The sequence below is a fragment of the Ammospiza nelsoni genome, chromosome Z (assembly GCF_027579445.1).
Source record: "Ammospiza nelsoni isolate bAmmNel1 chromosome Z, bAmmNel1.pri, whole genome shotgun sequence".
Lineage (NCBI taxonomy): Eukaryota > Metazoa > Chordata > Aves > Passeriformes > Passerellidae > Ammospiza > Ammospiza nelsoni.
The window spans coordinates 44,338,425-44,441,489 of NC_080669.1; the positions used below are offsets into that span (position 1 = coordinate 44,338,425).

General features: G+C 37.2%; 1 protein-coding gene across 1 annotated transcript; it reads left to right on the top strand.

The window, feature by feature from the left end:
- Positions 1–28,357: 28,357 nt before the first annotated feature.
- Positions 28,358–101,867, top strand: TNPO1 (transportin 1). The gene is made up of 26 exons (XM_059491843.1): positions 28,358–28,466; positions 45,091–45,273; positions 45,453–45,566; positions 48,031–48,106; positions 65,021–65,170; positions 68,505–68,611; positions 69,700–69,833; positions 72,154–72,235; positions 72,917–73,039; positions 73,513–73,631; positions 75,878–75,938; positions 76,579–76,747; positions 78,271–78,423; positions 79,631–79,856; positions 82,396–82,567; positions 83,815–83,901; positions 84,683–84,790; positions 84,966–85,124; positions 85,217–85,304; positions 86,255–86,353; positions 86,566–86,661; positions 89,430–89,505; positions 90,295–90,394; positions 91,763–91,837; positions 94,582–94,724; positions 96,231–101,867. Exons 3-25 carry the CDS (start codon positions 45,462–45,464, stop codon positions 94,687–94,689), a joined length of 2,673 nt encoding a protein of 890 aa, XP_059347826.1. The 5' UTR covers positions 28,358–28,466; positions 45,091–45,273; positions 45,453–45,461; the 3' UTR covers positions 94,690–94,724; positions 96,231–101,867.
- The last annotated feature ends 1,198 nt before the right edge of the window (positions 101,868–103,065 follow it).

Below are 103,065 nucleotides of genomic sequence, written 5' to 3' on the forward strand. Positions count from 1 at the left end.
TCTGTAGAGCCCCTGGGAAGTTGTCTAAACTGGTATCTAGTCAGGATTCTGGCCTCCAGCCAGAAGACTGGTCATGTGCCACTGCCCAAAGGCAAGGCATTTTTTCCATCTTTCTACATTTCTGTATGACGCTACAGAGCATTGCTTGCCACCAAGATATTGTTCCAGTTGGTTTCATTCTGCAGAGGTTATCCTGCAGGAAAATTGTACTGCAAGTTGTGCCCTACATGGGTGGCTTTGAGCACACCCATGTGTGTTCAAAGGGTGTGCTCATAGGTTCAAGTATTAAAAAAAGTTCCTATTTCTATACTTCTGGTCTACAACACCACAAGCTTTCTTTGAGATGCTCACCTAGAAGAAACATTGAACTCCAGGTGTTGCAAGTGTCCTTGAGCAGATATCACCCCTTGCCCCATACACTCTGGCCAAAAGTTAATATAATTGATAGATAAATTTATAGGTCTGAGCCATACAGTGAAGATTCTATTGGCCTCAGAAGTTCAGAGACCATAAATGTACAGATAGGAATTAGGAAACACCTGGTACAGGGAATTAAATGTAGGCTGGGTGAGCAAGATATTCAGGAAAATTCAGACAGGCCAAAGTTCTCTGTACTTACAAAAAGTGAATATGGCTGTTGCCTATGATAATAATAGAATTAACTGAGACAATTTGCTGTTTTAAGTAATTTACTGCTAGTTGTAATGATTCTTCACTGCCATTGCATTACCAGATAAATGACTCATCACTTACAGCAGGAGTGGCTTTTCAAGCCACCCTTTCAAGTGGGCGGAAAACCAGCCAGCCGCTTTGACAGGCATGCTGTAGTCTCTGACTCCTGGATCAGCATACCACCCCAGGAGCCTCTAGCTGAAATATGATGAGCACAATCTGCTTCAAGTTAGTCCCAATTACAGATAACCTTCCATCACATTTTTATTATACAACTAAGAGAAGGTTGCTACTCTACAGCACTTTGTCGGACGCATGAGTCTTTCAGAGCACAAACTGCCTATTGAGGCAAAGATTGAAATAACGAGCTGGTCACAGCTGTACCTTTCACCTCTGAAATGGTTGGAACATCTCCAGCCTCAAAGCTCTACTAGGTTGCATGTTGTCGTGATTTGCTGCTGTTGGCAAGGCTTGGTGATCAGTGCAGCATAGGCCCCTGTAAATGCCAAGGCTGCAGACTGATTACAGTGCTGGAGCTGTTGAACTGTTGCCAAAAAAGCCATGTCTCTACAACTATTGCACTGCTGTGCACTTGTTAAAAGCTTTGGAGTCAAGTAGACAAACTGTTCATTCCTTTTACTCACATATTACTCAGATAAGTAGCAGTTTTTTCTAAAATGCTTCTAATGTTTTCAAGGGTCTACTCAAGGAGTAACTACTACAGAGGATGACTAATAGCATTACAGTTTGGGGCTTTTCTCTTAGTGGTATTTTGCAGCTTTATGGATTTCTCTTATTAAAATCATATGGACATTTTGTAGCCAGTTTCAACATGACTGTGTGAGTATTAAATAATTAAAAATTAATGCAGTGATATAGGAAATTATCCATTAATGCCCTGACCATCTAAGAACTCTGTTCATCACAAGACAAGAATTTTGTACAAGAATATTGCCCAAGGGTGTTAAAAAATGTCATCTTTAGAGAGTGTTACCACGTATGTTTTGTGAGCTACTTTAGTCAGCTGCTTCTTGTGCCAGTTTTGACAGACATACGGCAAAATTTGTCCTTCTGCCCAGAATGCAAAATAAGTCCCAGTTCTCAGACTGGCTTTCTCTCAATCCTTAAAGATTTTTCTCTTAATGGTTGCTGTTATAGTACTATACACAACTTTCATGTGTATCTACCATCTATCATAAGAAAGACTTCAAATCATGTTTTTATTTGTAATTATATTTTTTGTCTGCTTCAACAGAAATTAAACAGGTAGTCTACCATTAGAAGGTGTTTCATCGGTTTCTCTGCTCTCAAAAATTGTCTCCTAAACAGTTCCCTGTGTCTCTACATAAAGTACTACCACTGTAAATTTCATGGTTTGTAAGAGCAATCACAAAAGGAAAATATATGAGCTATGACAGGGAGGGCAGTTGTTTTGTTGCTTAAAGTAGAGTGACAGAACTTTCTTAGTCCTTCCAAAAGCCCTTTAGCAGAGGATTTATTTCATAAAATTTTATTTCTTTGCGTAAAATAAACCTGTGTTATGTATTTTTAGATTAAATAATTCCACATTAAAATGCTATAAACTGACCTGCTGTTGACTCAACTGCAGGAAATCAGATTTTTAAAGTGACATTTACAAAACAGTTAATAAGCAAAATAGCAGTTAGAACTTCAGCACTTACATTGATGCACAAATTAGTTTTTAGTTTTAGCAGGGAGGCTTGAGGTATAAAAATACAAAATTTCTGATGAGAATTGGCATGAAAGCATACTCTTACATTCATGCATAATTCTTTTTGCTGAAAACATGTACAATACTAAAAAATTCTAATCCATTCCAAGTACTGGGGCCCTACAGTGGTGGTTCTTGTATACATTATTAGCTTATATATGGAGAATTTTCTATTTCTGTTTTGATCCTCATGGGTACTGCCGTGAAATAAATCATAACAAAGTGAATTCACCTGGAGAAATTCTGTAAAATTATGGGACTGGGGCACAAAGATGAGTGAGCAAAGGTTTTCATGTCCAGTTTGTAGCTGGGGAACTGTGCATAGGCAGACTCTCTTTGGCTGAGACTCTAAGCATTGCAGCAATACAAATCAACAAGACTAGCAGCTGCGTTTCTGTCTGTGTTTCAAAAATAAGCATGATATTCAGGAAGCTTTTGGGTGCTGGTCAGATGCCTTACTGCATCCAGAGTCAGGATGAAAACCAAGTTAATCAGCGACGCAGAGAAAATAGTCAAATTTTGGAAACAGAGGGTCAGTTTTACTTTCCTGGTAGATGAAGTGAGAAACACAAAGGAAGAATTGTCCTTGGTATGTTCTCAATCTCTTCCTTATTCTGACTCTTGAGTTTCAAAAACCATAAATCATAGTCAGAGCTTCTGAGGTATTTTTCTTTTAAAGAGTCTCCTTTAAATACTCATAAAATATTTAATAATTCTTCAGTCTGGGCAGTGAGCCAGGAAAACATCACTAGGCAATACTGCAGTCCAGTTCAAGACCCCAGCACAGCTCCAGTTGATCACTAGACTATGGTGACACAGAAACTGAGCAAATGGTTGCAGACAGGAGTCTCTGTCCCAAGGAGGAAGGGACACTGTTCCTTTGCAAGTATGTAAGCAAAATTCACAGAACACAACTGAACCACAACCCATGATGCAGATTTCTAGTATGCACTAATAACACATAGTGTTTTCTGCATAGGTACAACTTTCACTACATTCCTGTGGAAAATTTGTTCTAAATGACCAAATTATTTCTGATTTGTTTATGCCACATACATAACATACCATCCCACAGATAAAACATAGCTTTGGATTAACTTCCTAATGCATTGAGGTATTTCCCAAACTACTTTTGCACATTTAATCTTCTATTCAGCCCCATCTTGTGTTGCATTCAATCTTCCCCATGCTCAGTACAGAGCTGTCAAATCTGGCAGTGTATCATCAGCTTATTTCCTCTCCAGTTTTTTGATTTTTGTCTCTGTTCATACTGCCTTCTTGCCTTCTTTCTATTTAGATCTTTTTCAGAGACCCAGTTTATTTATATGATCTCACAGACACAGTAATCAGCTGTCTTCACCGCCCACATATTTAAGGTGAAGAAAGTGAACAGAGAAGTGGTGACATTTTCGAAGGGAGTGTCAGAACATTCTAACTTGTCTGCATTTATTTCCTAAATAGCTCAGACAGAAACACTTGGGTTGGTTTGTTTTCTGGTTTTGTGTTGTTTGTAGGGGATTTTTTAATACAGAAATAATATAAAAACATAATAACAACAACAACAATAATAATAATAATAATAATAATAATAGAATTACTATGTATTTCAGAACAACACAGTCTAAAAATTTGTGTGTTCTTTGCAGCATGCATGTTGCATTTATATACGTTGCATAAAATATATATGTTTATATCCTATAAATATATTTTCTTGTCATGAAAGTCCCTGTTAGAGAGTTTATAGCGTGAGGCTTATGGATGTGTATTTTTCTTATTTCTTTATCAATGCATGTAAAATCCATTGTTTTGATGCCAGTCTAAGAAGGTTTTTCTGAGAATAGGATATTCTGAGCTGGTTGAGGAAGTGAGGACTCACTCCCTCATCTAAGCCCTTAAAGAGTCTGAGGACCTCTGTGCTCAAAGCCTGCAAATCATAAAAAATCTCTTCAGTGAGTGGCAGCATAACTTGTCTTTTTCAAGAGAATGGTATCACATTTTCTAAGGACCTCCTGGGAAGATTACTCTCAGTAAAATAAAGCAAATGCTGTCATGAGAATATATTTGTGACACATTCTGCACCTCCCTGCAACTTTATTTCATTGTTTCGTCCCCTTGCTTTCTCACCTGCTGGCGTTGGTGTGAGCCCTTTGGAGCCAGCTGCTGCTTCTGACAGTAAAGGAGGGCCATTAGCGTGTAACTTCTCCTGCTGCACAACTCCTCTTTGGACTGCAAAGAGAAGTCATCCAGAGTTTTAAACCATGGAGCTGCTAACTCTGCTATAGCAAGAACACAATGTTCTATTCTGGGAGATGGCTGTTTCCCCAAAGTGTTCTCATTTGCCTAATGCATTTGCTGAAAGATAGGACATTATCAGCCTACACAGAAAATGCAGGAGTGGTGTTATTTCTCCAATATGCATTATTCATTCAGAAGGAGAAAGCTTTCCTTGTTAAAAGGAAGTTTGTTGGTCTGAGTTGATGTGGCTATTACTAATAAATAACTGAAACATTGTTTTAGTCATCTAAACACAGAACAATGCATTTTATTTGTTTAAAAGCCAGAGCCAAAATAATAACCAAAAGTTAATTTTGGTAAAAAAGAATACAGTAAATTCTACAGAAAGACAAGTTTGATACAACAACACATTTTTACCTGTAGAAAGGGAAGGGAGAAAAAAAAAACCAGCATTCTGACAGTTTAGAGTACTGAAATTGTACTTTTGATACTACTCTTTGTGAAAACAACAGGGCATAGAAGCCAGGCAGGAGAAGGCCAGGACCAACCAGAATAGGATCATAGAATGGTTTGAGTTCAAAGGGACATTAAAGGTTGTCTAGTTACAAGCCCCTGCCATGGGCAGGGATGCCATTCACTATATCAGATTGCCCAAAGTCCCATCTAACCTTGAACAATTCTGGAAAGTGGCTTCCATGGCTTCTGTGGGCAATCTCTTCCAGTCTTTCATCACCCTCTGAGTAAAGAATTTCTTTCTAACATCTAATCTAAATATGCCATATTTGAGTTTCATTCAAACCATTACCTCTTGTCCTGACACTATCTGCTCATATTAAAGGTCTCTCTCCCTTGTTTTCATAAGCCCCCTTAAGGTACTGAAAGACTACAACTGAGGCTTCTCCAGGTAGAAAAATCTAGAGATTCTCAGTCTGTCCTCATAGGAGATATGTTCTATCCTTTGGATCATCTTTCTTGCTATCTTCTGGACCTACTCCAATAGGTCAATGTCTTTTTTCTGCTGAGGACCCCACACCTGGATGCAGCATTCCAGGTATGGTGTCATGAGAGCAGAGTAAAGGGGGAAAATCCCCTCCCTCTCACTGCTGGTGCTCCCTTATGGTGCAGCCCAGGACAGGATTGGCTTCTGGGCTGTGGGCACACACTGCTGGGTCACACCCAGCTTTTCACCCAGGAGAGCCCCCAGCCCCTTCTCCACAATGAGTTTTTCTCTGTACTCATAGCTGGGAGTGCCCTCGCCCACGGGCAGCACTTCACACTTGGACTTGTTGAACCTCAAGCAATTCCCATGGGCCCATTTCCCAAGCCTGTCCAGGTCTCTCTGGATGGGATCCTGCCTTCTCAGTGTCTCAGCTTCGTGTCACCTATGAACCTGCTGAGGGTGCACTCAATGTCACTGTTGATGTCATTGATGAAGATATTGAAGAGCACCAGACCCCAGACCTCTGTCTGCCCTGAGGAACACCACTCCTCACCAGCCTCCACCTGGAGGGTACACAAGAGCCATTGACCACAACTCTCTGGCTGTGTCTGTCCAGCAAATTCCTTATTCACTGAATAGTACATCCATCAAATCCATTTCTCTCCAATTTGGAGGTAAGCATGTCCAGAGGGACTGCATCAAAGGCCTTCAGAGTCATAGGTAGATGACATTGGTCAGTCTTCCCTTGTCAAAAGTTGTAGCCATTCCCTCACAGAAGACCACCACATTGGACAAGTGAAATCATGTCAGCTGCCCCAGATCATGCCCTTCTTTTATGTGCCTTAATATATCTTCTAGGAGGATCTGCTCCACGATCTCCCCAGGCACAGAGGAGAGGCTGTAGTTCCCTGGATCTTCCCTTCCTCTCTTTTAAATATGGGAAAACTGTTTCCCTTTTTCCAGTCATCAGGGACTTCATCTGACGTACATAACTTTTCAAGTACAATGAAGAGTGGCTTGGCAAAAATACCAGCCAGTTTCCCCAGGTCTCTGACACATCCCATTGAGTCCCATTGAATTGTGGCTATCAGAGATGATCAGAGCCAGGCAATGGGCTGCAGCACAGCTCTCAAGTGTTCGTTGTTACAACCCTTCATGTTCAATGGCAGCAGCAGCCCAAAGTTCCATACATCTATTATGGTTTAGAAACAGCAATACAGCTGCCCTTCGTCTCCCACCTCATTGAGACAGACAAAAGGCAGACATTAAGAGTTGAGATAAGAACAATTTACTGAAATCAACAATGAAATAAGAAAATGAGCTGCAACAGCAAAATATTAACAAAAAGGTGTACAAAGAGAGGGTGATTTACATGCAAAATATGCTCACCCTGACCCACTGTAGCACATCCTTGAGACAATGCTCAGAGTGATGAACCAATCCTCCCCACCCACACTTTTCTTTCCAGCTGCAACACACCTCTCCTTGGAAGTGACAGTCGCTCAGTTCCACTCCCAGCGGTGTGCTCATGGTATAGAATAACAACCTAGATATATACCCACATAGCTGCAGGCTACACCGTCACACAGCTCATGCGGAAAAATTAACTCTGGCCTGGCAAAAACCAGGACAATATCTCACAGGACTGTGACATTTGGCACTGACGGGTTTAACATGTGAAGTATTTTTTTCACATTTTACAGAAGGATAAATTTGGTATCACTCCCCTGTCACAGGAAATCAATTGCATAGAAATTAAATGCTTTTCTTTTTGTCATGCTATCTTAACAGCTTTTTACTATTCTGTTTTTCTTAATAAATTCATAGTTAGAGCTTGAAAGTGTGGGAAGAAATATTTGAAAATACAAAGTAAATCTTTTCTCCAACATTATTTAGCTGAGGCTTTGATGGAAGTTCAGAGAGACTGGAAAGGGTTTTTTTCCCCTCACTTTTACACATTCAGGTAGTATGAACCTCCTCTCTGTGGTGTTTTGTGCTACTGCAAAGAATGCAACCTAAATCTATCTCTCTGTCAGTTTTCCTTCAGTAGTATTAAAATAAATATTTGTGATAATGTTTGATATTTAAAGACATAAGAGAGCTAGATGAAGTAGGTAAAATTATTATTTGATATTTTATAAATATTATTTGATATTTAAACATGCAAGTTTAAGATAAACTATGTTGGCCAAGAATTTTGTTCCTAATGTGTCTACCTGCTGTATTTCCTACAATCTGGTGTACATATGTGTTTCTGTAGTTATGGTAGTAGTGAGATGTTGCAGTGATATTATGCCTGTTAACAAGTTGTTGTGTCAGTTTTGCATGACACACACGACAGTAAAGGAATGGATAGATGAACAGTCTGCCTAAGCCTGCTTGCAACAGCTTTCCAGTGGGAAGGCCCTTCTGTTTAGTACTAATGCCACAGTGTGCACCATGGGTTTGATTGTAGCTGTGAATAGTGTGTACTTGTACTTCAGAAAGTGCTGAACTCATGGACTGTGAGGATTACAGATTACAGATTTATTTCCTTAAGAAATCTATTAAGAGATAGAACAAAATACATTTTACATTCAAAGAAATTCTGCGGAGTATGGCCAACTTAAGCAATGGCTTAAACAAACAAAACTGAAGTGCATTCAGGAGTTACAGGCTCACCCTAAAAACTAAGTATAGACACTTCCTTATTTGGTATTTGATATTTAATACTTTTTTATGAGATGCTTGAATTAGTGGGTTTTTTTTATTATTCCCAGAGCATATATATTTTCAATGCATCAAGTGGAAGTTACTAAAAAGTAACTTATTTTAAGAAAACAACATAAAAGAGTACAGTACATATATCTTATAGTCAATACATTCCAACACACATAGTAAATGGCAACTGTAGTGGCAGGTCTAATTCTACGGTACACATAGCCCATTCCTTCTAAGAAAAAACTAGCTAAGACAAACATTCATTCTCACAGTAAAGTACAGGTAAGCTTTTCAATCTCAGCAGAGGAAACAGGTGTGTAGAGTTAGTTTCTGTGGCATCATGGAGTTTCCCACTTCACAGCTGGTAATTTCAGAGGACAAGGGAGCATGTTTACCTGAGAGAAGCTTCTCTGCACACCACAGGCAAGCCATAATAAAATAAATCTTTTAACCTCTTTTTTTTTTCCTGTGGTTTAGGTTTTGGTAGGTTTTTTTTTTGTTTGTTTTTATGTGTTTGGTTTGGTTTGGGGTTTTGTGGGCAGGAAGATTTCTTCAGAGTCCCAGTTCCAAAAATTCACACATACTTTTCATGTTTTAGACAGATAAGAGATGATCAGAGTACCAGTATCACTTCACTGGTCTGTAACAATCTTGAGTACCAGGTCTGCATATTAGGCTTTTTTTAAATTTAACTGCACAAAATCTTGGAAAGGGGCAAATTTCTCCATTTCTTTACCTACTGGCTTCTGGAGATCCCTTGTCCTACTGAGCCATGTCAGCTCATATCAAAATATTTTCCTGCAACAGCAAGTAGGTAATAGTGTTACATTTTCCATGTTGAAAATAAAATTCTGAAAAAAATTGTCTGTAGTGAGTGCTTTCACTCATTCCTTTTTTTACATAAACTCAGTGTAGCCAAAGGAGTCAAACTGGGGCATCAGACACAATGTGAAACTAAATGTGATTTTTGACAGGCCATGGAATTGTCTGAACAAACATGTTTTATAATACACCTCGTAGTCATCAAGACGGAGTGGAAATTGAGATGCCTTTCATCACCATCAAAAATCAAAATCCTAAAATGGTAGTAGAAACAGATCCCTAGTTGCTGCAGCAGCTACTACCCTTCACTGTCTTTTCAACCCTTTCACACATTTTTGGTGGGAAAGAGACTAACAGAGTGAGAGAAGAAGGTCGATAAGGGTAGTAATTCTGGCACCAAGTGAGCAAGCAGGCTTTCACTTGGCAGTGAGCACAGTTTTTGCAAATGATAGATCCTTTCATTTTTCCTTCTTTTTGTTCTCCCTCACTTAATTGTACAGATCCTTGTCCATTAAGCTGTGAATTCTTAAAGCAGTGAATACAGTGAAATACAGTGAATAAAATTCTTGTTACAGTGGGTGTAAGAGACCAGAGCCTTATGCATTTTTTCTTCACTGAATACCCTAACCTCTCTTCAAAGGAGAAGAGCAAGTCCATGTGAGAACAATTTCTGGGATCAGAATGGCATTTACCCAGCATGAGACAAACTTGCCTGACTAATGACTTAACAGCTATAGCCAGGGTTAGGCTAATTCTTTCTTCCTTAATTTGAATAGATAAAAGTCATGTGTCTTGTAAATGGTCAAGTTGCTCCCTCAAACAGAAGACTAATAAACCCTAAGAAGTCCTATGATTTATAAATAGAGTCTAACAAAGCCAGTTTAGTGCTGAGAATAGAGTGAAGGCTGAAGAATAAGTCTTCCTCTTCTAGCCATCTTATGTAATGCAACCCTGTGCATGAAGAGGAAGTGAAAATTCACACTACTGGCATACACCATCAATGTGTCATTGTTGACATTCCTAGAGAATTAATTTTCCCAGCTTGGGTGTGTTAGCTGTAATGAAATAGAATTTGGATTTGCTATTCTGGTTATTGCAAATAGAGATATTTACTATTGGAAGCTAGCCTCCTAAATACCCACCATTTGAAACAGTACCTCCTTTTCTTTCACAAACCATACTTTCTGTGCTCTTGGCACTCTTATTTGTGATTTTTGGGATATTTTGGGAACCCTTTTGTAGGATGGTTTTCCCAGCATTATGCTTCATATAGCATGCCTCAGCATTGACCTCTTGAAGTTGCAAAGGACAGAGAGAATACAGGAGATACATGAAGGAGGTAGAATGGGCATAGGTATGTATGAGGAAAAGGAAAAGAAGTGGAAATAATTTCATAGGAAACTAACTATACCTGTAGACTTAGTCAATGTCTGGTGTCTCTTTCTTCCAGTAATGCAAATATATATCTTTTTGTTCTATTGAGTCAATGTAATTATGTACACCTCTGTCACAGTCTGTCTGATATTATTGCCAACCATTTATTTTCAGATGGAACATCCCACAGTTGAATGGTCCATAACTTTAAAATTTTCATTATGGTTTCATTCAAAACCTCATCAGCTCATTCTTGATTGCTCCAAAGCCTCAAATAATCCCTTAGCACAGTGCCAATGTAAACTTTTTAAGCGAAGCAACTGGATAAAAAAATCAACTTGACAATTTGTCTAAAACTGCTTTTTCCTTTTTATACTCCCGAGAAACTCCTGCAGAAGATACTAAATTGTAATTTTAATAATTACTGGGTCATTTTAGTATACAAGCTTCCTTTGGTTGCCTCATTAATTACCAGATAGCTACAATTAGGGAAAAAATGTTCTTAAAAACATTTACCATTTCAGCAAACAATTAATGATGTTATCAACACTGTAATTTTATACTCTCAAATTAATAATTGGAATTATATGCTATTTTATGTCATAAAATTATGTCAGTATTCAGGTAAACTGCATCCTAAATTTTTATGGTATTTTTATTATATTGATTTCCAAAATATATTTAGGAATTTGCAAATCCAAACATCATTTTTAATGTCTCAGACTTGTTGAAAAACAGTTGAACTATTGTCCTAAGAAACAAACCAGAGAACAAATATGTCAGATTTGATGAGACATATCATATATTTACTTGTAGGGAAACAGCAGAGTACTTAGAAGGATAAATTAGTTATTTAATTGCAATTTCTTTATGTAAAAAATAATGCAAATTTCTTATATTAAACAAATGGTGGTTCTTCTCTTTCTTTACATTTTTATGTCTATTACAATGTTCCTAAAAAGAGTTTTAAAAGTTACTTTTAGATTATAAATCTCATTCATTCTATTATTAGGGGCTAAAATCTATCCAAGCAATTAGGTCAATGCGTTCATATGTACTGAAACAAGTTAATCTTTAGAAAGTAAAGCTATTTCTTATCCCATAGCCAAACATTCTCTTTACTGACTCGAAAGTCAGAAAAATCATTAAGTAAGAAAACAATGCTTAAATAAGCATTTTTTAAATGATAAAATAGGACAAGGTGCTCTGTCATAAAAAAAAGGCATCATATGTTGCTGTCATCTGGCTTTCCTGATAGGCTATTTTTAGCCTTTATTTCATTAATTTATTACAAGTATAATTTTTCTTTCAAATTCTGATGTGGAGCTGTGCCTTTTTATTCATAGTAAAGACTGTTCTCTTAATTACATTGTTAAAAATAGCTTCATGAATGGACAGAAGCACAGAGTATAACACAGTGCAGTCAGGGTTAGGGTCATCAACAGATTATCTCCAGATCATCAGGATTACGTGATTACTCCTGTGAAATGTAGGTGTGTTACAAATTAAAAATTAATCAGATTTCTACAAAAAACTATTATTAAGTCAAGATAACAAATGTTGGCCTACATCTATTTAAGTCATGATGTATTTTAGTGTGGATTGGATCAATAATACAGTGAAGCATAAAAAGAAAGCTCAAATTTTTAAAAGGTCTTGCACTGACTATACTGAGTAGTCTTGGTATAGGGGTTTTGCTGTTATTACCCTTTCCATTCCCAAGTGAATTTCAAATATGTCTCTATCATGACCATTTTTCCCTCCTACAACATTCTTCCAACACTTTTAACAAAGCCAACTTCATTTTTTCTTGGCAAGTTGGAGATTTGATTCTCCTTGGAATATAGAACAGATAGAGGCTCCAGCTTTTTCCCAGTTATGTGAAATTCAGTGTAATGGATCAAAAATGTTATTAAGGCAAAGAACTCCTTTGGAAATCTTGTGAACAAAAATGACCCTTCCAAAAGATCTCATGCTCTGACCAGATGAAGCAAGTCCATTTCAAGGGATTCTCCAAGAAGTTTGGCTCATAAAAAAAATTCTATTCTGCAGCAGCTGAGTGCAAAATTCACTGATTCCTCTTCTGGGGAGAAAATTACTTGATGAAATTGTGATGAAGACAGAGTTCTTCACTGTGCACATAACATTTACACACACAGATATTGAAACTCATTTTGCACCTATCATGTAACAGGAATTACCTTTTTAATAAGGGACTGGAAAATAATTGAAACACACTTTCAAAATTAACTATACCATTTCCTTGCACTCTTCACTAGGAAAACAATCTATGTAACAATGGTATTGCTAACATCACTTCTTTAAACAGGATATGTACTATGAAATGGAAGCACAGAGATGTTTAATGCTGCTGTGACTGTGCAGTATGGGACCTCAGCCAACAAAAGGAACTACATGAAAATACTGACTTAGATATGAAGGTCAAATTTAGTTCACTCAGATTTACAATGAAACAATTGTGAAATCAATGGAACCACTCAGAAGAGACAGTTGAATGACATGAAAATATATGAAAATAATATCTTTCTGTTCTTCATCATTAAATACTTCATGTGAAGGAAAATGTATACCTCCTGCCCAAATAATTGGGCCCAAAGTCTCTGGGTTAGCAAGGTTAATAGAGAAACGCATAAATGGACCATGATGGAGTATACTTGAAAGCTCTTCTGGACATGCTTAAAAACTACTTGCTATTTGTAACTTATCTATGTGTGATTTATTCATTATTTCACTATTTCTAATGCAATCTAATTACTATTTGCATATCTACCACTGAAGATTTTCTCTACTATTTGTTTTAATTGGCATGGTACTTGTGTTTTTGGCAAAATAATTCTGACATACTCAGATGTCATCTTTAGGAAGTACTCTGTCAAAGACAACAACTGTCAGAGAACCTCCAAAGTCCTGGGAGAGACTGAGGGGGTCAGAGGTGATTCAGGATTTGCTCCTGTAGTAGCCTGTGGTCATGAAATTCTGAGTTATTTGTCCATTATGATCAAGCCTGAAAACTTAAGTTTTTTGGCTCATAGCCATGCAAAAATCAGCCTGCAATTTTCTAGCTGTTTAAGCTTGAAAATCTTATGCAGACTTTAATAAGTAAAGAGCCTTCAATTTGCAGTGTGTACTACGAGCTGTTAGATTCTACTACGGAATTTGAGAATGCCAGCACATCAATGGATATAAGCAGGATCTTCCATGCTGGCTTCCATGCATAAAAGGCTTAATGGCCTGGACTTCACTGCCATATATTTACATTTCAGCTTTTATAGGGAGAAAGGCAGTCATATATTTCACCATTGTGATATACTATTAACTGGAAAGAGAACATCATTGTTATATAAAAATTTCTATCATCTCTTACTTTCTTGTTTTCATTATTAGAATTTTTATTAAAAGGAAAAGTTTTGGCAGACTACCATTGTGATATTTTAATTTCTACTCTGGATAGGATTACTGATACCATTTCATGGCACCAGCATACATGTCTACAGGATTTATTACTCAGCTCATGTCTGCTCTTTTATGGATTTCATCCAAGAGATGTTTGAATACCAAGCTCTTGAAATGTCTCCCTTGTGGTGATTCAACTGCACTGAGCTGCATCAGCAAATAGCATTGACACGAAGGCAGCAACTGTTACATTCCACCATAGTTTGATTTAGAGCAGAATTTTTTTAGATGTGTTCCACTGTAACCCTTTTCCACCCATTACTTAATACAAGTCAAGTCAAAATATCAGTTTAATGGCTTTAAAAAGATTCTGTATTCCTCTGAAATTTGTCTTGCAAATATGACAAAAATAGCATAGGTATGATTCATCATGTGAAGAATAATCCAAATGCACTATATTTTTTTCAAGTTATGCTTAAGTGCTTAAAGAAAAAATGGTTTAAGAAATCTTAATTATCAGAATATTTTTAAAAGTACTTCAAAATATGTAAAGTCTAGAATGTGAGGCACACAATCTCTACGCAACTAGCATTTTTGTTTACATATTCTGTTTCAATGATGAACTGAGGCTATCAAATAACAGTCAGTAAGCCTGCTGCATGCATAAAAGTACTTGTGAGTGAAAATTTGGGTGTGGAATAATCAACACATCATTAAATATTTGGCTCTAAGCTTTACACTAGTAGGTCAACATGCAGTGAATATAAAGCAGGTTAAAGGAAGAGGTCAGTATACTGCTAGTTCACTAATCAGCCACTGGCCTCTTACCAGAAACAGCACATAAATCTCATTAAACTGCTCTTTATCTAAGTGGGGGAAGAATGTACATCAGCTGCCTTCGTTGAAGGACAAATGGCATACAAGCACTAAGACTCTTACTGCTCTCAGTGGTAGAGGCAAAGAACAAAAATATAAACACAAATAGCATCTGCCAGGTGTCATATTGTAATTGTTAAATAATGGAAAACACTGGAACAAGAAAAGACAGTGGCTAAAACTTGGTGACAGATATGAATAAAGCATTCTCAGCTTTGTAATTATAAAGTGCAGGTAGATCTGATAAATTCAGTTTTACCTTGCCACAAGTTTCCACAGCACTGTATGAACTTCAACACTAAATTCTGCATGTCAATAGTAATTAATTTATGGATCTTGTTCTGGGAAATTATTAGCTGTGCTGAACTACAAAACTGATACACTAGAGTTGGGGTATTACTTGGAAACTATCTCTAATTATATACTGCAGGTTAAAGAGTGAAGTAAATCCTGTTTATGGTTTTTTTAGAAAAATCACTATCGTTACATTGTCCCTGAGAAAAGCACAGGAATAACAAAAAGAATATTTTAAATGCTAGGGGGGAAAGGAAGCTAATTTTCTACAAGCAAGTCTCTTATAAAAAAAAACAAAACAGTACAAGAATGTGATTTGTTATGTAAAGACATTGCTGCAAGGAAGGCTAATGATACCCTGGGCTGTATTAGAAGTACTGCCAGAGAAGGGATGTGAAAATGACGAGGGGAGAAGAGAATGCTCAAGGGCACTGTCATCAATGTATGTATATAAATACCTGAAGGAAGGGAAGAGGTGTCCAGGCTCTTTCCAGTGGTGCTCAGTGACAGGACCAAAGGCAGAGCCAGAGAAGATTCCTCATGAATGTAAGGAACAACTCTCTTTACTGTGAGAATGACTGAGCAGTGGCCCAGGCTGCCCAGAAAAGTAGCGGAATCTCCATCCTTGGGGATTGTCAAACGCCATCTGCACATGGTCCCAGGAAACCAGCTCTATGTGACTCTGCTTGAGCACAGAGGTTGTACCAGCTGACTTCCAGAACTGCCTTCCAACATCAACTATTCTATCTATGAAATACATTAAGATTTGAAAAATATCTCCAGAATAAAGCCATTTCTGTAGCTTATATGGAATCATATGCTGTTATGTATTCAGAAATTAAATTTTTCTCACCTAGAACTGCCATAGCCATATGCTTCTTCTCTTGACAGCAAATTATTCACTTCATCAGTTCTAAAATTAATCATACCAAAGGAATGAATGAAACATTTTAAATTGACTTACTGTCAAAACCTAAACAGATTTTCTGGTTTATAACATTTTTTTTCTAATTCGTATATTGAGGAGGTTTTTATTATTTTTCAGAAAGGATGTAGTACAAAGTTACAAACATGGGAAAGCAATCTTGAAAAACTATATCTATGAAGAAAATTCTAAGCATAGGTTTTAAAGAAAGAAAAAGAAGCCCTTCTCCAAGTGGGCAGTAATGCAAATCTTGTGAGAAGAAACTTCAGTAACTATTTCATTTATAATTGCAAGGGAAGTGAATATATTTATATTTGATGACTATAAATTCGATTTAAGATGACAGGTGGAAAGAATGCTCCCCTCTCTGTGCAGAGAAACAAATAGGTTCACTAGAATGTAGTATTTCCTATGGAGTAAGCACACTGCCAGTTGAGCTCTGTAGCAAGCTGGTGTCTAGGGAAATTATTTCCAACATGAAACCACTGATGATCCATGGGGTCATAATAACTGATCACAGACATATAGGGAAGGAACAATGTAAGCCAGCAAAAACAAAGATGTGGCATTAAAAATGTAATGTTAAATTGTGCAAAAAAAAGGGAAAAAAGATCACATGAAAATTAGAGAGGTGACAGAAGTCTGTCAAAGTCTGTAGGAAAGAGTTTGCAGTAATGCCAGGAAATTGATAGAGTCTTAGACAAAATTATTACAAGCTCTCCTTATGACAAGAGGATCTACATATAAACTAAATTCACAATCTGAATATGACAAGGGATGAGACATGAAAGAATATCTCAAGACACCTAAAGAATCTTCTTAAAGAACAGAAAACTGCTTGGGACTTAAAAATACTATGTTAGCAACTTGGAGAAGAAAAATATGTTTTCACAGCATTGAAAGATTTCAAACTAGAAATATTAGTGGCTAAATTTTTATGCTTATATTTATTTTTAACAAAAACAAAAATTCCAGTATTCTAAAATTTTGCCCACTGTGGCTGCTCTTCATTTCAACAACCAAGATTAGAAAATAGTACTCGATGAAGGTCATGGGAACCTTTTACTGTAGGCCAGTGAAAGAGAGCCACAGACATTGTATAAGAATAGATTAAGCATATAGATTTTCTCTTTTGTAAATAAAAACACTATCTAATAACAGTGCTATGGAGATTGAAAGATACAGACAGCTGACTGTAGATTTCATGTTTTTCTTTGCTGATTTACGTCCGGCTGATTTATGACCGGAGATAGCTCAGGGATGCCACTTGCTCGGTTTCTCGGCTGTTTAGGCTTGTAAGTTTTCTGTGAGCTGTTTAGGCTGTTTAGGCCCAGGGATGGCCTTGAAGAGCTGACACTTCAAAGGACGAGGAGAGACTTCTGATCTTGTCTCGGTCTCGGTGTTTATTAATTGTTTATCTAAAAGATTTTCTTTCAGCACGACAGAGGTCTGCACAGCAAGTCAGCCATGGGCACACTGCAAGCCCCCGGGGCGGTCACTTATCTTTATACCCGAAGTTATGTGTACAATATTTATCATTTTTCCCCAATACCTTCTACCCTTATTAACTGGTGCACTTTTAGTAATAACCAATCCCAAAGTGCCACCATCACCACAGAAGATGGAGGCCAAGAAGAAGAAGAAGAAGGACAGGACACGCCCCAATTCCTCCATCTTACTTCTTTAGACCCCCCTGTACCAAAATCCTAAACCCTGTATTTTACACTCTAATTAACTTATCCCTTCACCATTCACCCAGTGAATTCCTCCCAGTCCTCATACAGGTGTCGTCTCCTGTGTAGGATCAAAGCCCTGCCATCAGACACTTCTGGCAACATTCCAGGACTCCCGAGCCCCCCAAGGGTGTTCTCGGCCACTCTGCACCTCCATCCTGAGGTGCTGAGATCCCACAGCTGACTTTCATCCCTGATGAGGCACATTCCTTTCCTCAGCTCCCACATCTCCAAGGAAAGTGTGCAGAATGAAATACCACCCTGAGGGCATTTGTGTGTCTTCCTGGAAGTATCCTTTCCGAAGTCCAGGATCTCAGAGGCATTGAAAAGGCATGTGGGATAGGACCACAGCTGCCATGTCTTCCTCACTCCTTTACCTTTGAGATGGAAGTGAAAACCAGCCATATTAAATGTCCGAATATATGCATAGGGAATGAAAAGCTATCGTGTAACCTCCACCCTTCCTTTTATATCTACAATATGATCAGGCACAATTTGTTCACAAACAGTGAAATTATCATTGCTTTCCAGCTTCCACCATGAGTTCAAGGGAGATTGTGCAACAAATGTCCTCAGTAATCTCTGGAATGGTTCTGGACAGCAGTCAGAATGCCTCTGGAGATCATGATGAAATACATTTCAAATCAAGAGCTCTGCTGCCATTCAACCAAACTTAATGTCTCATATATTGCAAATTAACTTAGCTTGGTTAACATCTGTTAAGTACTATGATATTTTATAAAAAGATATTTTGCAAGGGAAAGGTCAGTAAATCTATTTCCAAACATGTTTCCTCAGCAAGAATGTTGATAGCTTTTACTGGAATGCTTTCCAGCAATGCTTGTCCTTTGACAAAGTTCTAATATTCAAGTGAACTTTCGTCAAATTACTCATTCTTTCTTTTGGGGGCTTAGAGAGAGAGAAATATTTTTTTCCCCTCATGCCAAACATGTTCATAATTCTGTCTTCTTTTTTAAAAGCAGATTTTAATTGCTGCGTTTCAACAGTCATTTTTACTGTTAAGAAAAGAGAGTGATGCTTTTCAATTACAGTGATTCTATCTTGCTAAAGAGATGCTATTAGACTTATCAAAGATGGTTGCCACAGCAGTACTGTGATAACACAGAGTTCTTTTGGAATTATTTTTCTGACTTAAACATAAGAATTGTATAAATACTTGACATCATGATTATATCTAGGTGGATATTCCCGTGTTTAAAAACTTGATGCCCTTGAAAAATTCAAGTCTTTGGCCTTTTGATCTACACTGGGCACTGAATGAAATCCTGGTACCACATAAAATATGGGAATAGTGCCAATGCCTTTGATGAAGTCAGAATTATTTAGGGACTATGTCATAATTTTGTATTTACTATACAACTTTCCTGACTGTCTAGACCCAGCTGTGACTTGAATGCTGTAACATATTTTAAATTGCAATTGTAAAACACATATATTATCTTCTTTATATTTGCAAGCATAACAAAAAAAACCCCAACAATTTAAACAGAAGAAAAAAGCAACTTAAGTTTGTTTATAATACTGGGAGATTTGATAATATAGTTCTTATACTTATTGAAAGTTACATGTCATGCCATGTCATCATTTTAGCTTTTAGTACAAAGTTATTTGCAAACATGACGTACTGGAATGCAAACAATTGATTTCTCTATTTTTATGTCATCATGGCTAAGTGCCTTGGATCATGTATCCTAATGGTTCAGTAATTGTATTTGTTCTTAATGCAGCATAATGTGTGAGAGGACAGACAAATGACAGCTGTGGGAAACCTGGCACAAATCTAGATGACTTGTCTACAGATAGAATTTTATGGTTTGAGTTTCATTCATTAAATGAAAATTCATTCAGCAGAGTTCTGAGAAAGAAATAAAATTATTATATTATTTGAGAAAAATACTGCAAGTATGTATTTTTATCAGAACATTTAGGAGCACATACAGTTGGGTCCTTGGGTATCTCTTGTATCCAGAACCTTGAAAATACCTCTGATAATTTTTTTAAGTGTTTGGTATTCACTCTAGATGCCAAAGACAGTGCACTGTGTGTGGGACAAACACACAGTATCACACAAACCAGTAACCTCTGCAATTTCTAGGCCACTCTTTTCCCAAATCTTTTAGTCAAAGAGTCTCATAAAAAAAATAGTGGCATTCCAGAGCACTCATTCAGCATCCCATTCCTGTCACCACCTGCGCTTTTCCCTGCCGGCTGTACTGCTGGTGCTAGGAGAACTCTCACCAGCCAGGCTGACCAGGCAGGCAGGCAGGATCAGCACTGCAGACAGGTTTGCCCAGGCTCCCCAGCACACCTGTCTGAGGAGCAAATGCAACAACACCCAGGCTGCTTCTCCAGGCCAAAATGACTTCACCAGGTATACTCCATACTTCATCATTTGCAAAATGGTGCTTTCATAGAATCACAGAATCATGGAATAGTTTGAATTGGAAGGGACCTTTAAAAGTCATCCTGTCCAACCCTCCTGCAATGAGCAGGGGCATCTTCAACTAAACTTAAGTAAGGCATAATAATTTTTGGTTCCTGTTGTTACCATAGCTATTATCTTGAATAATTATAGAAATGGGCATTAAAATAAGCAACCTCTCAAAATCTCATGGAAGATCTCCATTTCCTATGCAGTTTTCCATTAAGTTGACATCCAATTGTAAAAATCAGTAATTTAAATATTTCTGAATTTGTAGTTGTCATGCATCATAATTCTGAATGCAACACTTAAATCATCACACGCAAATAACTGAAAATATGAGAAAATCCTACCCTAAAACTTGACCCAAACAAACAAATAAAAACACTGAACATTAATAGTCTTGTTGTTGAATTCTGTTGAAATTAAGCTCTTTTTAGGTTTAGGTTCTAACAATTCATAAAAATGGTAATCAAGAAGTAACGAATTAAGTTATAGAACTCTTTATCACAAGAAAGTAAAGTAAAAGGAAAATTAGGGACTTGGCAATACTTCTTTTCCTTTTCTCTGAGTCCTTATTCCCAGTTATTCTCAGCTTCACTGCTCATAAATCTTAGACACCTACCTGACATCTTCACTAATTAGCTCTAGTTATTTTCTATTATTTTTTTCATCTTTCTTAAATTAGCTAATCTCTAACCTCTCATAATATTTTCTTTCAATCTCTAACACAACTACCTTGGAGATAACTCACATCCCGATCTTCACCATTGGTTAATGTAGCCACTGGCACTGATCCTGAAAAGAGGAAAAGGTGCTTTCAGCACTCTTACTGCTGTTGCCTCCACTCCCAGTAAAGACAAAAGCAAGAGGACTATGCCTGTGTCTGTACAGCACTCTGTAAATTTTGTCATCCCCACAAAACAAATCTTTGACCTGTAAGCACTTACATCTTTTCTGCTGGTTCTACTATTCTATGCTCATGGCAAAGTAGTTGGAAAATAAAGTCACAGTGACAACAGATTACATTCTTCATGCAGCTCATTCAGGTCCTTCAAATATCTCCAAGGATTTCTTCTCAGAATTCCTGCCATTTCCAGATGGACAAACTAACTTTATGAAACATGAATCAAAGGTTTCAGTCTTCCATTGAAAAACTTCAGTGGCCAACCAAGAACAACATGAAGATTTCAGAAAATGTTCCTAAAGAATTTTCTGTTTAAAAAAGGTACCTAGACAGATGATAACAGTTCTTTTGTCTGCAGCTGCTAATGACCTTGATTTATGTGTTGATGGCCTGCTTCACAATTTTTTCCCATTCATTTATTTAACATGGCAGTTTTCAACCCTTCTGACCTTCAGCCAGCACCATGAAATATATGCTTTAAAGCATATATTTAATTTGTTTTAAAGTTTAAACACATTATAATCAATATAATTTGACATTTATTCCAGAACATTTATATTTTAAATTCCACTTAACGTGTACTTGGCATGCTGTGACTAATCTCAGAGAAATAGCTGGTGTAGATTGCTTCAGGCAATAACAGCTTTAGTTGCTACTGCTAAATTTATCTTCAATTGTGAAGCAAAACCTTTAGGAAAGCAGCTTATTTCTTTGTAGGGGTACAAAATAGAAACTAAGTTGAAAAATATCTCAACAGCTAACATTAAACACCATCTTTCCAGTATGTGGTTGAAAAAATATTTTTAGCTAAAAAAATGATCAAATTCCTACAAGCAATGACACAAACACAAAAAATTGGTATGTAAATTCTCTTAACAGTAAGTCCCCATAAGAATAAAAATAATTCATGAAACTCGCTAAAAAGAAATACTCTTTCAATAGGCAAAAGAGCAGTGATATTTTCAGATTCTTGCAAACCAGGAAATACTTAAGTTTGTAACTGCACATACTGAAAATCTATTCAAAATTTTGTCTATGACATTGATTAATCGTGCCTATTAAATCAATTAAGTAATTTGTTATTTCTGTCTGACCAGCAAAGCTGGTTAATCCTGTATTTCTCACATTTAATGACAAGATCATGGCCAAGATTATCTTCTTACTTTGTCTCCACATATAATGCTTCCAAAATATGTAAATTGCATATTGTTGAACAAATCCTGCTTTATTTTATAATAGGAATTAACAGTAGATTAATATATGTGGGATCTCAGCACCTCAGGACTGATGTGCAGAGTGACTGAGACCACCCTTGGGGGGCTCGGAGGTCCTGGAATGTTGCCAGAAGTGTCTGGTGGCTGGACTTTGATCCTGCACGGGAGACAACACCTGTATGAGGATGGGAGGATCTCACCGGGATAAATGGTGAAGGGATAGGTTAATTAGAGCGTAAAACACAGGGTTTAAGATTTCTGTACAAGGGGGTCTAAAGAAGTAAGATGGAGGAATTGGGGCGTGTCCTGTCCTTCTTCTTCTTCTTCTTAGCCTCCATCTTCTGTGGTGATGTTGGCACTTTGGGATTGGTTATTACTAAAAGTGCACTGGTTAATAAGGGTAAAAGGTATTGGGGAAAATTGATAATTATTGTATACGTAATTTTGAGTATAAAGACAGGTGACTGCCCCGGGGGCGCTCAGTGTGCTCATGGCTGGCTTGCTGTGTAGACCTCTGTCGGGCCGAGAGAAAATCTTGTAGATAAATAACTAATAAACACTGAAGACTGAGAAAAAACCTGAAGCCTCTTCTCGTCCTTTGAAGCGCGGGCTGTCCAAGGCCACCCCGGGCCTTTCCAGGTCATTAAAACAGCCAAGAAACTGACAAATATATATATTTTTAAATTTACTACTTAAATCTTCCTTCCTTCCTTCCTTCCTTCCTTCCTTCCTTCCTTCCTTCCTTCCTTCCTTCCTTCCTTCCTTCCTTCCTTCCTTCCTTCCTTCCTTCCTTCCTTCCTTCCTTCCTTCCTTCCTTCCTTCCTTCCTTCCTTCCTTCCTTCCTTCCTTCCGACACTTCCTTCCTTCCTTCCGACACTTCCTTCCGACACTTCCTTCCGACACTTCCTTCCTTCCTTCCTTCCTTCCTTCCTTCCTTCCTTCCTTCCTTCCTTCCTTCCTTCCTTCCTTCCTTCCTTCCTTCCTTCCTTCCTTCCTTCCTTCCTTCCTTCCTTCCTTCCTTCCGACACTTCCTTCCGACACTTCCTTCCGACACTTCCTTCCGACACTTCCTTCCGACACTTCCTTCCGACACTTCCTTCCTTCCGACACTTCCTTCCAACACTTCCTTCCTTCCTTCTGACACTTCCGACACTTCCTTCCGACACTTCCTTCCGACACTTCCTTCCGACACTTCCTTCTGACACTTCCTTCCGACACTTCCTTCCTTCCGACACTTCCTTCCTTCCTTCCGACACTTCCTTCCGACACTTCCGACACTTCCTTCCGACACTTCTGACACTTCCGACACTTCCGACACTTCCTTCCGACACTTCCTTCCGACACTTCCTTCTGACACTTCCTTCCGACACTTCCTTCCTTCCGACACTTCCTTCCTTCCTTCCGACACTTCCTTCCGACACTTCCGACACTTCCTTCCGACACTTCTGACACTTCCGACACTTCCGACACTTCCTTCCTTCCGACACTTCCTTCCTTCCTTCCTTCCTTCCTGCCTGCCTGCCTGCCTTCCTCCCTCTCACCCTCCCTCTCACCCTCCCTCTCACCCTCCCACACTCAGGCGTTAAGGAAGCCATGGAGACAAAATTTAGCACCACTCACACTGGTATGGAACACACATTTCCCTACAGTATTTTGTCTCCACTGTCTAGAGGTGCAACACTAGGTAGCACTTCTTCATTCTGCTCTCAGAAAGGGCCTTTGTAAAGTGCCCACAGAACTTCAGCTGTAGCACAATCACTGGATACTTTGGGAAAAGTGTCAGAAAAGTGTCATGGACATCAGAGTCCATGAGCATACTTAACTGGGCAAGATAACCAAGAAAGACCAGAACAAATGCTGGATTTATTTTCTCATTTAAGTAGAGGTAAAACTGCAGGTAAAACTGCTGTCAAGTGGCCATTTTGAGAAACCACCAAAAAACTTGCTGGATATTTTGTCCATTTCCACATGTCACAGATCTTCATTGTGACACCAAATTCAAACATAGTGCTCAAAGCCAGGTTCTTGTCCACCTCTGACTGAATAAGGCTCACAGTCCTGCTCTCCTAACTTGATGCATGTTAGAAGATAAAAACATCCTCTTGGCTTTGATGATCAACAAAACAGTTATATTAGCATCGAAACATGGTCCATGACTATGTACATTTGTTTCTCACTGGTATGTATTCAGCAGTAATACCTCTTTCACTGCATCTTTCAAAATTGAAAACTCATGCAAATACCAAAACACCTTTACATTAATTTCTAGGTTTTATTCAATCCTAACTTTATGCTTACTCATAAATGGAAGACAAAATTGGAAAAATTACGGGACACATTATCTGTAGAGCATCTGTAGAGCATCACATAGCATCTGTAGAGCACCTCAAGTTGTTTCCGATTCCCCTGTACAACAACTCAAAAATTCAATTAAGTCATTCTTTGTAAGCTGGAGGGCAAATTTTCATGGGAACTGTACAGTTTCCTTTATTACTAAGGAATTATGTATCTCCATGCTTTTAAATGATGAATCTCTGTCACAGACATTTTTTCACAGAAATCCTTTCTTTCAGATTTCTGCGTCTTCTGGAAGGCAGAGGCCTCAGAAGAGAATGTAAACAATTGTTATCAGCTGCTGTGGAATGCAATAGGATGCACCTATTTAGATCTGTGATTGGTTCATATTCCCATGTTTATGATTAAAGGCCAATCACAGAAGCAAGCTAGGGACAGAGTCCCTGGACACAACTTTGTTATAGATTCTTTCTTTCTATTCTTAGCTAGCAGCATCTGCAAATTTCTCTCTTTATTCTACTTAGTATAGTTATAATGTATTATATATTATATATCAATAAATCCAGCCTTCTGATCTAGAAACAAGATTCACCATCTCTCTCTCACCTCCAGCGACCCACTCAGGACGCTGTAATAAATCTCCATGTTTGATCCTGTCAAGAAAAATCAGGTGCTTAAAAACCACCTGATAATGATAAAGCACCTGAAAAATTATAACAAATTATAGTGAAAATACCAAAGTATGCTCCTAAACACCAATTTGCAGTCACACAGACAGACTTGCAGCCTAAAATTTAAAAAAAATAAAATGTATAACTGTATAATGCATTATCAGCGCAATGTAGGATTAAGCTACTTTCAAATAAATTTAGGAATTGTTTAGCACAGACTTTTGGCTTTCTCAGTCAAAATTAGTATACTCAGAAAAGAGATAAATTAGCTCTAGCTTGCTATGTGCTATCATGACTAGGTTGCATCTAATAGCCACATACCTCACCATGCCAAAAGACTTCAGTGCCATGGAGACAAAGCTAATTTTGCAATAACCTGTTTCCTTCATGTTTTGTTGACAGAACATAATGAGCAACTGAAATGGACCACCTTCTTTTGTATGGAAGATGCCTATCACAGATGATTTCTTCCAAGTGTGCATAGAAAGCAAAACTATTTAAACATACTCTGCCATAATCTATCACTAGAATAAAATGGATACATAGATTATAGTTTAATTGCCTTAAGTACAGCAGACCAGTGCATCATGTCTGAAAATCCATTTCAATGAAGTATAGCTAACTGAAAATGCATTGCTTTTTTCTTATATTTCATTTTATTTGAACAAAGAAATCTTCAGAAAGTTGTCAAGAAGTTAGTAATCCAAATTTATCTTAAATGTGGGTAAAGTCAGGCAAAGGTAGATCTCATCTTTCATTCTTCCATTTCTCTAGCCAGTGGACAGACACACTAGACCTGGAAAATTTTAATTATGCCAGCAAAAAAACAGTTTGGCAATTGGAGATTGTGATGTACAACGGCAGTGTGACCACAGAGACTTCTCTGTCCCCTTAAGACGAATACTTGAGTAGTTGACTATGCTGCTTTTGTAGCTTTCTTGCACTATGGTTTAAAATAGCTGTTCCAGGTACCAGAACACGCACCACAATTTGAGTATTTGTAGCTCTCCTCTCCATACCAAATAAACCTTGTTACCACGAACTCACTCCCACATCTTTGGGCGACAGCTGGGCCAGAAACAGTATTGCAACTCTAATTTTAAATTATGTGTGTGGGCTGGACCAACCAGTATGTTGATACTGATGAACTGGCAGGATATCAAACAGGCAGAAACTATTCCTTCCTTTGATCAGTTCCAACATTTCCTCATAAGCAGAGCCCCTCTTCTGTACATGGCTCCCTCCTGTTTTATCTCAAGACTTGGACTTTGTTATCTTTTGGAGAATCTCACGTGTCAGTTAGATTTGACTGCAGCTGACTAACATGTTGAAAACTATCAGAAAGAGCATAGCAGAGGATTGGGCATCCAGGCAGACCATGAGCACACAGAATCTCTTCAGAAGGAAAACAGGCCAGGACTTTGCCAGCAGATTGCTGACAAAGGTGTATGTAAGCCATAAGACATATGTTCTGTACTCAGGAAGGCTGAACTTCAGAAGATACAGCCCCACATACCTACTTTCCTGTTGGCTCAGAGATTTTATTATGAGATAATGAATTTACAGTGATTGTTGCAGGTGTAAGTATTAAGGTTTAAATCACAATTCAGTATATAACTGTACTACAATCTGCTCAGAACAATACACGGTAAAATATTATTCAAGAAAATAACTAGTATTTAATTTGACTGTGGGCAGGAGCTTTAATAGAGGGAAGAAGCATTTTGAATGTGCATATAACAGATCTTCCTGCACGAGATCTTCCTTTAGTACATAGTACTGAAGAGTTAATGTTTGCAAGATTACCAAACAGATCTTATGAAAACAAACAAACTGAGGTAACTGTCAGAGTAATAGACAATGAATGTGTTATGAATATAAAATTCTGGTGTTCAGACCAGTTGTGTTTTCAGGTTTTCCTCTGCAATAATTAGGAAACATAGTGTGGTGCAATACTAGAGCTGAACTTGTGCAGCAACATTTGAGTGCTGACTTAGACAAGTGGCCAGGAAGCCCTGTTTATGGAAGACACTGTAAAAAAGACATTGTAAAAACTTTCGGTGTTGTGCTATCACAGTAGTATGTGGGGTCGTGGAAGGGTATGTGTATGTCAAAGAGGCAGACTGAGAGGATTATTTTAATGAGGATTGAGAGAAGACCATGAGTTCCAAGAGCAGAAGACACACAACAAGACCATAAGCAAAGTTTGTATCAAGAACATGCTTTTCTAAATGGTCTATAAGCTTTAGAAATTGGGTGAAAATTATCAGCTTTCACTGTTTAATAAAAAAGTAGCTAATGCTTACAGTCAAGGAGATAGGACTGCAGCACAATTAGAGATTGCTACTGTAACTTGTTGGGGTGCTCACAGCCATGAACAAATGTGCAGTGGTCTTCTTGCCACGACAACTGGCCACACATCAAAGAATTATAGAATACAGTGGTTTGGGTTGGGAGTACTCTCCTCTGGACCTGTTCCAACAGGTCCATGCCTTTCTGGCATGAGGGCTCCAGAGCTGGATATAGAAGCCAGAGGGGAAGAATCATCTTCTTCAACATGCAGGCCTCATGATTTTTGATGCAACCCAGTATGCAATTGTCTTTCTGGGCTGCAAATGCACCTTGCCAGATCGAGTCCCGCTTTTCATACACCAGTACCGCCAAGTCCTTTTTCAGAGGGCTGCTCACAATCCGTTCACTCAATCCACTGGGAAGACCCTGCGTATGCACTTGCATTACCTGCCTAAGATGAAAGTCAGGATAGGGTACCTTTGCCGTCAGCCTCATATTTTATTTTCTGTTCTTTTTTTTTTTTTTTTTGCTCATGTGTCAGACACTTCCTGTAGAGCAGCTGCGGCCGGAGGGCTGCGGGCGTGAGGGGCTGCGGGGAGAGGGGGCCGGCCTGGGGAGCCTGGCGCAGCCCAGGGAAAGGATTCCTGGGCGGAGCCCGTTAGTGCTGGGGGACCGTGAGGCGGCAGGCGGGACCGGGCGGCCATTTCAGCGCCGCTCCATCCCGCCCGCCGTTGCCAGGGTGAGCGGGGCAGCGGCGCCCCCGCCCCCGGCCCCGCCCCGCGGCCAATCGAGGGGCGGCGGCGGTCGAGCGAGGTTCCCTTTGTTCAGCCATTTCGGGGGCCGGAGCGGCGCCGCGCGGAGCTGTGGAGGGAGAGGTCGGGCCGCTCCCTCGCCACTCCCCTGCCGCCGGGCTCTGGGATGGTGTGGGTACGTGTCCGGGTTGTGAGGGGCGGGGTGGGACGTCCCATCCCCGGTAGTCGCCAGCGCCGCCGCGTGCCCCGGCCGATGTCAGGGGCCTCCGCGCTGCTGTTGGGCTGGGAGCCGTGGGGACTCGGCCGTGGGCTGCCTCTGCCGCTCGTACCGGGCATGGATGGATGGACATGGATGGAGATGATGGATGGATGGATGGATGGATGGATGGATGGATGGATGGATGGATGGATGGATGGATGGATGGATGGATGGATGGATGGAGATACCGGGCAGGCAGCGGCTGGAAGCTGAGGATCCGGGCAGACCCCCGAGATACCCCCTCCAGGTCCCCCTTTCCGCCGGCTCCTCCCGGTGTCACGGCTGGCGCCGTCTCCGCAGCATTGTGCCAGAAAGTGAAAGTCGCTTCAGGATAGAGGAACAGTGGTGCTATTTCCTACCGTGTTTTCTGCCGTGTGTAGGGTCCCTGCTGTACAGATTTGCCTAGGCGGGGTTTTAAATTTTTGTTCCGAAGAATTAGAGAGGCGAGAAATCTCGTGATTGTCTAGTACTGTCGTTTGCATGGAAAGGTCATTAATTTAGGCACTCAGTGGAAATTGACGAGTGGAACTTGTGAACCTTCTGTGGGGCAACTGTACAGAGGACAGGAGCGCTTTCTGGGTTGATTAGTCTGCAAGATATTTGTCTCCTTGCTGTGGAGGTTACAATTCCTCTCACTTGACTTTCTGCTCAAGACCTGAGAAACTCTCCTACTACTGTGAGGATTGTTCTGCGATGAATTCAGGCCACCACAGCTTCTTAACCTGTTTGCTTGTCCTCTTGCATAGTTAAGTAGTCCTTAATGTGGCATTCGAATACATCAAAGGGGTGGTTAAATCCTTACAACCCACATTGAATAAAAATTGACTTTGTTCCTTCTGGAAATTAGTAACTGAACAGAAAAAAAAATAAATAGACATATACCCAAACTCTTAAAAGGAGCCTTTGATAGAATTTGAAACTGAGCCCATAAGCCTTCATTCTACATCTGCTGTGTGAACTGTAGTTATTTTTGAGTGGTATGTGGGAGGATGGAGGAAAGGTGCCTACAGTTGGGAAGAATAGTTTCTGTATGATCAAAATTACTTAAGAATGCATTTTTCAAGATTTAGCTAGCTTATACTCAAAGCAGGATAAGACAAAAGAATAGTTGTGATGGTGTAGAGACAGATTGCAAAAGCAGTTCATTGACTGTGTTAAAGGAGGAGAGCTTAGGTTAGAATTAATATTGACTAAGGACCATGATTACTGTTGGATACAGGCAATGACACGTTTCATTGACTAATACAGGTGCAAGCATATCTGCTTTATGAATGTAGACTTTTACTGGATTATGTGACACACTTTTTCTGTTATATTTATTTAGAATCCAGTATAGAAGTCCTGGTATGTGGATATTCAATAAAGCAGATATGTGTGCCTAATTTTTAGCTTCAGGGATGGGGCCTGAAACCTCTTATAGTCAGGTGATAGGTATGCACAGAACTGTTCAGCAGACTGGCAGAGCTGTGGTAGAGTATATCCTGTTCATACTTCAGGCACACCAAGATGCTGTGGCTACAAATGAGAGTGGAGGGAAGGCCAAGTATAATCCTCCTCCATCAAAGCTGATGTTCAGAATCTTTCCAGTTAAAGATCAGGGCTGAAATAGAGACTGATATTTTATCTTTTAAATGTCTTAATAATAAAGATCTCTCATGGATCCAATGTTGTCAGAGTCATAAAAAAGGTTTTTGTCATAAAAAGTTTTACAACAGTTTTATGAACTTGATATGCACTAATCAGTGCGTTAATATCAAGTTGTGCTGGTAACATGAAATAGGAAGGATTTTTTCTTTGTTTTGTGTTTGAAAGGCTAAGACTGCTTTTCCATTACTTTCATGCCTTAATATGTTGTGATCAGTTTTGATCACAGAAATAAATATTACCCATTAATTTGGTTCCATATTCTACTAGTATTTAAGTACATGTAACAGTAGTATGTTTCAATCACTGAATCCACTGCTTTCCACTCACTGTTTTACAGTATTGATTTGGATAATTGAGTTAGCTTTTCTACATACATTGATAGATTTCAGATATATACTATACAAGGTTTTTATTGCATGTATTGTACATATATAAATAATAATATATTCATATACAGAAAGATACTAGTATAGCTATATTATGCAAGTCATACTGAAATGATTTTAAATGTCTCATTGAAAGAGATATAGTTGTATAGATCCACTGTTTGGTTTATGTATCTGACCTGTCATGTACATGATAAAACACTGTTCATATTTATGCATGTATACATGGATGCCTTGGAATATGGCTATTTTTAGTAACAATATGAAATAAACCTCCAAATATCACTTTTAACCTTTAGGGGGTTTTCTTTTCCAAACCAGGCTCCAGAGTGAAATTTAAACAATTTAAAAACAATTGTTTGTTAATTTCCCATGTACTGAATGCATTTGAAATTTTGAGTTTGTGTATATGTCTGCATTAAGTGTGTATGTCCTTGTCTATGTGAGTCAAATCTCAAGGCATAAAATCAAATAAAATTTGTGTTTAAAGAAAATTTTTGCTTTTTAAACCTTGACTATAGAACAGAATCATACTCTTAAATTATTCTCCTATTAAGTAATTTAATTTTGTAGAGTATTTTCTACAAGTCATTGTGAGATACCCTTAAACACTGAAAATGTGCTGCTTATGGTGAGCCTTCCACTAAGTGCATTAGTATAAATATTAGGTCAGTTCTATATATGAAAGAAGAAAAGAGAAGACAAAATGTTTTTGTCAAAGAATAGAAAATAGATAGCTGGTGGTACAAAGATGCAAGAAATTTTACTGTCTTATAATTAAAAAAGAACATACTTGCAGGAATGATGGTGTGATAGTACAGACCAGACATTCCCAATCCTAGTGGGTATATGATCACCGTCAGTTACTTCTGGCATCCTGGGTCATGCTTTTCCAACCATGCCAAACCAGAGCCTCATCTATGGCTCTTCTCCCACCTTCCCTACTGCATGTTCCTATCATTCAAGCTAGGATTGCAGTCCAATGCTCACATTTAAGCTTTTCTTGCACCCATAAAAGTTTATTCTCTATTTCAGACTTCAGTCACATAATTTCTCTTCCACATACCCATGTCAACAACCTTCACTTCCAGAAGGAAAAGTGGAACCTTGGCTTCCCTTGCATTCATGTACCTCCTTAATCCTGTTCTTCCTTCTTTACCAGTCGTGGTCCTCTTCCTCTGTCGTGAACCAGAAGTGCACTCTGTGTGGGGACAGCAGAATTATTCATTGTGTGTGGAGTGGAGGTGGTGGCTGCAGTAGTTCCAAACTGTTTCCTTGGGTTTTACGGAGGCCAGGGGGCCATTGCTATGCTGGCTGTATAGGAGCAGTGAGACCCAGAATCTGTGGCTCAGTTAAGTTTTCAAACAGTCATAAGTGGCATTTGTGCTACACTTTGGCCACTTTTTTTATAGGCCAGGAAGAAAAATCAGTAGCAAACAAGCATGGAAAGGCCAGAGTAATTTTCATCAGAGACTAAAAAAAAAGCACACAAAAAGCACACATTGCTGCTTCTATTAGATAAGCGAAATCAGTGCAAAAATCCAAACAGATATTTCAGTCTGTTTTACATCAGTTTTGCTTGAGTCAATTTATCAGGAAAAAAAGCCAAACTTAAATCAAAATAAATTATTTTTTCTTGTGCAGACAGGCCCCAAGCCATGTCTTTGGAAATCATGAGTGACTGCAGTCCATTAAATGTAATGCAAATAGATGAATTTTGCATAGGAGGCAGAAGCTTCACTTGTTGAATCTGGCCCATGAAAAGTAGTTAAAACCAAACAAGACAAGCTTTGAATGAGAGCTTTTGAACAAATGGGAATCATATTAACAAGAACACAAGATTCATGTAATTGCATTCTTTGCTTGCATGTGAGAAAACAGACTCCACATTAGTGTCTGGAGCAGAGATACTTTTGGAGCTCCTTGAAAAAGAAATGGAAGTAGGTCAATTGATGAGGGGAAATGGTTGGTTTGAAAAAACTTAATTTTGTTTCATTATTCTCTGTAACACAGACAGCACATATGCCCTAAGTGCAAATATATTTCCGATACCTTCCTGCCTTAACATTTTTTAACCTTCTGTAAGTAAAAATTTATTTGGTCATTTGATTATATTGACAAATGACTTCAGACACCCTCCTTCCAAAATCTTCCACGTATCTGTAGAAGACTTGGTGTGGTCTCCTTCTGTTTCTCCACTAAAAAGTAGGTAACACACTGTAACTTCACAGTTCTTTGCTTCTGGAGAATTCCTGTTCCCTCAGGAGATAATTCTGTTCGTTTTCTGAGCGAATGTGTACTTGCCATATATTTTACAATCTGTGATGGTAGTATGTTTTTCAGTTTAGCAAGGAATCCTATCTCAAGTATTGTCCATTCCAGTGGTTCTCTTAATTTCTTGGTGATTACACAGAATCAAAATAGCAAACAAAAATCAAATACAGCACAATTGGCAGTATTCAAAGCATTCCTCATTTGCATTGTGCATCTCAAGGTATGCTGTGTTTTGGTTGCTACTTCCAGTTGCAGTCTTTCAGATGTGGGATGGAAAAGATGATGCTGATAAGGGAATTCTAGGTTAGTCTTGAATGTAAACACCACTGAGTTCAGCTGTTGGGTGGATTGTTTTGTTTGTTGGTTCTATTTTTATTCTCAGCTATTGTTGCATAATGTTTTTAAAATAAATATTTATTCTAGATATAAGAAAATTAATATACTATTTGAAGATGCATTTGTAATATTTTAAATATTTTTAATAGTTAATAATATGAATTTTTGTATCAGCACATGAGATTGAGAATTACCAATCATTGTGAATACTGTCCTTACCTTGTATCTTTTGTTCTACGTAACACAGCTAATGGATTGTAGTGAGGCTTTGACAATTTTGGCTCCATTTTGGGGTGCGATTCTCTCTTTTTAATTTTATTTTTTTAAATGAGATAGCAGAGGCTGCCTGTTGACGATCTCTTTGTAGTCCTGCTTTGGGTAATAGTGCCAATTTAATTTAACATAAGGACAATTTCTTAACCGAAATTATTTCTTGGAGCATAGGAGAAATAGTATACCCCAGAAACAAGTAACTATTCTGAATTGTATGAGGACATACAAGTTGGACCTAAAATGTGGTGGAAATTTTAAATGTTGGCCAGTGAATTATTCATAAACTGACTTGGTATTTTTGCAAATGAAAGGAGGTATTTCTATATATTTGGTTCTAAAATTTTACAAATAGGAAGAACAATAATAGAAAATAATATTTTTTTTCTTCATATTTTCTTCTTGCTCTTGTTTTATCAGAGATAATAGCAAAAATCCTAAGTCTTAGAATTAAGTGTGATAAAGTGATAAATAAGAAAGACATTAAAAATTAAGTTGAGAATCTGATATCGCTGATAAAATATTACATGTCAGAAGGAATTCTAGAAAAGGTGCTGTAGTACATGGTTCTGAGCTCTGCAACATCCCTTCTAGTGTCTTCTGTGGAGCTTACAAAGAGGTGCCTCAAGTTCAGAGCAGTTAGATATAGTGTTATATTTTCATTGCAATTTAATCCTTGGGTCCTCCAGAAGATGATACCAATGAAAGATAATAAAATTGATTATTCTGTTGCAACAGTAGTATGTAGATTAATTACTTCATCCCTGTTATAGGTTGTTCTGAAAGAAGGCAAACAAATATTTACCTTAGTGAAGTTCAGCTATCCTGTTCACATTTTCTGTAAGTGTTAAATAGAGAAAACTATTTATTATACAAACATCCTTTAAGATTATGCTAATTTGGTTGAAAATGTGTTTGAAGCTAACCTCTGTTTTCCTCAGTTAGACTTTTCTGTTTGATTTTGAAATTCTGAAAAAATATTAAAGTCAATATTTGTTTTATCCATGCTGAATGGCTTTAACACTCTCAGTGTTAAAACATCAGGCAAGACCATTTTATATAGAAGTGTTCTCATTTATATATATGACACCTTGTATGTAAGACATTCAGTACATTGTCAAACAGTCAGTTTTGTTATTCTAGCTAATTTGAAGGAAGTTAAAAAACTTGGCTGCCTTCTTATGCAGGAAATAGCTTTTTTTTTCATTTTAATATATAATTTTATATTTAATTTTTACTTATGGTAGTGCCCAGAAGCCAAACATATGCAGCTCTAACATGTCAGATGTGTAACAAAACAGCCCTTTCTGCATATGGTTTACAACTGAATTACAAAATAGCATATAAATGTTTTCCAGTAGGCAAATACAGGGAGAATAAGAAGTATGAAAGAGACTTAAGACCTCTGTGAATATTTCACCTAAAGAGAATTTCCACATAAAATGTGAGAAAGGTTAGAAGGTATCTTGGAATGCCTTTTGCATTACACATTTTAAAGGGTATCATATGAGAAAGCATGGTGCTAGGGTCAATAAATTGATCCTCAAGGTGAAGATCATAAAATCACTAGCAGGGAAAAAAGACCATGCTCTGCATTATGATAATGTATAAGAACTGTTATATAGGGGAGCGATATTAATTTATTATCTTGGCTATAGCCAGTTTAGCCTGTGACTGTAGTTTAAACTTTTCATAAGTTTATGTTTCATGTACTGATTGCATTACTTTTTTAAGACAAAGATGATATGTAGAGTGCGAGCAAATTTATTTAGTGGAGTTGGTGAAGTGATTTGCAACTGGTTTTTATTAAAAATGTATTTAAGCAGTCTTCAATTTATTATATGACCTATGCATTTAAGGCAGATTGAATTATTTCGAATTACAGTTTCTCCACTAAATAAATTTCTTTTATCTTTGTGCAAGGAAAAAGAAAACCAAACCTTTAAAAACCTTTAATTTTTTATTTTGTATTAGTTGTTTTGTTTGTAGCATTTTAAGGGAATTAATTTACATATGTATCATTTAGACTAAAGAACTGATCTCAGCAAGTAGTCTCTGATTCAAATACATTTTAATATCCTCCACAAACCAACATAAAAGTATTTAAATTACTAAAATATAAAAAACTTACAACTTAAATAAGAATTACAAATAAATTCCTCATCAAATAAATTCCTCATCCTCAGCCTGAGTTGTATTTTTAAATGTTCAGATTCTTTAAGCTTGTGTTGCTTTTCTAACCCAAATGCATGATGTACTTCTAATTTAATTTTGGTTTCTAATGTTTCTTCTTTCATGAAATGCTGCATTTTAACCAGAAAGGTAAAAGAATTGCTAAGGAGACTGACAGCAAGTTGATTAAGGCTGCATTAAACTGCCCAAGGAATTTTATGGGATCATTCATCTGTAGAGTAACAATCTCTCTCTGTGCAGAAACTGCTATGTAGCCACTTCAGCACAGGAGCTTTAGGTAAGGTGAATTGCTTGCCTTCAGACTTGCTTGCAATTTCATTTATACTGGTTTGACATTGCTTCAAAACTGATCTCACAGCTACAGTTGTGAGAATACTTTTTAAAAAAAAAACCAAGGCTAGAAATGAGAGAGTACAGTAAGAATTAAACTGTTGTAGTTTTGGTTTTAAATTGCTTCCTGTATTTGTGCCTTTTTTTAAACTAGACAGTGTAAGTCCACAGTCTACCTGTAATTAGTCAGTGATCTCTTAACACTCATTGCTGGAAAGGGCCATGAAGATGTGTGTAGAGGAACTCCTTCAGTTTTCTTCTGTGATGTCTGTTGGCTTCAAACTATAGCAACTTGAATATCTTGTTTATTTGGAAATCTGAGACCTCTCTAAAACCTCATCTTCAGATGTCGTATTCAAGAGCATTTAGAATATGACTTAATATGCTTAAACTGAAAAAGTTTAAGCATTTTTCCAGTGGCCATTCTATTAGATATTCACTGTGCATCTAATAATTGAAACAGTTTTCACTCCTAAGATCTTTCCTTGCCACAATATTCAGTCAGTTTTATTTCTTTGGTCAGATGAAAACTGGAAATTTTCCTTAGGAATTTTTAGTACTGTTTTAATTTGTATCAATAATCTGTCTTTAATGAGACAGACATTTCTCTGTTCTTTTGTAGTTATCTCACAAAATTTCTGCCAAGTTAATCTTGAAGCACTTGGATTCTAACTGTTGTATTAAACAATCATACATTCAACTCATGTAATTTCTTACCATCTGAAAATACTGATATTCAGAGAAGGCAAAAACATTGGTTTTGATGTGTCTGCAAATTCCACTGTGTATATAGATGCAGAAACAGTTTGGGGGTGGCAGTGCTTCTGCCTTTATCCATCATTGTTTTATACTCCCTTGTTCATCTGAGGCTTCCAAAGGAGTATGCAGTCATTTTTTAGCATTTTCATTAAGATCAATAGGTCCTATTTCCTTATTTACCTTAAAAGTTTTGCTTCTCTGATTAGGGTGGGTAGTGTGTAATCCTTTTGTTTATGTGTATGATTGGAGCAGTTGACTGCTCTCACTGATGAACACATTCTCTTTTGGAAGAAGCTCCATTCCAGATCAGTAATTATTTCCTCACCCTTTTCCACAAGGATGTAATTTCAGAATATTTATCTGACATTAGAGACTAGAGAGCACCCTGAACTCAAGCTTACTGGAAAAGATTTAATTCCAGTTTCTTTCTGAAGGTTTCTGTAGATCTTACATTTGTGTACCTGCCTGCTCATATATGACTCCACCCATTTATCCCTATGCAGGACAGATAACTACATGCAGGGACTAACTAATAGAAACTGAAATACTGCCATTTCCTTGAGGCAACAGCACCTTAAGAACCTTAGATGAGCCACTCACTGCAGTAAGGAAATTCATCAGCTATGCAGGGAAAAATACACTAGCATTCCATTACAGTGACCAGTGATGATGTTTCAGCCAGCACTGTTGCTGTCAGTATTGCAAGTATCACCAAAGCACCACTGTTGTTACCAATGACAGATCAGACAGTGGTGGTGTCACTGACACTTGCATGTCCTAGTGCATGTTCTGTGTGTAAAGGTTTTAAAACACATAAGAGTGTTCAGAAAAGGACTGGGAGGAAAGTAGACGAGTGTGTGGTTCTGAATTCTGTGTACCCTGGGATGCAAGGTATTTTGCCAAGAAGTAAAAATAACACCTAATCCTGGTTAATCAGGTCTTAAGGCTCCCAATATCATTTTTGCCTTGAACTCTGTACTGAATTCCAAATTATGCCTGATGGGCTTTCCAGAGCAGACTTCTCAATATTTTGAGTTTTCTTTACAGTTGGTTTCTTTATAGTGGGTGCATACTATGAAAAGACAGTGATATGATTTAAACAGTGTAAAATATCTAATTTTAATAATTTTAATTGGAAGGCCAAAAGATTTAATTTTTTATATTTGGTTTTAATTTAGCTTTTCTACAATAGATTGTTTTTACCTCATTTATGCATCAAAACATACTTAAAAATACATACGCCATTCGAATTGTATTTGTTACTTCTTTCTACTAGCAAAAGGTCTTCAGCACCTTTACAAGTTCTCTTTCTTATTTAGTGAGATTCATAATTTTTACCCTCTTATGTGTTATTATTTTTTACAATTGTTAAGATAACGTTGTACAAAAAGGAATTTAAATTAGTGAATTGTTTCATGGGGTATATATCTGTACTTTATATATATTTTGCACAAAACTTGGTTGGTTTATAAGCACCTACATATTGGCAACAATTCGAGAACTATGATGTATTTTGGTTCATCATTGTACAGATTTTTTTTAACACTAGCTTAAAAACAGATTGCCACTTACTTAGATTAAGTTTTTTTTAAATAATGGTGAATAACCTTATTTTAAATAAACAATGCATTCTTTTCGGGGCCAAGAACTGCCCCAAATTTGTCACTGTTCCATGATGAAGTGTAATCTCCTTTACATGTGCTGTATTTAATTTTGGGATGATTTTGGCTGCAAACATTATTGTAAAAGAAGAGCAGCAGATGTTTATCATGTGCCTGTGCCACCAGGGCTCACGCACATGTCTTGCCTAAACCATTGTGAGAGGAAAGGGCACCATGGAGTCTCTCACTGTATGAGATTCCTTCCAAGATTTGCAGGGACCACCTGCTCAACCATGCAGTAAGTCAAAACAGGAATCATGCATCTGTTAGTGTCTTTATTTTTATTAATCTCTGTTAGTTGATAAGAATGAATGTATACCTGAAAGAAAGTGAATGCTAGAATTTCAGGGACTGCATCTCTTTTTTCACAGCCTTATACCCATCCATGCATATGGTCATTTTCAGCTGTAACTTTGTTTGTAAGTTAAATCTACTAGTTTCCTCAGATGTTTTCAAAAGTCTGCATTCTGAACTATCACAAGGAACAGGTTCAAAAGCTGTGTATCATTTTGATTTTTGTCTGCATCTTGGGGAAGCCTGAATTACCAAGTAGAAAAACTGAAGTTCAGCAAAAATCCTCCATCAGATACCATTTGCTTTGCCTCTTACAGCTCAGACAAAGAAATCTTACTGTATACTGTAAGCAGGGAGTAGAATAGGGCTCATATGCACTTGATACTAATAATGCTTAAAACAATTTTAAGCAGGCAAAAAGCACATGCTGGATTTCAGACATAAAATTTGACAGTAGAGGTTTAAATAAGACTGGACTTGCAAGAATGATGCCTTTCATCCTTTGTACACTCCCTCTACCATTTAATATTTTAGCTGATTGATCTGGTAGTCTTTGTCACAAATTCATGAGGTGATGTTTTTCTCAAACAGCTCTCCACTGAGTTTTAGGTTGTTTTCTGACTGCCAGCATTAAAAGTATGTATTTCCATTGTAGTATCCAATGTGTGTGATTGTAGTGGGGCAAATCATTTTCCACTTGATATCTCTAGCTGTGGAAATGAAATGATCATAGAATCATAGAATCATCAAGATTGGAAGGGATCCAAAAGCTCATCCAGTCCAACCACCTATCCAGCAGAACCACTGTCACCACTAAACTACATCACCCAGTGCCAGGTACAGATGCTTGTTGAACACCTCCAGGAGTGGTGACTCCACCACCTCTTTGGGCCACCTGTTACAATACTTGACCACCCTAACAGTGATTTTTTTTTTTTTTTAATATCAGAATCTCACCTGTCTCAGCTTAAGGTAATTTCCTCTTGTCCTCTCATACTGATACATTTGAAGAGATGGTGCATCCTTGTCTACATTAGTTGATCAAAGGCATTTTAAGTCTAGATCTTTGCAGTTTTGCACTGTCTACAACTTCATTCAGCTGGACATTTCATTAATGATAACAATGGTGTTATCATTAATGTGTTTCATCCTGTCAAAGCAGAATTTGAAATCAAAATGGTTGTAATGATTTTGTAGTTGGTGAAAGCTTGGCTGGTTTTTGTCCCTTTAGCTGAAAATGTTGTGTGTCTAATTGAACCCATGAAACAGCAAGAGATTTGGGTTTCAGTTCTGACCTGTAGTAAGCCTGTGCTATATATTGGTGTTTGTTATCCTAATTTGAATTAAGTCTTAATTGTTCTACGAAACAAGGAATATTAGCACATGCTGAGGCTGGTCATCCATTTTATCTGCATTGGTGTGATGGTTTTGTACCTTCATATATGTGGAAACTGTATTGCTGTGCTCTTTTCTCTATGCTCATTTGATGCATAAGAAGCAGAGGTGTTCATTAAATAAAGAGGGAATGTACTTCTGTCAGTAGAGTGGAATTACAGGCTTTCCTGAGTACGGTTTTCCTGAGTACTATTTCATCTGTTCAATGGGATTCCACAGTGCAGGCTTTTACAGACATTATCTGCAAAAAGAAATACTGCTCCTGAAATCATGGATGGCGACTGCAACAATAATGAGCCATAACAGCTCTTCCTTTCACACCAGCAACAGTGTAACAAATTTCATGAGCAGATACCTTGTTGTAACTGTAGATACCCTCAGCAAAAGTCTATCATCAAATTGATGGTATTCTACAGGCAGCAAACCCATTACAAATGTATTTGCCTCGAATATTGAAATCTCAGCTCTAGGAAATCTGAGTTCAGCTTCATTACGAGGTGTTGTACTATGGGAACATTTGTACACATACACAGTTTCTAGTTTCATACACAACATAAGACAGACTGAACTCTAGCTGGAATTATCTCAGGAGGGTAGAAAGCTAACATTTCTCTCAGTTTCTTCAGCTTATTCAGCTCCTAGACCTACTGACCAGAGAGAATGAATAACAGTAGGAAACAAAGGTCAGTTAACAGTACACAAATCTGAAGTTATATTACTTCAAAGCCCAGATATTTGCTGCTTTAAATGTTGTTGTCAAATTGCTCCTCAGAGGTAGAAGAAGTTCTGTCTATAGGTAATAAAAAAGTTATTTTTTAAGATAGTCTTAATGCTACCAATGAAGCACATTCTTAGTTTGGTACATTTCACAAAGCTTTTTTCTTTAGACCAAGGCTTACGATTATATGATGCATCATGTTGAATTTGGTTAATCTTTTGCTAGGTGATTTTCCTCTTGGTCTTTTGTCATCCAGTGTGACATTGAAGAGCTCTTAAAAATTAGGGGGTTTTTGCAGCCTTAGTTACAAGGAAGAGATTCCACTCCATTTGGCAAGTTAATACCCTTTGTGCTAGTCTTAACCACAAAGTTCTACCTTCAACAGAATTACACTTGCAGTAGGGGAATTGCTTAGTGTTGCATTAGAAAACAGTAATCTTCTGTCTCTGATTTTTATACAACACAAATTAATGTTGAGACTCCATCTTAAAAATATTCTTCTAAAGTTTGCTTTGTTTCTGTTTAAAACAATCCTTATATCATAACCAATCAGCCCTGGAAAACTAGAAAATTAATTTCATAGACATTTCAGTGAGGCACACAAAATCCTTTCAAACTGTCTTCATAGTATCTCCTTAGTAACCTCTCTGGTGTGCTTCACAGGGTCAAAATGTCTTCTTCCTAAGACTATTCAAATTAATTGTGTAGTAAATGTTAATCTCGTATCATACAGCTGAACTCAGAGTGCATCAAATGTTTCAGAATGGATGCTTATTTGATATGTTGGATGTGAGGTCTACCAGTATTCTTCTTACGTGAAAGCTTAGGGCATGTCTCCAGGCACAAAGCATTGCAAAATAGTATAGCAGTAGCTATTCTGCATGAGCTCCTTCACATAAACACATTTATTCTGTGCTATGAGAGCTTTTTTCCTGCTTTTCTTAATCTACATCACTCTCAGCTTGACATAAGAGGGTTTACACAGAAAGCTGTTATGGAATATGTGTTATTTCCTTGGTGCATATAATCCTTTGCAGAAAAAAACTGTAAGCAGTTTGTGCAGAAATTCAGAAGGCTGAATTTTAGCAATTGATTGAATGATTGATTACCATTATTAAATACCAATATTATGGGTTACAGTGCCTGAATTTTATGGTAAGAAGAACGCTATTAGAATTCTCTCAAAATTTTAAAAAATATTCTAGTATTACCAATGGAACAAAACTAAAGAATGGGAAAAATTTTCTAAAGGATTAAGTGGCTGAAACTGTCTAACAGTTCTGAAATTAGGACTGTTTTGAGAATTAATTTTTCCTAGAGAATAATTACTTGAAACTAGTTTCAAAACCACTGGCAGTGAAAAGTTGTAGTTTCCAAATGTACAGCTTGGAATTGATGTCATTTGAGGGATGGGACATCTTTCTAGCAGTACAGATCTCAGTCTCTTTTCTGGTTGATTGTTGGGAGGGATTTGCACCAGTTTCCTGTTTCTTTTGTAAGTACACTGAGACTGGAGGGATGGGGTGGGTATTCTGTTATGAATCTCCTATTTGTTCTGTCTGTATGTGTTTTGACTGTCAATTAATACATGTGGCTGATCAGAAACCAGATTCTAATCCAAGTTCCTGTTGGCATCTGCTTATAACATAATGAAAAGCAACAGGAGACATTAAAAGACCTAGAACCAAATGCTTTCCAATGTGATGGTAAGGAGACTTTGCAGAAAAAAAGTTGGGTTAATCATCTTGGGAAGAAGTGAGAATCAAAGCCTGTCTCATGCATTCACAGCTACTACTCTAAGAAAACCTGGATTTTGAATAATTTAGCAGCAGTACGTATTGTAGCCATTTCTTTTGTTTCCTTGTATGCCAGGTATGTGTCATTTCAGCCTTAATGGGGAATTCTGGGAGGGAAATGGAAAAGGTCAAGAAAACAGAAGAAAAAAAATTGTATAGGCTTTTTGTGGATACTTAAGTAGAAAATTGCAAGGTCTGTGAAGAGATAAATATCTTAAAGATATAGGTGTTTGGGCATGTAATTGTTTTGTTTGTTTTCAGTATCACACATTGTGATAATAGTGGATTATGGTTAGTGCATGACATCTGAAGTCTGGATAACAGAGAAATCAAATATTCCTCAGCATTAATAAGGCTTCTCTCTTCAGAGAGCTTCTGTAATCTTAAATTTTATAGATGAAGTGTGTCAAATTTAATTATGCTGCATTTTGCTGATCAAGTGGGATGAACCAGGCTGTGTTTTGGAGGGTAGCATTCATGCCTTCGGTACTTTGTTTAACATTTATTCTGATTTCTTTTCTATACAAGAAGATTCTTGCTTGGGGAAAACAGGTAGTAGAAAACAAAAAAGGCATACCATACAGATATATAAATGCAATACAGAAATAAACCATTTTCTCTCTTTTTTTTTCTGTAATGCTTTCAACTCAAAGGTTTTTTCCTTGTCTCAGTCAAATTATTTCGATTTCTGCTTCCTTACATAATTTGGACAACTAGAGATAGGTTCCTCCTCCGGTTTCATACAGGTTTCAGAAGCTGAAGGAGACACCTCATCTTGCAGAATACCTTCTCATCTTCATAATGTCTCATAAATTATTTTAACCCGTCTTCGAGGATGGTCATGTAAAGCTTCTGTAGATGCTCCCATTCATACTTCAATTTGTAGGCTTTTTTCTGTCCTTTCCACTGCTGAAGTGGGAATTCTTACCAGGACTGAATTCTAGTTACATTCTTGGAAAGGAAACTTATCTTCTTCTTGGCTATGGATCCATGCCATGCTTCTCTACCTGCTCTTTCCTGTTCTGTCTCTCAATCTTCCTTTCTTTCCCTCGTTTCCCATTTTTAATGTTGTTCTTCTTTAGCACGCTTTGTTTCCAGATAATATTAGATATAATCCTTGTGTCAAAATTTCTGAATAGTAACTTTTGAAGCTCTAATCAAGTTCAAACTTGACAGATGTGGGAGAAGTCTCAAAGAAACATCAAGTTTCTACAACCTTACTTCTAATGCACAGTTAGGTGAATGAGCCCACATTAGCTCTTTCCTGATTTGTTGGACTTCAGCTTTCATCTGTTAGAGCTATGCACACATCCCAGAAAGATCTCTCCTGCCCATACAGTGGGAGCCATTAACATCAGTTTTAATGGTGTGTATCAAAATCCTTTTGTTTTGACATGTTCCTATACTGGGGTGAAATGAGCAAAGATTCACCCTGATCAGAAAAATCTCATGTAAATCTTGTGCCTATTCTTTCCTACTAAGTAGTGGCACGTCTTTATGTACCTGCCTTATTGACTTCATCTTTAGGTACAGCAAACTCTTAAGAGGTGCTCAGCTTTTGTTGTCTCCCAAAAAGTCCTGTGATAACTTCAGCACTAGTTGCAGTACTGATTTTGTCTCCGTCAATAATATCATCACATAGTAATAGAAGAAAAGTTAGCTAAGGACACTTCTTAGAACCTTGGACTTGACAGTCAGTGTTGGGGAGGTGAGACAAAGAGGCATGCAGCAAATTATCTGGGATTCACCCTAGGAATCAGTAGTGTTCCCTGTCCTCAATGCCTCTGAACAGTTGCTACAGCTGAGATTGTAACGTTTCAACTGAGTTCTGTACTGCAGCAGAAACTAGTTTTCATGTCAAGTGAGGTGCTTACACAGTGACTAAAAGTAAGGTTATAAAAACCAGGGAATTACTGTCTTTCACGTTTTAGACCAGTTTTAAACAGCATGTATTATTCTGTTAGTATATTACATTAAAATAACTGCATACATACATGTGTAATGCATATTTTACATATATACATATGTATCTAAATTATCAATTTTAACTCGAGATCTCCCGTGATATATTTTGGGTCTCAGTTTAAGTTACAGTGGATATTCAAAGCAATTTCTCTGGAGTTTGCACGCCCCAACCTCCCCCTACTTCCATGCGTACTTTGTCCTGTTCCCTCTTTACATGCGGAATTGGGAACTTGTGAGATCTGCTCAGCGCTCAGCCAAATGACGTAGATGTGGAGCAGGTACCACGTTCCTGACCCCGGGCTCTGATTTCGCGCCCGCACATCTCTTCCGTGGCAAGGCGGGAGCCTCGCACTCGTTGCCGGGCGCTATCCCAGGGGGCTGGGCCGGGCCCGGGGCGTCCCTCCGCTCTTCGCCTGTCCCGTTCGCTGGAGGTTTCTGTCTGTTCTCGGGTGGGCGGCGTGGGCTCCCCGTTTCCCGTCGGCCAGGATTGAGGTGCTCGCGTTCTGTCGCCCGCAGGCTCCTGGCAGTGTGGGACGCAACGGGGAAAGGCGGACGGCGGCGCCGGCGGCCCCGAGGCGGCCCGGGCGGGCGGAGCCGTGCCCGGCGCTAGGACCCAGCAGGACGCGAGGCGGCTCTTCGGGCCGGATCACAAATTCGTCGTGACTCAGTCTCTGCTCAGCGCGGAAGCAGCGGGAGCAGGTCGGTGGTCTGCGTCTCTCCAGCGGCTGCTGGGGTGCGTGGGGGCACGAGAGCCGGAGCGGAACGGAGCGGGCACTGCCGCGCCCCTTCCCTGGCCGGCCTTCCTTCATCTCCGCCCGCCCCCGCCCGGGCCCTGCCGCGCCGCCAACCGCGGCCGCCTGTTGTCTGCTGTTTTCCAGACAGCCAAGATGGAGTACGAGTGGAAGCCCGACGAGCAGGGGCTCCAGCAGATCCTGCAGCTGCTCAAGGAGTCCCAGTCCCCGGACACCACCACGCAGAGAGCCGTGCAACAAGTATCCTTGGCCGAGGCTGGCGGGGCCCCGAGAGTGGGCCGGGGGTGGCCGTGGGCGGGCGGGGGGAGCGTGGCCTGCGCGGCAGCGGGGCCGGCGCTGCGGCAGCTGAGCCGGCCCGGCCGGGGAGCCGCCGCAACGCGGGAGGCCGAGCCCTGGCCGGAGCGGGCAGCCGTGGCGCGGCGTTTGAACCGCCGAGGCGGCCTGTGGGCCGCGTAGCCGCCTTCACCCGGCGGGCACTGGGCACCTGTTGCTAGCCCAGACACAAGGGCCGCTTTGGGTTTGACCATAGGGGGCCTTTTTTCAAATTTATTTATTTATTTTCAAAGCGGGCACGTCTCCTCCGATATCCGCCGCTCTTTCGGGTTCCCCCGCCCAGCCCCCAGGGCGGCCAAGCGGGAACGGGGCCCTCGGCCCGGCGGGTCCCGCCGAGGGGGCCGGGAGTGTCCCGCGGGGTGTGCCCGCTGTCCCCGCGGCAGAGAGGGGGCGAGCTGGGGCCTCTCGAAGTAATCTGGCGCCGGGGTTCGAGGTGAAAGCCGTAGCTGGTGGGGGTAGGGCCGCTGGCAGAGCCGCTGCCTGCGCGCCCTCGTGGGCCTGCTGGTTCTGACACTGCGCATTTTGGTGCGTGGTCAGGATGTTTTTATTTGTCTGGAAGCTTGATCCTGAAACTCGGCTCTTTAAAATTCACGAAAATGTGGAGCTCTACAGTACGTAGTTTCTTGTACTGCTTTGATTTGGTGTTGTGGATTGATGTTTTTTCACTCCCATCCCTCCTCTTTCCCTTCCCACCGCGGCCCTCCCCCCCACCCCTCCCTACTGGTTACTCTTCATTGTGGAAGTAATGAATACCAAGGTTTTAAGGAGTAAGGATTGAGAAAGCAAAACCTTAAATTAGGACTGATAGAAGCGTAGGCCTTAAAAAGTAAAGGCCTCATTTATTGTTTCCTGCTCCTTGCACTAGCCATAAGTGCTATGAAATTTATAGAAGTGCTGAAATTCTATGAGGAGTTTGTTATCTGGATCTCTTTTTATTTAACGCATTTTCTTGAAGGTCTCCACAGAAGGCAACAGAGTTTATTTAAGTAGGTAAGAACATATGTGTGTCTGTAAACATTTATATTAAGAGTTTAGATTTAAGCCAAATTTGCTCCACTTCTACACTTTTGTAGCAAATGCAGTGACTGTCAGGAAGGTTTCTGCTCCTGTCTGAAAAGTGAAGGTCAGTTGCATCTTGATCATCTTGTTCTTTCAGCTGTGTTCTAAATTTTTAAAATATGATTGCTTTCTTTAAAAAATCCTAAACAGAAGAGTCTAAAGAAGTAGTCTTCTGATAATGCCTCAAGCTTAAACTGATGCTCTTTAGTATTTAACATATCAAAGTGTTTATAGGAACAATGTTTATAATGTAGCTTTACTGTAAAATTACGCTTTAAAGCTTTGCTTCAGATAATTTAATTACATTTTGTTTGTTTATTGAGCTATAGCATCATATATTCATGATGGGCAGTATAAGTGATCCTGTCTGTCTTGATGATGTATAGAACTTAACTGAACAAAAGTCCTTTTAACTGATGCTTGAAATTCTTTTTAAGAGATAGTGAAAACTCCCTGCTATGTCGATGTTGGCTAGTAAAAGTTAGTGGTAGAAGGCTTTGTGTGTGTGTGTAAGTGTAAAGGTTCCACACAGAAAAAGAAAGGAATTGTGGTGTCTGTTCCAGGATGCTGTTTAATAGCATGTCCAAGTGGGGTTGTGATTAATGGTTTCAAATTTAAAGTAACTTAGTCCATAATTTTTTGTAGAAAAATAAAAAATTTGTGTGTTTATTCTGCAATGCTGTTTCTTTATGATGCTGTTTTAGCACACTTAGGTGTTCAGGTGTCAAATACAATGAAGTGGGAAGTATACATTAGATAAAACCCTTTGTTAGTACAGTTATAAATTAGTATGGTTTCAGATATTTTTCAGTTTAATTTGTTGTATGTTTCATGGAATGAAAATGGAAAAGTTAAGTGGGTGAAGGAGTTGCTAAGAAAATTGGTCCAAGAACTAGTCTTAATTTCATAGACCAATTAAGTGTTTTCTCATTAAGTTTCTCTTAAATACTGCTCTTTTTGTTCTTTCTTCTCCTTTCTGTTACATTTTGATCCATTTGACTAGACAGTTGTTGGTAATGTTCAGCTGCCTGTTGCAGTGATACAGCTTTACAGGTATCTTTAAGCATCTGTTAATTTTTGTGTCTTCCCATGGATTATTTTTTAGACTTCCCCATAACTAAAAGCTATTGCTTCAGTGAGAAAATTACAGAAACTGTTTTTAGGTTGTTCATATTCTGTATGTAATGAGCTTATAGTCACAGCTGATTGAATTGATGTAGCAGTACATAACAAATATAACAATCTTCGTATCCAGAAAGCTGTAAATATTGTATGTAAAGATTCAACTTTCCTTAACAGTTTTTCACTTCAGAAACTAGAACAACTTAATCAGTACCCAGATTTCAACAACTACCTGATTTTTGTTCTTACAAAGTTGAAGTCTGAAGGTAAGTCCTTGAGATAGTGACTTTTATTTTAATTTTTTGGTGTTCAAAAAGAAATTTATCGTTTTGCTTCAAATAAAGCAAGAGCTGGCTCTAGTCAGCTTCTGGATTGGTTGACCTGTCTGTAGTCTTGTAGAATTCAGTGCACTCAGTGGTCTTTGTGGGGAAAAAAAATCTGGTAACTTATTAGTACTTGCAGTATCAGCCTTAGACTGGAATCCATTCTAAATGGCCTATGAAATCTTCTGAGAATGTTAGAGCATCATGCCTCTATTGGACTGCAGTAAAGTTGTGGATTAACTGTGGTGAATCATGACTGTATACATTCTAAAACATACTGCTAAGTTCAATTATGATAATTATCTCTGTAGTAAGGAGACTGCTAAATACTTTGAAGACTACATATTTAGAGTTGTCCAAAGATGTCTGTCATAATTGTCATTCTGAAGATTTAATTGGAGTAAAAAAAAGTTAGAAATCAATCATGTTCTATTGTTATGGACATTACAGTACAGACTGTATATGACATAGTGTATAGCCTTTACCAGTTGGTAAATCCAGCCAATTACTTTGTGTTCAGGGTGTGTGAAAGATTGTCTTCTCAGTGGACTGGAGCTATTGTTTTGAGGTGTCTTTGACAGAGAAAGGAAAATTTGTTTCAAGATCTGCTTTAGCACATCTGTTTCTTTATGTGTGTTTTTAATTGTGTTTGGTTGTTCGGACAGTTTTCTAGGTTTTTTTCCTTTAGTGTTTTGCTACTAGTGCTTTTTCTGCCACTTGATGTTTCACATCTTTGTTTGTGAATGCTTGCTTTTTCCCTTTGAATTAGATTTTACTTATGTGTGGCCCGGTAATGTTGAAAGAATTGTCAAGAATGTTTGTCTACATTTTAAGTGCTGTTTTGGTTGTATCAGCTTGCTTCAGGAAGAGGAAAACAGGAGGAGTATGAAAGTATGTTTTCCTGGTTAAAGGCTAGATTATATTTAAGTGCTTTTGTGTGTTCTGTGTAGGAAGTCACCTAGTAATCTGCAAAGTCACTTAAGTCTGAGAACAAGACTTTTCAAGACTTGAGTCAGCCAGGATACGGTATCTTTGAATAAGGTGCCAGTGTAGATACCGTGTCCTTTATACCATTACCAGAAAAATTTAAAGCAAAGCAGTTCCAGTAGTGGGACATGGAATCTGTACAAAGGATGTGACAAGGAGGATGTTTCATTTTTTCTTTTGTCCATGAATTTGTTTTCTGACACTTATACAACTTCCTGATTTCTCTTTCTTCATTCATCATTTGAGCCTGAGATTCTAGATTGTCATAGATGTTTGGTGTTTAGTGGTGTGTCAAAATCTACCTTCCGAACAGAACTATTTTGGTTATTCTGTAGTCATATTTTCCCTTCCTTGTGTTTAATCACATCGACCTCTGTAGAATTTGATAAAGAGTAGGAGCTGTTATGGAGTGTAAAGCTGTTTCATCTGAGGGGAAAACAGCAGTTTGCAGCAGGTTGAGGGGCCAAGCAAGCTGGGAAGAGTAGCAAGTTTACTTCCAGGGAGCAGTGTTTTGGATCAGATTGCACTGATATCTCTCACAAATACATCAGGTATATTGTGAGACTGTTGAAGAACATCTGATACTCTGGTGATGCTCTTGTCCAGCATCATGACATTTTTAGGGTCATAACCTTTTGTCTAAAGCAACTATTTTTTACATCTGTATCTCTGGTTCTGGAAATTTGCAAAATTTGAAGGTACCATAACCGAGTCTGGTTGGTGTTTTTCATAGTGTCTGCCAAATTCCAAATTCTAAATATTTGAATTTTATTGTCTTGCTTAAGTAGGACTAATGAAGAATAGCAGGAGGCTGTTGATTGGATTTGCTTTGAATCCACCAACAGCCCTTCACCTATGCTCAAGTAAGGTAATGAGACTGTTAGAACTGCTGATCAGCAGCTGCAATACTTGGACGGACTCATCCCAGTAGATAGCTGACTCCAGTATGACTGAGAAAGCATTCTGTTTTCTTTCCTGCTGAAGTGGTTCTGTTGGCTGTCTGTCTCTACAGCCTTGCCACAGACCAAAGCATGGATATTCATACTGTTAGAAGTTTATGTTTTTATTGTGTGCATACTATTCCAGCAGAAGGAGCAATGAAAATAGTCTTATAACATATTTGACATCTTTTTCAATAAAAATTAAAGTGTTTTCATAGTCCATGAGAAAAAGATCTTGGCTTGGTAGCAGATGGAACTGAGATTTGATTCAATTTTTGCTACTGTTGAAACTTCTGCTGAGAAAATAGTGCTTAAGGATACATTTAGGTGACAGCTCCTGAATGTGGGAATTCTGTCGTTTGGTTAGTTGAATTGTGTGTTAAATAGTATCATTCTACTGCAGTGAATGGTATCATTCTACTGCAGTGAAGATTGGTCTGTCTTTGACCTGAGTTTTGCACCTCTGTGGACAATTTGCAAGAAAACTTCTACAATGCTTCATTTACAAAACTCGCTTTCACTGAGCCCTGCCTTTAAGATACTAAGGTAACCCTTATGTGTAGCTTTACTAAGGTAAACCTTATTTTAGCGCTGTTACTATTCCATTGCAAAAAACTGTTACCTTCTTTTCCTCTAGTTATAGTTCCATCAGGCTTCTTTTTCTGAATGCTTATGACTTACTGGTTTAAGACCTATTGTGATAATCCTACATGTAAATAGGGGTTTTCTTGGCTTTGTTTTTAAATTTTTCTGGGCCCTGTCAAAGCTTATTAAGCTTGGGTCTTCCTGGAAGCAGGAATGCCCTGCTACCATTTCATCAGTGAAAAAACGTGGTGTACTTTGCTGCTACAGCATATAGCCTAAAGTTTAAATACTTCATTTTTTCTTCTTGTTTTTTTTGGGTTTGGTTGATGGGTTTTTGGGGTTGTTTGTTTGTTTTGGTTGTTTGTGGGGGTTTTGTTTGGTTTTTTGTTTGTTTGGGACTTTCTTTGTTTTTGTTGAGAGTTTGTTTGTTTTGATTATTTTAAAATTATTGTGCATTTCTAAAGACGGAGTTGGGAATCTGAATGAACCCCAGTGCTAAAAATATCACAATATAAAACTTGTTAAGGGCACAGCATTCAGTTAGACAGTGGGCAGGGTGATGAAATAAAATAAGATCCCAAGCCATTAAAATTTAAGATATAGATCTCTTGTTCCCATGAAGTATGTAGTTCCCATGAAGTATGATGCTTAGTGATCTTCCTTAGGTAGGAAGTATGTAGTTCCCATGAAGTATGATGCTTAGTGATCTTCCTTAGGTAGGTAAGATGGAGTCCAGATTAACTGAAAAGTAGTTTGAAAGAAAAAAAGAATTGTTTTGGTAATTTATCTGTAAATGGAGATATTGCATGTAGGTGCTGTGAGTCTAGTTGTTCCTTCTTGGACTGGAAGGTAAAAAACCTCACAGATAATGTAGTAACACTGCCCTGTCCTTAATGTTGGATTTGTGGTTGTGTTCTTCAGTGTCATCTGAGGTAAGCTCAGAATTCTCTAGTCTTCTGTAATTTGTTTTCTGGAGTGTTGTGTGCATGTTGCTTCTCAGATAATTTTCTGGTTTTTGTGTGTTTGATCCAAGTCATGCACCTGTATCCCCCTTTCCTTGTTTGCATTATTGCATCCCTAGTCCAGGTATGTTTCTTTGAAGGAAAGTATGAGAATGTATTTTCCTAATTTCAGCCTCTTTGCTGTCTTGCTGAGGCCTGTTCTAGCCTCTGCCTAAGGTGTGCTGAGGTAGTTCTCCAAGATATATGAAGCCTGAGGCAGGTCAGAACCTCTAGATGTCATAATATGGACAATTCATGCTGCAAGCAGAAGCACTGAGTTTGTTTCAGACCTTGCTGACTGCAATGACGAAATTTCCAAAGTTGCCTATATGAAAACTTGCTTTGTTTATGCCTTTTCTAAATCAAGATTTGTAAGATATTTCTTTCTCCTTCTACTCTAGACAGAAATAGCATCCTTCTTAATTTGCATTGTCCTATTGTAGGACAACTGCATCAGTTTCCTGGTGTTTTCTGCTTAGTTTCAGTCCAGAATTACACCACACTTTTATTTCAGACAGCATTCTGAACTTTGGGAATGGGAGATGGATGTGGCTTGCACTAAACTATGAAAAGATTATATCTATTGTTATTTAATGGAACATGTTAGTTTTGCATTATTTCTATAAAGTTCTGCATTCACCTCCCCCCCCTTGTCTGCTGGGCTCTCAGCAAGTACTTACGCTAATAGGAAAATACAGAGAGAAATGCATCATGGTCCTGGTAATTTCTGCTGGCTTGTAAAACTGCTGTTGTCTGTTCTGTTGCAGTTACACAACTGTGATCTTGTGAAGGTGCTTTAGTGACTGACTTTTCACCCCATCCAAACATGGGAACTCTAGTATTTATTCTCCGCAGAGTATTATCTGCATAGATTGATTGGTCACAGTCTGTGGTGTAAGGCTATTGCAGACAAGGATCAGAGTCCTTAAAAAATGATCTTTTACTGTGAAGGTGAATGAGCTGAAACTGAGAACACTGCTTTAGTGCTGTTTTTGTCACATGCTTTAAGGATGGTCTTTTGAGCTTATTTCCAAAATACTTCAGATTTTTATAAACCAGTTGAAGATAGAAGAACATGGTCTCTGCAGTTCTTGGTCTTGTTCATGTGATGATCTAGTCACTCAGAGTACTTTGATCTGAAACATTACCATGGAGACAGGTCCTGTCCCCACCCTCCTCTCTCCCCTCCCTCCCCCTAGTTTTTGTTTCAACAAAGCTTTTTACAGATAGTAATTTATGCTCTGGTAATCATGACACTAATAATTAATCCAGTTCTGCACATATGATTCAAAATGGCTTTTTGTCAGATATTACTGAAATCTGAAATGTTTATGTGAGTTTGATGTGAATGTTTTCTGCTGAGTCTTGAAATTTAAACTTGATCCGGAGAGCAGTTTTCGTGAATCCATTCTATTAGGACCTTTCTTGGCATGTTGGTATTGAAAGATAATTGAGGCTAAGCAAGAAAAAGACCGTGATGTTAGATTACATGTAAATTTGCCAGTTACCCATTTCAAGAAGATACCTTTGAGAAGGATTAATCCAGAAAAGTGATTGAGGAGTTTTAACTGTTAAATTAAAACAGAAGCTCCCCTCCCCAGCCACTTCCCTCCAGTACAGTCACCCTACATATGACTATTAAATATACAAAAATAATTGTCAAGCAGTGAAACTGATTGCATTACCATTCAGAAAACAGATTAATCTACCTTTACAGTTTAAAATGCTTCATGCTCTGTATAGTGTCCTCCTTAACAACAGCAAAGTATTCTCTGAAGTTCAGATACATGAAGAATTATGAAAAGACTAACTTCTGCTAATGAGTGGATAAATACAATAATTGAGTTGCCTAAAAGGGAAAGAGTAGAATCATGGAATATCCTGAGTGGGAAGGGACACATTCACAAAGTCACGAGTCCACCTCCTGGCTCTGCACAGAATACCCCCAGGAATCACACCATGTGCCTGAGAGCATTGCCCAAACGCTTCTTGAACTCTGTCAGGCTTGGTGCTGTGACGACTTCCTGGGTAGCCTGTTCCAGTGCTCAGCCACCCTCTGGTTGAAGGACCTTTTCCTGATATCCAACCTAAACCTCCCCTGACACAACTTCAGGCCATTCCTGTGGGTCCTGTCACTGGTCACCACAGAGAAGAGATCAGTGCCTGTCCATCCTCTTCCTCTCACCAGAAGAAGATGTAGGCTGCAATGAGGTCTCCCCTCAGTGTCCTCCAGGCTGAGCAGACCAGGTGATCTCAGCTGCTCCTCACAGGGCTTCCCCTCAAGGCCCTTCAGCATCGTCATGGCGCTCCTTTGGACACTCTCTAGCCTTGCATGAGGCTGTTGTGGCACCCAGAGCTGCCCCCAGCACTCGAGGTGAGGCTGCCCCAGTGCAGAGCAGGACAATCCCCTCCCTTGCCTGGCTGGCCATGCTGTGCCTGATGTCCCCAGGACACGGGTGGCCCTCCTGGCTGCCAGGGCACTGCTGACCATGGTCAACTTGCCATCAGCCAGGACCCAGTGGTCCCTCTCTGTGGCACTGCTTTCCAGCATCTCATTTCCCAGTCTGCCTGCACATCCAAGGTTGCCCCATCCACAGGTGCAGAATCCAGCACTTGTTAGAACTTCTACAGTTGGTGATTGTCCAGCCCTCCAGTTTATTGAGGTCTCTCTCTTCATGGCCTTTCCGCCTTTGAAGAAGTCAGCAGCTCCTCCCAGTTCAGTATCATCGGCAGACTTAGTAGACATACTATCAGATAATTAATTTTGTAAGGTTAGTAGAAATTCCATGACTTTCCCCAATGTGCTAACTAATTACTCCTTTCCATGCTTCTTTAGGGATTTTGTAGTGCAGGTTTAAGTAAAGTCTTCTCCTATTTATTTTGAGTTTTGAAAGAAACTGAATTTGATTGTGGATTTGTTATGTGATTCAGTGCTTCAGGAACACTTTCCTGGAGCTCTTTACTTTAAACATCCAGAATTGAGAATATGAAATCTCCATTGTTATTTCTTTCCTTGTTCCTGAGGGCCATAGAAGGAAAGAATTGCTATGTCATTGTCTGAAGTTCAAGTAGTCTTGGATAAGATCTTTGTTTGCCTTAAAATAAATCTTTAGGTGTAAGATGGAGGTATTTAATCAGCTGTTTCAAACCTTTCCTTAATGTTTCTTTACAGGCTGCAATGAGTATTTCTTTATATATTTTAAAAAGTAAACTCTCATACTCAGTGATGTTTGGTTGTTTTTTTACATCAAACCTAAGTGTACTTAAAATGCCAGTATGAAGCATTCCTATGGGTTGTTTTCCTGAAGAAAGCCAAAGTGTTGCTGGTATTTCTAAAAGAATTCTGTTCAAACCAACACCAAGCATTGTTTGATTCAATGCAGTTCAGAGGTGCCGGCTATTTGGAAGGCTGGAAGCAATATCGCCACCTCTTTCTAGACTTTTAGAAAGCATACTTACTGTTAAGCATTGGGATGATAAAGCTTTTCAGCATGTATGTTACCTTGCAGTGCTGGGCCAGATGCAGTTGGACAGTGAACCATTTTATAGCACCAAATCTGTTTTAGTAAAGGAGTGCCCATTACCACTGTTCATGTACAAGTTAAACATCTTTCCTTTAATGTCACAAGCGAGTGGAACCTGGAAGAAAGAAAACAAAATACTTTTAATACTCAAATAATAGCATCCACAGTATGTTTTACCAGCTCCAGAATTGAGTATCTTTACTGTCCATAGAAAGGGCACATCTAGACACCACAGTTTCATGCTAATACCAGTAATAGGATATTTCTACGGCTTTTGCAAAACATTTTAAACTCCTTTCTTCTACTTCGGTAATAACATAATACGCATTCTTTAGAACCCTGATGAAGCTCAGGCCTTGTGCTTTCAGTGGGCATTCAGGAGCGACTGTGCCATGACAGAGCCACGTAATCATCAAAGAATGATACAGTAGTTTTGATTGAAAGGGACAGTAAAGATTAATTACAACTCCCCTGCCATGGGCAGCGATGCCATCCACTATATCAGATTACTCAGGGCCATATCTAACCCTTGAAAAATTTCAAGGATGAGGCATCCACTACTTCTCTGGGCAACCTGTTCTTTTTCCTCATCACCCACTGAGTAAAGCGTTTCTTCCTAACATCTAATCTAAATTTCTCCTCTTTTAGTTTAAAAATCTTCTCCCTTTTCTTACCACTATCTGTCAGTGAAAAAAGTCACTCTCTCTGCTGAGAGGCAGCAATTGAGGTCTCCCTAAAGTGTTCTCCAGGCTTTACAACCCCAGGTCTCAGACCGTCTTCACAAGCGAGGTGTGTTCCAGCCCTCTGATCATCTTTGTGGCCCTCCTCTGGACTTGTTCCAACAGGTTATTGTCCTTCCCGTGCTGGACACAGCAGAGTGGATGCAGCACTGAAGAGGGGGACTCATCAGCACAGAGTGGAGGGGCAGAATTCCCTCCCTCACCCTGCCAGCCACACTGCTTTAGATGCAGCCCAGCATGTGGTTGGCTTTCTGGGCTGTAAGGAGACATTGTTGGCTCGTGTCCAGCTTTTCATCCTCTAGTCCTGTGCTCTCACTGGTTTCTTCTCCCAGTCTGTACTCATCTAGGATTTCCCTGACCTAGGGGCAGCACCTCCCCTTGGACTTGTTGAACCTCATGAGATTCTCGTGGACTCATTTCTCAAGCTTGTCCAGATCCCTCTGAATGGCATCCCTTCTGTTTTGTGCTGTTCAGCTGCACTGCTCAGCTTTGTCATCTTCAAATCTGCTAAGGGAGCACTCATTCCCAGGTAACAATGACTGTAGTCTGCACTTAGACTGTGTAGGGGGTTGATAACTGCTTTGGCCTGTAGCAGTTGTCTGCTTCATCTAAAGTGTCACACACTGGCACTTGAAGCAAGTGTCAATTCAACGGGACAAATTTTTAGTTTGATAGCTCCAAGGAAAAAGCATTCACATAACTTCAAGTGATAGATGTTTTTCTCTGAATCAGTAGATATACTACTGATCAGAGAAAATTCTGACTGGCAAGCTGTAAGTCTCAGGAGCTTTGAACATTGCAAAATAAAAAGAGCTCCCAGTTTTCCAAATGTTCATTCCCCTATAAAGAAAGAAGACTGATGAAGTCATAGGTGGAAACTGAAAACTGAAGAGACTAAAGATGGATTTATAACTGCTCAGAAGAGCAGCATGGTCACCCAGCAAAGCATCTCAGATAAGTCTCATTTTCACTGATATTCTTAACCTTCCTAGTAAGAGCTCTTGTGTAGCAAAATTTAAAAAAAAATCTAAGGTCCTAAAATCATAACAGTAATAAAATATTAAATGTCTGAAAGTGAATTTTCCCTATTTTAGCTAGGTACACAGCTGCTTAGGAAGAACACCTCCAGTTGTGCCAAACCTATGTTTTGATGTTAACCAGAGTGTAACCTAACATTTTAAATTAAATGTCTGATGATAATGTTCAGAAAAATCAGCCAGAATGAAGGGAAGAAGGAAAAAAAAAAAAAAAGGAAGCACACTGAGTACAGACTTAGTAAATAAACAGGAGTAGGTTTTCCTTTCATTAAGTCCTTTCATTAGGGGAAGAAGCTTTACTGGCTGTTAAGGGTATCAGAGAAACAAAGCAGTATGGCCTTAGAACATTTACACTTGCATGCTACCACACAACTTTCTGTCAAACTCTACCTATAGGATATAGACAGAAGGAAAACTAATCAAAATTTCCACAGCACCCTATACAACACCGATGTTGTATCCTGTATTTTGTGTTTCCCAATACTCAGCAGTTTGAATATGATTCTGAATTACTCTTTTTGATAACACAGTCTTAGTTTACTCATTCAGGTAATCCTTGTGTACCAACAACTATTCAAATAACAGATTATCACATATTTTAAAGATTCACCTTTGATATATTCAGAGAGTGCCAAAACCTCTACTCATCTGACAAGGCAATTTCTTCAGATAGATTAATGACTCTAAATCTGTATTCATTCACTGCCAGGTGCTGTCTAAGCAAGTTCCATTGGGAATGTCATAGTTTCCTTTTCCTGTGCACTTGACTAAGCACAAAAGTCCATGTTGTCATCTTCCTCCTCACCCTCAAAAAGTAAATGCCAGAGACATGACATTATTTTTGAATGTAATGTTCTTAAATTACAGCACTGTCTTGCATTTGTTGTATAGTTTGGGACCTTTCAGTGAATCATGTTCTCATCATGCTAAATGCCAGTTTCTTAATAATTATTATTCTGCTCTTGATAAAATTCTGGGAGTGGTTTAGCTGCTGAATCAGGAGACAACACGAGACTTCGTAAGAGAGGAAAAGTGCTGGGACATCCAGGAGATTATTGATAGACAAGCTGAAAGTAGAAGTGAAACCAGAAGATTAGTTCTTTAACCTTTTTATTTGTTTTGTAAGTCTGTAGAGATATACAGAACTTGGCCTTTTGATTGACGTGTGGTAATTATTGGTTAGAACACAAAACCTTCCAAAACTAATTGTAGTGGGTTTACCTGGCTGGATGCCAGGTCCCTGCCAAAGCTGCTCTGTATTTCCCCATCTCATCTGGACATGGAAGAGAGAATATAACAAAAGTCCCTGGATTTAGATGAGGGCAGGGAGTGATCATTTGCTGATTACTGTCACAGGCTTGGGGAAATAATTTTCTCTGTGACCAGTCAAATCAGATTAGGGTTTTGACAAATAAAGCCAAATCTTAAAACCACCTTCCTTCCACCAGGGCCTTTACTCCCACTTTTCTCTACCTCCTCTCCCCCAGTGATTCAGGGGGACTGGAAATGGGGGTTGTTATTAGTTCACCACATGTTCTCTCTTGCCACTCATTCCTCCTCAGTGGGAGCAGTCCTCATACTTTCCTCATGCTCCAGTGAGAGGTTCCCTCCCACAGAAGGAAATCTGCCACAAGCTTTTACAACATGAATCCTTTCAGCAGGTTGCAGTTCTTGCCAAACTGCTCCAGTGTGGATCTCTTTAATGAAGTGCAGTCCTTCAGGAGCAGACTGCTCCCGTACAGGCTTCCCACAGGGTCACAGCCTCCTTCGGACATCCACCTGCTCAAGTGTGGGATCCTGCATTGCCTGCAGGGGGATATCTACTCCACCATGAAACCTCCATGGGCTGCATCTCCTGCCTCTCCTTCAGTTACCTTAATGTCTGCAGGCTGTTTCTCTTACATAGTCTCATACTTCCCTCTACTCTGGCTACAATTGTTCTTGCATAGTAATTTTTTTTCCCCTTCTTAAATCAGAGAATCATAGACTATGCTGAATTGGAATGGACTTGTCAGGACCATAGAGTCTAGCTGGCCCTCACAGGACATCCCTTGAATCACACAGTGTGCCTGAAACTGTTACCCAAATACCTCTTGAACTCTGTCATGCTTGATGCTGTGACCACTTCCCTGGGGAGCCTCTTCCAGTGCTCAGCCACCCTATTGGTGAAAATCCTTTTCCTGATATCCTGCCTAAACCTTGCCTGACTCAGATTCATGCCATTTCCTCAAGTCCCATCTTGAGAGTGAAGAGGTGGCCACCTCCTCCTCTGCTGTTTTCTCACCATCGCTGATGGGCTCAGCCTTGGCCAGCAGCCAGGTCCATCTTGGAGCCATTTGGCACTTGTTCTGTTGAACTTGGGGGACACTTCTTGAAGCTTCTCAGAGAAATCACCTCTGCAGGTCCTACTCTGCTACCAAATCATTGCCACATAGACTCAAATGTAATAACTAACAAGTTTATTTTTGGGAAGCAGTTCAATACTTCTCCCATATTGTCCACAGTTCAATTTTATTTACACCATCATCTTAAGAAGCATAACTTACTCTTCAATAAATATGCAAAAATCAGTATCAGCAGAACATTTCCAACTTCTGGTCTCTTACAGACATTCCTAAGCTTAGGCAATTGAGTTAAATTATTTTCCATGACTCACATAAGTCAATGGAGAACACTGATTAACTTCAGTCTAGTCACAACATTTCAAGGTCATTTATGTGTTGACATTACTGAATGTTTTGAAATACCATCACTCCACTCATGACGTGATAGTAACCATAATCATTTATGTCAGAAATGTTACACTTAAAGCATAGTCCAGTATAAAAAAAAAAAAGGCAGGACTTTTTTTCTGTTAGGAAGCTTGTGAAGCTGTTTTTTGTGCTGTATTCTTATATATTAGGACAAAAGAAAATGTTCATTTTCCACTTCCCATATTACACAGTTCTGGTGGGATTCTTATTTTTTGGGTTTTATCTCTTTTAAGTCAGTCTTATTAATACATCAGAAATTTTCGTGTGCAACCGTGACACTAGTCATTTTCAATGCACATTGTGTATATGAACATAGTAAATCCATATTGATAGTTAAAATGCAGAATGACAGCTTATTTCTAAAAAAGTCTTTACAGCTTTAAGATGGGGATTGACAGGCAGTTCTGCCTTAGAAGAAGTCTCACCCTCACATCTAATGTTGCCAATATCACAAGATACCAGAGCAAAATAATAGCCATGCACATAAATCATTATATCACAGCTTGTGAATGGAAAAATGTTCTCATCCCAGTCACTCAGTTCTTTTAGCAATCCTAGCAAGTTATGTTTGACCTGCTCGTCAAACTAAAGGGCAGGAAGGAAATGCAGAGACAGTGGAAGTAGGGACACAGCACGGCAAAGACATGGAACAGGTCTAGAGGAGGACCACAAAGACCATCAGGGGGTTGGAATACTTGTGCAATAAGGAAAGGCTGAGAGAGCTGGTGTGTAAATCGTGTGTGTCCAGCATGTAAAAAGTAAGGCTTTGAAGAGATGTTATTGCAGCTTTTCAATACCGGAAAGAAGGCCTGTAAGGAAGACAGGGACAAATTTCTAAGCCAGGCCTGTTGTGATAGGACAAGGTGTAATGATTTTAAGAAAGAAGGATGGTTTAGATTACATTTATGGAAGAACTTTTCTACAATATGGGTGGTAGAACACTGGAATAGGTTGCCTAGAAAGTACTGAGTGCCTCATCCCTTTAAACATTCCAAGTGAGATTGGATGTTGCCATGAGCAACCTGATTTAATTAAAGATGTTCTTGCCCATGGTGAGGATGTTGGATAAGATAACCTTTTTAAGGTACCTCCCAACCCAAATCGTTCCATGATTCTAAAAGGCATGGTGAAGCATGTGCTTACCTGGGCTTGCAGGTGGGCTACAAAAAGCTTCAGGCTTCCAGATACACAATCTTTGTTGTACAAACCCTTGGTAGAGGAAATGTGGCTGTTTGAGGACACACTTTGCTTCTTAAAAGCACTGCAGTAACCCTAAAATAATTTGTGTAATGTGGCTATGCATCCATTTGCTCTGTGTGTTGCTAAAATTTGGAGATAGTATGAGAATCTTAAAACAGAATTGAAAATTTACTGAGAAACAAATGATAATTGTTATGTGGTTCTATTTTAAAATGAGGCAGTGTGGGAGAGAAATCTTCAACTGATGAACTGATTTGGCACCAAAGATGATACTAAATGCCAGAGGTCTGCTTCACATTCCTTCCTTTTCTTGTACTATATGTTCTTGTCAACTCTATACTCCAAGTTGACTGAGACAAAAGGAGACAAGACTGTGAGCTTTTTTGATGGGAGAAGCATATGGCTAACAGAACTAATCACAAAATTTATGAAGACTGAGGGGTATCTTACCCAGCTCTTAAGCCATCTGCCTATAATTTTGATGTTACAGCAAGAATTCCATCCAGACCTATATTACTGTCTTCTGACAGTGTAGCTGTTAAGTTGTTGAACAGCCTGTATTCCATAAATAACCTTGTCCAGTCATATCTGATATTTTTTTCTTAAACTAAGACTTTAAGATGCAGTGTTATATCTTTATTTTAATGCTTGGATATCAGATTCTGGGCTGCTTCTCTGTCTCAAGTGGTTGGTGTTTGTTTAGCACAAAGTCCTTTGTGACTTCTGCTTGTCTGCTCTCAAATCTTTGATACTTATCAAAACTTTATTAAAGGTTTTGCTGTTTTTAAAATTTTTCTTCTCTTTCTCATTTTGTTACTTCTTTTTCATTTGTCAGAGATACCACTTCCATTATGAATTCCATGAAATCTTTGTTGCAGATATGTGGAATAATCACTTCCTATGAAGACTAGTTTTTCTGTTGTCTTGGCTAAAAGAATGGATTAAAGATATTTCGTACTTCTGCATACCATAGAATAGTTTGTGGGGAAAAAAAATGGTCCTGAAGTTTCACGTGCATGTAGTCTTTCTTTTTATCTAAACTGCTTGACTAATCCGTGTGGTTTTGACAAAAGTAACTTTATAATGTGTGTATCTCTGCTTGATTAAATTGAAGCTGTGGCTTTGTCCCTCTTGTAGCTGTAGCCGGGCATTCAAATGGATTAATGTTTTTCCATAATGCAGTGTTTAATATTTTCATTCTAGAGTATATCCTAATAGTGACTAGCCTACTGTATTCTAATCAGACTTTGGTTCTCACCGATTTCTTTCACACCAAGAAGTTAGTGCTGGATTATAAGGAGTTACAGTAACTACTGTGTTTGGTGTCTCTGGCAGTTAATGATAATGGGGTTTTTTGTGGTTTGCAAGTTTTAAAACATGGAAATTAAAAGAGGACTCCTTTGGCTTCTTTTCTCCCCAGGCACAATTTTAAATCATCATAACAATTTATGAGTGACTGAATTTCTTAAAGATGTGTGTACCTACCAATGGATGACAGTTATGTAAAGCAATCAGAGTTTGACATACTTTACTGGTCTAGAATTGATGTGAGGATTTTACTTTTAATTTGAAGACTATCCCAAAATTACTTGATTTGACTTTTCAAGTAACTATAGTAATACTTGTGATGGCTCACAACTGAGTTGTGAGGTTGAGAGAAGTTTGTCCACTCATACAAACTTTAGTTTTTTATTTAAAATAATAAACCCTCTTTTCCCCTCCTTGTCCCAGAAAAGGTGCTGGTAAATGTAGTGCTGTGCAAGTGAAGTGAGTTTTATTTTTTATGTTGTTTAGAAGTTGGCATTTAAATCATACAGTGTAGGTAAAGTTGTAGAATTTTCTCAAATATATATTCATTGGATGGGTTCCTGGTTTATAAAGTTATTGAATTCTAAAGGATGTGTTTGTTTCTACATCAATACCTTTGTAGTTCCAGAGCATTCTAACTAATGCTTCTTTATAACTGAAATATGTACATAAAAGACAAGATTAAAAAGTCTATGAAGGCACTCTGCTCCTGGCACTCAAAATCAGTTGATAAAAAATGAATTTTAATTTCTGATCAGCCAAACAGTCCCCTATCTTCTGAAAAGCTCTGTTTCTCTTCCAGCTGGCATAAAGTGTCCAATGTCTGTCAGTCAGCTGTCAGTCAGACATTGCAGTATTGTGAGACTCTTGGTGTTGTGATGCAGTAACTTTAGTTTGAAAGCACTTTATATTTGAAAGCCATATATCTTATTTTGCTTATTTCTGTTAGGTTAATAATAGTTTTGAAGGGCAGGAATAGATCCCTATGTGGACTAGTTCTTGGCACAAAGGAATTCCTTATTTTGTCTAAATCAGGACTTCATAGCAAAAATTCAACAAGTGGCTAAAATGCTGATTAAAATTAGCTTCCGGTGTTATTAGGGTTCCTGTAAACTAAATTTAAATTTGTTTATATTGTCAACTAACCCCTTCTATATAGAACATTCAGATCTTTCACTTTCAGCATGTGTCAGATGTAATACCAAGTTACTCATGTCCTTGGTTAAGAATGAAACATGAATCTACTCCATTAGAAATGGAAAATCTAGACTGTTCTTTTTCCATTCCTCTACTTGGCTCAGTATCTTAGAGAAAGCCCAGTGAACAGAACTGAAACTGTTGCCTAAACTTAAATTCTTACTCAATTCAGGTCAGTTCTGGTTGCATTTATTTTTTAGTTCATACTATGTAACACTTTCCTGTTAATATTGTCTAAAGATTTTTTTCCTACTTCCTCTAATTATTAATTTAATATATCCGAATTTGGCATTTCTAAAGGGATTGAAGTCCCTTACTTCTTAGAAAAATTGAACACTATATTCATGTGGGAATAGGGGTAGAGTTTTTACTGCACAATCACTACATCATTTCCATATCCTCCTGTGGTGGGTATGTGACCAGTTCCTTACAGTGACAGTATAGCAGCAAGCCTGTCCGTATAATCAGAATATCTGAATGTCTTTGGCTGACAAACACCTTTAATAGATTTTCTTATATCGCATGACTTCATATCTGTTCCTTGCTTGTATGAATATTCAAAACTTTCTCTTAAAATGTAAAGTTTGCAATCCAACATTCTAACTTTGTATAAACAGAAATAATGTATCACAGAATCACACAATATGTTGAGTTGGAAGGGGCCAACAAGGACCACCAAGTCCAGCTCCTGGCCTTCATAGGACACCCATGTGCAGAATCACGCCATGTGCCTGAGAGCATTGCCCAAACGCTTCTTGAACTCTGTCAGGCTTGGTGCTGTGACGACTTCCTGGGTAGCCTGTTCCAGTGCTCAGCCACCCTCTGGTTGAAGGACCTTTTCCTGATATCCAACCTAAACCTCCCCTGACACAACTTCAGGCCATTCCTGTGGGTCCTGTCACTGGTCACCACAGAGAAGAGATCAGTGCCTGTCCATCCTCTTCCTCTCACCAGAAGAAGATGTAGGCTGCAATGAGGTCTCCCCTCAGTGTCCTCCAGGCTGAGCAGACCAGGTGATCTCAGCTGCTCCTCACAGGGCTTCCCCTCAAGGCCCTTCAGCATCGTCATGGCGCTCCTTTGGACACTCTCTAGCCTTGCATGAGGCTGTTGTGGCACCCAGAGCTGCCCCCAGCACTCGAGGTGAGGCTGCCCCAGTGCAGAGCAGGACAATCCCCTCCCTTGCCTGGCTGGCCATGCTGTGCCTGATGTCCCCAGGACACGGGTGGCCCTCCTGGCTGCCAGGGCACTGCTGACCATGGTCAACTTGCCATCAGCCAGGACCCAGTGGTCCCTCTCTGTGGCACTGCTTTCCAGCATCTCATTTCCCAGTCTGCCTGCACATCCAAGGTTGCCCCATCCCCAGCTGGTACTTACCCTTGTTGAACTTTATATGGTTGGTGATTAATTTGTGTACTCTGAACCTGAAAAGGTTTGCTAGATGAATTGATGGGTGTAGCTGGAAGGAGAGATAAGGAAATGAAGATTAATATCTATATATAAGCTTTGATCTTGTGGCATTTTCTGAAAATATGTTTTATTTCTGTGAGCTGATTGAAGATTGACTGTAATTACTTTCTGTTGCAGATGAGCCAACACGTTCCTTGAGTGGTCTTATCTTGAAGAATAATGTAAAAGCACATTTTCACAACTTTCCAAATGGGGTAACTGACTTCATTAAAAGTGAATGTTTGAACAACATTGGTGATTCCTCCCCCTTAATTAGAGCTACTGTAGGTAAGTTTGTTCTTAATGCTGTCCTCTGCATACTGAAAATGTTTCTTGTATAGGTGTAACTGTAGTAGGGATATAAAGAGTTACTAAATTAGTAAAATTTTTTGTTTCTCATGATTGTCACAACCTCACCATGTTTCAATGAAATTTTTCTTTATTGTGGATATAAAGATGTCATACTTTAGATTCCTGTTATCTTAGAAGTGATGTAGCAATTCAGTTCATATTTCTTGAAATGCAAGATTTGAATCTTCCTAAATTGAGCTTGCTGCCAGCTTATATACCTAAAAACAGGAACACGGTAAAGGCCTGACTTAAGAGCTATTGCAGTGCTCTGATTGCATTAACGAAATGCTTCTGTTAGCTGATTTTCTGCACCCCACCCCCTATATGCACACATATGCACATCCTCTCACAGGATCATCATACCATGCATAAGGCATTCCCGTAAAGAGCTTCTGTCAGAAAACAGTAGGTAGGTGTGGTGTACGGAACTTCATAGTATCATAAAATCTTGAAATGATCTCAGAAGAGGCCTTAAAGGTTATCTAGTTCCAGTGAGAAGTTTTATTTGTTACTTGAATTTTTGATTTTGTAAATACCTTGTCTTGATAGACATCTTTCATAACATACATATATTAGTATTTTTTTTTACTTAGTTCAAGGTGAAGTTGCTTTTCTGTTATTTGATAATGTGATTTCCTTCAATGTTATAGTAATTTTCCTGGTCTGATCAAAAACTAGAAAAACATAAAGTATGTGTTTGAATACTGAAAATGGGTATGGGTGTCAGTTCAGAAAGAAATTTAACTTTTCTCAGATGACTCATCTTTTAAAATAATCTGTCAGTTACTATTTAGAATAATTTGCTTTTTCTATAGGATTCCTTCTCCAGGCATTCAGGTTATGGACTAAAGACTAGAGGAAGTTACTAATTTCTTAAAGTAATTTCCTGCTGTCTTGCCAGTTGTGAAGCTGCTTTACTATGAATTCTATTAATGATCAATGCTACTAATGAGAGTAGCAATAAGTCTTTGAGTGGCAGGTACTCTTTGAATTTCAGGTTGTAGAAGTCACGCTTACTTCTTTGTTCATAGGAGTTCTCAATGGAGTACAATAGACCTAGCTAAGGAACGTATTCCAGCTCCATTTGTTTTGCTGTCTTAGGGTTGTTTGGTGATGGTCTGTGGGGTATTTTTTGAGGGAGTTAGAGGTTGTTTGTTTTCAAGCAGTTACTCTAATTTTTCCTGATGGGAGATGCTTGTGGATTAGTAGCTTAATTATTGTTCAGCTTTAGGTGATCTTTGCAGGGATTATTAGGCATATATGAACTCTGAAGATGAATAACAGCTGATGAACTGCATGCTTGCATAAATGTTGCTGTTTTGCATGTGTTTGGCACCTTTCTGTTTGAAGTGCTGGATCCTTGTAGCTATCTGAACTTGATCTAATACCCACTGGATTTTAGATACTAGTGAAGTGTAAAGAGGTTACTGTCTAGCTAGACAGCCTTCTTAGCATGAGGTGGCCGGTGGAGATTAGAGCTGCTCTTTCTGCTGAGTGCGTGTTTTTGCAGTTCAAGCACTATCAATTTAATGAGTCAATTGCAAATAATACCTCAGGAATTCTGAGAGCAAGAACATCAAAATGGCATCAGAGAAGCTTTAATGCAGTATTCACTCTCCTTTGTGGTCTCTAGCATCTAGTGCTAATCAGACAGAAGGTACCTTTTCGCTCAGATGGAGGCAAGCTGGTTAATCCCATCTTCAGAAGTCACCTTGCTGAGGACAATGAGCACATGACTTGAGACCAAATGATAACTGCACATTGTTTTATCCTGACTTAGCTTGTCCTTATTCTAATCCCCAAATGAATAACACAGTGTATCTTCTCTGTGCTGTTCACCAGTCGTATAGGTTTTAAAACCCCATGTGCTAATTTTGAAATATAGATTCAATGAGGATGTAAATACATCTCCTAAGATAAGATAAGTGTATGCAACTGTTCTTAAAATTTTCTAGGGACTCTAGTCTGGGCAGGACCTTAGTATAATTCCTGATTGAAAGCAAGGAGGGTAAAGGGTTTAAGTGTTTTAAAGTAGTGGAGGAACTGGAGAGTTGAAAGCTAACAATTGCCCTTTAAGGGGGAATTTCATTATGAAGTTCAGCTTTTAAAAGTTAAGAAGTTCAGAAATCAGCTTCAGGAGTTACAGAGGCAAAGCACCATTTGTACAGAAAGTTTATAATGGCATGTATGGCCTGAATTGCAGGCCAGACCATTTCATCCTCTGAAACCAGTTCTGGGACCTTGAAAAGATCCAGCATATTTCATCAAAGGAATAATGTGAAATATTTATTAATTACTGCATGTCCTGTCCAGGATGTCCTTTACTCTGTAATGCTGTCCTTTATTCTTTTGTATTTAACCAGAATTTTTGCATTTTATTCCAAAGAAAAATGATATATTGTGAGTAGCTCAAGGCAAAAGCTTGAGAAACTTCTTCCATCACATTTTGCTTGGGAGATTACTAGTTGTAGTAGTGTTGACTTCTTCTGTGTAGTAACTGCCAGTAGCATTAAGGATTGTGCTAGCTGTTACATTTTGCATTGAGGCAAAATGGACTCATACAAATTCAGTTCTAGTTTATGAGCGGCTTTCTCTATCCCTGTCACTTAATTGATTTTTCCCAGGATTTCTATGTGTGCTGGAAACACAATTACTGATTCTTTGGGCTGACCTGTGTGTTTGCTGGCTCTTACAGCTCCTAACTGGCTGACCTGCCATAGTGTTTAAGCTCTTAGTAGGTACCTTGGTCTTAGAATGTGTCCTTAATGTTTTGCATGAACATAGTAAAGTTGTAAACGTGTAATTTATCGCTAGGTTGTAAGTTTATTGAACGACAGATTCCCACATTCATGCTTTCATCTGGTAGTAAAAAAGGAAGTAACTTGGGATGGATACTCTGTATTTATTAAAGGTCCAGAGTTGCCCAGTGTTTAGTAAATTTAGAGCCAAAACTGCCCTGCTGTGGTATAAATTATACAGATATATAAATGTTATAAACTACAGTTTCCTTAAGTGAGGTTACATGGTGCTTGATTTCTAATACTTGAACCCTTCATAGCAGCAGGAAGGAGCAACCCACCTTTGCTGGTCAAAGCCCTTCAAATAGCATTTGCAATTAAATGTACTTCCTCTTCTTATGCTTGCCAGTCCTTAACAAAACTATGACTTTCTTAGCTCTTTAGATATTGAGGGGAGAAAAATATGAAAAATGTATATGAAAGAAGTGAAAGCATGTGAGATCACATTTTCTCCATTCTTCTGTTTCTTTTAGGCATTCTGATAACAACCATTGCCTCAAAAGGGGAGTTACAGAATTGGCCTGAACTCTTGCCAAAGCTTTGCAGCCTGTTGGATTCTGAAGATTACAATACCTGTGAGGTAAGGAGATTTACAGAAAACAGAAGAGGATCTGTCTGAATGCCATGATTTTTTTCTCTCTTTAGGGACACTATATATATGTATTGTGTGTACGTCTGTATGTATTTATACATGCCCATGTCTTCTCCTTGCAGAATGGTGGCTCAGATTTGATACTTTTTCTTCTAAATGTGCTCCATATTCTTACTGTTCAAACAAATTGATTTTCTTTGCATAAAAGTGGAATGAGATTGCAGATGGATAATCATCATATCTCAGCTCAGAAGTCTCCTGAAATTACTGTTCTGTGATGCCTAATCTTTTAGGCGCCATTAGCATCATCAAGCTGGTGTTGAATTTTGTCTTATATAAAAGTACTTTTCATTCTTTTTGTAACTTAACCTGGAAGCGTGATCAATTGCTATATCAAGGTGAAATTAACTGTTTTGTTTAGTCTGTATGAAGGGAAATAAGTAAATAACAGTTTTAAACTAATAAAAAATATAAAGCTCTGTCTGATGTAAAATAATTAAGATTGTGATCACAGCATTTGAATTACTTAATAATGTCTCCAGGAAAGTGCAAAACATGTAGTATAAAGTGAACTTCAGAGACAAATAATGATCCAAGATGCCACATTGTTTTTTAGGGTTTTGTACTTTTTTCTCTCTGGAAAAAAACCCCACATTTGAAAATTAAACTCAAATATATCTCTTTTGTCTCGTAGTGAATCATGAAAGGAAATACAATTATATATGCAATTAATTTGGATACTTCTGCTCATCCTACTTACTTCTCAAATAAAAATTAACTTTTAAGTGTTCTTTGAAGTACATTTGGATACATAACGATCAAATCAAAATAAAATTATCACTTAGTCATTGCTGACTCCTCCAGCTTGAGAGCTGACAGATGCTCAGATGCTGGTTTAAATAAAATGCCTTTAAGAATATTTCAATTTAATCATTAATTAGTTATCTGCATTTACACTATTAATTAGCTACATTTACTGTGTTGTGTTGAAATTACCCATTCTATATGAAGTCTTAAATTTTGTTTTCTTCAGAATGCAAAAGAAGATACTTATTTGTTTATTCATTTTTAAACAGGGCGCTTTTGGCGCTCTTCAGAAGATATGTGAAGATTCTGCTGAAATTTTAGATAGTGATGTGTTGGACCGGCCACTCAATATCATGATACCTAAGTTCTTGCAGTTCTTCAAGCACAGCAGCCCAAAAATACGGTAGGTTTATGAGTTGTACTTACAGTTACCTGTTAAAATTCTTTTACATTAGCAGCAAGGCTGCTGTTTTGTAGATCTCTTTAAAACCTGCTTAGCTATTTTAAATGATCCTGCAGAAACCCACAGAGATTCCATGCATCAGTAATTTTCATTGTATCTTTGAATAAGCTAAACTTAAACTATGGAGCTTATCTTGATAGTTAATACAAGAATCTCACCTCTTCATACAATCAGTAAATGAATCCAAAAATTAAATAGCTTCTTTTAAGTTTTTGCATATTATTACAAAAAATTCAATGCTGTGCTTAGAACTTTTTATTCTGATTAGAAATTACAATTTTACATTCCTTTTGTAATGGCTTCAGCAATGGGAGAGTGAAAATTCTTTTGCTGACAAAAGTTTCTGATTCTGATGGAAGAAAAAAATTCTGCATTTAACTGAACTTCCTGCTGAATCAAATTAAATGGATTCATCATCCCTACACTGTAAAACCGTATTACTCTCTCCAAAGTAACAGTATAAAACAAAAATTCCAGAATTAAATTCTATTCTGCTAGTATTCATTACAAAGAACAAAAAGCTTTTACCCTGAATTGAGCCAACGGAGTGCCCCTGCCATAAGGAAGGCTAATGGTATCCTGGGCTTAAGTATTGCCAGCTGATTTAGGGGAGGTGATCCTTACCTTATTCTTCCTGGTGAGAACACACTTGAAGTACTGTGTCCACTTCTGGACTGTTCAGTGCAAGAAACACATGAATATACTGGAAAGACTCCAGCAAAGGGCTGTATCTGTAAGGGTCAAGAGAGTTGGGACACACCAACATATGTAAATACTTTAAGAGAGTGAGAAAAAAAAAAGCACAGGCTCTTTCCATTGGTGCTCAGTGGCAGAACTAGAGGCAGTGGCCACAAATAGAAACTCAGAAGTTTCTTCTGAATATCAGAGAACAGCTTTTTACTGGGAGGATGACCAGTCCCTGGCAGAGGTTACCCAGAGAGGTGGGGGAGTCTCCATGCTTGGAGAGATACTCAGTAGCCAGCTGGACATGGCCGTGGGCGAGTGGCTGTAGGTGGCCCTACTTGAGCACAGGCATCGAACAGATGACTTTCAGAGGGGCTTTCCAACCTCAACCATTCTATAATTCTTTGTAATTCTGTGAAATGTGTTTTATCTTTGAAATTATATTTGTCAGATTTAAGGTGGCAATTCTTTATTCCCAAGAGTAGTAGATAGTGAAGACCAGGACTAACAATAGAACTCTAATACAGTTTAGAAAGTCATCTATAAAAGGTGCTCGCTGAAGTCATTATGAAACAAAATGTGAACTTGGTTTTGTGGAAAGATAAACTTAATAATTATCTGGAGCTGGGAGAGAGGCAGAAAAACATGCTTTTTTCCTCACCACACTGTACAGTCTTTTGCTTTTTTCCTGTGTTGCTATGTTCGTGGCTTTGGTACTTAAACCAGTTTCAAGTTTAAAGACTATCTGCCTGCCCACAGCCTAGTTTCAGTATGTAGTGCTGAGGTATGAAAAGGACTAGTAATATCAGTGCAATACTTTAAATCTACTAAAAGACAATTTTTGAACAATGTTTTATGACACAGTCTTTCAAGAAATATCTAAACAGAACAGAAATTTGAAGTTACAGTAGTAAAAATACTGTAATGACTCTACAAAGGGTTCTACAGGTAGTTTTGCCTTATGTCTCTGACTTGAGAATTTGACTTTTGTGTCTGAGAATGAAAAAGACCTGTAAGTAATGGCTTTGCATGAAATGGAATAGAAGAACAGTGCTTCATTTCTTAAAATGTTTCTTCCACAAGTGTTGTAGTATGTATCCAACTGCACGTGTGTTTTTTTTCTAAGCTACATCTATATTGTAAACACATTCTGGTCTCAGTAAATTGTAAACATATTGCAAAGACAGCTGCATACTTAACAACGAAGAAGGTCAAGCTATGATACTGCCATATTGACTTGTATGGAATTATTATTATCTGAGAAGATCACAGTCTTAAAATGCTCAAAAAGAACATATATACGGTTCAGAAAAAATATGCCAGCTGTAGTCATCCTAGCCTATTTACTGAATACTTTATTTTTAAATATTTTTAGGTATATCAAAGTATACCTAATATATAAAAATTACTACATATTAAAATTTAGTTTAGTAATTTTTCTTGGTAATGCTACACATGCACAGATTTGTTCTCTCTTGCCTTTGAAGATATTTGGTTTATGCTTTTGATGCCTGAGTACACGTTAAAAAATGTTCTAACTCATGAAGCATATATATTTTAATTGTTTCTGTTGTAGGTCTCATGCAGTGGCATGTGTCAATCAATTTATCATCAGCAGAACTCAAGCTCTTATGTTGCACATAGATTCTTTTATTGAGGTGGGTATATATTCTTGGTTGGAGTTTTAAGTCAAATTACCTATCTGATTTATCAAGAGGTTTGAACTATGTTTTACAACCACCTCTACCCCTAAACTCTCCATTTCTTATTGCTCATTCTTAGCTTAAGCCTCCATGCATTGAAGTTCACTCTATATGCTTGTGCTCAGAGCTAACTACAATGTAAGCTAAAGAAGTAGGTATATTTCAACAGATGTTTCCTTTTCCTAAGTAGGGAAAGCTCTTGTTGTGTAAAGGCACAAAAGTAATGGCAGCAGTCTGTCCCATACCTGTCCTGAGAAGTGCATGTCACTAGGCCTGTCTGCCTGTCAGAGTAGTGTTACAGAACTTGGATGAGAAGGTTCTGGGTTCTCTAGAGTATTTTATTTGCTCCTCTTATGTACTAACACAATTTATATTAGGACCAAATATAATCCAGAAGTACTGTTCTTGTGCCAGGGTTAATACACAGTATCATATTTATGTATAAAAATATACACTGAGAGACTGAAGAGTTAATTTGCTAACCTGTATGTCTTTAAAAAATAAAATAGTATTCTAAAGTGTGCGTTGGACAACTACAGAGATACATCTATCTCTTTTAGTCAGCCAGTAATGTAAATTCTAATAAAGTTGAACATGATGAATTGAGGTTTTTCAACTGTTACTACTTTCTAACAGAATCTTTTTGCACTGGCTGGTGATGAGGAGCCTGAAGTACGCAAAAATGTTTGCCGTGCTCTTGTAATGTTGCTGGAAGTTCGAATGGATCGTCTCCTTCCTCATATGATTAGTATAGTTGAGGTGAGTCTCATTTCCTGGATGTTCTGCAGATTCCCCTGTTTGACATTGCAGAAATAATGAACAAAAAGCATTCATCAGAATGTTGTTGTTCTTGCACTTGCTAGCTCTTTGTTTCCCTTTAAGACTGAGATTGCAAAACATTATTCTTATATAATTGCAAATTGACTTTGTATTTCACAGGCAGTGCATATGGCAGTTGTTTATTCTTCGTTAAATCAATTATCCCAGAATGCCCAGGATCACAGCCAGGCATTGCATGACCCTAAGTGCAAAGATTGTGTTAAAAAATCTAGCACTAGTGCTGAAACTGCTAAAGTTTACACATTGAAGCTGTCACTTTTTCGGGTGTGTTGACCGTAACAAGGATAAAGCATGTTGTTTTACATTGCTGAGGTGCTCTTTGAGCTGCTAATGAAAAAGATTGAACATAAATGTTCTATTTTATACAAGTAATTTATTTTTATATTGTGTAGTACATGCTTCAAAGGACGCAGGATCAAGATGAAAATGTGGCTCTGGAGGCATGTGAATTTTGGCTGACTTTGGCTGAACAGCCAATTTGTAAAGAGGTATTATGTCGGCATCTTACTAAGTAAGTATCAAGAATTGCAGCTCATATTTATTTTCAGACAGTCCTCTTAAAATTTCAGTTGACTTGGTCATGGATCCTCTTAGAGACAGTGTATATGGCTTGCAGTATGCTTAGAAGAATTCCATGGCTAGTTCTTGTTCCTAGTAAAATTGAAAAAACTTCTGTCTGTTTCAGACCCCGTGAACTCCAGAAACAATTTAACTGTGTCACTGTAGTGCTTACCTCAAATTTAATAAGCTGTTACACTTCACATGAATGCAAAATGCACTTAAGTGAACAACTCTATGTGACATTACCCATAATATCTCATGTATGAACATGTCATCTTGACTACTGCTATGTAGGCATCTCTATGCAGTGCTTCAGTGTGCATTGTCATGCAAAGGGTTCTTCATTTTAAAAAGAGCATAAAATAAAATGACACATCTTGGATTTAGGAATCTTTTTTTTATAAATTACTCTTACAAGTTAACTTGAAGAAAGCCTGTACAATTTGTTCCTTCATACTTCTGTAACGTGATGGTTTGAGTTTCAAAACCTACTTCTTCAAAGTTTCAAAAAGTCTTCCTATGCCTCAAGAAACAGATCTTTGAATGGGAGTAAACATCCATGTGTGTAGTGTAAATCTTTTTTTTTGCAACAGTGCTTGCAATTTCCTCCAGACTAATTTGAAATCTTTTACAACAGGAAATTAGTTTTTCAGTGTTGCCATCAAATGAATACTCTCTTTTCATTTATGAAGACTTTTTAAAAATGGACAGAGTTCTGTCAAAGTTTTGAGTGGAAGAATAGAATGACAGGAGATGCATCCTTTTCAGCAGAAAATAGCATTATAGATGTGAAGTAATTAAAATAGAAAACAATTTTTTTTTCCTAACCAATTAACAAGTAGAAATTTGAGATTAAAACATGTACTGTTGCAGAGAAAGACTAGGAGTTAAAACCAGAAGAATAAGTGTTACAAGAAATTATTTTTAAATTTCACAATGGTCTGATTTAATTCCTACTTTTTTAGTTCAAAAGGCAAAAGAAGTCTCTACACACACCACATAGTTAACAGCTACTAGCATTAAATCTCTTTTCGCCTACATGAGCCTTAACACTGCAACAGCATCACACTCATTTTTTTAAAAAGCTTTTAAATTTCTAGAAAAATAAATTATTAAAAGTCACATCATGTTTTCCCCAAAATCTTTCAATGTCATGTATGTTTAAGGCAACTTACTTGTTGGTGAGTCTTGTTTGACTAGGAAGCTATATAAACTTGTCACTATTTGATAATCTTAAAATTTTGTATGTTAAATTAAAAGTGGGACAGGATCTTCTCAAAACTTGTTCATCTGGTTTCTAATATCTGTTCCATTTTATGCCTGGGAACTTCTTTATAAAATGTATACTTCACAAAGTATGCTGCAGAAATGCCAATGACAATATTTATATTTACTATTCCTTCATTTAAGGTTTTGAACATAATGTGGCACTTCCGTGTGTGAATATTAGAGCAAGCTTGATACCTTCAAAAACAATACTCACCTGCAGAACATAGCAAGATTGAGTCTGTCATTGTTGTTGTGTCATCCCTGGTTATTAGTTTCATTTGGCTTATATGTGCTTACTCGTTTTTTCTTTTATTGAGGTGAACATGTTTTAATGGGAAGTATTTGCCTTTTTCCATAGTACTTTTTTAGCTGTACATCTGTATGATTGGAGCGTTATAGCCATAACCTGTTAATTAATTAAGTAAATCTTAATATGGATTAGTCAAGATTTCTGCAATGTTGAAAGCTTGTCTTACTGAAGAAATCATGAGTTGATAGGAGAGATTGATGTAGTTAGGCCTCTGTCCTTAACAATAGTGAGGTAGAGTCTTCATCAACAAGTAAATAAAGTGACAAGCACTATTGGCAAGAGTCAACTTATCACACATATTGCAGGAGTTTGAGTTCTTACTGAAAACCTGTAGATGTAATTTCTGAAAGGTGCTTCCGAATAAATTAATCAGTTGTGCCATGGGGCTACTTCTGTTTAAAAGTTTGTCATTTGAAATAACACTTTTTCTCATTACAAAGTATTGATGAATCTTATGACATAGAACTTGGCCTAGGTAATAGCTCTTTTTATCAGGCTAAGGTATTTCTCTTAAGCGTTGGGAGGTGAGGGTTACAACCAAAATTATGGCCCATATAAATTCAAACCGTTTTGCTTTTATATGTGTTACTTTATCATGTGCAAATATTTCTTTGTAGGCTGATACCTGTGCTGGTAAATGGTATGAAATATTCAGAGATTGATATTATTCTGTTGAAGGTGAGCATATGTTTCTTTTACTCTGTTGGAATACTTGCTTAGGTTCTGACCTATAAATCAGAATGGTTCAGGTCAGAATGGGCAGACCTCACCTACCATCTCTTCAGTGGAGAATTAACTTTCTGGGGCAAAGTAGGCTGTTCCAAATACTAAATGCAACTGATGCCATGTTTGTTGGAAAATAATCTGTGGCTCTCCTGCTTTGTCCCAGTCTCCTCTCACGCAGCTTAGGCAGAGCTGGGATACTATTACCATGAACTACTTCAAGAATTCAGCATTAAGAAAATGTTTAAACTAATTCTAATGCCTTCCAGGTTGAATACATAGCTTTTTCCATCACTACCTATGTCTGTGTATCAAAATTTCTGAATCACTTCTTTATATTTCATTCCCGTTGAGTAATTTTTTACCAAGAAGGTTACTTTGGGGGTGAACATACGTCTCTTCCTTGTAGCTTTCTATTGCTTTTCTGGCAAATGCAGCAGTAGAACACAGAAACAGTGGCATCTTTTTGGTTGAGCAGCACAGGTGGGATGTGAATCTTTTATGCACTTAAAAAATCTTGAACTAAAACTACACTGTTAACTTCCTTAAGCAATACAGTTGAACTAGTTTATCTAATAAAACAATTTGGTGACAGGGGGATGTTGAAGAAGATGAAGCTATTCCAGATAGTGAGCAGGATATAAGACCTCGTTTCCATCGTTCGAAGACGGTGGCTCAGCAACACGAAGAAGATGGTATTGAAGATGATGACGATGATGATGATGAACTTGATGATGATGATACTATTTCTGACTGGAATTTAAGTAGGTGAAAGTAATGTGTTGAATGCTTTGAACAAGAGCTACTTACATAGTACAAGAACCACAGTAAAAAGACAAGGAATACGAAGGCTTTTTTTTTGACTACAAAAAAAACCTGCTGACATAATTGGTGGGTTTGTTGGAGGGGAGAGCCTTTGAGATGTCACTTTGACTTTATAACTATATTGGCAAAAGCTATCCATCTGTAAGCTTATTTTGAGTATGGCAGATCGAGTTACAAATATATATTTGATACAATTCAATGGAGCTTTCAGGCCTAATATTTTAATTCTATGAAATAATAGAAATCCTGTATCATTTGGTTAAATTCAGTTTAAAAAGAGAAAAAAAAAGCTTTGCACATTGATAACTGGAGCAAGCTTAATTATTGCTGTCTTTAATTTCAATCTTCGCTCTAAAATTGGTTTGTGTTTGATTTGGTTTGGGTCGTTTTTTATTTCTATGTGAACATTCTACTGCCTATAGCCCTTACAGGTATTTCTTTTCTCAGTGAGGAATTTGCTTCTCAGTACAGTACTTTAGTTGTGAAGGTAAGAGATGGCTCTCAGGAAACCAGAGTTCAAATGTCCTGTTGTGGGAGTCATAGGACCTTTAAGTTAATAGGCTATGTTATAAGGAAAGAAAACACCACAAACTTCTTTTTTAAGTTCAGTGACAGAAAATAGCTATTAAACTTCTGACAACTCTGATTTGAATTTGCTTTGCAAACAAACTCATTGTGAAATAATGCTTTGAGATGTGGACATAGCTACATAGGGTCTTTCCTTCCCAAGACCAGAAGTTTTCACAACAGGTGAATTTCACTTCGGGCTTACGGCTGAACAATTTTGCGACATATCTGAAGAGTTATTGCTCTTGAAAATATGCATGCAAATATGCTTGTTTCTGTAAAGCTACATCTTGGGAAAAAAGTGTAGTTTTATATTCTTAAAATTCTTTTTGTCGCTGCTGTGTGTAGAGATTGCAGAATTAAATATGCATTTTCTGAGAAAGAACTCAAATGACATAAGGTGCCCTGTCATGCACAGTTTTGATTAAAACAGTGAGAAAGCTGAAGTTGTTCAGGAATGGTGGCCTAAAAGAGAAAGAGTAGAACACTTCAGAAATCTGTAATAACATATGTTATCTGGATTTGAAAAAATTTGTATTATCTGAAAATCAGAATTGCATGCCCTATTTCGTATCTAGTGTTCCATATTTGACTTCCAGTTTGAACAGAGATGAAGCACCAGCATAGCTTGACAATTACCACTATTGCTGACTAATGAGACCAGTGCAATTCTTTATGGCAGATTAAGAAAGAATTTATTTAAAATAGCTTCCTGAGAGCTGTGGCTTTGCTCAGGAGCACAGTGGATCCCCCTGCAGTGTAATGGAGTTGGAAGTATGTTCCCTCCTAGTGCACTGAGAATCCATTTGCAGCTCAGAGTTAAAATGGGGATTATATTGCCTAACTACAACTGTTTGTATAATTAGCAGAGATTAACACTGTTAATTCTCTTCAGGGAAATGTTCTGCTGCTGCTCTAGATGTCCTAGCTAATGTATTTCGTGATGAACTCCTACCACACATCTTGCCACTGTTAAAGGAATTGCTCTTCCACCCTGAGTGGGTAGTTAAAGAATCCGGTATCCTTGTTCTTGGTGCAATTGCTGAAGGTAAGGCAACAGTTCATATCAGGTTGCTGATTTTTAAATTGATTCTAAAGTAGCTTGTGTGAACATACTAATGCAAAAAAATGTGTGTCCTTAGCTGGTTTGGTTTTGGTGATTAATCTCTTCCATCTACTGATAGGTGACTACAGTTACTTTATTTTTAATTTTCAAATTTATGCATATTTGAGAGGCTAAACAGATTACATAATTTCTTTTATTTCTCATTTTCTAAACATTACAGTATAGAGGTGTTGATGTCTCTCAAAATACTAGCTTGATTTCATAGAAGATAAGTATTTAATAAATTTTATCTTTGGATTTTAAGTGTTTTCAGAAATGGAGAAGACCATTCCTGTGACTTCAGTACACTAAGATGCATTTTTTAGATGGTCCTCCAATTAAAATAGGCTAACTTCCATTCTTATTTACTTACAGTCTTGCTTGGCTTTTGCCTGAAGCTCCAGCATCTCTGATCTCTCTCCATTTTGCAAGCTGAAGAAGTAGATTTGTGTTCATGCCTGGATTATCTTTTTTTTCCCCTTACTGTCTAATGAACATAGTTTTTTTTACAGTTAATAGAAAAGTTTTAGTTGGTTTTGATATGAAGTCCAGCGAGGTGGAAGTTAGTACTTCTGGCAAATCTCAGTGTCTAATTGCCTTTGCTGACTTGAAGAGTGCAGCTTTTATTCGTGGTCAATATTGGTATGATTTTAGGAAAAATGAAGAAATTTGAATTTCTTAAGGAATCCTTTCTCATGTGATGATTTGTTGTCAAGACAGTCTTTCTCTGCTTGGTGTTTTCTTCCTTTTTCTGAGTAGACTGAAGTAGGAACTTAAAGCTTTAGAAACTTTATTTGTAGTACTTGCTGTACTGCATTCAATAAAGCATTTCTGGAGATTGGGGAAGCACTGAAGTAGAAATGTAATTGAAAATAATGTAACTTTAATTGATGATGCAATTGTTGTCTAATAATTTTAATATTTTCATTATTATGCAGTGTTATAATAATTATAATTATTATTTATGTAAGAGGAATTTTTTTAGAACCCTAAAAAAATATTTTAGTTGCTTTGTTAAAATATTTGTATTTTTAATTGCATGTTGTGTTCCTATGTGATAGAGAATGAAAATATGTCTCTCATAGTGAACAGAAAACAGTGGAATTTTTCATTATTTCTGGTACTGCAATAGCTATATTTTTCTTTCCAGGCTGCATGCAGGGTATGATTCCATATCTTCCAGAGCTAATCCCTCACCTTATTCAGTGCCTCTCTGACAAAAAGGCTCTTGTGCGCTCCATTACATGCTGGACTCTTAGTCGCTATGCACACTGGGTAGTTAGTCAACCCCCAGACACATACTTGAAGCCATTAATGACTGAGTTGCTAAAGCGTATCTTGGATAGCAACAAGAGAGTACAAGAAGCTGCCTGCAGGTAAGCCAAAGCTTAAGCAAATGTCACTGTCCATTACACTGCTTTTTTTCCCATAGGAAGCTATTTTCATGCCCTTATCAGTCAATGCATGACTCCATTTCTAGCTCTTAACTTATTCTTCCTCTTAAATTAGAGTAGATGCAACTTTCTCCCAAATTGTAATAACATGAAAAAAGTTAATGTCTATTTCTCTTATGCAGTTTGTTTGCAGAGTATCTAAAACACCAGCTTAAAAAATTTCTTGTATTAAGTTAGCTGTTTGCAACACTTACTTTCAATATTGCTGTTTCATTGACCAGAAATTTGGTCTTTTTTAAAAATGTCTGTGAACAAGGTCAGAACTGAATACAATGGAAAGCTGTCCTATCGTTAGATTACTTAAAGTATTTGTACTTAGCGTTACCAAAACATTTTGCTTATGATTATTTCAAGGGATATTATCTTTCTCTTGAAATGAGGTGTTGGGAGGTACAATGCCCTTCTCCTCCATGTCTACTTCTTAAAAAAAAATTGACTGCTTAATTAATGGATGCAACATTAATGGAATGGGAATGTGTGCACCCCCTTGTGCGTCAAAAAAATTTACATGTCAGTTTTTGTCAGACTGGAGTGTACTCAGCAAGCTTTCAATGTTTCTTCATGAAGCAGTTACATATGCCTCTGAACACCTGAAACATAATAATAGCAGTAGTAGTAGTAATAATAATAATCCTAATGGCAGCTACCCCCAAATGTCACTAGTGCCTAAGGAGAGTGATGAGTTCAGAGTTCTTGGGCTAAGCTTTGCTCTAAAGGAAAATATATCCTTGCCTGAGGAAGATACAATGACTTTGTGAAATGTACTTAATAAGATTTAGGAATTAAACCCTGTTTCCTTTTTGTCTCCAAATGTCTGCAAAAATTTGGCTAACAAGTTTGGGTAGCTTTAACGTCTTTTGTCTTTATTCTATTAAAAAAAACCCCAAATGGAAAACCCAAGAAACCAAACAAAACAAACAAGGAACCAAAAAAAATCCTCAAAGGAGACTTTTCCACTTCTCCTCAAACTTTCCTTGTCCAGAACATGGCTGAAAATCTGCATTTAGTCAAACACAGCTGTGTTGTGGTGTAGTTAAATAACCTCACCTGGTGCTTATGATAGATGTGCAATGGGACATGGAAACCAGGAAATCTAGAATGGAAATACTAAAAATTACAGTACACTTGATTTTTTTTATTATTATAAGTCCATTGTCAGACATGGAGTGTGTTTTGAGATACTTTCTTTTGAGCAGAAATTCACTAAAATTACTGTTACAACTAAAAATAAACTGGGAAACTTCACTGTAAGGAAAATGTAGTTGTCACAAGTCAAAACGTATTTATTAGCTTTTTTAATTGTAAGGAAATACAGTGAACCTTCTTGGAAAACAGCAAAGAGCTTCATCCCAGCACTGAGTAGTTGCATACATTGTTTATGTCTACCAAATTGAAGATTGAACACAGGATACTGTATGTTTTTGTTCCTAAATTCAGTATGCTAGCAGATTTCTAACATTCACTTCTGTACTTTCAAAAAACTGCTTCTTGGTGGCGACACACAGAATGATATTTTACTGAAAGACATTTATTTTCCTGCTCAAGCTGTATGCCTTTCTGAAAGAATACTTCATAATAAAATAAAAAATAAATAGTTCAATAAATAAAGTAAGAAAGCTAGCTATTTAGAGCTCACAGTTCTCTTTTGTTAAAAAAACTGCATTTCTCTATTTGGTAGCACACAGTGGAGTGTTCATCTCTTGCAGTGGTGCATGCATTTTAGTGCAGATACTAGCTAATAATAATCTTATTGAGAGAGCTAGGCCAGTATATCTTCAATAGCTCAATAATTTTTTCCTTAATGTTTCTCTGAAGCGGTGTCTCTGGTGTGGGGGAATTTTTTTTATTTTGTTTCATTTTGGATGGGTTTTCTTAATGCTGCTGCTGAAACACTGGACAGATAAGCTGAAAAGTATCTATGATGTCATGATGTATGCTTTGACCAAGAGCAGCTAAAACTGTTCATCCTCTGTATTGGTTTTAGTTTTCCATGTCTTTTTATGTATTTTTCTATGTCGTGAAAAACTTACAGTACAAGGTGATGTTTGCATTGTACTGGCACAGCAGCATCAAAATGGCTAGGTGCAGCTACTGCAAACATTAAAGATAGTGGTCCATTTTTAATTTAAATAATCAGCTTTTGTGGTGCTTCCTTCTATTTTAGTTAGTATATTGTAACTGTTTGGCTAATGCTTTTCTTTTAAGTGGGGCACTCCCTAAGGAATTCTATGGCAATACTTTAAAATTTTGTTCTTCACAATGTAAGAGCTGGATCCTTATGGGGGATTTTGTTAAAAAAGATCAAAGTTATTTAAGTACCACCTTTTTGGAAGTATATCTTACATGAATTTGAGGACTTAAATATAGCTTTATGTTTAAACAGATAGAGGTTAAGTAGGGCATTTGGGGGGTGTCTTGCTTCATTATTTCCAAGGTACTAACCTGTTTTATTGTCCTTCAGTGCCTTTGCTACTCTAGAAGAGGAGGCTTGTACAGAGCTTGTTCCTTATCTTGCATATATACTTGACACTTTGGTCTTCGCATTTAGTAAATACCAGCATAAAAACCTGCTCATTCTTTATGATGCTATAGGAACTCTGGCAGATTCTGTAGGACATCATCTAAATAAACCAGTGAGTATACTTTATGTTCTGTAGAAGGACTTACTATATTTTAAAAACTTGTTCAGTGTTTTTTGTAGTGTGCTTTAGATGTTATAAACCAGAAATGCTGATATTTCCATTTACCTTTTATTAGTACTACATGCTTACTGATAAAATACATAGACTTCACGTAATTCTCCCACTACACAAATATTTGCCATTTTGAGTGAACAATCAGAAGTGTGTGATTTGTTGTCAAATGTGCTGTTCGTCATGGTTTTCTACATGCTTCAAGTTTTTTTTAGCTCAGAGGAGATATCACTATAGATACTCCATTTGGACAAAGCACAGATAACACACAGGCAAATGTGGTGGGGTTTTTTTTAGTGTACACGTTTTAATTAGTAGAAGATGCACATGTCATGTATTTGCATCTTATGATGGTTATTGAGACTTGTTTTATTTCTCTATAGCACATCAAATTACATATATGTCCTAAAAAAAAAATATTTTTCATTGTTTCCATTTTACTTGCCATCTGCACCCCACAACAGCAAAGGACCTGTTTTGCAGTCTCTCTCTGAGCCTGGCAACCTTGATATTTTACAGTACCAGGAGGAAGCTAAATGGCAGCTCCTGATGAGGGTGGGACTTCGTTTAGTCAGTTAGAATTTTGTACCTTTGGACATAGCAAAAGCAGTTGCCTCTTTGGATATCTTCTGCAAGCAACAGCACTTTAGAGATGCCTTGCTTAGTGTCCTTGTGACTGTGGCTGTGCAGTGGCAAGGAATCCAGCTTTATATAGAAGGGCTAAGTGCCTTCTTCTCGAGAGATAGGAAATTACTTTCTTTGTGGATTGTTAGTTTGAGGAAGAAGTTTCAGAGAACTTGTGGTCATGGATCTAGGGTTATAGCATCAGGGCAGTAGAAGATGGTTGAGAATAGCAGATGGCACATGTAGAGCCACAATGTAAATATAAAAATGTTTTCTGCACGCCTTGTGGCAGTCAGATAGATAACCTGGGCAGGTATGCTAAAACCAAACCTGGAGGAAAAGATTCACTTTGTAAAGGTACTTATGTGCTTTAGGAAAAAATATCAAATGCAAATTGTAAAATCTAATATTAAAATATTTCTATGAATTGCAATAGTGATTGAATTATAGTACACCTGTCTGTTCCTTCATTTGAAAAAGTAGAATATATCTCGGTTCATTTTAAACTTTGAAATAGAATAGTATGCAGTAAAGTGTTTTAGCAGCATTCTCATTCTAAACAGGAATATATTCAGATGCTAATGCCTCCATTAATCCAGAAGTGGAACATGCTGAAGGATGAAGATAAAGATCTCTTCCCTTTATTAGAGGTAAATGTTAAAATGTGAATATTTTTTATAAAGTTTTCTAGAAACCAATTTTTTTACTAAAAGTGTTCCTCCTAGGAAACATGACTATGAAAGCGGACATTTTTAGCTATTTTCCATTAGGGAAAAAATATTCTGACCGTGGTAAGAAAATTTTATGACTGAATAAATATCCTTAGGTTTAGCAGAAATAATTTAAGGGTTTTTTCTGCCATTTTGGAGTGTTTTCTTTGATAGGATTCTTTTACTAAAAAAGGATTCTATCCTCCTTTTGTTCTTGTCTTCTCTCTCCTTGCTCTCCCTTCATCCCTCCATTAAAACTATTGTCAGACAAGCTGAAGGTATGAACCAGGCCATGTAGTTTAATGCTCTCTACTTGCTGAGTGTGAAGCACCTCTAGAGGAAAACACCTCTAGGAAAATTAGTTTTGTAGCTCTTAGGTTATATTGGGGCTTGTTTATGGTCAAGATACTGCATCTTAGTGTAAGTGCTGTCTGAACTCTTGTAACTGGTTTTGTATGCATTTTCTTGGCTAACTCTTAAGAAGATGCTGCTGCTGAGAAATTTTCTCAACTGGTGTACACAGGAGCATGTAACAACTTGTTGATAGTTGCCTTGGCTCAGCTAAATCAATACCGCCTTTCTAGGTTGTGTTTGCTTAATCAGTTAAATGTTGATGTACTTAAAATCCTAAGTTCCAAATTCCTTCTCCCAAGTAAAAGATTCTTCAGGCATGTGAAGAAAAGTAGTGACTGCTTTCTCTCTCCATTTTTTTTAATTCCAGTGCCTGTCGTCAGTTGCTACTGCCTTGCAATCTGGCTTTCTTCCATACTGTGAACCTGTGTACCAGCGCTGTGTAAATCTGGTGCAGAAGACACTTGCACAAGCCATGGTATTTTGCTATAACTATTCCAATGTTACTTCGCTAAACCAAAGTGTTAGCTATGTAAAATTAGAGATGTGCAGGGGAATTGAATATCTGCATGAAGGTGCAGTTCTGCAGCTTTTTCATTGTACTCCTGAGAAAATCTAGTATAATTTTGAAAATGTGTACTTATTTGTTGCAGTTGCATAATGCTCAGCCAGACCAATATGAGGCTCCAGATAAAGATTTCATGATTGTGGCTCTTGATTTACTCAGTGGTTTAGCTGAAGGACTTGGAGGCAACATTGAACAGCTAGTGGCTCGCAGCAATATCCTGACATTAATGTATCAATGCATGCAGGTGAGATGATAAGCTATCTGATCTACACATTTCCTTTATTCAGAGAATCAGAAACTCTTAGAGAATTGTAACTTTTTTCTTCCTCTCTTTAGGACAAAATGCCTGAGGTACGGCAGAGTTCTTTTGCTTTGTTAGGTGACCTGACAAAGGCATGTTTTCAGCATGTTAAGCCTTGCATCGGTATGTTTCTTTTACATGTTTATTAACTTGTTTTTCAAATGTCTAAGAGGTTGTATTAGCCATTGTTATGCACCGTGTCCTGTGGGTTGCCTTTTTATTGTGTGATACCTGGTAATTTTCTGCAAAAGTCTGTAGTCTTTTGTCCCTTTAATTGTATGTTAAGAAAGTATGTTCCTATTTTTATGGACAGTGCAAAAGTTCATTTTTCTTCTTTATTTTTATAGCTTTTTTTGTTCTACTTGAATTTATTTTTAAGTTAAAATATGTCTAATATAAATCCAGAAATGGAGTAGAGAATAAGGTTTCACTTTGTTTTTCTGCTTTTGAGATCTGTGGAAAGTAGCATCAGTGATACATTTCCACAATGTTTGGTCTTTCTTCCACAGATAGTGTTGAGATGCACTTGCCAAATGAGTGTTTGGATAGGCTTGGAATTTAAAATTATTTGACAGATGTTATGGTGACCTTTTCAACTCACTTTTCTTAAAATTTAATCAAAGATGTAATTGCCTTCTAGTCTTTGTTGTTTTTTCAGAGGTAGCTGAATATGTGGTTATCCCAGTGATTTGGGGGATGTTCAGTCATATGATAAAACTAGTGCTTGTAGCTGTGGTTTTTTTCTTCTCTTCCTCTCTCTCCTCTCACCTGAGAAAGGGAAGGAGGGAAGATTTCTACATCAAAGTTACATAAACGCTTTTAGGAAAATTCTAAAATCATAATTGGAAAATATTTGAGTTTATCTGCTTAGGTTCTAAATTCCAGGTTAATCTGATAAATAGCTGGAATATAGCTGTTGTTAATCTGAATGTAACACTTTCCAAGTATTTAAATAAGCTTACATTATCTTTTTCTTAAACATCCCTTCCTTCCCCACCCCCCCCGCAATCCTAATGTAATGAGACAAGATGGTTTTATTGTATGATGAGTTTTCAAACTGTTGTTGTTTCCAGCTGATTTCATGCCAATTTTGGGAACCAACCTAAACCCTGAATTCATTTCTGTGTGTAACAATGCCACCTGGGCAATCGGAGAAATCTCTATCCAGATGGGTAAGATTTAATTTTTTTTTTAAATCTCCGTACACATTTGGAATTATTTGTCTGGGTGTTTTGGGTGAATTTTTTTTAAGTGATGCCTTTACATTAATATTTAAATTACATTTGTGATCCTTGTCCTTGTTAATAAGTTACATGTACATGTTCGGTTTACATTATGTATATTAATGGTCATTTTCTTCTATTTTTTTTAATTGTTGTTTCAGGTATAGAAATGCAGCCTTATATTCCAATGGTCTTGCACCAGCTTGTAGAAATAATTAACAGACCCAACACACCAAAGACGTTGTTAGAGAACACAGGTACCCAAAAAACAACCTGTACATGGTGAAGGGAATGAAAAGATTTTTTTTTTAATAATTATTTTTTGAAATTGCATAGGGGAGCCGCACCAGAACTGATTTTGTTATGTATTTGGCTTTTATAAGCAAAAGCAACTCTGTTTTGCACAAGCTCTTACAAGTCTCAGTCTTGCAGCAAATCATATATCTAGATTATAATTGCTTTCTCTTTTTATAACATTTATTATATCTATTTCTCATCTATTTAATCATTATTCCAGTTTTATTTATGTATGAAATATGACAAATGTATGCAGTAACACTTAAAACTTAATTTCTCACTGATTTTGATGTATGCATGTCCTTACACGTGTACTGTATATATATGTCTAATGTTGGGAAAAATATAATTGGCCTATATAAAACAATGAACTCTTTGACTTTACAAAAAAGTACACTTTTATTGTAGGATAAACTTACAATATCATACACAAAAATCTAGATCTGTGATGGCAGTTTTACCACAACATAACTGAAATAATGTTTCATTTCTGTTACCTGGTCACTTAGTAGCAAATTCCTGAAAAGAATTCAAATAATGGCATGCATATTTTATGTTCTGACTTTGCATTCCAAATTGGGAGTAATTCCCAAATGCCTTACTGAATTGGAATTTCTGAGGCTTGTTTCTTTTGCATTCATAGAGGGCTTGTTCTGGTATGAAAAGCACCTTCCGTACTTGAGCAAAAAACTATAGATAATGTGATGGGTTTATTGTTTACTATTTTACTAATTGAGGATTTTTTTTCCTTCTCTTTGAAAAACATTTTGTAAGCAAATGACTGTTTAGTTGCTATTTCTGACATGGTTGGATATGATGCAAGTACAATGGTTCAGTTATATTTTTGAGCAAATAAGAGATAATTTGGAGAGAGATTTTTCAAAGCATTTTTTTCTTTCTGTATTCTCTAAACTTAAAAGCTGCACGTTCTCTGCCCCTCTATCTCATTTAGTATGGAAGGTGAACTTAAAAGAAAATTTACCTAGTTTTACGGCATATCATAGGGACTATTTTTGAAAAGAAAATTTTGAATCAAATATCTAGATATTAAATACACCATGGAATAGTGTAATAGAACAGTATAATACTGTACTAGTATAACCGTATAAGATTTTCCTACCCCTGCCCTGATTCTCCTCCTCTGCACTGATGGATGTGTAATACCTGTAACTGAGAGGCATCCAATAGTTTTAAATGTATGTATGCTTCCATCGTTAAGAGAATTTTTGGAAGCATCTGAACATTGATTTTTTTTTTTTTCAATTATCTTAATAATTATTTTAAATGTGGATGGATAACTGCAAATAAATGTTGAGTGTGGTGTACTTATTACAAGTTTGTTGTGGGATATTTTGTTGTGTGCCACTACTATGTGCAAGAATAGTACTGGTTTTGCTGTAGTTTGCTGTGTAATTAATTATTAAAACAATTGTGAAAACACACTTCAACAGAGATTTTTGTTCCTTGTTCAGGCTGTAGCTGTAAGAATTTACAGATAAAACTTAAAATTGTATTTTCATTTGAACTTCAGTGAAGTTTTGTAAGATGCTAAAAAATTCTAGACACTATGGAAGTTGAGTAATACCAGTACATTAACAGTGAGCTGCATCACATGAAATTAGCATGTTTGAGACTACTAGTATATCCTACACCAAACTTTTATTTGAGAAAGCATCATCTGCTTTATTGCATGTTTCATGAAACTGTTCACAAATGCCTGTTAATTAGAGTGTTGCATAGTATGTCCCTTGAACATAGGTTTCCTTTTTCCGCTTCATACAAATCTGCTGGATTTTAGTATTATTCATGTATTTTGCTTCAAGTAATTCTGATACATTATTCCCCACCCTCTCCTTTTTCTAAAGATTAATCTTTCGTGAGTTGAGCAAACACCATTAAAACACATTTGCATCATTGTACTTTCTTTGGTCTGTCCCTCGGAACAAAGAACCAAACTACCTGATCATGTGGTGAAGCAATTTTGCTTTTTGTGTGTCCTCATGCTTTGGTATCAGAAGTCAGATTCTTGTACATCTTATGAAGAAAATTTTTGTGAGCAGGAGAAGTACTAGGATTGATGAATTAATGTTCTGCAGTCAGTTGCTTTGAGTTAGCAACCATTTTAAATTAAATTGTGAGATTATGAAGAAGACATAAACATTTGAGAAGTGTTCCATCCATTTAGGATTTTCAGACAGACCACAATATATTTATGTAAAAGTATTTGGAAATGTATTTTTACTGATAGATTAGGTCTATAGAAACCTTGAATTCTAAATATTGGATAAAATAAAATGTTTAGAATACTTGATACTAATACTGAAAATTATTAATTTCCTTTTTAAAAAAATATCCATTATAGTACATTTCAATAAAAATTCAAATGTGTAGAGGTAAATTTACTGTAAATGATTACTCTGAAGAGGGACCGAATGACTGCTTACATCAGAGAGCCTTTGAATTTAAAATTGTGTTTTTGGTGTTCTCTCATACTTCTTTAATTTTTTCTTTTACCTTGGAGAGTATACCATATATGTTGCTGCCTCTTATTTAGGGGGTGGTAATAAACAGCACTGGTGAAATCTTATGTTTATTATCATACACAGATTCTGTTGGTTTCTGTTTCTGAGTTATTTGTTGTTTTTTCTTTATTTTTTCTCCTCCCCCCTCATTTGCTCATGTCTTGGTTGGCGTTTGGTGGTGTATAACCGTGATTGCGTTACCTTAGCAATAACAATTGGTCGTCTTGGTTACGTTTGTCCTCAAGAGGTGGCCCCCATGCTACAGCAGTTTATAAGACCCTGGTGTGTATTATTCAATCTTTTTTTTTTTAATTCATTTTTCTTCACTCTCTTTCTTTCTTTCTTTCTTTCTTCTCTCTATCTCACTTTTAGATATATTTTCAGTTGGTTACAAAATCTCAATCCTTAATCATTGCCAACCATGTGACTAATCTTGTCCTATCAGGTTTGTGAGTTTTTAGTAGCACCGTCATGTATTCTTTATGTTGTGGCTAACGACTAATTTATGCATGGGATAAGATTGTCACATGCTTGCTGTGTTAAAGCTTGACTATGAAAGAGCATTTTAAAATCCACCAGAATGATAATACAATGCATGCAAATATTGTAAAATTTTTACTGTGCATTACCTAAAATTCAGTCTGAGGCTTGAAATGCTGTAAGGAATATATGTTTATAGATTTGTTACATATAAAATAGCTTGCTTGCTGCTGTAAAAGTTCAATAACTGTTCTGTAAGTGGTATCTGACATAATTCATACTGTGACAGTATTTTATGTTCCGCTTCTAATAATGATAGTTTCTATAAGTATTTCAGATACATGTTTCTTTTGTATTTAATGGAATAGAGGTCACACTTTCTGACTACAGTATAACAAAAAGCCAGATTCTGGAGGTGATGCCTAATGGTATTATGCTAGTAAAAACTGTGCAACAAGTGTTTTTCTAAGTGTTAAAAATTGTGTTTCAGATAATCTTATCAGTGTGACTTATTCCATCAGATACTGTCATCTAGTTTTGACTTGGTTGAAGAAAAGTAAGTGATATAAGTTTTGCTTTCCAATTTGTTAGGTGCACCTCTCTGCGAAACATAAGAGACAATGAGGAAAAGGATTCAGCATTCCGTGGGATATGTACCATGATTACGGTCAACCCCAGTGGCGTAGTCCAAGTAAGATACATTAATAGATGCTAACTTTTCTTTACTTACGTGAAATTTAGTGAAAGCTGTATATGGAGTATGAAAAAGTTTACTTTGAAGAGATTCTCTGCAGTACGTGATGTAGCTTTATTTTGAAGTCAAGGAGCCCAAAATGTTTATATTGTGAATGATGTATGTCATGATCCTTCAGTAATTGTCAGCTAAAAAGGAAAGAGGAGAAGTACTGTTAAAATGAGTTTTTCTATTTTACTTGCAATGAATATGTAAATAATGAACTTCGATTAAAATAACTGTATTTTGATACTTCTGTCAGGTTGTGGTCAGGATCTGTATGCAAATATAAGGTAGAAGTTGACATTCTTAGACCCATTTTCCACATGTAACCTAGGTTTTTTAAACAAGAACAAAACAAAACCAGTAACCACCCCTTTGTTCTTAACACTTGGGTAGGGAATATTCTGTTTCTGTTGGATCAATTTTTCCAGGAGTCAGCGTGACAATGAACATGCAACTCTTTAAAAGAAATGGTACAATTGAAGAATAGAATATGACTTGATCTTTAGTCTCCACATCTCTAAAGTAAAGCTGTATCAATGTAATGTTTTTTAAGAAGAAAACAAAATTGATCTTTCCCTTTTCTCTGCCTGGAATTCTTCTTCCTGAAACATAAGAATTGAGCATTTGCCTTGTTCTGAAATGTGTGGTTCCTTTCATTTTGGCCTTATTCTGTACTTTACATTGCAGTCTTCTATTGTCTGTGCAATCGCATAGCTTACAGAGAGGGGTTAAATAAGGACCCATTTCATTAACTCATCTTTTCTCTCTAATCATCCTCAGTTCCTATTTCTTGCATTAGCAACACTATTTTCAAAGACTGGTGTTCTGTTGGTGTGGGAGGAGGTAATGCATGACAGCAGATGAATGGGGTATAGGGATTTTGAAGTGGCTTTAGTTTTGAACCTGTATGATAAATGTTCTCTGTGTCCCAGAAAAAAATTACTTTAAGGAATAAAACAGATTTTTTTTCCCTGACTGGAAATGTGTGAGAGATACATTTGTTGCTTGTGAGTAAAGGAAGTAGATAGTGCATTTGTAGGTGTACTGAAAGAATTAAAGTTATACTAGTGTGGTGCAGAGGGGAGAGTTATGTTTGTTTTCACTGTGGTTTAATCTGAGATACTCAGCAATTTCTGTAGCTGAACATTTAGGCATGCAGTAATTTATCATTGTCTGAATTAAGTGGAAAATAAATACATAAAAGCAAAAGCAGTTGTAAATTAGGATCAAAGACCATCCACTTCACAGAACGAACATCAAGCATTGTTATCAGATGTATAAATTGAGGTTTCTAACCTATATGATTGTTTAATCTTGTAGGACTTTATTTTTTTTTGTGATGCTGTTGCATCATGGATTAGCCCAAAAGATGATCTTCGAGACATGTTCTGTAAGGTAAGGTTGCTAAGATAGTTGTTTATCCTAGTGGTAGTTGTTTTACATCCTCTGGTTTCTTTCTTTCTGTTTCACTTTCTAGTAAAAGTGCTTTCTAGCACTTACTGTGTTTGTGGTCATGGAGACAAAGCAACATGAAAATCCTGACTTAACCTATGTCTTCTTATATGCATTTGGGTTATTCCAAACTTTTAAAAATAGTTGCAAATCACTTAAGGTGTTTTTTGAAGTGATAATGATCCTCAAACAGCTTTCCAGCCTGCTGTGTTTTTCCTGCATTTGCAAGAACAGGCAAGTTTATACTACATGTAAGACTTTTTTTTCAGGAAATGAGATTTGTATGGTTCGAGACTGTTTTTTGCCACAAAGATGGCTACTTTATTTTGGAGACCTACATAAGTTTCAAATTAAAAATATCCTAGTCGTATCTTGTTTCTCGTAACTCCTGCTGAAAATAAGAGATTGCTTAATCCTCCTCAGAATCCCTCTTGGTTGAGTAAGTTTCAAGAAACTAACATGCGGTTATACCAAAGAATGGGTATAAGAATTTGCTTATCCCTAGGCAAAGCATCAGTAGAATTTAAACTAAAGGACTGTTTGCCTTGTATTGAGTTAGTAAAAAACAAAAACGCCTTACCCAGAATGCACTACACTGTATTTTGGCACTAGTGTCTTACATTAAAAAAAAAAAAAAGAGAGAAAGTGATTTAACTCACAAGCTCTGAAGTGAAATCCCCATTTTCAGGAAGTTCTATGTCAAAAGTAAGGTTCATGATATTCTTAAAGCAAAAGTTTTTTGCTTTATTCATAAGTACTTATATTCATGGATAAGTACTTCATAAGTACTTATTCATAAGTACTTATTAGTCTCATGGATTGGTATTGGCACTTCTTCTTCAATTAATGACATGTGTGAGCATCAAATCAGAAACTAGAACTTTTTTATCCCATCTTTAAGAGTAAAGGCAGAAATCTTGCTGTCCTAGTTAGTCTCTCAGATAACCGGCTTCCTTCCAAGGAACATTAGATCTAGAAAAGGTGCAGCTATGAGTATTCAAACATCAACAGAATGAAACAGCAACTACAACTTAAAAGGGGGTCCATGATAGAGTCTGTGATGATTGACCAAAGCAGTCTCACTTGCATGTTTTTGCATCAATCCTTCGGCAGGTTAAACTTTTTCAGATCCTTCCTAAGTGATCCGTTTGGGAAACAATGCATTCAAATCTAAACAGAGTGGTTCTTGGTCGCTTGGCAAAAGGACATCCTTGCTTTTTTAAGCAAGCAATTTTAAAGTAGTTTTGTGGGATTTGCCTTACAGAAAAGGAGACAAAGCTTTCTTCAGTGATAACACATAGGGTTTTTAGACAACTTCTTCACAGGTATGTGATTGCTGTAGTACAAGTAGATGTTTTCAAACACTAATTATGACTTCGGGAACAAGGGAAATAAACTGGATTTATCCAGGTTTTGGGATTTTCTTTAAAATTTATTTATTCTTTAGTACTAGAACTGCAAGAGAAGATACTTTCAAGAGCATGGATAGATGAGCTGCCAGTGTCAAAATCTGACTCATAACCTTTTGTCTATCACTGAGCATTCTTAGATTTTTCAGCTGGTTAATATGAAACCATTTGGGTTTAGGAAAGAGCCTGCTTGTGAGAGGGAGAAAAGCAGTAAGTTCACTGGTTGCATGTAATGCCATTACCACTACATCTGTTTAAAAGCAGATCTGCTTGACAGTCTTGTGTTGAACTTGTTACCATGAGCCTGAATTTTGACATTACCTTTTATTTGAGGATGTGTTCATGACAGACTGTTCCACAATTCTTTACAGTGAATGTAAAAAGGGAAAACAAAACTTCATATTTTCTCATATTTTCTTGGTATAATTTTCTATGAGGAACAGTAATTCTTTCTGCTTTTGTCCTTTCTAATGTTTTGCTTTTACTTGCTGTTTAAAGGTGTAACATACTAAGATTTTTTTTTTTTTAATAGCGTAATTTCATTTTCAGGTAGTTTATTACATCCAACAGTCCAAACAGAAACCTGTAGATTATTTGTTTTCCTCTTTCACTGGATTTTGAATGCCATTAACTGTGGATCCCTGTTATTTCAAAACAAAGAAGGTTTTAAGAGCTTCATTTTTAGTGAAGTTGTCTTAGAGGTTCTATGCAGAAAACAGAGTTCTCAAAGATTTTATATTTGTCCTAGAAATTGACAGGTATTCATTCTATTAAAAGATGGCTGCTGTTTAACTCAGCTTCCCACAACATACTTCACATCTGTTAAAAAATAAATATGAATAGAGTAGTCTTAAAATATATGTCAGATGGATGGATGGATGGATGGATGGATGGATGGATGGATGGATGGATGGATGGATGGATGGATGGATGGATGGATGGATGGATGGATGAAAAATGAATTGAAAAAATTTATAGTTAAACATTCTAAAATGGCTTAACCCTAGGTTTTAAGTTACCTATTAAAATATATATAAATACGTATACATACACTACTTTCTTTGGGTTCTTTATGTATTCTTTATGTCACCTTTAAAGAAATACATTAGAAAGACCCTGCTCTACTTCTTTGCTTCTTTGTAGCATTTCAGTATGATATTGAAGAATTCAAATTGCCACATGTACAACTCAGCAGTTTGTGGCTTACAGCATATGAGGCTAGTAAATAATGTAGCCTCTATTTTTTGCTTATTTTGACTTCCCCTTTCTCATTTGTAGATTCTTCATGGATTTAAAAATCAAGTTGGGGATGAGAATTGGAGGCGTTTCTCTGACCAGTTTCCTCTTCCCTTAAAAGAGCGCCTTGCAGCTTACTATGGAGTTTAACCTCATGCACTGTAGCTGCAGTCCCATAATTAGAGGTAAGCACATGAGTCTTGCTTGCCAGAGAGAACTGGGACTTCCTCCCTGTTTGCATCATATGAAACATCATTACTTCATCAGTGTAGAATTGCTGAGCTACTACTTTGTATATGAAGGAAAGAAAGAAGGGATGATAATATACCTAAATGATGGGGATTGTAGCAAAAGCATTTGTCTCATTTTTTCTATTGTTACAGAGAGAGAAAGAAAGAAAGAAAAACTGAGTCTATGATACACACATTAGTTTATCAAGAAAGTTGAAAGTATAGGTATGACAAAGTGCTGGTTCAAGTTTAATAAGCAAAGTGATGAATATAATCCTCAAGTCTTCGTACTAAAGACACAGGCTACCTTATATGTTGTGAATTAATAGATGGCAGATGTGGTCTAAGAGGGAATACTCTACTAGGATAAGAAAGCAGGTTTGTTAACACACTAGCTGTGAGAAGTCTCATGGCCTCCTAACTACACACTAAATGATCTTTCCACTGAATAAAGAATGCTATGCTAATAACTACAGTAACTGTATAGCTTGATGTTTGGGGGAGTCTGATATGTGTTTATTATTGCCATGTTTCATTTTTTGTGTCAACTTAGAATTGTTAGACACTTGTGTGTGGAGAATGATTCAGTTTCGACAAAGAACAGTGAAAATGGATTCCAGAGTACCTCTATTATTACACCACCTTGTTTGTATGCTACCTGTGTATGCTGTATAAAGCAAATTTCCCATGTGTGATACTGTGAAGAGATTATTGTATTACCCAAAAAAAGAGAGAATTAAATTTATTCTTTTAGTCTTTATACAAATTTGATACTTTTAGTAGAATTTTTGTATTAAAATTATGAGAGTGAGTCATGCAGTTCTGTTTAGTGTTGGAATGGACAATTAGTGTTTAAAATTCAGCCTAAGATTTTTTTCAAAGTCAGTGTCATAAAATTACGTGTTTGATCAGAACAATGGATTAAAAATAAAACAGCTACATACTTATCAATGAGAGTATTTTAGTTCTGACATGAGGATGTTTTCTCTTCCTGATGAAAAGGAAACAAAAGTGATAAAATCCACCATTGTTCTCAGTTTCAACTGCAGAGAAGGTATGGCTATCTTGTTTAATCCACTCAGAAGAGAAACTGCTAGGTCAGGTGCAGATATGTTTAATATTCTTTTTCAATATCATAACTACCTCATAATTTTGTGCTAAAAATGGAAAAACTGGTTAGAATATATAGGGTGCTTTTATCTTAAATCTGAGTTTAAGATAAATTCCACAATAGTGGAATTGTCAATGTAGTTTGAAAGCATGTATTGTTGTTTCATGAATAGTAATTTATCTAATACAAATGGGCTGGTTTCTTAGCAGACTTAAAAGGGAGCATTAGGCATAAATTCATTTTTAAGTTAGAGGTTGGCACTTAGTGCTTGAAAAAGACTCTGTTTATGTACCTATCTGCCAGAGGTTCCAGGTAAGATTTAATTATACCATTATCTTTTCCCTTTACAGGTCCTTCAGTCTGGGAGACTATGAGGGAGCCTCTGCACCCAGGGAAAATGTTACCCTTTACTGGGGGGAAGGGTAAACCAGTAGGGAATACAGTACAATCCCAACCCTACTGGGAGGGGCGGGAGGGAGGTGTTGCCGTCACTGTATTAAGTCGATGTTGGGAAATGTTTTAACATCTGGAGCCTTTGTGGGTGGAAATCTGTCTCCTATTACACCTCTGCACTGGATGTGAAGAAGAAAAAAAAAGAATCTAGTCACAAAACAGCACATTCTGGAATATTATGGGGATTTGTACCAAAATAAGAAACCATATAATTGAACCATAGGGATACGTAAAGAGGAAAAATATTTTGCGCACAATAAAGGAAACCTAAGAATGGGGGTCACAAACAGTAAAAGGCTTTCTTTTTTGTTTTCTGTTTTTTTAAGTAAGGGTTTTCTACATTATTTCATTCTGCTTGGGGATACCTAGATATTTGCATGTTAATGAAGAACTACACAAACGAAGTTAGTACAGTTAAAATGCAGCTTGTGTCTGTATTAGGAACAGGCACTTGCAGTGTACAGTATAGAAACCCCATCATAAAATAATAAAGGTTAACTGGGACAAAATGAAGCAACCTGCTAGCTGCCAAATAAGTCACTCCTATCATTTTTGGGGTAAAGAGAGGTACACTGCAAAGGAAAGATTGACATCTTAATTTTTACGTTAAGAGAAACAACCAAGGTAGTGGATATGATTTTATTATTGTACTCTGTTAGTTTTGATTTCTAGAGTAAGGCATTATTCCTAACTTGCAGTTTAAGGTTCAGGCATGCGTTCTGGCTCATAGTGATCAGAAGTAATTTTAATTAGTGGGAAAGTAGCATGCTTGCATCACATAGAGTGAAATTGGTATACATTTACCTATGTTGCGCCAGTTTTGTGTTGCAGTTTACCAATTCAATATAGCCCTAAATTCAATATAACCCTGCATTTAAAATTCCTTTTTAAGATTCAGTGGAATTTATTTTTATTAAGAATATAGATATAAAGTACTGTAGTTAACAATTAGGCCTTGAAATACCTTTTTAGGATCTGTTAAGATTAAGATTGATATTGTATTGTGTGTAACCTGCACAATGTGGAAAGCTGATATAGCTGTGCAAAATTTTTGCCTCTGTGCTGTCAGTGTGATGTGCTTTCTGCATGGTTATATACTAGTGATTTTATCAGAATCTCTAAAATGAGTTACATGGTAAGACCCGTTAAAGGCTGCATAAGTGTTAGTTGGCACGTAAAGACAATTGTAGAAGTTGATGACAAGATTGCTATATTTGTGTTTATTCCCACTCAACGTATTATCTTCTACGCTTTCTTTTTGTTCAAAGCATGATCTTAAGAGATGTTTAAGTTAATGGATGTAATGCAGGGTATCTACACTGTATCGGCGCATGTTGGTGGCCCTTTGTGATGTAGTTAAATGCACAAGGGTGCAAGTTTAAAGCTACAGAGTGAAAGTTGGTTTGGATCCTCTTCATTTCATTTGTTTAGCTTTTCTGTTGTGTTTTTTTTTTCTCTACTTACATGTATTCCTGTGAATAAATCCTTGTTAAGTTAACGCTTTACTTTTCCTTCCATGTGTATTTTCTTATGTACTGTGAATGTGAAATCCTAACTGGTACACTTGATCTTGTGTCCATCTGAAAGTGGCAAGTCTTTATTAATTTAGATTGCCTAAAGAGTATCCCATGATGATAAAGGAAAATGGAGAGATTTTTAGCTCTGCTGGTCAGAGGTGAAGCCACACCTTTCCATTTTTCAAGTGCTGCATTATTAATCTGCAAAACAAAATTAAGCCATAACAGCCTTTTTGTAGATTTAGTTTCTCACCTTTGCATTGCAGAATGGATACTGGATAACAGTTTTTGGTTTAGTTGGTGTTTTCTGATTTTTTGTGGGGTTTTTTTTTTGGTTTTTTGTTTGTTTTTTGGGGGGGTGTTTTCCTTTTTTCTTTGTTTTTCTTTTTTTAATTTTTATTTTTTGTTTTATTTTGTTTTGTTGGTTAGTTGTTTTTTTGGGGTTTTTTTGTGTATTTTTGGGGGGTCGTGGAGGAGGTTGTGGGTTTTTTTCTTTGGTTTGGTTTGGGATTTTGGGGTGGTTTTTTTGTTATTTTTGGTTTGGTTTGATTTTGTTTGGTTTGAGGTTTTTTTGGTTGGGGCTTTTTTAAGAACTTGCTCTTCTTTGCATGGTTCTGTTCTTTGACTGTTGAATGATTTAGCTATTGCACTGAAGTTCGAGCTGTGTGAGTGTGAACTTTAAAATGCTGTTTAAAGAGTTTAGACTTTTTTTCTTTTTCAGTGCATGATCACATGCATGTTTTGTGTCCTGTCCGCATCCACCCCACCTGGTTTTTTTTGGCATTGCAAATTTTAGGGGATTATGCCTGAAGCACAGTTTGGACATGTATTGTATGAAATATATTTGATAATGCCAGGACATAGTATTCATTCAATTTGATCAAAATTGCATGTGATGACTTGCTTTCAAGTTACTTTACTTTGATAGCAAACCAAAAATACCTTCTCAACTAATAATTCTGATAAAAATCAGTAAAATTGAATTTAAAAAATTTAATTTGAAAGGGAACATCCCTGCCCAACATCTAGCAAGCTGGGATGTTCTTTTAGACCCAAACTTGCTTTAATTTTAAGTGTGTTTGAACATTAAGGAAGAGTTTCAGAGAAATGACATTTAAAAGTTTGTAGAATAGAAAACCTACCCAAATCATACAGTAGCATAACAACTAAAATCTTCGTTTAACTAAACTTCTTAAATTTCAGGAAGCCCCTTTAACCAAATAAAACCACTCCACCTCACCTTGCATTAGCTTAGGATGCCACTTTTGTACATATTTGTTTTAATACATACTTGTACAGATGTGAACTAATCTGTTATGACAACAAGGAAAATAATTTAAAAGGGCAGGAATAACTAGTACAGGAATAAACAAAATAGTGTTTTGTATCAATAAGTTCTCTCATGGTATATTTTAAAGCAAGTAAACCATATTCCCAATGCATAATATAGTGCAGAGATTTGCAGAATCCTTTTAGGGTGTAATGTGAGGTAAGAGAAGTTCTGAAACAGCATTAATATTTAAAATTGAATTATTGCATCATGGGATATATAAAAAGCATCTTAATTCTTGTGGTGTAGTCTTGACAGTTCTTGAATGTTGACTGGATGTTCTGGTAGAATTGTGAGTTTGTCTTTGTTACATTCCAGTGTTTCTGCCTCTTGGCATGCTAAAAGCACGGCTTACTTCATTTGCTCCTTACACACTGAAAAAGTGCTGTTAGTGTGCTAAACTACAGAAATAGCCGCTGCTATGTAATGGTGTAGATTTTTCTACTTGAATAATTTTGTTGTAGGAACCTCAGGAGGTCAGTGTTTACTGTTTTTATATATGCCTTTTTCCTGTTTTGAGTTTCCCTTTTTGAAGGATTCTGAGAGTGAAAAAAAGCTGCTGATCAACCTAAGTTGGTAACAGAAAGTGTATTTAAAATCCTTATAAATGCATCTTTTTGGCAGTTCAAAATTGCTGTTAAATTAGTCTTAAGTGAAGTTCAATATTAAATTTTTTTCATAACACAGTCAGGAAACCACTCATTTCATTTTGGAAAACAGACTAGTTCATTATTTTAACCAGCGCAAGCAAAAGTAATCAGTTTTGTATTTTTTTCCAAAGTTTGATTTTTTTCTTAATCAGTGAGTATGTATATATTTAAATTGTAAGAAACTAATTCTTATGCTTTAGTTCATTGCTTCTTGAAGCTTGTACTCAGAAAATCACTTTTAGAAGAATAGATTAAAATTTGTAATCATTATAATTTTTAAAAGTTATGAAGTAGCATAAATTTTGTGACTAATATTGATACACACTGTGATTTTTTTTTTTAGGACTTTCATGTTAGCATCAGTCTTAATTACTTATATTGCATATATTGTATAATAGTAAAATGTATATTTTAAAACTTCAAGTGGCTTTCCTCAAGCAAAACTCAACGCTACTTAGAAATATTCAAATACTAGCTTTATCTCAGGTGAATACTCTTGTACCCTTTTTGTTCATAACACATGCTTATAAAAATGTGTTGTAATTTTGTCAGTTTATGTATTTCATTTAGGCAGCTCCTCTTGTCTTAAACTTACTCTAAATTAACCTTCTACTGTGGGACAATAATGACTTTTGCTTCACCTATATTATTCATATTGAATGTATTAACAGATAAGGTGTAAAAAAAACGTTCTTCCCTTAAGGAGAATGCATCCATATTCTAACAACTGAATTATTTCTTTAAAAAATGCTTTAAATGCGACATTAAATTGGAAACTTTTTGCGTCAGATATTTTCAAGGAAAGAAGTTGTAACTTAACACTAACTGCTTCCATACTATATCTTTCATAAGGATGACAGAAAGCTTTTATATAGGGTCTAAAGTGTGACTTTTTATCTTAGATGAAGGTTAAACTCTACAGTGAAATGGCAAAACATCCTGCAGTTAATCTCAGATAGATTCTGATGTAGTTTGCACACATATTTGTTAAAATATTACGTAACCTCACCTTAAATAAATAAATCTTGTTCAGTAGCTATGTATTTCACTCAGCTATGCATTCTCCAGGATGATTTGTATCCATCAGTCTTCTATGTATTCTCCGGTAGAAACTACATTTTATCTGCCACTGATGCTTGCTCTTTGCACTTAATGGTTGGAGCAAGCCAGTTTTAAATGGGGAACTGAGGCAAGTACTCTTCTTACTTGCCTTGTATATTCTGCTAAAATAGTGATATTCACTCGCTTGAATGTACGTAAATGAGGGAAGTTTGAGATGACTCTATAGGATGAATCCCTGTGTGGTGTTACAGTATGTTTTAAGTAAGCCAAATCCACATCTCAAAGAATTCAGCACTTACAGTATAGTATCATTTTTCTATAAACTTGTTATGTTGTGCTACTTTCACTTCAGGTATCTACTTCCTTATTTCAAGTGAGCAACAAAATTAACCAGGTTTGGGTGTTTTTTGTGAGGACAGCAGTGAGAATGAAACAATTGGTATAAAGAGGTTTATTTGGCTGTTGAAATCTGCAGTGTAGTATCTTTTTTCGTGGAAAGAGATAGTCACGTTGTACATTGTCTGACTTAGTGATACTAGAGACTTCTAAAATTTTTAATTGGATGAATTACACAAAATAGTTTTAAATGAAGGGAGACCAGATCTTTCTGCTGACAACTTAGGTTGTATAAGTTTTGCTTGAAAGCTTTAAATCTTATGTTTCTGTATCTGCCACAATGTTGGAATGTTTCCTTCAAACATATCCTCCTGCAACCTCTCAAACTGTACTAAATTGAGTGATATTTCTTGAAGTCTGCCTATGTGCTAACAGAACTTCATTTTAAATAGAATATGGTTTTAATTTTTGATAAGCTGCTGAATTTTAAAAGAGTTTTTGGGGCCACCAAATATTTTGGATCATGCAGAGAATATATATTGTACTGTAGTAATTTTGTATTTACATTTGTATGATGTGACATAATAGATGTGAATGTTAATCACTGCTTGACTATGTTAATAAAGTTGTTGAAATATAGACGTTGCATTCCAATTTTTGATGAATGATTGAAATTTATTGTTCAATTTATGTTTTGCCTGACCCAGTAGTACACTCTTCTAATTCACATGTGTAGATTCTCGTATCTCTGAATTAAGGATTTTTGTTTTATCTGAAGGAGAATGGTCTTTGGATAATTTAATGTTAACTTAGTTTAGATACTTCACGCTGCTTGAGGGTAGATCAATTTTTAAAAAGGAGGTTTAGGCGGATTGAAATTATAACCTGTTGGGTGATAACTATAACTGCTTTACTACTGAGAAATGTTACATTAACTATGTTTCTTGAAACAGTTGATAATTGCTAAGTTTAACCAAATGGGAAAGGGGAGAAAAGTTTTGTGCTTATTTCCTGGGCTATCAATAATGTGAATAATTAAACAATGAGTAAACTAGAAATAAATTCAAATTATGCAAGACCTTGAACCAAAATTTGCAGTGATCATAGTCTAATTTTATCTAGCTTGCATGGGATCATGGTAATACAAACTATTTAAAGAGCTGTCCTTACAGAACTTCAGGAAGTTCTATAGATTAGAAGTCTCTAAAATACAAAACAATGGTTTCTTTCAATCCACACATGTGGAGTTGAACATTTAATGATGTTGAACATTTTATGATTTTATGAACTTCCAATATTTAACACTTGATCAATAGCATGTAGACAACTTAGACCATGACATGTGTCTAGCACAGATTGTTTATCTATTCATAATTTTATTGAACTTAGTCATTACACTATATAAGCAACTGACTAATACAGCAAGAAAGTGCATACATATAAATACTATAATGAAATTTATTACTAATATAACTAATTACTTGTACACTTGGCTGAAACTGTTTAAATGAAGGAAAGGTTCAAAAGATTGAACATAAGTTTATGTCATGGTATTTATTTAAAAAAAAAAGGCATTTAAAGTTGTATTCAAGTGAAGAGGCATTTCAATAGGCATAGGGTGTGTAGAAAATAATTTATGTATGTTGGGTGTTCACAGACTAGTTGTTGGTAACTTTTGTTTTCCCAGAATGATTCACAATGAAACAGACTGCATGATAAAGGACTGATCTCTCACAGGCATTTACCTTTGTTCTGCATAAAATGAGCAGTATAGACTATTAAAACCTCTCAGAAGACATCCAAATGTTAATCTGAATAATGACAGACTTAAAATTAA

What these genes read in the sequence shown, in the direction of transcription:
- TNPO1 (XM_059491843.1), top strand. Translation starts at nt 45,462, where the DNA reads ATGGAGTACGAGTGGAAGCCCGACGAGCAGGGGCTCCAGCAGATCCTG. An exon ending in CGCAGAGAGCCGTGCAACAA is followed by an intron (nt 45,567 to 48,030) that starts GTATCCTTGGCC and finishes TTTTCACTTCAG; the next exon opens with AAACTAGAACAACTTAATCA. An exon ending in TACAAAGTTGAAGTCTGAAG is followed by an intron (nt 48,107 to 65,020) that starts GTAAGTCCTTGA and finishes TTTCTGTTGCAG; the next exon opens with ATGAGCCAACACGTTCCTTG.